A 110,430-nucleotide genomic window follows, 5' to 3' on the forward strand; every position below is an offset into this window, starting at 1 on the left:
ACTACTAATATTTGACCAATTTTCCTCCTGGTTGACCAATTTCCTTCCTGTGATAAATTAAGTTCTACTGCATCGTATCGTATCGTATATCATATTGGAAAATAGAAAATGGAGTTGCGCAAGAGGCCACACGTGCACATTGCAAAAGAGCAATGTCATTGTGGTCATTTGAAGGATGGAGATTTTAGTTCACATGCATGGGAAATCCAACTACATTAAACAAAGTCAGGGCCAAAGGGCAGACTTTATTCTTAGTTACTACTGCTGGCAGGAAAGAGAGGTTAGGAATAAAATATATTTTAGTCTTCTCTGCACCTTGTCTTTGGTATGGAATCAACACTAATTCATGCTCTGCAAATATTGCCCTTCAAGCTGTCTGAATGCCATGGGAGCACAGGATCAAGCCTCAAGAGTGAATGGCTTGCTGTTAATTACTTACAGAAGAACAGGCATTTCAACCATGCTCCGTCATTTACACACAGTCATGAGAGAGAGAGAGAGATAGAGAGAGAGAGAGAGAGGGAAAAAAAGGGATAAACAATAAAGTGGAGCAATTTAGGCAGCTAAGAAAAATCAACATCAAAGGCCAACTTTGCTCCAGCTGTTTCTTTTAATTGCTCCCAACCCCTCCAGGCCTGAATCAAACAGATGCATAGATTCCCAATCTAAAAAGTGAAGGTAAAGAAATGGCAACATCCTATTCATTTCGAAGTGGACCCACCAACACAATTATAGTTGTTAGTTACCAAGAGAAATGCAGACCTGGCTCAGTGGCAGCTCTTACAACTCTCAGTTAAGAAGCTGTTTGTTCAATTCCACTCTGGAAACTTGAGCACAAAATTGAGGCTGGATCTCCGTGGCTAATGTACTGTCAGAGATGCTGTCTTTCAGATGAGAAACTGAGGTTTTATTTGTCCTCTCACCTGGTCATGAGTGATCCCATGGAATTATTCTGATACCAGCAAAAATCTTTTCCCTGTTATCCTAGTCAATATTTATGTCTTAAACAACTTCACTTATCATAGATGCCTGGTTATTATCACATTGCAGTTTCTCGAACCTTAGCTATCTGACAATTATTTACTGGCTATCAAACTTCACCATTGTCACCACATTTCAAAGTCGTTGGTCTTTAGCGGAGATGGGCCGAATCCCTGAAATACACAAAGATTGTGCTTTCTAGTTGAAGGGCTCAGAATGAGTATAGAAATTGGGAGGTCATGTTACAGTTATATAAGTCATCGGTGAGGCCACATTTAGAGCATTATGTTCAGTTTTGGTCACCACGTTATAGCAAAAATGTTGTCAAGCTCGAAAGGGTTCGAAGATTTACCAGGATGTTGCCAGGACTCGAGGGACTGAGCTCTAGGGAGAGGTTGAGTAGGTTGCAACTCAATTCGTTGGAGCACAGGAGGATGAGGGTTGATCTTGTAGATGTGTACAAAATCATGTGAGGAATAGATCAGGTAAATACACAGAATATGGGAACTGAGAACCAGAGGACATAGGTTTAAGGTGAGGGGGGAAAGATTTAATAGGAACCTGAGGGGTAACATTTTTACACAAAGGGTGGTGGGTGTATGGAATAAGCTGTCGGAGGAGATAGTTGAGGCAGGTACTATCACAACATTTAAGAAAAATTTGGACAGGTACATGGATAGGATAGATATAGAGGGATATGGTACAAAAGCAGGCAGGTGTGACTAGTGTAGATGGGGCATGTTGGTCGGCGTGGGCATGTTGGGCCGAAGGGGCTGTTTCCACGTTGTTTAACTCCAACAGCCAACAAGCCGTTCCTATCTCTACCTTTCCTTTCATTCAATCATTGGGAAGAGTAAGAGAATCGGAAAAGATTACATTAGTTAGATCTTTTCATGTCTGCTGCACTCTTCCTTCTTGACCAGGGAATCATGAGTCCAACACTCTCAAGATCTTGGTTGATGCTCAGAACCACCCTTGTGGAGGAATCATATTTAAGTTGCCCTCTCTGGGTAATGTTAAATTTTCCATGATGAAACAGAAAATTAGGAGAAGAATTAAGCCATTCAGCCTTTCAAGCCTGCTCTACTGTTCGACATGATCATGGTGATTCTATCTTTAAATAGGCAGCAAAATGTTGGAGCAGAGAGCAGATCTCTCCTCAAAATGCTTCTTGCCTTTTGTGTTTAGAAGTCTATTTCCTCCTTAAATATATTAATCGACTTAGCCTCCAGCGGTTTCTGTGCTATAGAATTCCACCAATTCACCACCCTCTGAGTGAAACAGATTCTTCACATAAAAATCTTAACCCATATCCTGGACCCGTGATTCCAAACCGCCTACATAGAGGAAATGTTCTGTATGTATCAAACCTATTGGCATTTTGGACATTTCAATGAGTTCTCTTTGTTCTTTTAAATTCGAGTGAATATGGGTCTAGTCGATCCAATATTTCCGCATAAGACACCCATCATTACAGGAATCAGTAGTATGAACCTTTGCTGCATTCCTTCTAAGACAAGTATATATTTTCTTAGGTCAGGATTGCACACAATATTCCAGGTGTGGCCCCACCAGGTACTACATAATGATCAGAAGATATCCTTGCTCATTTACCCAAAACCTCTTGAAATAAAGTCCAACATCCCATTTACCTTTGTAACTGTTAGCTACACCTTCATGTTTGCTTCCACTGACTGTTGCGAGATATACCTAGATCCCTTAGTATATCATCATTTCCCAATCTAATATCTCTGAAAAATGATTTGCCCTTGTGTTTTCCCAATCAAAATGCTAAACTATACCCAAATCCATTATATGCCAAATCTACCATATATTTGACCATTCATTCAATTTCCCTACATAGCCTAGAATCCTCTTTGTATTTTCCATAATGCCACTGAGGTTATGGGAGATTTCAATATGCAGGTAGACTGGGGAAATCAGATTGGTCTGGACCCCAAGAAAGGGAGTTTGTAGAGTGCCTCCGAGATGGATTCTTAGAGCAGCTTGTACTGGAGTCTACCAGAGAGAAGGCAATTCTAGATTTACTGTTGTCTAATGAACCAGATTTAATAAGGGAACTCAAGGTAAAGGAACTACTAGGGGATAGTGACCATAATATGATAACCTTAATCTGCAATTTGAGAGGGAGAAGGTTAAATCAGAAGTGTCAGTGTTGCAGTTGAACAAAGGGGACTATGAAGGCATGAGAGAGGAGCTGGCCAAGGTGACTGGAGCTGACTGCAAAAAGATCCTAGCAGAAATGACGGTGGAACAACAATGGCAGGAATTTCTGAACATAATCCAGAAGATGCAGGATCATTTCATTCCAAAGAGGAAGAAAGTAAGTGGCAACCGTGGCTGGCAAGGGAAGTTAGGGATGGAAGAAAACTAAAACAAAAGGTGTATAACATAACAAAGACTAGTGGGAAGCCAGAGGATTGGGAAACTTTCAAAGGCCAACAGAAGGTAACAAAAAGGGCAATACAGGTTGAAAAAACGAAGTACGTGGGTAAGCTGGCCAAGAATATAATGAAGAATAGTAAAATCTTATTTAAGTATGTTGAGAGAAAAAGATTAGCAAAGACAAATGTGGGTCCCTTGAAGGCAGAAACAGGTGAAATTATTATGGGGAACAAGGAAATGGCAGAAGAGTTGAACAGGTACTTTGGTTCAGTCTTCACTAAGGAAGACACAAACACTCTCCCAGATGTACTAGAGGACAGAGGATCTAGGGAGACAGAGGAACTGAAAGAAATTTGCAATAGGCGAGAAATAGGTAGGCTGATGGGACTGAAGGCTGATAAATCCCCAAGGCCCGATGGTCTGCAACCCAGGGTACTCAAGGAGGTGACTCTGGAAATCGTGGATGCATTGGTTATCATTTTCCAATGTTCTGTAGATTCAGGATCAGTCCTGTGGATTGGAGGGTACCTAATATTATCCCACTTTTCAAGAAAGGAGCAAGAGAGAAAACGGGGGATTATTGACCAGTTAGCCTGACATCAGCGGTGGTGAACAGGGCCAGCCTTAGGAGGTGCGGGGCCCAATTGGGAACATTTTTCGTTGAAATATAAATAAATAATTATAAATGAGTCATGTGTCGTGAGTAACATGACAATTTCGGGTGAGAGTTCCTTTCACAGTGTGTGGGGAGTCTAGCCAGGGGTAAAGTTGCGAGGAGGGAATGAGCGTTGAGAAGGAGGGGGTCGGGTTCATGCCAGTAACTCTCACTCACCGCTGCGGGCGCCACCGCATTGTGGCCGGTTCCCATCAGCTGCTAGCAATGAGGCATAGACTTGGCTATACCTCAGTACAGCACATCGTTCTTGATGTTGCTGTACGGAGGGATAACGAAGTCTATCCTTCTTGGCTAACAACCTAACCTTCGGCCTCCAAGATGCAGGTACATTTTCCAGCAATGTTACAAAATTTTGAGATTTTAAAAATCAACTCTGCAATTTTATCTAACTCGGAAATTGAAGATAGACATAAGCTGGAGTAGCTCAGCAGGATAGGCAGCGCAGCGACTCTGGAGAGAAGACCCTTCTTCAGACTGAACTGAACGCTGAAGAAGGGTCTTGACCATTAATGCAGCCCTCTCCCCAGAGCCCCTGCCCGTCCCTCTGAGCCACCACAGGCAGGGAGTTGAAGGTAGACACAGGGGGGTCCACCTTCAACTTCAGAGCCAAACAAAAAACACAGAGTGTTGGAGGAACTCAGCGGGCAAGGCAGCACCCGCGGAGGGAACACATCACTTATCAGGAGCCGCCACGGGCCAGGACTCTCCCTCCTCCCCCCCCCCAACAGAAAGGAACCGCAGATGCAGCCGTCACCGCAAAACGTCGAAGAAAGAACTGTAGATGCTGGAAAATCGAAAGTAGACAAAAATGCTGGAGAAACTCAGCGGGTGTAAGGCAGCATCTATGGAGCGAAGGAAATAGCCAGGTCTGAAGAAGGGTTTCGACCCGAATCGTTGCATATTTCCTTCGCTACTCGGAAGATGCTGCCTCGCCCGCTAAATTTCTCCAGCACTTTTGTCTACCGCAAAACGTCAATGATTCCGGGAATGCCGAGAGAGCAAGAGAGAGAAGTGGGGAATGGGAGAGAGAGAGAGAGAGCGCACGGGAGAGATAGAGCGCAGGGGAGAGAGAGGGAGGGAGAGAGCGAAAGACAGAGAGACACAACGTGGGTCGGTAGGTAAATTGAATGACTAACCTGCTGCAGACCAAGAAGAAGCTCTCACTCATGATTAAAGAACTTATAGCGGAGCTATAAGATCTTTGCTCATGATGGTGAGTTTTAAGAAATTCAATGTGTCATTAATGCATCAATCTACATTCCTCAGTAAAATGTAATTATGTTTTGAAGAAGTGGTAATGACGCCGCGTGAATTGTATTCAAAGGAACGCAGCGTCATTAATACTTCTTCTAAAACACAATTACACATTTACTGAGGAATGCGGATCCATGCATTGATGACGCATTGGATAACGACTTGTTAACACAAGTGCTACAGTCGTTAACACATCATTTTTTATGTCTGATAGCCGTACAGCGCCTGTATTCCGTGTACAAAACCATGTGAGTTTTGTAAAAAAAATCTGTATGGCAAATGTTTTTTTGTTCATCTTTATTTAACAAAGCAAATTTGTATTTCCATATGAAATACGGAAAATTAACGCGGGGCCCCCCTTGGGCGCGGGGCCCAATTTGGAAAAATCGGTCCAATTGGGGGGCGCTGCAATGGTGGCAGCCCTGTCAGCAGCGCGTTAGTTATTTTCAACTTTTTTTATTTTTTTAGTATGTTTTAAAGTATGTTTTTAATGTTTCTTTGTGTGTTTTGTGTTGGGGGTGGTGTGGGGGAGTGAGGGGGGAAACCGTTTCGGTCGCCTCCTCCAAGGAGAGGCGACTTTTTCCAGGTCGCCTCCCCCGTGGCCTAACAGCGAGGATCAGCGCGGCCTTTCCCGGAGACGCGCCCGGGGCTCGGGGCTCCGGCGGCGGGTGCAGCATGGGCTGTCGACTCCCCTCCCGGAGTCGCTGGGGCTCGCTGGAGGGGAGCGCTCCGTTTCGTTGGCCCGCAGCAGCCGGCAGCCTGAAGCCGCGGTCTGCACAGCTCCAGCCGGCGCGGCGTCTACGGGATCCCTCGTGGGGGACCCGGGGTAAGAAGAAGCCATCACTGCTGGCCCGCGGCCAACTTCTACCGTGGGCGCGGTATGGACTTAACATCACCCCTGGAGGGGAGCTTCGACCGCCAGCCCTGCAGACTGCGGTGCTTATGGCTGCGACGTGGAGGGAACTTTAAATCTTCGGCCGCCGGCCTGCGGCCTACACCAACTTAAAGCCGCGGTCTCCGGTGGGGAAGAGCCGACTCTGGACTTACCTGGACTCGTAACTTGTCCTTACCATCTGGATGCCCGCAGCGGCGGCTGCGGAGGGTTGAGGTCCCGACCACGGGGGAAAATGGAGGAGGACTGGCCAAATTGTGTGCCTTCCACCACAGTGATGAATGCTGTGGTGGATGTTTATGTTAAATTTTTATTGTGTTTTTGTGTGTGCTCTTTATCATGGTATCGCTGCTGACATATCCATTTCACTTGCACTTTTTGTGCAATGTGACAAATAAACCTTATTGTATTGTACTATATTGTAATCAGTCTAGGGCCGGCCCTGGTGGTGAAAATACTGGAGTCAATTATTAAAGAAGTAATAACGGCGCTTTTGGATAGCAGTAAAAAGATTGGTCCAAGTCAGCATGGATTTATGAAGGGGAAATCCTGCTTGACTAATCTTCTGGAATTTTTCGAGGATGTGACAAGTGAACTGGATGAAGGAGAGCCAGTGGACGTAGTGTATCTGAATTTTCAGAAGCCTTTGATAAAGTCCCACACAGCAGATTAGTGGGCAAAATTAGAGCACATGGTAATGGGGGTAGGGTATTGACATGGATAGAGAATTGGTTGGCAGACTTGAAACAAAGAGTAGGAATAAACAGGTCATAGAAACATAGAAACATAGAAATTAGGTGCAGGAGTAGGCCATTCGGCCCTTCGAGCCTGCACCGCCATTCAATATGATCATGGCTAATCATCCAACTCAGTATCCCGTACCTGCCTTCTCTCCATACCCCCTGATCCCCTTAGCCACAAGGGCCACATCTAACTCCCTCTTAAATATAGCCAATGAACTGGCCTCAACTACCCTCTGTGGCAGAGAGTTCCAGAGATTCACCACTCTCTGTGTGAAAAAAGTTCTTCTCATCTCGGTTTTAAAGGATTTCCCCCTTATCCTTAAGCTGTGACCCCTTGTCCTGGACTTCCCCAACATCGGGAACAATCTTCCTGCATCTAGCCTGTCCAACCCCTTAAGAATTTTGTAAGTTTCTATAAGATCCCCTCTCAATCTTCTAAATTCTAGAGAGTATAAACCAAGTCTATCCAGTCTTTCTTCATAAGACAGTCCTGACATCCCAGGAATCAGTCTGGTGAACCGTCTCTGCACTCCCTCTATGGCAATAATGTCCTTCCTCAGATTTGGAGACCAAAACTGTACGCAATACTCCAGGTGTGGTCTCACCAAGATCCTGTACAACTGCAGTAGAACCTCCCTGCTCCTATACTCAAATCCTTTTGCAATGAAAGCTAACATACCATTCGCTTTCTTTACTGCCTGCTGCACCTGCATGCCTACCTTCAATGACTGGTGTACCATGACACCCAGGTCTCGCTGCATCTCCCCCTTTCCCAATCGGCCACCATTTAGATAATAGTCTGCTTTCCTGTTTTTGCCACCAATATGGATAACCTCAAATTTATCCACATTATACTGCATCTGCCAAACATTTGCCCACTCACCCAGTCTATCCAAGTCACCTTGCAGTCTCCTAGCATCCTCCTCACAGCTAACACTGCCCCCCAGCTTAGTGTCATCCGCAAACTTGGAGATATTGCCTTCAATTCCCTCATCCAGATCATTAATATATATTGTAAATAGCTGGGGTCCTAGTTCTGAGCCTTGGGGTACCCCACTAGTCACTGCCTGCCACTGTGAAAAGGACCCGTTTACTCCTACTCTTTGCTTCCTGTTTGCCAGCCAGTTCTCTATCCACATCAATACTGAACCCCCAATGCCTTGTGCTTTAAGTTTGTATACTAATCTCTTATGTGGGACCTTGTCGAAAGCCTTCTGGAAGTCCAGATACACCACATCCACTGATTCTCCCTTATCCACGCTACTAGTTACATCAGGTCCCTGTCAGAATGGCAGGTGGTGGCAATTGAAGTGTCGTGAGGCTCGGTGTTGGGGCCACAACTATTTACAATATATAACAATGATTTAGATGATGTGATTAAAAGTAACACTAGCAAATTTGCAGATGACACAAAGGTGGATGGCAGTGTGAACTGCAAAGAGGATGCAAGGAGGTTGCAGGGTGACTTGGACAGGTTGAGTGAGTGGACAGATGCGTGGCAGATGCAGTATAATGTAGATAAATGTGATGTTATCCACTTTGGTGGCAAGAAAACGGAGGGAAATTATTATCTCAATTGTGTCTGATTAGGAAAAAGGGAAGTGCAACGAGACCTGGGTGTCCTTGTACACCAGTCACTGAAAGTAAACATGCAGGTACAGCAGGCAGTGAAGAAAGCTAATGGCATGTTGGTCTTCATAACGAGAGGATTTGAGTATAGGAGAAAAGAGGTCCTGCAGTTGTACAGGGCCCTTGTGAGACCACATCTGGAGTATCGTGTGCAGTTCTGGTCTCCTAATTTGAGGAAGGACATCCTTGCTCTTGAGGCAGTGCAGCGTAGGTTCACGAGGTTAATCCCTGGGATGGCGGGACTGTCAAATGAGGAAAGATTGGAAAGACTGGGCTTGTGTACACTGGAATTTAGAAGGATGAGAATAAATCTTATAGAAGCATATAAAATTATAAAAGGACAGGACAAGCTAGATGGAGAAAAAATGTTCCCAATGTTGGGGGAGTCCAGGACCAGGGGCCACAGCCTAAGAATAAGGTGGGGGGGGGGCATTTAAAACTGATGTGAGAAAAAACTTTTTCACCCAGAGAATTGTGAATTTGTGGAATTCTCTGCCACAGAAGGCAGTCGAGGCCAATTCACTGGATGGATTTAAGAGAGAGTTAGATAGAGCTCTAGAGGCTAGCAGAATCAAGGGATATAGGGAGAAGGCAGGCACGGATTAGTAATTGTGGATGATCAGCCATGATCACAATGAATGGCGGTGTTGACTTGAAGGGCCAAATGGCCTCCACCTGCAATTATTTTCTATGTTTCTGTAAAACTATGATTCCACCCAGTTTCATGCAATTGGAAAACTTAGAAATATTGCATTTTGTTCCTCACAGAAACGATTGAGACATGCAGTGATTCACTGGGACCCAGGTATGATCCCTCTGTAACTCCACTATTCACTGCCTGCCACCCTTAAAACAACTCATTTATTCCTACTTTATTCTTCATGCTTGTTAACCGGTTTTCAATTAATGTAAGTATCTTGTCCTCAACCCATATACTTTACTTTCGCACATTTACCTCTTAAGTGGAACTTTTAGCAAAGGTCTTTATAATAGACAACAGTGCTTCTTATACTACTGAGATCAGACTGAACAGCCTGCAAAGATAGACACAAAGTGCTGAACTAACTCAGCTGGTCAGGCAGCATCTCTAGAGAAAAAGGATGAGTGATGTTTTTGGTCAGCAGGGTCCCAACCCAAAACGTTACCCATCCTTTTACTCCAAAGATGCAAACTTGTAAATGGAGTTATAGCAGAATTTGACCACAGAATAATGTGTTTATAGGGAGTATGGTAAAGAGACTAAACTCCCTATAATGGGAGAACGCAGTTCCACGGTACTAGTGATGGGAATTATTGTGAAGGATTTTGGTTCAGATACATCTTTGGATGCAGATGTATTGTACTGGTTGGCTTGGGTCTGTCATTGTATAAGAGAGGTTTAATAATGAGACTGTAGGAAGGAACTGCAGATGCTGGTTTATACTGAAGATAGACCCAAAATATTGGAGTAACTCAGGTAGCATCTCTGGTGGAAAGGAATAGGTGACATCTCTGGTTGGGGCCTTTATTCAGACTTCTTCAGGAGGCTCCCAACCTGAAACGTCACCCATCATTTTCTCCAGAGAAGTTGCCTGAGTTGCTGAGTAACTCCAGCACTTTGTTTATTTCTTTGGCATAAACTAACACCTGCAGTTCTTTGTTTCAACATGAACATCCTGCAGTTCTGTTTTCTATCCACTTTTGTTTGAATGAAGGACCTATGTTTGACACCCTGAAAGCTATTGATCAATCTATAGCCTATTGCACTTTGTAGGTCAATGACAATGCTTCTGCCTTTTCATGATTAATGATGATGAGGTGAGATTTTTTTCCAGATATTGTGGCCAATATTTAACCCTAATGCAATTTTACAAAAAAAATAATATCTGATGATCACGGAGTTATTTATGGGACCTTCCTACACACAGATTAGTTGTTATGTTTCCAATCATCCAACAGATGCTTCAAAAGTAATGATCTCGGGCATGTTGTTGAGAGTAAAATAGAGGTGCACATTCCTGTGATTTCTGCTGGAAGGTGGATTTGCTTAGATGACTGGTAAAAAAAACACTGGATGGACCCCACTTTGGTTCCCTTCATTCATGGAATTATTGGCCATTGGACTTAGCACTAGAGAACAAATTGCAACTGCAGAATAATAAATCAAAAGTTTCAACAGTAATAACCACCATTATAGTAAAACACCCCAAGGTGATCCACAAGAGTTTTATTAAATAACATTTGGCACTAAGCCACAGAATATGGTATTCAGGTAGGTAGCTAATATAATATTTGGATAGGTAAAAAGTCTGAAGAAGGGTCCTGACTCAAAAGCCTGAAGAAGGGTCCTGACTCAATCACCTACCCGGGTGGCATAGTGCGCAATGGTAGAGCAACTGCCTTACAGCACCAGCGTCCCAGGTTCGATCCTGATACGAGTGCTGTCTGTACGGGGTTTGTATGTTCCACCTGTGACTGCAGAGAAAGAGGGAAATATTTTGCTTACAATCCAGTGATATGAATATTGATTTTTCTAACCTCAAGTAACCCTTGCATCCCCCCTCTATCCGTCCATCCCCCACCATAGTTCTCGACTAGTTTCACTGTCCTCCTGATTAATTTTACTGATTGTATGCCTCGTTGTCATCTTCGAGTGCAGCAGAGAGATACGTTTTTTTGGCCTTCCATCACAGCGATGTGATGGATGTTTATGTAAATTATGTTGTGTCTTGGCTCTATTTGTTTGTAAATGTATGGCTGCAGAAACGGCATTTCGTTTGGACCTCAAGGGGTCCAAATGACAATTAAATTGAATCTTGAATCTTTCCCCTCAGCCAACAATGAATCATTCTATATTTCCTTGATAATGTCTACTTTGATCTGTCCTTTTCACACCTTACGTTCTCTTTGTACCGTTCCACATCTCCAATTTTTCCTCTCTTGCAGTCTGAAGAAGGGGCTCAACCCGAAATGTCACCCATTCCTTCGCTCCAGAAGCTGTCCTGCTGAGTTACTCCAGTATTTTGCGTCTGTCTGCAGAGATATATTGGCAAATTATATGGCTGGAAAAGGTCACAAAGAAAAGTGAGAGGTGATGTCAGTAAGGCATTTGAAAACAAGGATAGGAAATTTGAAACAAGGTGTTGCTTAACTGGTAGGATTGCAGGCAAAGAAGGGCTTGGTATGGGTTACTCTGATGGAATTGATAGGGTTAACAGTGTTGGTCAGAATAAACTGAAAATTCTGCTGTGTTATTTTTAGCGACAGTGGGTCTCTAATGATTAATGAAAAAAATGAATTACAAGGCCTGCATTGTTTTCTCTGTCTGTCTACACATGTCCTGCCCCTGGGCTTGAAACCTAATTCCCAGCTGCAGCCTGCCCTTTGTATAAGCTGGGGTCAGCAGAATATCGAGATTGTGCCCAGAATCACCAAATTGATGTTAACCCTTCACATACCAAATTCTAATTGGGGCACTCAAGAGCAGTCAAAGAACTGAGGGTAATGAATTTAAATGTGACATTTCATCAGTCTCTCGTGTCCCTACTCTTAAATGGGACAATGGTTGATCAATCAATGGGTTGTAAACATGTTTGCTAAAGTCACATAAGTATCTGGCCCTGTTCGACCATCAGCCTTATATTCTTGTATTTGCATATGCCTTTGTTTCAGGCACTCTCACACAGATTGTGTAGGAAGGAACTGCAGATGCTGGTTTAAACCGAAGATAGACACAAAGTGCTGGAGGAACTCAACAGGACAGGCAGCATCTCTGGAGAGAAGGAATGGATGATGTTTCGAGTCGAGACCTTTCTTCAAGGTATCGACCTGAAACGTCGCCCATTCCTTCTCTCCAGAGATGTTGCCTGTCCTGTTGATTTCCTCCACCATTTTGCGTTGATTCTCACCCTTTAATTTATATTTCAGTTATGATCTTTAATGTGTAACTGAGTCCTATATTTTTAATAACTACTGAGATTTCTCACATCATGGTCTGGGAGTGGACTGCCATTTTGTCTTGTCTCCCACTTTGGCAGTTACTAGGCTTACCTTTTTATACACAAAGAGTTTCAGTGGGCACTAATTTTGTTCCCACATTCTCAAGTCTGCACCTCAGACTTGCTCCAATTAATCATGAGCTTCTCAGATTCACTCTTGCAATACAGTCATGTGGTCAACCTAGACGACTTAATCATTTTTAATGACTGGGATCCTTAAACACATCATCCTCATTGGCAGTAAATGTGTGTTGATTTAGTTCTTAACCTGCAGAGTGTGCAAGTCGATACACGGTGGAAACAACGTGCTCAAATAATACCCAACTTTAGCCAAGGTTTATTCACAGATTGTCTCTAGAAAGTTCTGTAAACATTATTGCAGACCAGGGTGCATTTAGTGATATGACCCAGTTCTTAAAGGGTGACTGACTTAAAGCAATAACCACACTACAAATATCACGTGCCCAGCCATTTCTTCAGCTGCGTGGGCCTTATGTTCTGAAACACTTTGTTAAAGGGCTCTGCTTCTCTACCTCTCATTTTTACGCAAAGAAGACTTGCATTTTTATGTCTAATGCACCAAAATGTTTTGCAGCCAGTGCAGATAGACACAGAATGCTGGAGAAACTCAGTGGGTCAAGCAGCAACTCTAGAGAAAAAAGGTGGGTGATGTTTCAGGTTGGGACCCTTCTTCAGACTGAAAGTAGAAGGGGAGGGGGGGAAACTGAAGGTAGATAAAGGCCAGAACAAATCAGGGTTGGCAATGGATGACCTAGGAAGAGTGAAGCACATATGGTCCATTGTTGGCTGGGAAGAAGTGATAATGAAAGGATGCAGGGATGTGACCAGTGGAACTAGTAGAATGGTTAAGGTGGGGGTGGGGGTAGTGAGGAAATGCAGGGTTTACTTGAAATTAAAGGAATCAACATTCATACCATTTGGTTGTAAGCTGCCCAAGAGAAATATGAGGTGCTGTTCCTTCAATTTGCATGTGGCCTCACTCTGCCAGTGGAGGAGGCCGAGGTCAGAAAAGTCAGTGTGGGAATGGGAAGGGGAGTTAAAATGTTTTGCATATGGGAGATTGTGTAGACCACAGCTGTGTTCTGGGCACCATGTTATAGGAAAGATACTGTCAAGCTGGAAAGAGTACAGAGAGGATTTGCAAGGATGTTGTCAAGACTAGAGGGTCTGAGCTATAAGGAGAGGTTGAGCCTGGGACTATCCCAACATTTAAGAAACAGTTAGACCGATACATGGATAGGACAAGTTTGGAGGGATATAGGCAGGTGGGACTAGTGTAGCTGGGACATGTCGGCCAGTGTGGGCAAGTTGGGCCCAAGGGCCTGTTTCACTCTATGATTCTGGCTCTAAGACGGACTGAGCGTAGGTATTCAGTGAAATGATCGCCCAGTCTGCGCTTGGTCTCACCGAAATGTAGGAGCTCACACTGATAACAGCAGATACAGTAGATGAGGATGGAGGAGGTAAAGTGAACCTCTGCCTCACCTGATGGGGTCCCTGGATGTAGTTGAGGGGGGAGGTGTAAGGACAGGTGTTGCATCTCCTGCGGTTGCAGGGGAAAGTTCCAGGAGAGGGAGTGGTTTGGGTGGGAATGGATGAGTGAACCAGGGAGGGAACAGTCACTATGGGAAGCAGAAAGGGGTGGAGATGGGAAGATGTGCCTAGTGGTTGGATCCCATTGGAGGTGACGAAAATGTCGAAAGATTATGTGCTGTATGTGACGGCTGATGGAGTAAAAGGTGAGGACTAGGGGGACTCCGTCCCTGTTGCGACTGGGGGGGGGGGGAGGGGGAGCAAGAGTAGAACTATGGGGTACAGAGGAGACATGTGGGTAGGGCCTCATCTGTGATAGAAGAGGGGTACCCCCGTTCTCAAAAGAACACCTCACCTTGGGAGCAACAAATGCAGTGCATTTTGATTGTAATCAAAAGGCAAGTGCTTGAAGATACTGAAATTAAAAGCTGAGAATGCTGCAACAGCACACAGGTAGTAAGCACCAATGGAGAGAGAAACAGGCAACGTTTCAGATCAAGAGTGTTTCTTTATAACATACAGATGATCCAGAACATATGAACTAGAACAATGAGATTTTGTTATTGGAAATTCATTGCCCTGAAATGTTTTCTCTTTTTTCTTTATATATGCTGTCTAATCTGCTATTGGGTTTATACCACTTTCACGACCTAATTCAAGACCTCTGCTGAGTTTGCCCTTGACTCATACTCGTAGCATGGTCGTCACGAGGTCGTAGGAGGTTGTAGGTGGGTCGTAGCAGGCCCTGATGCTAGTCGTAGGTACTCGTGGCATCAAGTAGGTCGGGGTCTTTTTTCTAGCCTGATGAAAAATGTCCACGAGTAAAAAAGGTTGTGAATTAGGTCGTGAAAGTGGCACAGGCCCTTTAGTATTTCCAGCATTATCCATTCTTACATCGTCAATCCATTTTTGCCAGAGATGCTGCCAGACCCACTGAGTTACTCCAGCATTTTGTGTCTATCTCTGTTATAAACCAGTTCCTTTGTTATTACATTATAACAGAAATTAATTGGGGATTAGAAAATCCATTTCAGTGATGTTAGTTGAAAAATGAATATTGGCGAATGCCCAGTGGAACGCTACCTGACTTTATTTGAAATAGGACCATGGATTCCTTTACATTTTAGATTAGATTAGATTAGATTAGATTCCTTTATTGTCATTCAGACCTTTCGGTCTGAACAAAATTATGTTGCCTGCAGTCATACACAGAACCAATAAAAACAAAACATACAATAAACACAAATTAAACATCCACCACAGTGAGTTCACCAAGCACATCCTCACTGTGATGGAGGCAAAGTCTTAGTCTGCACCTGATGCACCTGAATGGCCAAGGAGCTCATTCAAATGGTAATGTCTCTAGCATCACAGCACACCCTCATGCACTGAAAAGCTCTGCTGGATTTTGTGCAGTTTATAAAGTACATACTGGGGTCCCCAATCTTTTTATCCATAGCATAGATTGCTACTCTGGTCATGACAGACCTTGTGGGAATGGAGTATAAGATGGCCGGACTGTTCTGGCATCCTAGAGATAGACACAAAATACTGGAGTCACTCAGCGGGAAAGGCAGCATCTCTGGATAGAAGGACTGGGTGAAGTTTCAGGTCGAAACCCTTCATCAGACTAAAAGTCAGGGGAAAGGGAGGCACAGAGATAAGGAAGGGTGAGGTGTGAAAATGAGACATCAAAAGAGATATAGTTCAAGGGAAATATAGAATAGATCATTGTTAGTTAGGAGAAGGTGACACGTAATCAGGGTCAGATAAAATGTAATCAGGGTCAGACTGGTCAAAGAACTGGGAAGGTGGAGGGATGGAGAGTTTGAAGTTAGAGAAGTCAATGTTCATACTGCTGGGGTATAAGCTGCCCAAGCGAAATATGAGGTGTTGTGTATTCCGTTCATCATCATTTTAACAATGCAAATAACATCTCATGTCCTTTAATAAAAAACAGGAATTGTTGGAAATACTAAGCAGGTCCTGTTGGAGAGCAGATGAAAACATTTTACAAGCTGGCATTCCTGGAAGAGAAACACTAAATACTGGACTAGTTTAGCAGGACAGGCAGCATCTCTGGAGAGAAGGAATGGGTGACGTTTCGGGTCGAGACCTTTTTTCAATCCTGGCAATGAATTCCAAAGTAAATGTAAATCAAGATGAAATGAAGAGAAAATGCCACAAACATTTAGCAGGCCAGACAGTAACTGTGATGAGAGAGATAGTCAGGACCCTTTAGTAGAACTGGGAAAGAAAAAAAACAGGTTAGTTTGGGTGGCGGGAAGAGCTTGGAGAAAAGGTGGGGGAAGAGCCATGGGGGAGAGCGGGGTATCACGGGGAGGGGGCAGGAGCCAGCGAGGAGGACCAGAGGGGAAGGGGCTGGAGCTGCGGGCATTACGTTGGCGGTGCGTTTGGGACTCACAGTGGGCGCTGGATGCTCTCCTCCGCCGAGATCAGATTCACTGCTTTCCGTTTGGCGACATTTCCCGCGCCGGGCCTGGTCGCTTCCGGTCCCTCCGAAAACTGTGTCCGGTTGGAGACCTCCACTAGCCCCCCTCAGCTCCAGTAAAGACATGATGGCGCAGGAAGGGGCGGACGTCCCGTGGAGTTACAGGATAAGAGACCAATCCGCACAGGCGCTGACTGGCAGGAGAGATCGATCTGCGCACGTGCGGTTTTTATGATTTTTAAACCTTGCTAACTTTTATATTAGACGACCGATCGGAACGAAACTTGGTGCACTCGCAGCACAGGAGAACGGTGAGTGAGCTGGCGAAAAATCATAGAATTATCGCGTACCGTTTTTGTGCAAATAGAAAAACCGTGCAAACCGGAAGAGCACAAGATCAGAGCTTTAGTTATGTATAGATAGATGTGTGAGGCAAGTTATTTTATTCAGAGGTGGTGGTGCCTGGTACGTGCAGTCAGGGGGTGGTGGTGAAGTCAGATATGATTGTGCCGTTTAAGAGGATAGGCACATGGATGTGCAGGAATTAGAGGGATATGAATAATGTTGCAGGTAAATGAGACTAGTTCATCTTGGCATCATGGTTACCGCCGACATTGTGGGCTGAAGGGCCTGTTCTTGTGTTGTACTTTCCAATATACTACGTAAACAGAAAATGTTATTCAATATGATTCCAATCTGTCTATTTCACTATTCACCTTCCCCCAGCTTCTCTGCTACCCATATTAACTATTTTTTTCTCTTTCCCAGTTTCAATGGCGGATCCAGAACCTAAAATATTAACTGTTTCTCTTTCCATAGATGCTGCCTGACGCGCTGATTGTTTGTGGCAGTTTCTTTTTTTATTTAAGATTTCCAGCATCTGCAGTATTTTGGGGGTTTTTGGTTTAGTGTAGTTTGGAGATACAGTGTGGAAACAGGCCCTTTGGCCCACCATCGATCACATGTACACCTGTTCTATATCCTGCACACTTGGGACAATTTACAGAAGCCAATTGACCTACAAACCTGCATGTGTTTGCAATGTGGGTGGAAATCAGAGCACCAGGAGAAAACCCACGCAGTCCCAAGGAGAATGTCCAAACCACACATAGAGACCAGGAACTCCAAATGAACCCGGGTCTTTTGCACTGCGAGGCAGCAGCTATACCGCTGCGCCATTGTGCCACCCAGAGCAGCTTTTCATGATCTATCCTTGGTTTCTTTCTCTGTTCCAATGTTGCTCAATGTGGATGCTCCTCCATTGGTAACGCACAAAATTATTTAGGAACTTTCAGGTATTGGGAAAGGGCTTGACTATTTGGCACCTAATGAGTGAATTGTCTGCCAGAGCTTGTAATTCTCCCTCTTGTCCTTGAGCAAAGCCACAGATCCATTGTGACTGAAAATCAGTGGAAACACGTAAAGAGACCAAACACAAGCATTTGAGGACAATTCAATCAGCATGGAAGGCTGCAGACCCAAGGTTGGTACAATCTGATTCTCCTCTCCCTCTTTGCGGACATTAGACTTTGTCTCTGGATCTGTTGTAATGCTGAGAACTATATTCTACAGAAACAAAGAACTGCAGATGCTGGTCAATGCACAAAAAAGCACAGTAAGTCAGCATGACTGGAGAACATGGATAGGTGACGTTTTGGATCGAGACACTTCTTCAGTCTGCAGGTCTCGACCTGAAACATCACCAATTCATGTTCTCCAGAGATGCTGCCTGTTCTGCTGAGTTATTCAGCACTTTGTGTCCTTTTGTTCTTTCAACTATAATCTGCACTCCTTCACTCCACCCATTGTACTTGAGTTTGACTTGATTGCATTTATGTATAGTGGTATCTGACCTGATTGGATAGCATGCAAAACAATTTTTTAAACAGTACCTTAGTACACATGACTAAAATGAACCTAAACCTAAATGGCATTAGTATGGATGAGTGCTTGCTGGCCGGTATGGACATGGTGAGCAGAAAGAGCCTGTTCCTGTGCTGCATGGCAGTATTATAGTGAGCAGGAGGGAAGGAGTTAACCATTTTGCTGGACCATAACAATAGCCACCAGTCCAACAACTGATCTAAAACTAATAGTGCAGCAGCTGTGTACAGGGTCTATGAGAGAGTTGGCAGATTTGGCCCGCTGAGCTCTTGAGGTCTAAGTCTGCCGAATGGCAGTAACTTAAACGGGTGGTATCAAGTTGCAGAAATTCTCTGACCAGACACAGAAGTCATTTTCCACCTCTTTTCCATTTTCCACTCGAGGAGTTGCAGGTGGCAATTGTGTTCTGTGAAAATACACGTAGATTAATGCTGCTCCCTACTGGACCACGCAAGCAAGGGATTGATCTGCTTAGTGAAAACAAAAACTGTTTCTCAATTCTAGTTAACACTGCCCCCTGCTGAATAGTTTGGAAAGCTTCTACCCAAAGATCATAGATCTTGCTCTAGTATCTTTGCTTCTACTTGTCAGTAAAGATGAAGGAGGGGTCAAGAGTCAAGAATCAAGTCGAGAATGTTTTACAGTCATATGTATCGAAACCGGAATAACGAAAACCTTACTTGCATTTATGCATGGCATATCTGATCTATTTAGATAAAATGTAAAACAAAGTCATTCACTGTACCTCAGTACTGGTGACAATAAAAGACCCACTTAAATAAAATCCTGCTTAAAACCATGAAACTCCAGCAACTACAATAAAGATTTCAGACATAAATGGGAACTCCAAATTAAAAACGTACTTAAAACCGTGAAACCCCAGTAACTATTATAACAAATTTCAGAAAGGAATGGGAACTTCAAATCCATAAAGCTACTTCATGCACAACAAACACACAGTACAAAATCTCTTTCATCCATTTGGCCATCAGCCTTCTCCACTCAAATCTTATATCCACTATAATATCATCAAAGCGTTTCACAATTCATACCATTCTATTAGATAGAGCGAGATTAGAAAATAAAAAGGAAATCGTATATCACCCTAATGCCTTTTGTAACCTCAGTATGTACCTGGGAGCCAATAAAGATTTTTTAAAGCTCATTCTTTGATGTAATGTAAGAATTTGAAGGACGTATTCCAATGTGGTTCTGAAATGAAACAAGAACTTGCTATATGTCAAATAAGAGCTATCAAATTCTGTACAGCCAATCAACAATAGTAGCAAACACTAGAGTTATGCCTATTAAGTACTGCACATCTAAAAGGGGTTGGTGACATAAAACCAGGGGCCAACTATCAGAATAATGGTTTTGGGGCAAACATAATGGCCTGAGGAGTTGGGGGCCAAGGACTGGGAACATCAATTCGCTAAAAGCCAAGTGTGATGGTTGGAAAGAGGTGGATGTGAGGGCAGGTGGATAGGCAGGGCCTTCATTGGGTACCATGAAGATGCTAACTCAGGCTTGGACCACATCAATTCTTGCATCTGAGCAAGACGGGTAATGGGTTGAGATCATCGCGGGTCAGGAGTAGCTTGGTTATCGGGGAATAGTGTCAAGAATGTCAGACCATTGAGAAATTAGAGGGCCTTGGGGTTCAGGGCCTGCGTCTTGAGAGGTGGTACTTTATGTGGAAGGCCAGAAAGGACTTACCTTACCAAAGTCCCAATACAAAGCAAACAATATGCCCTGGGAATAAGCGAGTTCGGTATTCCGACTGCGCATGCCCAGGTCATAGGTCAATCACCATAAACATTGTTGGAAGCAGAGCAGCTGTAAACATATAGACCTTCATTTCATCCGTATTTTCCAGCTTTGATTCTTCTAGGTAAGAAAATATTGCTTCCAAGCTATGAATTGGGCGTATTTATTGTTCCTTTATACAAAGCTATGATGATTTTATCGTTTTTATTGCTTTATGCTTTGGTATGTGATAGAGATCGTGCTGCTGCATGGTTCATGCCCGGGTCCCCGGCGCTGCTGGGTGCTGTTGCGTTGCTGCTGGGCCGTCCCCTCCTGGGTGTCCTGTCCTTGTCCGGGGCAGCCAGAGGTGTCCAGGGGTGGCCCTGGGCTGTGGGGCGCCGACCCGGGCATGCGAGCGGAGGGGGGGGGGGGGGGGGGGGGGGGGGGGGGGGGGAGGTACTGGCTCCAGCCCGACTCTGCTCCGGCACCATCAGCTGTGCCACTCGCCTTCCCTTGTCCAGTGGCTGTTGATTGGCTCCCTCGGTGCCGGTGGGGGCCGAGCACCGGTCATCAGCGGGGATGCACACGTGGTGCTGCGGTGGCTCAGTGGGTCAGGCAACATCTCTAGAGAAGGGTCACCCATTCCGTTTCTCCGGGGATGTTGCTGTCCCGCTGAGTTGCTGCAGCGCTTTGTGGTGAGAGTCACTGACTTTAAGTTCCTAGGAATATACATCTCCCAGGACCTCAAATGGCAAATGAACACCGTCACTCTTGTGAAGAAGTCACAGCAGCGGCTGTATTTCCTGCGGTCTCTGCGAAGAGCAAACATTTCATAGTCGCTGCTGCTGTCCTTCTACCGGTGCGCCTTGGAAAGTATCCTCTCCTATGGCATCCTGGTGTGGTTTGCTAGCTGCACTGTGGCTGAGAGGAGGGTGTTGCAAAGAGCTATTAAAACTACCCTCCCTGGATGACATATGCGGTGCCCGATGCTTGAGCCGGGCCACAACCATCAAGCAGGACACATCCCACCCTGCCAACAACCTTTTCACTCTGCTACCCTCTGGGAGGCGATACAGGTCTCTGAAGGCTCGCACCAGTAGACTAAAAAATAGTTTCTACCCATGTGCGATAAAAGAACTTAATTCTAACAGAGAACACTGGTGAAGCACAATATAATAGTAAGATTAAACGAGTACTTACCAGTACGAAGTTTGATCTGTATTTTATGAGGAGTTACGATGAGGGATTACGTGAAGAACCCACCCAGCGCGCAGGCGCGGCATACTTCCAAGCAGCGGTGTGGAATCACAGATAGACACTAGTTGAAGTAAAGATAGTAAAGACCAACGAGACATTAGTCCGAATTTGATCTATATAATGAGGGTGGGAGCGGAGGGCACGTAATCCCTCATCGTAACTCCTCATAAAATACAGATCAAACTTCGTACTGGTAAGTACTCGTTTAATCTTACTATTTTACTTCGGAGTCACGTGAGTGACTACGTGAAGACTTCAAAGGTCTGTGATTTCAAACCGTGTAACAGTTATATCACTCACTGCCGAAAGATCATCGAGGGAGGAAGTGGTAGCTAGAGACCAACAAGTTTGTTTAGTTATAAAAGAAATGTTTATTAACTATAACAAAAAATAGCTCCCATGGGCTTTAAATCATAACTTTGCGGTTTTTAAAATGGTATCCGCAAAGACGTCCTGTTCCATCAGCGGTTTCTTGTAAAATCATTGGAATGTCGATTCCCTTGACCATCCCGCTGCTCTGAGGATGTGGTCTAGGGGAACCTGCATCCTATCCGCCGCTGAGGTGGACGCTGCCCTGGTTGAATGGGATTTAAAAACATTTGTGTTAATCCCTGCCATGCTGAGGACCTGTTTCAACCATCTGGATAATGTTTGGCTGGTTACCCGTCCAAAAGGCTTTCTGTGGCTAACCCATAAGGCTTTCTCTCTCCCTCTAAGCGTTTGGGTTGTGTCTAGATAATGATGAAGGTGGGTCACCACACACAGCCTAGGTTCTGGAGGGTAAGCCCGGAAGATCAACGGGGGAGTTTGATGTACCTGGTCTACTTTGTTTTACCAACCCCGGCATGGTGAAAGTAATGGTATCTGGGGTGGTCACCATGTAGTTCAGATTTAGCTGATGGAGCGACTGAACCCTTTGAGCTGAGACAAGCGCCATGAGCATGAGGGTTTTATAAGTGGCCTGTTCCAGGCTCAGGGATCCCACCGGAGGCCAACCTCGAAGGTGTGTCAGAACTACACTCACATCCCACATGTGAGTGTATCTAGGTGTAGGGGGTTTGGTATTAAAGATCCCCTTAAGGAGTCTGATGACCAGAGGGTGGGATGCCACACTATGCTGTTCTATCGGCATGAGGTATGCGGACAGTGCGCTCCGAGCCGTATTGATGGCACTGTAGCTCATCTTGAGATCATGGTGCAGGTGGGCCAGGAACTCCAGCACATCCGAGATCGAAGCCGTCTTGTAGGATGTCCCTGCGTCCAGACAGTACTGTTCCCATTTCCTGATGAAGGTCAGGTACTGTTTCTTGGTGGAAAACTCGCAGGGATGCCGACATGGTGGTGATTGTTCTGTCTGATAACCCCAATCCCGGTAAGGCCTGTTCAAAATCTGGAAACCAGGAGTTTCAATTTTTGGTGGCATGGATGGCTAATGCCAGTTACCGGGTGAGTCAATAATTGGGGGTGGTGTTGAAGGACCATTGGTGTCTCTACCACCATGTCGTGGAACATTGGGAACCATGGTTGGGTAGGCCAGTCGGGCACGACCAGAATGCCAGAGGCTGAGTCTGCCTGAATTTTCTGGAGTACCCGACTGATGAGGCAGAAGGGAGGGAAAGCATAGAAAAAGAAATTTCCCCAATCCAGCGTGAAGGCATCTACCGCTGCTGCCTCTGGGTCTGGTTCCCAAGCCACATACATGGGTAGTTGGTGATTTAACCTAGACGCAAACAATTCTATATCTGGCGTACCATATTGCTTGACAATTTTAGCAAATAATTTTGGGTCCAACATCCATTCGATGTTGTCGTTGAATTTTCGTGACCTGGTGTCCGCCACTAAATTTAGCTTGCCTGGTAAATAGGCAGCTGATAGCCAAATATGTCTCTCGACACACCATTGCCAGATTATAGCAGTTAATTTGTCGCATGATACTGATTTAATGCCACCCATGTGCTGGATATAAGATACTGCCGTAGTGTTGTCGATCATAATTCTAACATGCACGTGCCGCATATCAGATGCATATGCTTTTAGCCCATAAAAGGCGGCGAGCATTTCCAAAAAGTTAATGCCCAGTGATTGTAGTAGCGATGCCTCTGAGTTAGTCCATCTGCCACCTGTGCTGTCTATGGAGTTAGTAGCTCCCCAGCCTAAAGCACTGGCATCCGTTGCAATGGTTATGTTAGGATTGGTTACGGCGATAGGACTGTGACTGTGCCAAATATTGTCAACCCACCACTGAAGTTCTGATTTGGCTTCAGCGGGTAAATCCATTTTGCGATCATAATGCCCCCTATGAAGGCGTAATGCATGAGTCCTTGCTCTTTGTAGATTTTGATAATGCAAGGGCCCATGTTGGGCAGCCGGAAATGCTGCTACTATAGAGCCAATAACGCTGGCTACATGCCGTATTCTAGGTTGCGGGAGTAGCAATTAAATGGCTACAAGCTTCAATGAGTGAAACTGTTTTGTTTCTGGGCAGAGTGACAGTCATGTGAATCATGTCAATAGTGAAGCCTAAGTAATCCATGTTAGTAGTAGGCTCCAATATTGATTTATCTGGGTGAAGGATAAAACCCAAAGTTTCAAGGAGTTGTTTAGTGGCTAACACTCCTGCGACAGCTTGTTCCCGTGTTCTTCCTAATATGAGAACATCGTCCAGATAGGCCACTACTAAATGTTTTAGTTCTCTCAATTTCTTCATGGCCACTTTAAGAATTTTCGTAAATAGTCTGGGAGCTGTCGTTAAACCATTGGGCAAAGCTCGGTACTGCCATAGCTGGCCCCTCCAGATAAATTTCAGATATTTAAAGTAATCTTTATGAATGGGTACCAAATAGTAAGCATCTTTGATATCTATGCTTGCCATGTAGTATCCCTTGGAGATCAGTTGTCTGGCAGTGACAAATGTCTCCATTTTGAAATGTTGATACTCAACAGACTGATTGAGTGACGTCAGATCAATAATAATGCGACATCCACCATCTTTTTTGGTTTTGAGAAAAATATTTGATACAAATTCTTGCGGCTCGTGTGTGGTCATTTCTATGATGCCTTTAGCCACGAGCCGATCAAGTTCAGCTTGTCCTTCTACCTTCTCAACTGCCGAGGGAAGGAACACCCTTTGGGGCATGTGCTGAACTGGCGGTTCTACGCCTGGTTTGAACTCAATTTTGTATCCACTAATACTGTTGAGTATAAACTTATTGTTAATAAGGGAGCACCAAACATGCTTGAAGAACCTCAAACGTCCCCCTGTTAATACTACACCCTTTGTCTGTGTATGTTGACAGGAACCAGACCCACCTACCTCCATGTTCACTTGTGGGGTCGTTTTCGGTGGGTCTGGCCCAAGGTTGTCCGTGTTGGTGCTGCGGTGGGGCGGCGCATCTTCCCACGGCTCCGCCCTGGGCCCCGCTCTAAAAAAGAGCACTGGGGGTAGTGGGAGGCGGTCACCAGGCTTTCACCAGCTCGGTATCTGCTGGTGGCTGCCGAGGCGTGCGGCCAACTGGGTGTCTTCACCCTGCTCGGTCCTGGCCCTGCCCTCATGAGGCCTACTGGTTTTGCCGCCTCTTCCAACTCCTTGAGCCTTTTGGCCAGATCCGCACCAAATAGCAGCGCCTGTCGTTCGGGCGCTGGAGCTTTACAGAGGCCGGCATATGTTGGGTTGAGGGCAGGCCTGATGTTGTCCCGCCGTAGGTTGTTTAGCTCATACGTGGTGCTGCACATCAGTGCGAGGGCATCCTGCTGGGGTATGGTCAGGTCTTCATCCCCAACGGACCGAGCAAAGGCGGTGACGGCTGCTGAGTGGAGCTTCAGGACTCGCTGCATTTTGACCTCCTGAGCCCTTATTTGCTGCCCCAGCTGGTTCCAGATCTGCCCATTGACCGTCTTGACCCTCAGCGCCTCGCAATTTTCTGGCGCGATGTAGTTGTCAAGGGCCTGCTGGACAGCCTTGTCCTGCAGCGGGTTGTTGGACAGCCTGTTTATAGTGGCCGCCATTCTGGGTGGCAACACCATCCCAGTTGTTGGTGGTGCCGCATATCGGCCCACTACACCCAGTAGCTCTTCTTCCGGCACGCCCGGCATGCTGACGATATCCTCCGCCTGCCCTTGGGATAGGCCAGCCCAGTCCTGGCCTCCCTTACTGCCCTCGAACATAGAGGGTACAGAAGGGTGTGGAGAGGAGGAGGCCAAAGCCCGTCCTCCTGGGAGATGCCGCATCTCCTCGTTTATCATGCGCTCGAGGAGCTGCCTCATGCAGCTGATCCGAGCGTCTCCCCTTTTCGGTGGGGGAGAGTGTTCCCGTTCCTCCGATTCATCGGAGGACACCGGCCGGTCGGTTTTATGTGTCGCCTTCCTCCCTGTGCGGGGCGTTGAAATCTGCAGCACTGGGGGCGGCTCGGTGTCGGGTGAGCGGGAGCGTTGAAAAAGCTCCTCCGCTGCGAGAGGCTGCCGTCCCGCTATGGACCCGTCCTCGGGTGGAGTTGGGCAGGCAGTCCTCCTGGCTGGTCGCTTGCGAGAGGCCATTATTCTCTCTAGCGCGACTCTGTAACAAAAAAGGCACTTACCTGAGGTCTCGTCTTTATGCTGCAGCTGGAGAGCCTGGCTCCAGCTGCTGCCGCTGTTGCACTGCTGACGTAATGCCGCGCCTGCGCGCTGGGTGGGTTCTTCACGTAGTCACTCACGTGACTCCGAAGTAAAATTCGGGGTGCAAGATAATGCGCAATATTCTTTTAAAATATTTTTAATACCTATTTATTATTTTCTTTACTGATTTTGTGTATATGTGAGTCAATGGCTGTTGTGTTTTGTTCTTTTTAAACCGAAGGAGATGAAATGGAATTTTGTTGCACTGTATTGTGCAATGACAATATACATATTCTATTCTATTCTATTCTATTCTATTCTATTCTAGACATTGCCCGATCCATCACAGGTATTGACCTCCCCACCAGAAAATTGTTTCTGCAGGTGCTGCCTCAAAAATGCAGCTAATATCATCAAAGACTCACACCACCCGGGCCATGCTCTCATCTGCTGCTACCATTGGGAAGAAGGCACAGGACCCTGAGTACCGTGGCATGCAGGATCAAGAGCAACTTCTTCCTACCAACCATGAACTTCTTCCCAGCAACCACACTGCACAACACTAAAGCATAACCCGACCTCAGCAACGATCTACTATCCATTTTCATTTTGGTTTCACTACATACTTCCATTTTGCATTATTATGTCAATATTAGCAATGATTAATTTATTGCGTTATTTATTATTGTATATTTATTTGTTGTGTTATTGTATTAATGAGCCCATAAAGCTGCAGCAAGTAGAATTTAATTGCTGCATTCCTGGTACTTATGACAATTAAACACTCTTGACTTGCAGGGCAAGTTTTTCCTTCTGCAATCATCATCATCATCGGCGGTCACTCGAAATGGTACGACTGTCTTCTCCATAGGGTCATCTACTTGTGGGTCTGCAGATGTCTGTAGAGGCCAATCCGTGATCCACACACCTTGGTGGAACATGGGCAGTGGAGACTGGCGGTGGTTGGTAGTCGTCGAGCCTCCTTCTCTTTCTCCTTACGGTGCTGTTGCTTTGTCTCTGTGGCACGGCTTGGTTGCATTTCGTTAAGTGCAGCTCCTTCCTGCACCGATTTCCTCCAGGAGCGCCTGTCCAGTGCAATGTGCTCCAAGTTGCTTGATGTGATGTGGAATTTCTTCAGACTGTTCTTGATGTTGTCCTTGAAGCGTTTCTTTTGCCCGTTGGGGGCTCGCCGACCTTCCTTCAATTGAGAGTATGCAATACTGCAAAATGAGCTTTGCACTTGGCAATGATGTCATCCATTATGCAACTGGCTCAAAAATCATGTCAGGTATACAAAGATAAATTGCACCCAGAGCTAAATTTTCCTGCCTGATGCAAATCTACTAGAAATAGCTGTTTTCCTGGATCATTCAAGGTTCAGTTAATTTTCAATTTTACACTGCATAATTTTAACAGCATTAAGCAATTGAGCACCAAGGTTAGATAGGACTGTTCGGTAACTTTGTCGACACCAAAACATGGCGACATTTGTGTACTGTCTAGATTAGGTCTGCTACATGATTTTACCAGGTTGTATGCAAAATAAAGCATTTCTCTGCACTTTGGTAAGGTGACAATAAAGTATCATTGAATATATTGAAGGTATGTTCTCTTTGGGTTCACAGGAATAACCATCTCCTCGCGCATCTTATTCTCAACTAATACAGACTGTGAACATATGAGGCATGATTGAACGTGCAAGGCGAGGAGACGTTGAGCAGGCTAGAATTTTATTCCTTGGAGCGCAGGAGGTTGTAGGATGTTCTCTTTGGGATATACAAGATCATGAGAGGGATAGGGTAAATGCACAGTCTTTGCCCCAGAGTAGGGGAATCAAGAACAAGAGAACATATGTTTAAGATGAGGGAGAAAGATTTAATGGGCACCTGATGGACATCTTTTTTTTACACAAAGGGTTGTTGGTATATGGAAATAGCTGCCAGAGGTGGTAGTTGAGTCATTTACTATCACAACACTTAAGAAACATTCAGACATGTACATGGAAAGGAAAGGCTTAGAGGGATATCAGCTAAACGCAGGCGGGTGGGACAAGAGAAGATTAGGCGGTCGGCATGGGCAAGTTGGACCAAAGGGGCCTGTTTCCATGCTGTACGACTCCATGATTGTGTTTCTGGTCGGAGCTCCACAACTGGCAATCTCGGCGAGAGATCCCAGGCTCCGCGATGTTAAAGTCAGCGCCGCCGCCCACGGCTGGCCGCTCCACAGACCCGCAGCTCCGCGATGTTCACCTGCTGGTCTCAGCATTACAGAGCTCCAGCGCGGCGACCCGGGCAAGGCATCGCCCGCTCCGCGATAGCGCTCCAGCGCTGTGCCACTGCCGAAGCCGAGGTTCTGGGCGGTCTCCTCAGGAAACGCCGCTCCAGGCCCGCTGGTAGGCCACGAAGACGGGTCGACGGTGCAGCCCGGAGAAAAGCAGCCTCTTCGACCAGGTAGGGACCCTAGAAAACAGTTTCCTCGATGGTGAAATCCGCAGGCCGCGGTTGGAGCGTCGATCCCAGGCAAGGGATCTGCTCCGATGGTAAGTCCACGTCCCCGCGGTGCGGCTCAAAGTCAGTCCCGAGCAAGGCCTCCAGCTCCATGATGTTAGGCCGCAAAGCGACCGGAGATACGATCCGGAAAACAATCGCATCTCCGACAAGGCAAGAGATTGAAAAAAAGTTTCCCCTGGCCTCCTCCCCCACCCCCCACATAAATCAAACCAGAGAACATTGACACATACTTTTAAAACACACTACTAAAAATAAAAAAAATAAAAAGACGAAAAGACAGACAGACTGTTGGCGAGGCTGCCATCATGCATAATGCATAATCTAGGTGTTGATTACAGCACTATCTTATAGCAATAACAGAAAATGCAGCTTTAAAAAAAAAGCCAGGTCCACAAAGGTTAGAAGATCGGGACTACACCCTAGTGTATGTGAGGTCTGTTTAGTTGTCTAGTAACAGTGGCGTAAGAGCTGTTGCTGAATCTGGTGATATGATCATTCAAGGTTTTGTATCCTCTTGCCGACAGGAGTGGGGAGGAGAGAACCAGGGAAAAATGGTCTTTGATTATGTTAGCTGCTTTCCCGAGGCAACGTGAAGTGTAGATAGAGTCAATAGGGTAGGGGGATGAGGTGAAGGGGAGAGGCTGGTGCACATTCATCTATTGTCTTCACGATATAGTATCGGACTTTGCAACACTTGGTTAAATGGGCTTCTGGATTAAATGTGACACAAGGTGTCCGGCTCAGCTAAGTGTTGTTTGTTCTTTGCTTCCTGTCGTGGGATTCAGTTGATCCTACAAGAGCATGTCAGGGTGGTGTTTTACAGTAACTGAGTAAATCACTTCATTGTACTGATTACAGATTACAGATTACAGATTTCCTTTATTGTCATTCAGACCGAAGTCTGAACGGAATTTTGTGCCTGCAGTCATACATACAATACAATAAAAAACAACAATAAACACATATTAACATCCACCACAGTGAGTCCACCTAGCACATCCTCACTGTGATGGAGGCAAAAGTCTTAGGTCTGCAGTCTCGTAGGACTGCAATGTTATGTGAAAGATTCTACGTAATTGCAATCTTTTTTATGACATTAGAAAGGCAGTTTATTATTAAGGTATGTCTCTTTAGGTATGTGAAGAGGAAAAAAATAGTTATGACCAAAGTTGACCTTTGAAGACTGAAAAAGGTGAATGTATTATGGAGAACAAGGAAATGGCAGACGAGTTGAACAGGTACTTTGGATCTGTCTTCACTAAGGACACAATCTCCCTGATGTACTAGTGGCCAGAGGATCTAGGGTGACGGAGGAACTGAAGGAAATTCACATTAGGCAGGAAATGGTGTTGGGTCTCCAGGGCCTGACGGTCTGCATCCCAGGGTACTTAAGGAAGTGGCTCTAGAATTTATAGACATATTGGTGATCATTTTCCAAAGTTCTATAGATTCAGGATCAGTTCCTGTGGATTGGAGGGTAGCTAATGTTATCCCACTTTTTAAGAAATGTGGGAGGTAAAACAGGGAATTATAGACCAGTTAGCCTGACATCGGGTGGTGGGTAAGATGCTGGAGTCAATTATAAAAGATGAAATAGCTGCACATTTGGATAGCAGTAGCAGGATCGGTCTGAGTCAGCATGGATTTATGAAGGGGAAATCATGATTGACTAATCTTCTGGAATTTTTAGAGGATGTAACTAGGAAAATAGACAAGGGGCAGGAAACATGTTCCCGATGTTGGGGCAGTCCAGAACCAGGGGTCACAGTTTAAGCCATTTAGAACGGAGATGAAGAAAAACTTTTTCACACAAAGAGTTGCGAGTCTGTGGAATTCTCTGCCTCAGTGGACGGTGGAGGCTGGTTCTCTGGATGCTTTCAAAAGAGAGCTAGTTAGAGCTCTTAAAAATAGCGGAGTCAAGGGATATGAGGAGAAGGCAGGAACAGGGTAATGATTGTGGATGATCAGCTATGATCACATTGAATGGCGGTGCTGGCTCGAAGGGCCGAATGGCCTACTTCTGCACCTATTGTCTATTAGGAGATCCCACCCCTGGACTTGCCCATTCCTTAAAAAAATTATGGGTGGCACAGTGGTGCAGCTGGTAGAGTTGCTGCCTCACAGCGCCAGAGACCCGAGTTCGATCCTGTCTGTGGGTGCTGTCTGTGAGAAGTTTGCATGTTTTCCCTGTGACCGCATTGGTTTTCTCTGGGTGCTCTAGTTTCCTCCCACATCCCGAAGACATGCAGGCTTGTAGGTTAATTGGCCTCTGTAAACTGCTCCCTAGTGTTAGGGAGTGGGGAGAAAGTGGGATAATATAAAACTAGCATGAACTCGGTGGGCAGTGTGGGCATGAAATCGGTGCTGCCTGTCTCCATGTTGTATTTCTAAACTAAATGCTTCTATGAATGAAACATGTCTGTTCACTCACAGGCTTCCAGATCAAATGTGTAGGAAGGAACTGCAGATGCTGGTTTAAACCAAAGATAGAGGAGTAACTCAGCAGGACAGGCAGCATCTCTAGAGAGAAGAAATGGGTGACGTTTCAGGTCGAGACCCTTCTTCAGACTGAAAGTCACGGGAAAGGGAAACTAGAGATATAGCCGATTGATTTAGTGAGATATAGAACAATGAATGAAAGATATGCACCAAAGTAATAATGATAAATGAAACAGTTAGCTGTATAACAAGTTATACAGACATTGAAACTCAAAAGGATGACAGTGAAACTAGTACAATGACTAGGGTGGGGGAGGGACAGATAGAGAGAGAGAGGAGAGGTTATATTAAGTTAGTGAAATCAATATTCATGCCTCTGCCCAAGGAAAATATGAGGTGCTGTTCCTCCAATTTGTGTTGGGCCTCACTCTGACAATGGAGGAGGTCCAGGATAGAAAGGTCAGTGTGGGAAGGTGAATTAAAGATTTTGGCAACCAGGAGTGATGGTGTTGAGACACTCCTTCTATCAGCTCCCAGATCAGCAAGGGGAACCAAAGATCCTATAGGGTGATTTCACGAAAGGTCACTGGATATAAAGATCGAAAATATCGGGAATTATCGTGTTTGCTCACTGCATTTCATCAAAACATCAATAATGCCTTAGTTTTGATGAAATGCAGTGAGCAAACGCGATAATTCCCGATATTTTCGATCTTTATATCTGCATGGCCAACAACTTCCGCTGTTATTTTCCCTTCAGCGCTCTCTTGTCTTTACCTTCGTTTTTCTTTATCTTCTGGACTCTAAAGTAGGATAGCTGTGCCTCGCGGTCACCCCGACTGGCAGTTATTTACAGCTCAAAAACTTCTTCTTCTACTTCTTCTATATAGTGTTTTTTGGCGGTTGGCAAACAACTTTTTTGGTGCATTACCGCCACCAACTGGCATGGAGTGTGGATCAAACAACACCATTACATATACTAATATCCTATATCGTTCCGAACAAATTGGTTACCCTAAGAAAAAGTAACAGGATTTGATAGCACTTATTTGAACTCCCTTGCAACCACATTTAATTGTGCTATGCTGATTTGTATTGCTCTCTGGGTCACTGTCCATCCAAAACTTTTTGTTTCCCTTCTCTCCTTTTCCCAGCATGGTTTGACTAACTTGTGCTGGGTGTTCTTGACTGTGGCCCTGTAGGTTAATCCAGTAATTCAATGAAAGCTGTATCCTTCTCATCTCTAGATGCATCTCCCCCATTTCAACCTGTAATGCTGCTGTTGGAGTTGTTTTTATTGCACTTGTACATATTCTCAATACCTGATATTGAATGTTGTCTATTTTCTTAAGAGAAGTACTTGATGCGGACCCACACAACCATAATCTAACACAGATCTAATTAACCCAGTGTATATAGCCTTCAAAGCTGTTCTATCTGCCCCCCAATCACATCCAACTAAACATCTCATTACATTAAGTACCTTCTTACATTTGTCCACTACTTTCTGAATATGAACAATCCATGTAATCCTCTCGTCAAACCATAAACCTAAAAATTTATAATATTTTACTCTCTCCAATTCCTGGTTATATAATTTTAGTTTTACCTCACTATCAATTTTCTTCCTAGTAAAAAACATTACATTTGTCTTTTCCACAGAAAATTTGAATCCCCATTTATATGACCACTCTTGTACCTTTATTATAGCCCTCTGTAGTTTCTGCACAATAAACTTCACATTTCTCCCCCTTTTCCAGATTGCCCCATCATCCGCAAACAGTGAAACTCCCATTTCATTTACAATTTCTTCATATACATCATTTGTCATTACTAAAAATAGTAAAGGACTTATTATGCTCCCTTGAGGTGTTCCATTTTCAATATCTAATGTTCCTGAGTATTGATTTCCAACTCGTACTTGTGTTGACCTCCCAAATAAAACATCCTTAATCCATTTAAATATACGACCTTTAATCCCAGCTCAAAAACGGGCCGTTTTCGCGGTTTTTAACAGGTTTGAAAGCCCGCGTTTTCAGCATCAATAACATGTACTGGAAGTCAAAGATCGTGACGTTTGTACCCCAGTTGGATTTTTCGGTCACGTGGGTGAGGATCTATGATCCCGTGACCTTTCGTGAAATCACCCTAGAGCGGATCCTATAGAGCGGATCCTATAGGGCGGATCCTATAGAGCGGATCCTATAGGGCGGATCCTATAGGGCGGATCCTATAGAGCGGATCCTATAGGGCGGATCCTATAGGGCGGATCCTATAGAGCGGATCCTATAGGGCGGATCCTATAGGGCGGATCCTATAGAGCGGATCCTATAGAGCGGATCCTATAGAGCATCTTCGATGGGAACTACAAATCCCAGGGTGCATTGCGCGCACTGACCCCTCCAGCGAGGTCACAGCCGCCTGTAGGTGGCCTCCGAAATTTTAAAAAGCGTTTTAAGGGCGTAACATGTTCAGGCAATGTTTATAATCTTGGATCGCATCGTTTCCATAAATAAAATGGATCGCCGTCGTGGTCAAAGCATTTGAAGCTGTTCCAGTTGGCGGAACCGTCGCGCCGGCGGCCAATGGGTGAAGAGGTCGCGGAAGTGGCGGTTGGGATTCAAATCAAGAGTAGGCGGCGGCGGCGGCGGCACAGACGCGTGGGGAGCGGAGCGGAGGGGTAAATACTGGGGCGTGGGAGCGGTGAACACGGGGACGTGGAGGTGAACACGGGGAGTCGGGGATAGACACGGGAAGTAGACAGACACGGAGCGGGTAGACATGGGGGGTGGAGGTGCGGTCGCGGTCTAGAGAAGCGGCGGCTTGGAGACGGGAGTTTAGAATGACTGAGGGTGATGTGTGTGTGTGTGGGGGGAGGGCGAAGTGTGTAGGGAGAAGGCGAAAGGTGTGTGCACGGGGAGAGGGCGAAGGGTGTGTGCAGTGGGGGGGTTTGAGTGGGGATGTGTGTTGTTTAAAGGCTAGAGGGGGTGTGAGGGGTTGGGTTGCGCGAGGAAAGATCATTGGTTCCAGAACGACGTAAGGTTGATTGGTTTTTGATTTGTTTACCCATTGCCTTTAGTCTATTTCCCTAGATATTCACCTTACTTGTATGAGAATTTGGGATGTGAGAAAGTCTTGCCTCTTCTAAAGTAAATAAAGCAAACTATTGTTGGTGAATAAGATCCTCTCCGAGGATCCTCCAGTGCTTCTACGCAGTGGCTGTGGAAAGTATCAGATTCAGATTCAGATTCAATTTTAATTGTCATTGTCAGTGTACAGTACAGAGACAACGAAATGCATTTAGCATCTCCCTGGAAGAGCGACATAGCAAACGATTTGAATAAATAATAATAAGTGTCGGGGGGGGGTGTGGTGATTGGCAGTCACCGAGGTACGTTGTTGAGTAGAGTGACAGCCGCCGGAAAGAAGCTGTTCCTCGACCTGCTGGTTCGGCAACGGAGAGACCTGTAGCGCCTCCCGGATGGTAGGAGGGTAAACAGTCCATGGTTGGGGTGAGAGCAGTCCTTGGCAATGCTGAGCGCCCTTCGCAGACAGCGCTTGCTTTGGACAGACTCAATGGAGGGGAGCGAGGAACCAGTGATGCGTTGGGCAATTTTCACCACCCTCTGCAATGCCTTCCGGTCGGAGACAGAGCAGTTGCCATACCATACTGTGATGCAGTTGGTAAGGATGCTCTCGATGGTGCAGCGGTAGAAGTTCACCAGGATCTGAGGAGACAGATGGACCTTCTTCAGTCTCCTCATGAAGAAGAGACGCTGATGAGCCTTCTTGATCAGAGTAGAGGTATTGTGGGTCCAAGAGAGGTCGTCGGAGATGTTGACTCCCAGGAACCTGAAGCTAGAAACGCGTTCAACCTCCGTCCCGTTAATGTGGATGGGGGTGTGCGTGCCGCCTCTGGACTTCCTGAAGTCTACAATGAGCTCCTTGGTCTTCTTGGAGTTAAGGGCCAGGTTGTTGTCAGCGCACCATGCTGCTAAGTGCTGGACCTCCTCCCTGTAGGCCAGTTCATCGTTGTTGCTGATGAGGCCAATCACCGTTGTATCATCTGCATACTTGATGATGGTGTTAGTACCATGTACAGGTGTGCAGTCATAGGTGAAGAGGGAGTAGAGGAGGGGGCTCAGCACACAGCCCTGTGGAACGCCGGTGTTCAGGGTGAGGGTTGAAGAGGTGTGCTTGTCTAACCTCACAGACTGGGGTCTGTTGGTTAGAAAGTCCAGTATCCAGTTGCAGAGGGAGGGGTCGATGCCCAGGTTACCGAGTTTGGTGATCAGTTTTGATGGTATAATGGTGTTGAATGCTGAGCTGTACTCGATGAACAGCATTCTTACGTAAGTGTCTCTGTTGTCGAGGTGGGAGAGGGCGGAGTGAAGTGCCGTTGAGATGGCATCCTCCGTACTCCTGTTCTTGTGGTAGGCAAACCGATAGGGATCCAGTGTGGGGGGTAGGCAGCTTTTGAGGTGTGCCAGGACCAGCCTCTCGAAGCACTTGGTGATGATGGGGGTAAGTGCAACTGGGCGGAAGTCGTTGAGGCTTGCCGCAATGGAGTGTTTTGGCACTGGCACGATGGAGGTGGTTTTAATGCAAGTGGGGACAACTGCTTGGGCAAGTGACAGGTTGACAGGTATCTTGTCTTGAAATATTACCATCTGGTTTGGGCACTGCTCTGCCCAGGACAAGAAGTCTCTGCAGAGAGTAGTGCGTTCGGTGGAAAGCACTATGGGAACTTCCCCTGCAGGAACTATACATCAGGAGGTGCAACTCCAGAGCCAATAAAATCATGGGAGACCCCTTCCACCCATGCAACGGACTGTTCCAGCTGCTACGGTCAGGCAAACACCTCCGTTGCCATGCTGTGAGAATGGAGAGGTTGAGAAGGAGTTTCTTCCCAGAGGCCATTCGGACTGTAAATCTCACCAGGGACTAACTTTACTGAACGTTTTTCCTTCCAATATTTAATATGTAAAAGAATGTGTGTGTGTTTATGATTCTGTTTATAGTTTGTTTGCTTGTCTTTTTGCACAAAGTCCGCGAGCATTGCCACTTTTCATTTCACTGCACATCTCATATGTGTATGTGACAAATAAACTTGACGACTTATCAGAAGCTGATTTATCTGAGTAATACAGCATTTGCTGTTCATTTCATAGTAATATAACTTCCATAAAGCCAGTAAAAGAGTCAACAACATTTTTATCCATTGCTCCACTTCCCTATCTGGTATACTGTTGTCAACTATTTTATTGACCTTATCTGACAGCCTAACATATCAGCATCTCTGAGCCTGGAAGTACAAAATTTGGCAGATTACCTAATTTGAATTGCTGTCCAGTGCGTTCTGGGCAATATATGTTGGATGAGACTGGTCTGAAATGGTCATCTTTGTTCAATGTCCCACCCATGTGGACATAATGCTCAGTTGGGGTGACAATCTTTTATTTGTACCAACATCTGGACGAGATTAGAACTGTAACCCTTTGCTTTTGCTGCTTGTCTCCCTTTCCCTTTTATGCCAGACCAAATGCTTACCACTGGTCAGAACCAGAAATTATTGTTGATTTAGACTTATACTTTAGAGAGACACAGCCTGTAATCAGGCCCTTGGGTAAGCGGCGACCAACTATCGCCAAACTAACCAAGGACAATTTTATCATACATTCAAATTTTATCGAAGCCGATTAACCTATAAACGTGTACATCCTTGGAGAGTGGGAGAAAACTGGATATAACCTATTCAGGCGCAGGGAGAACATACAAACTCTGTACAGACAACACTGTAGTCAGGATCAACCCCAGATCTCTGGCGCTATAAGGCATCAACTCTACTGCTGCGCCACTGTGCCCCGTCTCTTGCTCTGAACTTGTCTTGCTCACAAGATCCACCATATGCTCACTGAGCTTAATCCAACTAAACTGATAACTCATGTCTGATGCTTCCTAGTGGTTTGATAGTAGTCATAGTGTGCTGTACCTGGATTGCGCGCAAAACAAAGCTTTTCATTGTATCTCTGCACATTACAATAATAAACCAATACTTCCAGTTGTGCAGCTGCTGTTTCACAGCTCGGGTGACCTGGATTAATTCCTTGCTTCTAGTGTACCTGAATGACATTTGCATTTTTTTTGTCTCTGACCATCAAGCACCCATTTTCACGATTCCTACTCTAATCGTATTTTATTCTTCCCACAATGCCATCAACTGCACATTGCCACTGTTGGCTTTCTCTCACATTCAAAGTCCAGTACTATGATACAGTGAAAAGGTTTTGTTTTGATGCTGTCCAGGCAAATTATATCATACATCAGTACAGTATGTAGTGAAAAAGAAACAAATTAACAGTGCAGAATAGAATTACAGATAAAGAGAAAGTGTAAATTAAAAATGGTAGATTAAAAGGTATGTAACTAGATATTTTGGTATGTTGGGAATTCATTCCTAGCATATGAAAGGGCTGTTCAAGAGTCTGATATCAGTGGAAAATAAGTGATTGTGGTACAATTATGTGATTTAAAAGATACTTTAGCATACTGTGGGAAAGAAGGTGTTCATGACTGCTAGTATGTGCTTTCAAGCTTTTGTATCTTTACCGGAGTGGCGAGAGGTTGGGTGGAGAAAATGACTGGTGTGTGGATCTTGAATATGTTGACTGCTTTCCTGAGGCCGCATGAAATATATTTGTGGGGTGGAGGAGTGGGTAAGGCTGGTTTGTGCATTGACCTGTATTCATGAAACTTTACAATTTCAAATGATCTTGTGCATAGCAATTGCCATACCAAGCTCAAGCTGTAAGGAATACGGGTAGCATGTTTTCTATCATGAGTCTGGAAGTTGGTAAAAGTCATTGGAGACATGCTGAATTTCTGAAGAAGCAGAAGCATTGATGCGCTTCCTTGGCCATAGTGTCAAAATGGTTGGAGTAGGACAATGTTTAGGCCGATGTTTACACCAATAAACTTGGACGGTATCAACCATTTCCACCTCGGCATGATCGATGCAGACTGGGTTATGTGCTACAGCCTGCTTCCTGAAGACTGACTAGCTCTTGCTGATATTGAGGGAGAGGTTGTTGTCTTGATACCATGCTACTAATCTCTCTAACTCCATTGTTCTTAGATTCTGGATTAGTTCCTGTAGATTGGAGGGTAGCTAATGTTATCCCACTTTTCAAGAAAGGAGGGAGTGTGAATGCAGAGAATTAGCCTGACATCAGTGTTGGGGAAGATGCTGGTCGATTATTGTAATCATTTGGATAGCAGTAACAGGATCGGTCCAAGTCAGCATGGATTTACGATGGGGAAATCATGCTTGACAAATCTTCTGGAAATTTATGAGGATGTAGCAAGAAACACATAACATTATTAAGGGATTGGACACGCTAGATGCAGGAAACATGTTCCCGGTGTTGAGGGAGTCCAGAAAAAGGGGCCACAGTTTAAGAATAAATGGCAGGCCACTTAGAACTGAGACGAGGAAAAAGTTTTTCACACAGAGTTGCATTTAAAAGAGTTATATAGAGCTCTTGGAGCTAGCGGAATCGAGGGGTATGGGGAGGCGGCAGGAACGGGGTACTGATTGTGGATGATCAGCCATGATCACATTAAATATCTTTACTGGCTCGAATGGCCTACTCCTGCGCCTATTGTCTATTTTTCTCCTCTTCTGTCATAGTTTGAAATCTGGCCCACTATAATAGTGTAGGAAGGAACTGCAGCTGCTGGTTTAAACACAAAAAGCTGGAGTAACTCAGCGGGTCAGACAATATCTCTGGAGAATAAGTGACGTTTTGGGGCGAGACCCTTCAGAGTAAAGAAGGGTCTCAACCTGAAACATCACCTCTTCCTTTTCTCTGGAGATGTCGTCTGACCTGCTCAGTCACTCCAACTTAATGTGTCCCACTATAATAGTGTTGTCTGCAAACATGTAAATGGAGTTATAGCAGAATTTGACCATAGAATGTCTAAAAGCGGGAGAACAGTTGCACGGTGCCCGTGTTGGGAATTATTGTGGAAGATTTTGGTTCAGATCCATCTTTGGATGAAGATGTATTGTGCTGGTTGGCACAGGTCTGTCATTGTATACAAGAGGTTCAATAATGAGGGCACAAGTTTGGGATACAGTGCGTGAACATTTTTGTTGGCTCTAACAGCACTTTTAATCAGCTCCTTGAGAGTTTGTACAGGCACATGATTTGCGGAATTGCCATTCCTGCTACGGTCTTCCTCAGATTTTGTTAGGGCACTTATGTGTGAGTTGGAATTTATTATATTAGTGTTGAGGTTGGACTGAGGAATTGTGTCTATCCTTTTGGATGAGATATGGGGGGGGGTATTGAGAAATGTTTTTTGAAAAGAATGCGTTTAACAGCCAATGTTGCAACTTTGTGAATTGCTTGGTCAAAATAAAACACTTCATGCGAGTAGTTCTTTGACTGTAATTAGGATTGGATATACAGCCCTTTTTGTTCTCTTCTTTAAAAAAAAATTGCCTTGCTGAAGAAATTGTGGGATAAGTTGGAGGAATATGAGAAGCTAAGGAATTAGTTGCAGGCATTAATTCATATTAGAACCCATCTACAGAAATTTATACAGACGGCTTTGTAAACATACTGTCCACAGAGCGCAAGGTTCTGGCCCACAGCAGAAGGCTTGCTGTTCAAGACATGGTTTGCATGGCCATGAGACATTGGGGTACAAGCAGTTCTGCAACAAAATGTTTCCATAACACTAAATAGATTTAATGTGAGAGATAAACTACATAGTTTGGGCTAAATTGGCAATTGTGGGTCAAATTTAATTTAGATCTGGAACAAGTGGAACCTAACAATTTACTTTGGCAAATGACATGCAGAAAAAAACGAGGCTTGCAAAAACAACAGTTGTGCGACCTTTTGTGTTTTTAGCTTGCAATAACAAAAATTATTTTAAACCTGTTGAATTTAAATTGGTGAAGACTCTTTTAGAGTCATAGAGTGTGGAAACGGGCCCTTCGTTCCAACTTGCCCACACCGGCCAACATGTCCCAGTTGCTCTAGTCCCACCTGCCTGTGTTTGGTCCATATCTCTCCAAACTGGTCCTAACCATGTACCTGTCTAGCTGTTGCTTAAACATTGGGATAGTCCCAGGCCCAACTACTATGGCAACTTGTTCCATACACCCAGCACCCTTTTTGTGAATATGTTACCCCTCAGATTCCTATCAAATCTTTTCTCCTTCACCTTGAACAAATATCCTCTGGTTCTCGATTCCCCTACTTTGGGCAAGAGATTCTGTGCATCTATTTGGTTCAGATCCATCTTTGGATGTAGATGTATTGTGCTGGTTGGCATGGGTCTGTCATTGTATAAGAGAGGTTCAATAATGAACGCACAGGTTTGGGGTGCAGAGTGCACTGCACGTATGAACATTTCTTGTTGGCTAATTTTTTTAAACGTTTATTTTATTTTTGAATATTTTAGCCGCTAAACCCCGCTAACCCTATTGACAATAGTTTTTATAATTTTTCTGTAAAGTGAAATTTCTTTGGAATGCAGCTGTTGCTTTATAGCAGAACTACCTTATGCAATTGGCCCACATTAAAACAGGTATCACACATTCAATTGTTGTTTTATATCATTTTGGTACGAGATTGATAAAGAAAGCGAATTGTATGTTAGCTTTCATTGCAAAAGGATTTGAGTGTAGGAGCAGGGAGGTTCTACTGCAGTTGTACAGGGTCTTGGTGAGACCACACCTGGAGTATTGCGTACAGTTTTGGTCTCCAAATCTGAGGAGGGACATTATTGCCATAGAGGGAGTGCAGAGAAGGTTCACCAGACTGATTCCTGGGATGTCAGGACTGTCTTATGAAGAAAGACTGGATAGACTTGGTTTATACTCTCTAGAATTTAGGAGATTGAGAGGGGATCTTATAGAAACTTACAAAATTCTTAAGGGGTTGGACAGGCTAAATGCAGGAAGATTGTTCCTGATGTTGGGGAAGTCCAGGACAAGGGGTCACAGCTTAAGGATAAGGGGGAAATCCTTTTAAAACTGAGATGAGAAGAACATTTTTCACACAGAGTGGTGAATCTCTGGAATTCTCTGCCACAGAAGGTAGTTGAGGCCAGTTCATTGACTATATTTAAGAGGGAGTTAGATGTGGCCCTTGTGGCTAAGGGGATCAGGGGGTATGGAGAGAAGGCAGGTACGGGATACTGAGTTGGATGATCAGCCATGATCATATTGAATGGCGGTGCAGGCTCGAAGGGCCGAATGGCCTACTCCTGCACCTAGTTTCTATGTTTCCAGATGCCACTTATTTTATCACTTGGCACATTGCACGTATGTATATATCCCAGCAAAGGTGTTTGAACATGCAGAGGTGTCTTGTCCAATGTGGTCCGGTATAATTCAATGAAACTATTTGTCAGACTCAAAATATTGAAGTAACCAATGTCTTGTAGCGATTGAAAGTATATTGTGTTACCTGACAGTATCTTAATCCTCAAAAGTATAAAAACTTGATGTAATTTGAGTTTGGGGCGATTTCACTGAGAGGGTTTCCAAGTGAATCTCTGTAGTGATGGATAAAGACCTTCATATTGACAACTTCAGTATCTCTGAGTGACCTGGTTCCCTGGTCAGAACGACGAGCATTCATGGATAATCAAAGAGAATGTTCTACAGTTTTTTTATTTTAAATGGTACATGGAATTTTAATTTCTGAACAACTAATAGGCTAATGTGGTCTCAAAGATTACTTATTCTTCACTGCATCAATGTCAAGTGTATATTGTAATGGTCTGGAGATACGTTTTTGTCTTTGTATTGAACCAAGAAACGTGAATAATTCTTTCATTTAGAGGTTAAATTATTGAATTATTTGAAAGTAGTTCATCAGTAAAACAATAGTTGAATCCTAGGACAATGGAAGATTTGTTCTGCTTAGTGCCCACTCATATTTAGTCACTCAAAAAAAAAAGTGCTACTGTGACATTCAAAAACGCAGTTTACTTTGTCACAAGTGCCAGAGTTCTAACTGAAATTTGCAGTGGGTGGTAAATGCATGCAGCCCCAACTTGGATGTATGAATATAGGCACAAAAAGCTGGACAGGCAGCATCTCTGGAGAGAAGGGAATGGGTGACATTTTGGGTCAAGACCCTTCTTCAGACCGGTCATTATTGTGCAAAGTACTATTGATACAGAGCCATATCATAATAAATACTTTAATTAGAATACATACAAAGACCATTGAAATGAGTACTGTAGGCTCCGAGTCGTAAGTAGAACTAACTAGCATGGCGGTGGTGTGGAAAATCTGACATGGATTATGGATCGGGTCATCAGCAGCAAAACCAGACTGATCAAATCAGCAATACTGTTTGATCTACATCCCCCTTCTTAGGCTTTTGCCCAAAGGGCAAACATAAAGCATGCAGAAGTAATATGTATATAAAGCTATAAATATTAACTATCATCTACAGTAAAGTAATGGAGGATATGTTGCAAGTAATATAAGTAATGTTGGTTATATTAGTCCAAGATCTGCATCCAGACATAATCCCCGTATCTAGCCACAGGCTTGCTGACCCGTCCTGCTAGTGTACGGTATAGGCCTTCAGCTGTACCCCTCGCAGGAGATGTCGCCACAGGCACGGCCTCCATCGGGAGTTTCTTAGCAGGCAACGACTCAACCAGCACATGTTTCGCAGGGGATTTGTCGACATGCTTCACAGGGGTCTTCATCATTGGCACCAGCCCCATTGGCAGTCCTTTTGCAGTTATAGGAACAAAGTCCTGATCCCAGAACTGCACGCCGTTTGCTGTCACGTGCCCATTCAGATAATAGTTTCCATCCTCTGTCCATATCACGTAATCTGCATAATCATACTGAACCTGCCTCAATGGCACCGGATCATTTACTGGCAGAATTTGTCGTCTGTTTCGTCTGCTATATTGAATCAAATAAGTTTCGCCAAAACCTCCTCTCGGTCCGCAAGAACCTACCTGACCTCCCGGTGGCTCAGCACTTCAACTCCCCATCCCACTCCGAATCCGACCTTTCTGTCCTGGGTCTCCTCGATGGCCAGAGCGAGCAACACCGGAAATTGGAGGAACAGCACCTATATTCCGCTTGGGGAGTCTGCAGCCTGCGGGCTTGAACATTGAATTCACCCAATTTTGTTGGCCCTAGCTGTCTCCTACCCTTCCTTAGCCCTTGGGCTGTCTCCTCCCATCCCCCAGCCCTTGGGCTCCTCCTCCTTTTTCCTTCCTTCTCCCCGCCACCCCCTATCGGTCTGAGGAAGGGTTTCAGCCTGAAACGTTGCCTATTTCCTTCGCTCCATAGATGCTGCTGCACCCGCTGAGTTTCTCCAGCTTTTTTGTGTACCTTTGAATCAAATAAGACTTTGGTTCCGGACACACCTTCTTGACCATGCCCATTTGGTCATACCCCTTCTGGGATGGAGAGGACCACCTGGTTCTCTGACAATGGTTTAAGAGGACAACTAGAACGGTTGTAGTACCCCTTCTGTGTCAGTTTTTCACGCTGCAGGCGCGCCCGAACCACCTGGGGTTCGCAGACTTGTGGCTGGGAGCAGCTGGAAGAGTAGCCCTGGTCTGTCTGGACATGTTGCTGAGCTGGCGAACTGAGTATGGGATCACGTGGAATGGTGCAGAGATTGAGAAGATCCAAGAACACGTCAGACCCGGCCCTGCTGGGCTTCTCCATGAGCTCCTTTGCACTGCGAACAGCTCGCTCAGCCAGACCATTCGACTGGGGGTACTTTGGACTGCTGGTGATGTGCTTAAAATCCCATTCCTTTGCAAAGTCCTTGAAACGCTGGCTTGTGAATTGGCCACCATTATCAGACATGAGTGTTTGACGTACCCCATGGACCGAAAAAGTTTCTTGACAACTGCTGCAGCGGAAGCAGATCGATCTCAAACCACCTGGAGTAAGAGTCAACCAGGACCAAGTATTGGTTGCCACGCCAGTCGAAAATGCCAGTAGCTACCATAGACCACTGCAAGTCAGGAGCTGGGTGCTGCAAAAGTGGCACTTTCTGTTGATGTGGAGCCATGCTGTTGCACAGCACAGGACTGCATCCTCTGCCGAATCTAATCTGACATGGCAGGCCAGAAAACCATGCTCTTTGCTCGTTGCACCGTAGCTTCAGAACCAGGATGACATTGCGTCTACCGTGCCAAAGCACTTCTGTTGGAGAGAAGCCGGGACTGCTTCTTTTGGCCGTTTTTTGCTAACCCCACCTTCGATGGCCAGTTCGTCTCGGACAGAAAAGTAAGGCCAAACAGCAAGCGGAAGCGAATGCTGGTTGCCAGGCCATCCGTGATTGATGACTGAGGCGAGCATCTGCAGGGTGGCATCTTCTGTCGTGCGAACCACCAAAGCTGCCAGATGTGAAGGAAGTGAAATCAATTGTCTTAAGGTCAAAAGTGTTCATTTCTGATGTGTTCTGGGTGCTCAACCTCCTGGGAGCACGGGATAAGGTGTTGGCCAGATACATGTGCTTACCCTGCTTGTAAGTGAGAGAGATATTGTACTTCTGGAGCCGCAGCATCATTCTCTGCAGCCGTGCCTGCTTGTTTAAAATGGTAACCAAAGGTTGGTGGTCAGTCTCTATGATAACAGCCTTGCCAAAAATGTGATTGTTGAACTTAACACATGCAAAGACCACTGCCAGTAAGTCTCGATCTGAGCATACCTCGTCTCCGTGTCCGTCATCGTCCTGGAAGCATAAGCAACAGGCTGCTCTTGTTGCACAGTGGACGTACTGGGATGCGTCACACGTCAAAGTAACAGGTCGATTGACATTGCAATAAGCCAGGGTTAGTGGGCACGACACCTGACATTTAAAAGTGTCAAAAGCATGTTGCTGCTGTTCGTGCCATGTCCAGGCAGTGTCTGTGTGAGTAAGCTGCTGCAAGGGAGCCGAGATCTCGCTGAAGTTGGGAACAAATTTTCCAAGGCAATTAACCATGCGCAGAAATTTCTGCAGGCCTGCAACATCAGTGGGTGTGGACATTTCGCTAACAGCCACAGACTTAGAAGGATCAGCTTTGAGACCATCAGCCGTGGAAAATATGCCACACGTAGCTCACCTGGTTAACACAGAACTGACATTTTTGGGGATTCAGTTTTAAGTTCACTTCCCTGGCACTCTCGAGTACCTTCTTCAAGTTGGCATCATGTTGTTCCATGTCTTTGTCACTAACAATTATATCGTCCACAATGATCGCACAAGGGTATCTGTCAAACAGTTGCTCCATGGAGTTCTGAAACACTTCACTGGCTGAACTGATACCAAATGGAATGCGCAAAAATCTGTAGCAGCTGAAAGCAGTGCTGAAGGTGGTACTCATGAAGGAGCTCTTGGTGTCTAATACAGAGAATACCGTTGGATCACCCATGTGGGCAGCTACCTCCTCCACTGTACGCTTGGAGTGATGGGGGCATTTTGAGTGCTGTGTTCAGTTCCCTCGGATTAATACATATACAAATCTCCCGTTTATTTCTCTTTGTAGCAGCCACCATTGAGGACACTTAAGTCTGTGTGTTATGAAACAGACGATGACTCCAAATGCCACCATCGTGTCCAGTTCGGCTTTGACCTGGTCTCTCGGTTGCGGAGGTGGGGGTGGGTGTGGCCTTCGGCATCACACACACACACACACACACACACACACACACACACACACACACACACACACACACACACACACACACACACACACACACACACACACACACACACACACACACTAATCCCCCCCCTCCTTGATATATTAATATTATTCATTCGCTCTTCCTCCATTCCCCACCCTATCCACTCGCACATAGCCCCAACTGCGCAGGAGCGGCCGGGGGAGGGGGAGGGGGTGGGGGGGGGGGGAAGAGGGGTAGAGATTGAGGGGTAGGGAGCTTGCGACGTCACAGGGGAGGGTTGGTCCCCGAATGCAATAATCCACCACTCACCCACAGGTCCCAATACTCACCACTCCCTAGAGAGGGGAGAGGAGAGGAGGGGGGGCGGGTGGTGTAGAGAGGGAGTGGTGGTCGAGAGGGAGGGAGGAAGGGGGGGACAAAGGCGGGGGCAGGTGCGGAAAGGAATGGGGGGGTAGAGAGAGGGAAATGGTAGAGAGGGGGAAGTGGTAGAGAGGGGGTAGGGAGAGAGGGAGGGGGTAGAGACCCCACCCCATCTCCCTCCTAATTTCCCTCATCCTCCTCCTCTCACTCCCTTTCCCCGCCATATCACCTACCAGGCCGTAGAGCAGCGTCAGGGCCTGGAACTCGGCCTGGTTCTCGTACTCATCCCACCCCTGGCTGTAGACTGCAGCCGTCAGCTTGGCTGCCACATGATCTCCAGTCCAGGCCCGACTTCAGCTCCGGGCTCGTCCCTGACCCCGTCACGTCCTTGGTTCAACCGGTGGATTCTTTTTCGGCACTGGTCCCGGCCCCATGCCAAGCCCAGAGCTCGGCCCTTACTCCAGCTTCAGGCTCTGCTCCATCCCAGGCTGAGTCGCAGGGCTTGGCCTGTGGCAGCAGCTTAACCACCAACCCGAGGACGCCGAGCGAGGCCACGGGTCGGCGTCGACCCGAGGACCCGACTAGCGATGGATTGATTTTTTTTGTGTTTGGAGCGCTTGAGTCCCCCTCCCGTGCGGAGTGTCATGTCGTGCCTCGCGAGTTGATTGTGACGGCAGTCGGAATTTTTCTTCTTCAAAATGATAACATTGAAAACTTTAATATTTTGAAGCTGTTAGTAACTTGTTAAATATAGATTAAAATACGATGGTAAGATATTTATCCGGCCGGTGGAAAAAATGTGAGTAGCATGTGTGAAAATGGGAAGGCGGTGACCTAGCGTTTGGGAGAAGATACAAATTAAGGAGATTAAAAGAAAGCCAACACAACCCTGCATACACACAGATACGAGAACAAAGGGCTTTAGTATAATACTAGACCTTGGGACATGGGGGGGGGGGGGGGGGGGGGCGTCACACACACATTAACCACCACACACACTAACCACACACACACAGTGGGAGAAGGGGGGTAGGGAGAACGGGGGAGAGACAGAGGGGAGAGAGGGAGCCATGCGAGCGGGCTGTGGGGCCCACGGCGAGCGGGCGGCGACCAAATGACTGCGAGTCGGGAAGGGGGGGGTGACATAACTCACTGTGCCTTGAAAACAGTGCGCAGCAGGATGTGCGTGGAAAACAGTACGCAGCAGACTGCTTGGAAGACAGTGTGCAAGCAGACCCATTGTGACGTCATCAGCTCATTTATTTTCTAAGTCTTTTGAAATTTTGGAACATTTACATAAATAACTCGAGAAATAATGCATGAAGTTTTTCAGATAAGGCAATTTTTTTACATCACCACGTAAATCTCTATCGGAGTATGTAAAAAATTCACCGTTAGCGTGTCGTGTTTTCGAGCAGATGTGAATCGCACACGAAAATCACACATCCAAGATGCAAGATCAGGGTTTTATGTAAACAGAGGGGGTAGTTGGCGTGTGTGCGGGGGGGCTAGTTAGTGTGTGTGTGGGAATGGTTAATGTTTGTGACGCCGCATGCCGCCCCGCCCCCCCCACCGCACGTTGAGGGAACAGACTACGGGTCTGCACTTGGTCTAGTATATAGATAAATAGATTTTAAATGGTTTTGAATCGGCTTCCATCCTTTCCAGTAGTACATTCCAGATTTCAATCACTGTAAAAAATATTTTCATTCAAACCAAATAGCAAATTCTTATAATACATGTGATCTCTTTTGGCTAACTTGACGTGCATGAATGTCGAAATTAATGTTACTTTTTTGTTAAAGATTTACATTAAACCATTCCTCATCATGTATTAAAAGCGTTTGGCCTTTTTATTTTGTTTTAAATTAAAACTGAAGACTGAGGGCAGAAAATTGTGTATTTCTTTTGCAGGGTTTTGTTTGAGAAGGTGATACATCCCTCAATATGGCGGAGGCAGACTGGGAGCTGAGTAAGGAGAATGTTCAGCCTTTGAAGCAAGGCAGAGATGTGGGCACACTGAAAGATGTACTTGCACAGCATGAAGGCCAAAGTCAGATCAGTATTAAGGATCAGTTTTGGTAAGTAGTACTGTTGACTGTCTGCAGGATTCACAATTGTGTTCACAATTGTGTACTAGAGCACTATACTTAAGTATTTTGGTGCCAGGTCTTGATAAGACTGAGTCCATGATCAGTGTTAATAGTGGAACATGTGAACTACCCTGAAAATTAGAAGGCCCTGAAGTTAGTACGAGTATCCTAACTACTAGGATTTGTGGTGTTTGAATTGTCAGCACCATCTTTGTCTGCCCATTGATTGAATGGCATTTAATATTGTTGTACAATAACGGGAAGTATGGGTGTGTTTGTTTAGGAAGGAACTGCGGATGCTGGTTTTCACCGAAGATAGACACAAAATGCTGAAATCATTCAGCAGGTCAGGCAGCATCTTTGGTGAAAAGGAGTAGGAGACATTTTGGGTCAAGTCCGAAGAAGGGTCCTGAGCCAAAACGTCGCCACCTGCTTCTCCAGAGACACTGCCTGAACCGCTGAGTTAATCCAGCATTTTGTGTCTATCTTAAGTCTAAGTGTGCAGTTTGATTAGGAGGAGCACATTTATACTTAAATCTTTGAGTTGTGCTACCAAACAGGACGCAGTTTTTTAAATCTACCTGTCTCATCTTGAAGTAAGGAATTGTTTTTGAGAGGTATATGATTCAGAGAACGGTAATCATTTTCTAATTATCGTGCAATGGAAATATGCTTTAAACCAAGGTTCTAGGTGGGTGGATTTTGAATTGATGTTGAGAACATACTCCATTGCGTAACACTGAAGGTAACCGTCGACCACTTTGGGAAGCCCAGTTGCTTACTTTTGCTGAAGGATACTTGTGTTCATTTGGCCATTGGTGACAAATTAAAGGTCATCACATTCTTGGTGTCAACCCAAATTATTCTTGTAATTCATTTTCTTTCCATGATGAAATTTAAATTGGAATTTTTCTTCAGTGAAAACATCCTTGTGGTTCTTTTACAAACACTTATGTGATTCAAGTTCTTTGGATCAAGTTTATTCTAAAATTGACAAGAGATATTCTTGGAAGAGAACTAATCTGTGGGTGGAAATGATCGGATGATATTTTGGGTTGGGAGCCGCTTCCTGATTGCTTATTCATACTTGCATATTTGTAGTTAGGAACTTGGTTCTAAGTGGGCAGTTAATAGTAAAGGGACATTTTAGAAGTCAATTAAGCTATAAACCCACACATCTTTGGATTTGTGGGAGGAACTCAACGTGGTCATGGGGAGAACGTGCAAACTCCATAAGGATAGCACCTGATATCAGGATCAAACCTGGGTTTCTGGTGCGTGAGGTAGCAGCTCTACCTGTCCAAGTTCTGCTTGCTAACTGCTAGGCTGGGTTATAGCTGCCTAGCAGGTGGATTTATTGCTGCAATGGCTATCTGATTGTGGCGTGGGGAAGGGATGGGTGTTAGTTATACCTCTGTTGTGACCTTCCAGAATTTCATAATTCTCTTGGCATGACAAACTGAATGGAAGGTGGATGGGTGCCGCTTTCCCCTTTTAAAGTCTGAGTCTGAAAAGTCTGGGCAAGACTTTGAAAGCAATCCTCTAAATACGGTCCAAGCAGGAAACTGAGCTTTTATTCAGCGAATGTTTCTATTATATCGAATCACTGATCAATGAGCTAACCTGTAGGTTCACATGAGAAGGAATGGGTGATGTTTCGGGTCGAGGCCCTTCAATCTGAAGAAGGGTCTCAACCCGTAATGTCACCCATTCCTTCTCTCCAGAGATGCTGCCTGTCCTGCTGAGTTACTCCAGCATGTTGTGTCTATCTTTGGTGTAAACCAGCATCTGCAGTGCTTTCCTACATGCCTGGCCCTGTTAGTTCTGCTGTGGTGAGGACATTCGACTTGTCCTTCATCAGTTTGAACAGCTTCCCTGTTCTGACAGCTGCTTCACTATATCAGTTTGGAAGTTTAAAATTTACTCCTCAAACGGGTGGAATTTATGGAATTGATGGGTTTTCAGGAGCTATATAATTCAATTCCTTCTGTGAAAGCAGGCAATGAATGACTTGGGCTTTGCCATTCTGCAAGAGAGTCTCCAAACATAATTTGGCAGCAGCCCATATTTCTATGCTAATATTAATAAATACTAATATTAGTATTTCAATGTAAATACTAGTATTGTAATATTTATAAATACTAATGTTAGGACCTGTTAGAAACATCAGGCCGTCGTTGCGGCGACTGCGGAGACCTCGATAGGCCCCGACCATGGGTGAACGGGAGGAAGATGAAGATGACTGGGCTTTGTTGCCTTCCCTCACAGTGGGAAATGTTGATTCTGTTGTGGGGGGATGTTTTCATGTTCTATGTTAAATTCTATAGTGTTGTGTTTATCTTATTTGTGTGCTGCATGGTAACTCAAATTTCACTGCGCCATTTGGTGTATGTGACAATAAATGTCCTTTGTAGTAGAAGGCTCACTGTTGGATCATGTTTATTTTTCAGGGCCTTTGAGACAGAAATCCGTTCTAATGCTGGGAACGACCCTCTAGATGTTTGGGATAGGTAAGTAGATTTGATTGTGTTGATCTTGGGTTATTTGTTGAAGGTCAGCAAATTTTGAGCGAAATTTGCAAAGATACTTCTAAGAAGTAGTAATGAAAGATTCAGCTTGTCCATTGTAAAATTGAATAGTGATTGGGGGGAAAAAAGCAGAGTTAGGAAATGTGTACACTGGATTGGCACTGGAAACAAAAAAAAGTTTGGTTAGGAGAAAAGGGGAATATTTTAAGGTGCTGATATGGAAGCATTCAAACAATCAAGTTCAAGTTTATTGTCATGTGTTCCTGATAGGACAATGAAATTATTGCTTTGCTTCAGCACACAGAACAAAATAGGCATTGACTACAAAACGCATGAATAAATAAACTGATAAAGTGCAAATAACAAATAATGGGTTATTAATGTTCAGAGTTGTGGCCGAGCCAGGTTTAATAGCCTGATGGCTGTGGGGAAGTAGCTATTCCTGAACCTGGTCGTTGCAGTCTTCAGGCTCCTGTACCTTTTACCTGAAGGTAGCAGGGAGATGAGTGTGTGGCCAGGATGGTGATGATACTGCCAGCCTTTTTGAGGCAGCGACTAAATCCCCTCGATGGAAGGAAGGTCAGAGCCGATGATGGACTGGGCAGTGTTTACTACTTCTTGTAGTCTCTTCCTCTCCAGGGTGCTCAAGTTGTCGAACCAAGCCACGATGCAACCGGTCAGCATGCTCTCTACTGTGCACTTGTAGAAGTTAGAGAGAGTCCTCCTTGACAAACCGACTCTCCGTAATCTTCCCAGGAAGTAAAGGCGCTGATGTGCTTTCTTGATAATTGCATCAGTATTCTCGAACCAGGAAAGATCTCCAGAGATGTGCACGCCCAGGAATTTGAAGCTCTTGACCCTTTCAACCATTGATCCGTTGATATAAACGGGACTGTGGGTCCCCATCCTACTCCTTCCAAAGTCCACAATCAGTTCCTTGGTTTTGCTGGTGTTGAGGGCAGGTTATTGTGCTGGCACCATATGGACAGTTGCTCAATCTCTCTTCTATACTCGGACTCGTCCCCATCAGTGATACGTCCCATGACAGTGGTGTCGTCAGTGAACTTGATGATGGAGTTCGCACTATGACCGGCTACGCAGTCATGAGTATAGTGAGTACAGCAGGGGGCTGAGCACGCAGCCTTGAGGTGCTCAGCCATCAAGTGTTTATATTTAAAAAAAACAAAACTTAATTGCAAATACGTAGATTAAAATTGGTAAATGTAACAGTGTAACTAAATTATTTTCAAGATACAGTGTTCTTGTGCAAAGGAGAAGAGAGGGTATCAAAAGATGGAGTTCTTTTGATGCATGAAAGTAGAGATTGAAAGGAAAGATGAATACTTGTTTATTGAAACAACCTTGAAAAAAATAGATTTTTTTTTAATGGAATGGGGGAGATTTGGGTAGCTCAACCAAAGGGTATGAGCCTAATGGCACTGAAGTTACTTGTTCTGAATGGGATTTTTTTGTGTAAATTTGTGGGGTGCTAAAACTCTGAAGCTGTCTTTCTATTGTACCAACTAAATACTTTTGACTTCTTTTCATTGAAACAGGTACCTTAAATGGACAGAACAGGTGTATCCACATGGTGGAACAGATAGTAATCTCTCAGCATTGTTGGAGAGAAGCGTAAGAACCTTCCTAAAGAATGACCAATACTACAGTGATCTACGGTACCTTTGTCACTGGCTAAAGTTTGTAAGTGCATTTATTAAATTACTTACTGTCTTTTATGACTTTTACATCTGTCCTATTTGTTACTCAGTTATGAATGTTGTTTGCTCCTGTAATGTGTGCTATATAGTGAAGGTCAGTAATATTTAGTACTTTTGATGGGGTGATGTTAAAGCAGAATACATGTTTGAAGGCATTTACCTGGGGCTGGAAAATCCAATAATAATAATAATAATAATAAATATAAATTTATTTGTAGGTGCCTTTCAAAAGTCTCAAGGACACCTTACAGAATTTAACAAGAGTAAAAAACATATAATCGGAATAAAATAAATAATAAAGACATCACCAATACACAAATTAAAGACAGAATTCGATCCAAAGACAAAAAAATTAAAAACACAATGTGAAGAGAGAGCAGCGGCAGCTAAACCGCGCTAGCGTACACTCTCCCTTCCGACAGCCATCTTGGACACAAACCAAAATAATCACTTGCACACAAAAATCATCCCCCCCACAATGGTTACCACTGTGGGGGAAGGCACAATGTCCAGTCCCCATCCCCAGTTCTCCCAAAGTCAGGCCTATTGAGGCCTCCGCTATTGCCTCTAAGGAGGCCCGATGTTCCTGGCCGTTCTCGCCGGGTGCTGTTGCCCCGGCGTCGGGAGAGTCCTCTCAGCGGCTGGACCACCTGGAACGGCCGCTTCTGAAGCCGACAAGGCTTCGCCGGTTTGGAGCTTCCAGGCTCCCGATGTTGAAGTCAGTGCCGCCCGCTCCGCAGTCCTGCAGCCCGGAGGTGTTGAACTCGGCATTGGATAGGGGAATCGGTTATTTAAGATTAAGATGAGGAAAATTTGTAAATTTCCAATTCTTGCAAATAATCAAAGGAAGTGATTAGGTTGAAAATTGAATGTTGGCATGCTTGATCTTTTATTTCTTAGGTTCTTGTTTTAATGTAAACTTATTCAGAGTTACTTTTTAGTCAACGTTTCCCTAATGCTAACTTTCTCTTGTTTGCTCACGTTAATAGAAACATGGGCTTGCTTGCCATTGAGTGCCATCAATCTTCCAGTATATAAATGAAGATCATGTTGAAGCTGAGTGCGGACTATAAATAAGTCTTGGCTATTTAATTCTAAAAAAACAATTCTTGAATCGAGAACTTCAAAGATCATGGCAACGCTGTCACTTATTTAAACCAGTTGTTTTGCCCCTTCATGGTTTTTTTTTTTACATGGGATATAGGTGTCAATAGCAAGGTCAATACCACAGTCCATCCTTGCTGTCCTCTTTTGATTAGATTGTTGAGATTCAACAATGGTGAAGGACCATGATAAATTCCTAAATCAAGGTGATTATAACGGAGGAGAATTGCGTATGGTGTTGCTGCCATGTGCCTGCAGCCTTTGTCCTTACTGGCACTAGTGCAAGATCTGCAATGCACTATTAGTTCCCTTGGTGTGTGATTCTATTTTGAAGATGATATGCACTGCAATTATAGTATACTGATGGTGAAGGAGTGAAAGCTCATGGTGAATGGGAGTGTCTATAAAGAGGGCTGCTTTGCCTGGATGGTTTTGAGCTTCAAGTGTGGAGCCAATGTATGTCATGAAAGATCCAGAACTTGCCCTTTCTTTGAAAATGTGTAATTGAATGGATTTTGAAAGTGGTAAAATGCCTTATCTTGTAGAATTAAGGAGTGCTAATAAAAGGAGAATTGCATGCAGTCTTCATGGCTTTTGTTGCAGTGTGCACAGGAAGCACTAGCTCAGTGGTTCCCAACGTGGGGCATACGCCCCACAGGGGGGCAATTTGATTTTTAAGGGGGGCAATTGAGTGCGACTGAGGAGGTCTGGGTCCAAATTTTCGATTTTTATTTTTTTGGATTTTCCATCAGGTTAACATATGTAGTTTATGTTTCAGATGTTATTTTGAGTAAATAATTTTTTTTGGGTAAAAAAGGTCTTTATTGTGTAGTTATTACATAATCACCACGATGTTCTTTTGAAGCTTGTTTAAACCAAGGTATTGGCGTTTTAAGCTTCTTCAGCTGAAACGGAGTTCACTTTTTAAATGATAAGAATTATATATCACCATATGGGGGGGGGGCATCAGGATTTTAGAGGTGATTAAGTGGGGCATGGCCAAAAAAAGGTTGGGAACCACTGCACTAGCTGAATCGTTGCCTCATCAATTATTTATATAATGGTTTACCTGCAATTTCCAAAATTGAGTCCCAGCTTTTACAATTAATATCTTCTAGATTGATTACTGTACTGATCCACTGGAAGTCTTTGATTTCTTGAAAAGCAAAGGAATCGGTGTCACACATGCCGTTCTTTATATTTCCTGGGCTGAACAATACGAGCTTCTAGGAAACAATAGAAAGGCAGAGGCTGCCTTGCAAGAAGGGATTCGACTCCAGGCTGAACCCCGTGAAAAATTGCAGCACCATCTTAGGTAACTGCTTGTTGTATATCTAGGACTTGAAATTTTGTTTTTATTTTAACTCATTGGTATGTTTTTATATTTCGGGCAAACCCCTTGTTAATTATTTACATCAGTGAAAAGATGTATCAACTTTAAGTACAACTAAATCAAAGTTACAAAGTTTATCGCTTCTGTCCTGGAACAGTCTTAATTATTAATAATACATTATCAAAATATTAAAACCTGGGGTTAAATTACAGGTCCAAATTGATTCGGAAAACCCATTGTAGTAAATAATGGCGTAATTTTAATAAGTCTTAGAGCGTGGAAACTGGTCCTTCAGCCATACTTGCCCACCGGCCAACATGTTCCATCTACACTAGTCCCACCTGCCTGCATTTGGCCCATATCCCTCTAACCCTGTCCTCTCCATGTATCTATTTAAATGTTTTGGAAATGTCACGATGGTGCCAGGCTCGACTACCTCCTCGTTCCATATACCCAACACCCTTTGTGTGTGTGTAGGTTACTCATCAGGTTCTTATTAAGGATGAGAAACAACCTTCCACCATTACCCTCTGCATCCTTCCATGAGTTGGTGCAGATTGCCTGCTATTTTGTCATTGGTAATCTAATTTCAAGCAAACAAATGAAAACGAGTAAGCACTTGTACCTGCTCTGTTGGCATCTAATCAAAGACCTGAAAGTCTCAGTGCAGCTCATCCACTTATTCTTCTCAATGAATGCTGATTATTTCAAGTTAAAAAATAAAAAATAAATCAAACTTTTTTTCTCCCTTTGATAAATCAATATTGACTGCCAATTTTGGTATTTTTCAAAGTTCCCTGTTAATAGTTAGTTGATTTTATTATTTTTCCTACTGTAGCTAAGCCAGCTGTGTTATTGTTCCATTTGCTTTCTTTCCTCTATAGAGGGCATAAAATTGTGGAAATTCTGTCCTATTTCCAGGAAGCTTGTGAAGATTGACACAACATTTATTTAAATTATCTGCCATTCCTTTAATTCCCTTTTGTTCTTTTTTTCTAAGATCTTTTCAATCGCGAATATGTAGGCAAGTTGTGGCTGCCATAAATGAAGGAGGATCAAATGAAGTATTAGATCCTGAGCCTGTTCAATCGCAAAGAAGAACTCTTGGAGAACTAAAACGCAGTGGACGAAAAAAAGTCTTGGCACCAGTCAACAGGATTGGAAGTTCTATGATATGTAGGTTTGTTTTCTGCTGAATGGATCTGTGTAATATGACATTAACACTTGCAGTGGGCATTGTAGAGAAGAAAGGTGAAGTGGGGTTGGGGATATGATGGAGAGCCAAATTTTGTCTCTGATATTTTGAACTAGTTGCTTGACCTGATGGGCAGCTGGGCAGTAATTTGGCGATTGTAACATAACTGAAAACAGCACGTCGTCATAAAATTGGATTATCTCTATCTCTCGAATGGATTTTTCTTTCTCTCTCTGCCCCTTGCATCCTTCATCCTGTCTGATGGTCGTGACCCACCATCCTTGTTGTAATTTTTTTTCATGTTGGAGGAATGCCCTTTTTAAATTCTGGCGTGGGGGTCATTTGGGATGTACAGCACCAGAGTGGGCTCTTCAGCTTTCCAATTCAATGTTGGCCATCACATGCCCGTTTCCACTAACTTTTTTTTCCCCACAACTTCCTCAATTTTCCTTTGTCTTTTTCTCCCTCACTCTTGTTTAACTTACCAATCCCAACGTCTTTGAGATGTGCAAAGACACTGGAGCACCCAAGGGAAACGCATGTGGCTACAGAAAGAATGTGCAAATTCCACCGGTCTGGAGGTCAGGACTGAACCCAAGTTGCTTCAGCAGTGAGGTAGCAGCTCTGAAGCTGCTGTTTTGAAATCTCAAAATGGTTTCTGAAACTGATCCCTTGGAAGTTTTGCTTTTGCTGATTGGGATCATCTTAGTTACACAGGATTGAAGAAATTGTTTAGTGGATTGGGGGGAGTGGGGATTGTTTGATGTAGCGCTCGTCATTTTTTTTTTTTTTTTTTTTTACTTTTGCAGTTACTATTCACCCATCTTTCATATTTTGGTCAACATATCTGGCAACACTAAATATATTTTCAAAAGGCATTCCTTTCCCTTCAGAATGACTTAAATTGTGCTCTCAATTGCCCATCTACCTTATCGTCATACTAAGCACCTCTGCCACTTCTCTGTAATGTTGCCAAAATCCTTAAACCTCTCAAAGACATTAACCTTTATCTCAATTCCACCCTCCTCTCTGCTCTGTATTACTATACTGATATCTGGCAATATTCTGGTATTGGCCTTGCGGAGGCCTTGACATTCTGTGTCGATGTAATACCCTGATTTGGTCACAGTCCTTAGCGGTGGCCTAAACACTGTTTGCAAAAAAGTTTCTAATCTGCTCTTGTAATATCTGTTTCCTGTTGCACTAAATGTTGTGTTTCGAATTCAGAGAAAATTAGTTGATGAGGGTATGTTCTGCTAGTGTAGACCTTAGTTTGCCACTTTGTAAGCATGAACTTTACTTTTCAGCACAAAGGCAAGGGTTTGGGCAGCATGTGGTTTCCAGTCAAGATCAGAATGGCACATTTGATGTATTCAATGAAAACCAATTGAGCAACCAGCCTTCAGACCATCCAAGGTTAACAGACGGACAATGGTCCACACTTCCTGCAACTTCTGCAAAGGAGAATGAAATCAAACCAGGACAGTGGAATTCTTTGGGGGTATGTATTTCAATGAAGTGAGTGAGGATGCAGTTGTGCAAAATTTTAAACTGGTATTGATATTAATTGCCTTTTGGTTCAATAGCATTCTGGTGTCCAATCCAAAGACTGGATTGAATACCCATTGCATGCTTTTGAGAAACCAAAAGGCAATTAATATCACTACCAGTTTAAAATTATTGGGTAAAGGTGGAATGCTCTTTTGAGAACGTTCTTTCTTTTGGCTGTTTCTGTCCAAACATATCACTGTAATGACCTCTTTCTGCTGAGTTAGCAAAATTAACCATTTGTGAATTGTATTTATTTTTAAAGAAAATCTTGTAATACACAGACATGAGATTTCTTTGAGTACCCACCCGCTGATTTTGAAATTTGTTAAATAAAAATCTAAATCTCTATAAATCGCTGTGGGGGCGGGACTGATGGTCGAGCGCGCTGATCGGACGAGGGATTGAGGATAGAGCAGTGACTGGTGGAGGGAGACATTCGGGAGCAGGACAAGGCGGGCCTGGTGGAGCGAGGCAAAGATCATCGAGCGGAGCAAGAAACTCCACTCGGCAAAAAAGCCGTAGTACTTCATGGGTAATTTTCCGCGCCATCTTGAAGTGCTCGTGATTACCGTCATGTGATCCACATCTACATCTACAGCTCACTGACTGAATGATACAGATGTCCTGACTGAAAATCACACGCTTCAGATCAATTATTTTAGGATAAGCCTTTCTAGAGAACATGCTACATTTTGCTTCGCCCATTTTCAAAATATAAAAGTTTGAATTTGCCGATTACCAATTTGATTGGTATAAGGAGACTACAAAGCTAGTAATATCTATTTTTTTTACACACTAACTTTCTACTTTTGGGTATTTATGTGTCAATTGTGGCTCATGGAATTTTCTCCCACACTACTAGTTATATTCATAACAACATATTTAAGTACCTGAAATTTTCGATCTTTCCCCAACCCTTAAAAATGTCCGAAGAAGGGACCCGACCCTAAACGTCGCCTAGCCATTCCCTCCAAAGATAGACACAAAATGCTGGAGTAACTCAGCGGGTCAGACATCATCTCTGCAGAGAAGGAATAGGTGACGTTTTGGGTCGAGACCCTTCTTCGGACCCTCCATAGATCCAGCCTGACCTGCTGAGTTCTCCAGCACTTTATGTTTTGCTTTTAAAATAAATTTGTGGTGCGCTGACGAAACAACACGATAGACCACTCTGGACGTGCAAGTTTTGCTGTGCACTTCATACAGTAGAGCACATCATAATACACCCTGAGTGAATTAATGGGGTTAGATTAATTTTTTAATCTGTTGTCTAGAATTAGGCGATACCCACCCAATGTACCTTATCAGCTTTATTGTATGAAGCGTTCGTAAATGTGGCGGCGCAGATGTCATTTACAATTATCCATAGTGATTATGGGTGTATGTTTTCAATAGCTGCTGTTTCCAACTCTAACCAGATGTCACATCAGTGATTGAAAACCAGGACCTAAATATGTGCATCATACATATTGTAAAAGAGAAACAAAGCTTTGCCAGCTTTGTTCTCGGCAAAGATCATAGACCGTAGTTCTCAGAGTGCAGCGCCACACCGAAAGAGAACAAAATAATGTTGTTCAAATGTTGCCATTTGACATCAATTTATGTACATACTCATCCAGACAAGACTACACGGGTACAATATTTCTTAGTTTTATGGCAAAATATGAGGCTAATTTCTCCTTATGATTCAGGAAGGAACATGTGCAGTCTACAACAACTACTACAACAATAGGTTGCTAATATTAATTAAAAGCTAGTGGCAAATGTTAATAATAATGTATATGTAGTATATAGGAATGGAAATAGAATTCATGAGCTCTGGTCAGTCCTATTTATTTTTAATCCGACATAAGAACAAATAAAGGTGGAAAAACAACTATCATGTTGTTCTTGTCAGATGTGTCTCAAAATCAATAATTATATTTTTATTCTCCCAGTCACAATCGGTTATTGGATTTCACAATTTACAGCTGAATTGGTTTAGGCATTTTTAGTCATTGTATGGGTAGGATTATTATTTCTGATATGGTAATAAGAGGAAGGGGGATTTTTTTACTGTCTCAAGATGCTTTTTCTAATCTCCTGGTGACTAATTTCATGCTTCATTGCAAGTTAGCATGACCATTTCAAATTCTACAGGGTTATTAAGTTATAGTTTTATTTAGAGATACAGCATAGAAACAGACCCACTGAGTCCATGCCAACCATCAATCAACAGTTCACACTTGTCCCAAGTGTTCCCACTTTCTCAATCACTCCCTACACATCAGGTGCATTTTTTAAAACAGGCCATACATCTTTGGAATATTTTGGATCAAACTTACAAGCATTAATAGTGTATAAATGATTATCGAGCTTTTATATCCCTTTGTAGAAAAAAATGGTTCTGAAGATTTACATATAAATAAAGGTATTGTCCAATAGTTGCTAAAACTGAAGGAAACTGAATAGATTCATAGCAAAGATAGACAAAGTTGGAGTAACTCAGCGGAACAGACAGCGTCTCTGGAGAAAACGATGTGGTGACGTTTCAGGTTGACATCTTCTTTCCAGAGATGCAATCTCCCTCCAGATTTTGTGTTTCTATATTCAGTTTAAACCAGCATCTGCAGTTCCTTCCTACACATAGATCCATAGCAACTTGTTTCAGCAACTTTTTCAGCGCTTTCAAGTTTGGCATATAGTTTTGGCGGCACAGTGGTGCAACGGTAGAGTTACAGCACCAGAGACCTGGGTTTGATTCTGACTAGGTTTGCTGTCTGTACGGCGTTTGTACATTCTCCCTGTGACCTCGTTATATAATTCCATATGGCGCCTCCATGGGGTCTATATTCCACAGAGATAGAGTACTTGTGAATAGACACAAAATGCTGGAGTTTGAAGACAACTGCATCTTCAGTTCCTTTCTTTTGAAGAAGAACCCTGGCCCGAAACGACTCCTAATCCATTCCCTCCACAGATGCTGCCTAGCCCGCTGAGTTCCTCCAGCACAACTGACACACACTCCCTCTACTTGGTTTAAAATGCTTATTGACCGCCAAGGCCCCTGCCCCCGCCTTTCCCAGCCCACTGGTGAGCAGAGGGGGTAGTTTCTGAGTTTGAGTAAAGGTGAGGGGACATCTCTGTGAGTGTGAGCAGTGAGGGGTTCCCTGTGTGTGTGTGAGCAGTGAGGGGGTCCCTATGAGTGTGAGCAAAGGTAAGGGGGTGTGGGGGTCGCTGTGTGTGTGAGCAAAGGTAAGGGAGTGGGGGGTCCGTGGGAGTGTGAGCAGTGAGAGGTTCTGTGAGTGGGGAATTGAGGGTAAACAGGCAAGAAAACCGTGTAATTTCAAGGTACAATTTTGCCCCTTGGAATCCTACCAGGGGACAATGCTGCCTGGACCTCCATCCCTCTTCCTCTATTTATATATTTTTTCCTGTCTCATGCCTGAATACATCTAGCAAAGATTTTCTTCAATTGATTTTTAAAAGCATTCAATTTATGTTTTCTTGGTTTTTGCATTAGATGCCTCGACGTTCCAACACGCCTTCAGTTCCCTTTTCTGCGCTTTTGTCAGCCAGCAAACCTGACTTCAAGCTTTTTGAGGAGGAATCTGCTCATGTGGAACCAATGTATGTGTAAGCTAGTGACTATCATTTTAAGATCGTTTAAATCCTGAAGAGGGGAATACTGATCACTCAAGGTTGGGTTGAATTGCAAAATGTTTGCGAATGCCAAGGAATAATGCCAAGAAATGTCTCCTTGAGGTTGAACATAGTTTAGGAGATAAGCAACATGCTGGAACCCAGAGATAACTAAATACGAGTTATTTTCCACCAAACTGGGCATTCTTGGAGAGAAATGCGTAAATTTAAGTTATTGAAACTTCTTGAGATTATGGGACATGCTATAATGGCTGTGTGATCCCTAATGGAAGTTCAGTTTGAATCGAGATATGAGAACAAAATATAAATCCGTCTTCTAATTCCAGCCTTTTAATGTTATTTTAGTATCTTTTTTAAAACTTGATTGGATTTGTCTCTTAATGAGTTTGGCTGCCACAATTAGAAATTTCTGTGATATCTTTACAATCTTAAATTGCTTTTTGATGCATTGATTATGTAGTGTATCACTAGTAATTCTGTCTTCATCAGCTGGTGTAGCTGTTCCTTCGATGTAGCTTTCGCATAGGAAGAATATTTGTGAACAAAATCTGCTTTACTAGTTTCTATTTTTTTTTTTTTAAAAGGTGGCTTCCCAGGGAAAGCCATTTCAAAATGTCACTATTTACTGTTGGTTGAAATAGATATTATCTCTAAATTTTGATCTATTACAGGACTCCTTGTAAGATTGAGCCCTTGTTCACTCCAGTGTTGAGTGCACGGAAACCCAGCAGAGAGGCAAATCCATTATCCAGAGTTCAGATAGAAAACTGCAAAGAAGAAAAGGTGGTATCTATGTATTCAAAAGACCAGGTCTATGGTGGATTACGCGAGTTTTCTTTTGAAGAGCTGAGGGCAGAAGATATCAAAAAGAAATATAAATCTGTTGATAAAGGTATTGTTGTTTTGACTCATTCTTAATTGTAAATTTACTGACGACTTGAATTACCATAAAGTGTTTTACTACTTTTTCAACTTTTTATGATGTTGAGATGCCGTAGTGACTGTGAATTGAGAATCCAGAGGTCTCGACTAATGATGTAGAAAAGAGTTTAAATCCCAGCGGAACCACGGATTCAGATACGTAAATTTAAAAAAAGATAAGCAACCCCACACTGAGCCAAGAATTTACATTCTTTCCTGCTTTTGTCACTCCATGTTTAAGTAATTGCCAACATAACTGTTGATTTTCTCCAACAAGCTTTTGATCTCGCAGAGTGATTGGCTTGTATATGTAAAAAAAGATCAATACTGCTTGATTTTTTTTTTTCTTTTCTGAATTAAATCCCATGCCTTGTGAATTTTTGCTTGTAGGATGCACTGGATTTGCACCAGTCTTAAATTGCAATCTTGCAATTTGGGATTGAAATTCTATCCCACAGTAGTGTGCGCACTTCAATTGCTGTGCTTTTAAAAGAACAACTAGACCAAGTGCAGACCCGTTGGGTCTGTTTCCCCAACTGAGTTTTTGTGGTGAGGGGGGGGGGGGGTCTGCGGCATCACACTCGCATTAACCACCCCCCAAACACACAGGTGGGGGGAGGGGGGTGAGAAGAGGGGAGGGAGGGGGGAGGAGGAGGAAACGGGACAGATTTGGGAAGGAAAGGTGAGCGGGGGATGGGGAGAGAGATGTGGGGGATGGGGAGGGGAGGGGGGAGAGGGGAAAGAGTGTGGAGGGAGAGTGAAGGGGGGGAGAGGAGTGGGGAGGGGGAGGGTAGGGGGAGTGGTGGAAGGGGGCGGGGGAGAGGGAGGGGGTGGGGGAGAGAGGGATAGGTGGGAGAGGGGTGAACAGAGGGAAACATAGAAACATAAGATTCCATTAGATCCCCCCTCAATCTTCTAAATTTTGGCGAGTACAAACCCACTCTATCCAGTCTTTCTTCATATGAAAGTCCTGACATCCCAGGAATCAGTCTGGTTAACCTTCTCTGTACTCCCTCTATGGCAAAAAAGTCTTTGGGCATTGTGACATCACACGATGGAACGTTCACCAGGGGCTGGGGCTAGTGCAAAGGCATATGTAAATGGATCCATCCCGATTGGACATATGTGAGCATTGGGCATTGTGACATCACACGATGGAAACGAATCAAAAGGCAGACAGGCAGCCGGCCATCGGACGGACGCCGGCAGCCAGACTTGTATATAATAACTAGACCAAGTGCAGACCCGTTGGGTCTGTTTCCCCAACGGCGTTTGCAGGGGGGGAGTGGGCTGCGGCATCACACTCACATTAACCACCCCCCAAACACGGAGGGGGGGGGGTGAGGGAGGAGGAGGAAACGGGACAGATTTGGGAGGGAAAGGAGAGCGGGGTACGGGGTGGGGGAGAGGGGGATGGGGAGAGAGATGTGGGGGAGGGGCAGGGGGGTTTGGGGGAGAGAGGAGAAGGAGGAGAGGGATGGAAGGGGGAGAGAAGTGGAAGAGTAGGGAGGGAGGGGTAGGGGGTGTGGTGGAAGAGGGGAGAGGGGGGAGGGGGGAAGGAGGGGGTAGAGAGGGAAGGGGGTTGGGGAGAGAGGAATGGGTGGGAGAGGGCGCAGGGTGAGGAGAGGGAAACGTAGAAACATAAGATTCTATAAGATCCTCCCTCAATCTTCTAAATTCTAGCGAGTACAACCCGAGTCTATCCAGTCTTTCTTCATATGAGTCTTGACATCAGTCTGGTTAACCTTCTCTGTACTCCCTCTATGGCAAGAATGTCTTTGGGCATTGTGACATCACACGATGGAACGTTCACCAGGGGCTGGGGCTGGTGCAAAGGCATTTGTAAATGGATCTATTCCGACTGGACATCTGCGAGCATTGGGCATTGTGACATCACACGATGGAACTAATCAAAAGGCAGAAAGGCAGCCGGACGGACGGCAGCAGCCACAGACTTTTATATAATAAATTGGACCAAGTGCAGACCCGTTGGGTCTGTATCCCCCAACGGCGTTTGGAGGGGGGGGGGGGGGGGGGGTGGCGGGATCGCACTCACATTAATCACCCCCGAAACACACAGGTGGGGGGAGGGGGATGAGAAGAGGGGAGGGAGGGGGGAGGAGGAGGAGGAAAACAGGACAGATTTGGGAGGGAAAGGAGAGCGGAGTAGGGGGTGAGAGAGGGGGATGGGAGGGAGGGAGGGGGGGGGGGGGGGGGGGGGGGGGGGGAGAGGGGAAAGAGTGGGGAGGGAAAGGGGAAGGGAGGAGGAGAGGGGTAGGCGGAGTGCTGGAAGAGGGGTAGGAGGAAGGGGGTGGTGGAGAGAGGGAAGGGGGTGAGGTAGAGAGGGAAGGGGGGGTGGGGGAGAGAGGGATGGGTGGGAGAGGGGTGAGTAGAGGGAAACATAGAAATTAAGTGCAGGGGTAGGCCATTCGGCCCTTTGAGGCTGCACAACCATTCAATATGATCATGGCTGATCATCCAACTCAGTATCCTGTAACTGCCTTCTCTCCATACCCCCTGATTCCTTTAGCCACAAGGGCCACATCTAACTCCCTCTTAAATATAGCCAATGAACTGGCCACAACTACCTTCTGTGCCAGTGAATTCCAGAGATTCACCACTCTCTGTGTGAAAAATGTTTTTCTCATCTCGGTCATAAAAGATTTACCCCTTATCCTTAAACTGTGACCCCTTGTTCTGGACTTCCCCAACATCTGGAACAATCTTCCTGCATCTAGCCTGTCCAACCCCTTAAGAATTTTGTAAGTTTCTATAAGATACCCCCTCAATCTTCTAAAATCTAGCGAGTACAAGCCGAGTCTTTATTCCAGTCTTTATTCATATGAAAGTCCTGACATCCCAGGAATCAGTCTGGTGAACCTTCTGTACTATGGCAAGAATGTCTTTGAGCATTGGGCATTGTGACATCACACGATGGAACGTTCACCATGGGCTGGGGCTGCTTCTATGGGTGAGAAGCCAGTTTATTTTTGAAATATTGGGGGGGCGGAGAAGGATTTGATTAAAAATGTGTACATAAACACGACGAAATGTAATCATTCTATCCAGTCTTTATTCATATGAAAGTACTGACATCTCAGGAATCAGTCTGGTGAACCTTCTCTGTACTCCCTCTATGGCAAGAATGTCTTTGAGCATTGTGACATCACACGATGGAACGTTCACCAGGGGCTGGGGCTCCTGCAAAGGCATATGTAAATGGATCTATTCCGACTGGACATCTGTGAGCATCGGGCATTGTGACATCACACGATGGAACATTCACCAGGGGCTGGGGCTGCTTCTATGGGTGAGAAGCCAGTTTTTTTTTTTTTTTTTTTTTTTTTTTTTTTTTTTTTTGAAATATTGGGGGGGGGTGGGGGGAGAAGGATTTGATTAAAAATGTGTACATAAACACGACGAAATGTAATCAGGAGCATATACTTAGAAAGGAAAGTGAAATCGCTACCGAAATGCTACGCCAAAATCGTCCAGTTTCGGCGTAGCAAGGAATAAAAGGAAGAAAGGCAGCCGGCATCCGGACGGACGCTGGCAGGCACACAGTCTATTTATCTATCTATCTAATATTAAAAGCCTGTGGCTGCCGCCGTCCGTCCGGCTGCCTTTCTGCCTTTTGATTCGTTCCATCGTGTGATGTCACAATGCCCAATGCTCGCAGATGTCCAATCGGAATGGATCCATTTACATATGCCTTTGCCCCAGCCCCTGGTGAACGTTCCATCGTGTGATGTCACAATGCTCAAAGACATTCTTGCCATAGAGGGAAGTACAGAGAAGGTTAACCAGACAGATTCCTGGGATGTCAGGACTTTCATATGAAGAAAGACTGGATAGACTCGGTTTGTACTTGCTAGAATTTAGAAGATTGAGGGGGGATCTTATAGAATCTTATGTTTCTATGTTTCCCTCTCCTCACCCCTCTCCCTCTCCCATCCATCCCTCTCTCCTCCCCCCCCACCCCCCTTCACTCTCTACTCTCCCCCCCTTCCCTTCCCCCCCGCCCCTTCCCCCCACCTCTCTGTCCCTCTTCCACCACTCTACCCCCCTACCCCTCCCTCCCCACTCTTCCACTTTCTCTCCCCCCTTCCCCCTCCCACTCTCCCTCCCCACTCTTTCCCCTCTCTCCCCCCTCCCTCCTCCCTCCCTCCTCCCCCCCCCATCCCCCCCCCCCCCCCCCACATTTCTCTCCCCATCCCCCCTCTCTCACCCCCTACCCTGCTCTCCTTTCCCTCCCAAATCTGTCCCGTTTCCTCCTCCTCCTCTCCCCTCCATCCCCTCTTCTCACCCCCTTCCCCCCCCGCCTGTGTGTTAGGGGGGGGTGGTTAATGTGAGTGTGATGCCGCAGACCACCCCCCCCCCTGCCGCCGTTGGGGGAAACATCTGCACTTGGTCGCAGATGTCCAATCGGAATGGATCCATTTACATATGCCTTTGCACCAGCCCCAGCCAGATTCCCACCCCGCAACTGTGCTTTGGAGGAATAGACCCAGGTGGTTAGTGTGACGCCGCACCCTCCCCCCCCCCCACCCCCGCAAACACGCGTTGGATAAACAGACCCAACCGGTTTGCACTTGGTCTAGTTACATTCACCAGGGGCTGGGGCTGGTGCAAAGGTGTATGTAAATGGATCCATTCCGATTGGACATCTGCGAGCATTGGGCATTGTGACATCACACGATGGAACGAATCAAAAGGCAGAAAGGCAGCCGGACGGACGGCGGCAGCCACAGGCTTTTAATATTAGATAGATAGATAGATGGTCTGACTGGTCTGAACAGGTGAAATTTGTCTAGGAAAGAAAGTTGTCTGAAGAAGGGTCTCGGCCTGAAACGTCGCCCATTCCTTCTCTTCAGAGATGCTGCCTGTCCCGCTGAGTTACTCCAGCATTTTATGTCTACGTAGGTGAAATTTGTCAGTACTTTCTTTACAATGCTTGCATGTCTCCTTTTATTCTTGAGTAAATGGTGTTTCCTGCCATATTTCTTGTGTCACTGTGGAGGAGTGGCAGTTTGAGGATAAGAACAATCAGCTCTCCAGGCTCTTTTGTGCAGCAGAGTATGGGTGCAGCCAGAGCCAACAAGGATAGTGCCTTTTGGGGTCATTAAATTTTATCGATAACACCACTGAAGGACTATTCTGAAATATCATCAGAAATATTTGCTTTGCCGATGTGATTCATATTGTGTTGTTGAGAGCTTGGCTCTTGCTTGAAGACCTCCATGTTGCGAAGAGCAGCATTTGAGAAGATGGCAGAAAAGTGAAGTCCAATCTGGGCATGAAGCCAGATTGTCTTTAGTCTTGTCTTGTCTAGATTGCCATCAGTCTGAAGAAGGGTTTCGGCCCGAAACGTTGCCTATTTCCTTCGCTCCATAGATGCTGCTGCACCCGCTGAGTTTCTCCAGCAATTTTGTGTACCTTGTCTTTAGTCTTACTAACTCGGAAGACTGGGTTGATGTATACAAGTGACTTAGACATAAATGCAGAATGGTAAATTAGTAAGTTTTCTGATGACACAAAAAATGCTGGAGTTGCTGACCCTGAGGTCAGCAACTTAAATTAGACAGTGGGATATAGATCAACTACAGAAATGGTGGAGAAATGACAGATGAAGTTTAATGTGAACAAATGTGAGATGTTGCACTTTTAGAGATATTATAAGGGAAGGGTATACAGTTGTGTGCAAGATCTTTCACAGCATTGAAATGCAAAGTGTTCTTGGAGCTGAGGTCCATAGCTCCTTGAAAGTAGCACATGTAGATAGAGTGGTAAAGAAGGCATATTGTATGCTCACCTTCACTGGTTGGCCTATTAGGTATAGGAGTCATAATGCAGCTCTATAAGATTTAGTCCACATTTGGAATATTGCACACAGTTCCGATTGCCCAATTACAGGAAAGATTACACATTCCCTCTTGTCAACTCTACCTTGTATTTGTTTCCAGAACAGGAGCAAAAGTTGTTGAAGTTAAAAAAGGAAAAAGAGGAGATTGAACAATTAATCCATATCAATATGAAGAGGATAAAGGAACATCAAGAGCGTCTCCAACTTGAAGCCCAACAGGTTTGTCCATTAGCGTAAAAATCATAATTTAAAAAAAAAGTTTCCAGTTATTTTTTTTTTTTAATATTTTATTTTATTAGAAGTAAGCACAGTCATATGGCACCAAAGTGCCTAATTTATATTTTCATAATACATTTTATGTACAACTTCTTTTTTTTTTGTTACATTGAAAAAGAAGTTAGATAGTAAAGGATAGAAAAATGTGAAATATGTAGTGTGTGAAGAAAGAAAACGAGTAAATGAAGAAAGTTGAGAGAGAAAATAGTGAAAAGAAAAGGAGATCATTATTTATAGTCTTGACCAACCCTCGTCCAGTCCTGAAACAGTTATTTTTTACAATTGTGTTGCACCATATGATTCCAAAAAAACGACGAATGGAGACCAACTCGTTATGAATTGGTCTGATTTATCCATTAGGAGGAATCGCATTTCCTCAAGATGAGCGGTGTCCAACATACTTGCAATCCACATTTTAAGCGTTGGTATTGATGTACCCTTCCAAAATTTAAGTATTAATTTTTTTGCTATTATTAAACCATAATTAAAGGAATAGATTTTGAGACGCGTCAAATTTATTCCCATCTTCCATTACACCAAATATAATCATTTCAGTATTAGGTTCCATTCTTGTCTTGAATAATTTTGTAAGTATTTCAAAAATATCCTTCCAAAATCTATAAAGTTTTATGCAGGAAACTAAGGAGTGTGTTATAGTTGCCTTTTGGGCTAGACATTTATCACAAGTGGCGGATATATTTGGATAAAATTTGTTCAATCTTGTTTTTCAATAATATAATCTATGTACAATTTTAAATTGTATTAGATTATGTCTTACATTAATTGAACATTTGTGAATATATATCAGGTATTTTTCCCATTTAACCTTCGTAATTTTTATCATTAATTCCCGTTCCCACTCTTCTCTAAGTACCTCTGTCGATGGTAGGTCTATATTTAGAATACTATTATATAAATAGGATATTAATTTTTGTGAGTCAGCTTCAATATTCATTGCTTCTTCCAATAAGTCAGGAGTTACTTTTTGATATCCTTGTATATATTTTTTCACAAAGTCGCAAATCTGAAGATATTTAAAATATTGGTTGTTTTTCAATTTAAATTTTAATTGTAGTTGTTGGAATGATAGTAGGTTTCCTATTTCGTACATATCCCTGATCCTTCTAATTCAGAGACTTTCCCATTGGTTATATGTCTTATCAATAAGACATCGTCTCCAACTTGAAGCCCAACAGGTTTGTCCATTAGCGTAAAAATCATAATTTAAAAAAAAAGTTTCCAGTTATGACATGGGAAAATAATAAGCTGCTAAATACATTTAATTTAAATTAGTTTGGCTTAATTCAACACTCCAATTCCCGTATTGCAAAATTTAGACTGCCAGAAGACTTTGCATCATTAGGTCGTGTACAATTTTAACAAATCAGGTTTTGGACTTAACATTTTTCTTGTACAGACTCTTATACAGGAGTCTCTCAATCCCAGCAACACTGTAAATTGACTTTGATGGATACATTTTGACTTAAAAATGAACACAACTGCTTACTTTTTAAAATCACTGCCTTAATCGCAATGCTACATCACAATGTAGATTTGTAAGAATTAAATTATTTTATTCAATTCGGAAGTGAGGTCAAATGAGTGATTCAAATTCACTTCTGTTGCAGACAGATGACCCTTCCATCCAACTTGTCAATGTCTGTTCACCTCTCAGAGTACCCCTTGGGCTCGTGTGTTCCATAGGATAGCATCCTAGCCTGTCCAACCTCCATACAGCACAAGCTGTTGAGTCCTGGAAATATTTCCAGCTTAATGGTATCTTATAGCAGGGTGACCAAAATTGATCACTGTTCTCCAAATCTAGCCTCACCTTCTTGTACTACTGTCACACAATGCCCCAGCTTTCATACTAATTTTCCTGACAAGTTAAAAGCCGTCTTCACAAACTACCTGCAACACCTTGATCAGGCGCCTATGTACTTGTATTGCTAGATTCCACTGGTCTACAACACTCCTCAGGACCCTACCATTTATTGTGAAGGTACTGTCCTGGTTTGACATCCCATTATTTGACATTCACATTTAATGAGTTCCTCGGCCTACTTGCTCAGCTGATTAAGATCACATGGTGATTTTTGATAACCATCATCACTGCTAACGAAGCTGCCTATTTTAGTGTCATCTGCAAGCTTACTTATAATGCCATACATTCTCATCCATATTATTGCTATAGATGTGTAGGAAAGAACTGCAGATGCTGGTTTAAATCGAAGATAGACACAAAATGCTGGAGTAACTCAGCAGGACAGAAGGATGGGTGACGTTTCTTGAAGAAGGGTCTCGACCCGAAACCTCACCCATTCCTTCTCTCCAGAGATGCTGCCTGTCCCGCTGAGTTACTGCAGCATTGGGGTGGGAGATTGCAACCATCACGTGGTCCGCCCTGTTTTGACGAATGCAATCAACCCGGTGTGCACAATCAAATAAGATCAAATAGAACAAGTTGTCCTACAACTTTAGGCTGTGCACGGCGCACGCAAAAAGAAGAAGACTCCACCATCCCTGAGGTGCACCACTGGTCACAGGCCTCCAGTCTGACAAACAACCTTCCACATCAGTATTTCCTCCCATTAAGCTATTTCTGTATATACGTCACTGGACATTGTTGTAGTTGTAGTAATAATGGGTGTGAGTATTCACTTTGTTTAACTGGCAAATACAAAAAGTATCAAAATGGTTTTAATTGCTGAATGAAAGTATACCTCGGATACAAATCGGGATGTTTTTGGGCAATCTTTATATAGGCCAATGTGGGATGATTAAAAGTAGACAAATTTTAAAAGCCTGCATTGTTTGTTTTGGCATTGTTTGATGTGTGAGCCTCTGACCACCAATGGGCGTGGTACAGGGAGATTAGTCAATGTTATGGTTAAGTTCCTAAATGTTCTGGCACTAGACCACTTGAGCGCTAACAATTGAAATTCTTGTCACTAATGGTTTTTCTTTCTGTTTGAATTGGGCTGACTTTCGCAATCCCAACGTATAATTGTGTAAATACCTTCCATTTTTTTCAAAGAACAAGTCTGACGTTCAAACCCAGGTGCCCATGAATGTATCTGTTTTGGCAGCTCAACCTCAATCCGACACAGATACAAATGTTTTCACTGAAGATTCCTGCACTGCAAGCCTCGATCTTCAGAACCAAGTAGCTGGTAATGTAACAAATTCAGTGGATTTTGGCACACTGCACAACATATCAGAAATGAAAGCTGAAGATTCTTGCAAAGATGGGTAAGTACTTTGAGCTTGTTTCCACCCAATTTTAGTACTGCTTGTTGAAGTTAGCAGTTGTAATTTTGTTTTACATAATTTTTTTAATTTCCATAAGATCTAGGAGCAGAATTAGGCCATTAGGCCCATCAGATTTTCTCTGCCATTTAATCATGGCTGATTTATTTACCCCCCCCAACCCCATTCTCTACCCTTCTCCCCGTGACATTTGCTGCCCTTACTAATCAATCTCCACTTTAAAAATGCCCAATGTCTTGGCCTCCAAAGCAGCCTTAGTAAATGTTACCTACATGTTATTTACTACTTGCCATTCGACACATCCAAGGGCAGTATGTTATTATGTGGGAATATGTGAGTTCTGTTATTTGATGCTGACAGTCACATCAAACTGGTAATGGTAACTTGGGTGGTGATCAACAATCCTGTGAACTGCCTCGAGATGTTTTTGTTATGTCATAGTGTTATAGAATCAAGCTGCCAGTTGGAAAGGGAGACCAGGGTAGCTAGACATTGGTAGCCATCTTGTTCTCTCCAAATGGAAGCTTGATTTTGATGACACTTGGACATAACATAAACATCCCAAAGCATATATGAACACAAATTAAGAGCTTTCAGTTTACCCTAGTGTTAGTGTTGAAGGTAGGTGGGGGGAGAGAGATTGCATTTGCAGACACTGGTTTGTATTGTGATTTTTTTTTTTCCATACTGCAAATCCATCTCATCTCTGCATGAATCATGACATGCAAGTCAAAGAAAAATGGACCTTGTTTTACTTTTTACATAAATTCCATGCATACATTTTAATCCGCATCTCAAATTTGTGTGTTCTGTGCAGGAGAATTTATTTTACCCGAATGACCATAACACAGGGTCATGTGTAGAATAATAAATGCAATTGGATTTCTCAACTCAGTGTTGTATTTACATACTGATCTTTGTTGACCCACTGTCTTTGATAGGTTAAATCAAGCTGAGATGAGAAAGAAAAATCTGAATCTTTCAAATTGTACAGGTAAAAAAATATATATTTTGTCCTGTTCTTGTTAGTGTTCACCATTTTGACTTTTACCTGAATTTAGCCTGGCTGCTTCAGGAGGTCATTGGGTGATGAGAAGCTGTTGACGTTAGAATCATTCTAAATCTCCCCCTCTAAATGATGGGCTTTATTTGATGGATGCAAGCATATGATCAGAAATGCTTTCAGCAACTTCATTTTAATTATGGCTAAGTATCTTAAAAAAAACAAAAACAAAATGTTGACCCCTCACGTCCACGAGGAGCGACTGCGCTAGCAAGGTATCTGCGCCCACGATGTTGAATGGCCAGGTGAAATGGCACTCGCCAAAATGACGGGAACTGTGCGGACGCCTTATGTGCGGATTGAACTACTGCAGCAGTTAATGGGGGGGGGGGGGGGGGGGGTGGGAGAGGGAGGTCGGGTCCAGATGGGAGCAATAAGCTGACCTCCAACCTGGTGTCCACCAAGAACATGAGCCCCGAGCACTGGTCCCAGACATACAGTCGATGGATGTCGCCGGCCACTGCGGTGACTATTGGCGGCCAGCGCTGCCGGTTCCCGGAAACTAAAATGGTCAGGTTTTTTGGTCAGGTTCTTTCTCCCCTCATTGGAAAAGATAAGTTCAAATTGGTGTAAAATTGGAGAAACCAATGTTCATACTGTTCACTGTTAAAATGACGGGCAAGGTGGGAGGTCAGTGGCGAAGTTAATGTAATTCAAATTTATAATAGCATATTTGTCAACAAGCTGGATCTGACATAATCTAGCCCATTAATTCCCTGGCATTAATGGCCTTTCACGTTCAATAATTTTCTTTTGGTGTATACATTGATTTAATTTTGAATTAATAATAAAGGATGTGGATGGCCATCACAATATTCATACTGGCGCAGACTGCTTGCAGAAAGCATTGTATAGTTTTAATCTACCTTTAATTTCACCTGAGCTATTCATTAAATTTGCTGTTTGATTAACAGATGGGGGCCACATGGAAAGTGGTGAACCAAATGCTTTGGAGGTACAGAATTTGTCGGCTAATTATAGTTTACTACATGTACAGCCATCCCCGACCGTCTGCACCAAGGAAGCTCTAGGTAAGAGCAATGGCTGCATCACTTAATGTAGTTATTTTATTTGGGCTTGGTTTGGTAGTGTTGAGTATTAAACACTAGCTGAATCTGGTGATCTGGATGCAATGATCTGTTAGTTAATACAAATTTACAGGGAAGAGCACTGTCAAATATTGTCCCATTCACCCCTCAATCTGGCCTCTGAATGCAGGCAGATTGTTTATGTTCTTTCTTTCTAAAATATATTAGCCTGACTATTGTTCCTAAAAGTGGATAGGTGACAGCTTATTTTTTCTAGTATGAGATGCTGTGTGGAAGCAGGCCCTTTGGTTCACTGAGTCCCTGGTGATCGCTGATATTATTAACTTGTATATTAACCCACATTTGCATCCAACACACTAGGGGGAATTTACAGAAGCCAATTAACCAACACATGGGAATGTGGGAGGAAATCAAAGCACCCGGAGAAAACCCACACAGTCACAGGGAAAATGTACAAACTCCGCACAGATAGCAGCCGTAGTCGGGATCAAACACAGATCTCTGGCACTTTGAGGCTGCAGCTTCACCGCTGTGCCACTGCACTGTCGTCTACCCATCTACATGTAGATTTAAGATAAGAGATCTCCCTCTTTATCTTGACGTATTAATGGTACTATATTCTCTCATAAGTCAACCCAATTAACTTGTTTGCAGCCTTATCCCTGTCCCTGGCTCTTCACAATACTCCAATACAAATGACCAGTCTTGTGTAGATTGACACATTTTTAATCCAGATCCTAAATGATCCTTGTGAATCTTGGACTGGGTGTTGAATTTCTTTGATCACATACCTATATGATGATTAAGTTATAATCACAGTTGATCATGATGCAGAATATACATTTAAAATTCTAGTTATTTAGAATTTAAATGCAAGCCATGGAGATGACAGCATCAGACGTCAGGATTGAACCCGGAGACCTAGGCTGAGCCATAGCAACAGCACCGACTGATGGTTGAGATTCAAACTTCAGTATTTCCTAGGACTGGATTTGTCAGAACTGCTGTCATTTTTTTTCTAAATAAGTACTTGCACACTTCTGGATTTGTGCACTAATATAGATGTGCTAAACTTGCCATTTTCAAACAGGCGTGTACTACCAGATTTGTTGTAAGAGTCCGATGACAAAGCGGAGGCTTGCAGGCACTGATGAGGCTGTAAACCGAGTATGTGTAGGAAGGAACTGCAGATGCTGGTTTAAATTTAAAAATTGACTCAATGCTGGAGTAACTCAGCGGGACAGGTAGCATCTCTGGAGAGAAGGAATGGGTGATGCTTCCTTCACCCATTCCTTCCCTCTAGAGATGCTGCCTGTTTCACTGAGTTACTCCAATATTTTGTGTGTATCTTCAGGCTGTAGACTGATCCCTACAGACACTGAGCATCTGTTTATCCATTCATCTGTACTGAATGGGAGGGATGCATGGGAAGATAACATTATTTGTTTAGAGTAGTGCCTCTTTGTGCTTTGGAATGCCTTAAAATTCAAAGACATTAGAAACTGTCGATAGTTTGCTTTACAGATGGCAACGCCTATTGTGGAACTTCTCAAGCCTTACTTGTATGTTATTGGAGATCCCACATTAGGCGGTTTATTTCATCTGGGTCCATAAAATCAGTTTTCTACATTTGGAGAAAGCATATTTTATGTACCACGACCATTGCCAGCAGTCTCTGCTTGGGAAATTCAGTCATAAGCATTGTGTATGTTTGGACATTGCTTTCCAAATGTGGAATAAAAACAAGAGAACGGGTCTATTTCTTAAATTAAAATTGCATTTTCTATTGCAGATGTCATAAACGGTATGTTCTGCACACCAGTTAATTGCTCGCAATGGAATGATATAAATGAGTCCGGGAATTTGGGTGCTGTGTCTGGTGTCTGTAGCGATGACCAGGCATTTGAAGTTCAGTTTATGAAAAATGGTGAGAATTCAGAATTATGGCAGTATTGGTAATATCTTGATTTTAATTGTTAACCAGTACTTTGAGTTGTAATCTTATAATCTCTTTTGGGACAATTTCCCTGATGCCTGTTCTGAGCTGAAGTAACACAAGCATGTAATTGTCTTCTGTTATTTACCACCTGAGTAGAAATATTGAAATTTCAATTCCGTCTACCATCTGCTATGATTAGGTTCAAAGGAAACTATTTTGCTGTGGAATTGGGCAAAACATTTTTTTTTTTTCAGAGGGAGTTGTCATGCTTCTTTAATCTAAACTAAGTTTCACGTAGCTGCATGATACATTTTAAAGTCTTATTGTGCTTGAAAGGCCTCTATTAGCTTAGTTATGATTGCAATAAAACTTCATTAAATCAGTATGCCTTTGACTTTGATGGACGAAGATCTTATGAGCCATTGGATTATTTTTCTGATCAATATCCCAATTACACTTATTAAATGGTAGTCTTTCTTTCTGTGTTTAGTGCCCCCATCCCACCCCTAGTATGTTTAGAGAGAACATAGGAAACTGGACATCTGTGAATTTAAAGTGACCTCAAGAAACATCACTGAGTAAACAGAGGCTGAACCATTATGATTTCTAATTCTGATACGAGTTTAGTGAATGTGTACCACATAGAAAACTTGTAGATTCATATTGATCCCTATCAGTTAAAGTTTGTTATACCTGAAGAGGCTGCAATGAATCTTTCCTAAGAAATGTTCTTGCAGCAACCGCTACCTTTACTTTAGCAAATGTATAGTAATATACTTTCAACAGCATGACAGGGATGTAATGAAGTGGCATTTCTCTTTGCAGCTGACAAACATGATCCAAGCTTGGTTCCAAAGCAGATTCCTTCATTCTTTGGGTTGCCAACATTACCGTTCAATATTTTTAATGACATTTCAGATGTTGAAGACCAGGAGAACAAGTATGTTTCTGTGCAGATTGTAGCAACATAGATGTTCACATTTTTTTTTGTGGTTTTAATCATATGCCTTTATCACTAATTTTGCAAAAAATGCTCGATATGATGAGCACAAAGTTGCTTTCAATCCTTACTGATATTTGCAATATTATTTCTGCTCCACATTTTTAATGCTTTCAAATTTTCTTATACGCATAGAATGACCAAATGCTACCTTTCTTGATTTGCAGAAGAACCATTTGGTCTCACCAAGCACGTACAGTTGCAGCAACCACATATTTGTATTTTTCATTAAGCCATGTGCATATTTCTATCATCTTTGTAACCACCTACTGGTGGAGAGAAGACAGTTATTTACAGTTCTGGACATCAGCTGTATGTTTTTTCTTTTCCCATTCATCCTTCAATGAGTTAATAAGTGGCCAGTGTTTCCACTGGTGTATTGGTTGAGATGAACTGACTTGGCACTGAGATCTAATATGAACTACCTCTGTTCTGTTGGATAAATTCAATCACTGGCAAATAACTTTTTTATTATTTTGCTTGTTCATTTTTTAAGTGTTTTAACAGTTTGCTTCTTCAATAGGAGACTATAGAATGATTTTAGCAATTTAAATCAGTCAAAAATTCAAATGTCCAGAATGGGATTATGATTTCACCTCTTGCTGTTTAAGGCCACCTGCTGATTACTTGAAGTCCAAACCTCGATGGCCACTTTCAGGAATCCTTGTGCCTTCCAAGGACATTCCAACTGAGGAAACCTGTGTTGCTGAAGTCGTAAGTGACATGCACCACCATAATTTGAGTTTAATATCAACATTTTATTTCAAATATCAATTTGGTTCTCTCTAAATTTGAATCTCTGAGGCAAAATAAGAATGCCTTTTTTTTTTTTCCCCAGTTACTACGATTATAAAAAACGCTCAAGATTTAAACTAGTTGAAAATGCTCGCGGCAGATGGTTAAAATGATCAAAATTGTGGATTTTGAATGTAAATATAAACTATCTCCAATGAGAAACGTTTACCACTGGTAACCAGGAAGCATAGAATTTAACTAATTTTAAAAACTAGTGGGGTGATTTTTTTTAAATTAAATTTAATTTTTTTTTTTAATATAAGGCATTGTTTTGGTTTGAATGCAGAAGCAGCCTCTTTAGTAATATTCAAAGCACAATAAGATCTGCAGAATAGAATTTGAGGGATTCATTGAGTAACTTTACACAAGCCTGCATTAACAAAAGTGAATAGATATTATAGATTTATTATCTTCAGCCAGTATTTAGCTAAGTATTGCATTCTATGCTTGTTAACTTTTTACACTTACAGCAGCTCTAGATCTTGAAGATTTTGTTATTCCTTAATGCGCTGCATTATTGATGTAGCAGTGCAAGTGAGGATTTGTTTGCTTTAAATTTCAGGAAATTGAGTTCATTCTGCAATACTGCTTTGTAATTGAGTAGCAGTATTTTCCAAAGATACACTTTGCTGGAGTAACTCAGCAGGTCAGCCAGCATTTCTGTAGACGATGGATTGGTGACGTTTCAGATCGGGACCCTCCTTCAGTCTCCAAAGATGCTGCCTGACCTGCTGAATTACCCCTGCATTTTGTGTCTATCTTCCGTATAAACCAGCATCTGCAGTTCTTTGCTTCAGCAGCATTTTTCTCCTATTTAGAATAGTCAATGCTATACCATAGCAGATTTTAAATGAGATTTAATTGCATTTGGAGTATCTGGGCATTTGTTTGAATGTAATTTAACCTTATGGTTTTTTGTTTTTTTCCTTCATTTAAAAGGATGATTTGGATGTTATGGAACCCTTAACTGATCATTTTGAGAGCAACGATTATCCAAACAAAACACTAGGCCCATTTCCTGAAAATGCCTGTGACTTCTCAAGAGGAGCACATCTGGTCTCTACTCCTTTTCATCAAGATCCTCTGAATGGAGACGCGTCAATCAAATGGATCTCTGAATCTTCTCGGACTAATCTAAATTCACTGTCACTCTTCAAGGAATCTATGTATGACCAGCCCCTGCATAAGAAAAAACTGAGGTAACATTTTGCTTTTTGGCAACTAGCTCTCTGACCATTTTAGTTGATGCTATACATCTGACTAATTATTGCTACCAGTGACAGGTTTATTGAGACTGGGGTTAAACATTTTGTTAAACATATTTGGAAATTTAATGCATTTGAAGGAACATTTCTTGGCATTCCATTAGGTGACTGACTATTTTCTGCAGCAGGTTTGTATATTGAATTGAAAGATATAGCATGGAAATGGATCCTTCAGCACACAGAGTCAATCCCTGGATCGACCATTCACACATGTCCTATGATATTCCACTTTATCATCCACTCTACACTATGGACTGTCATGGTGTCAAGGGCCGGGGTGGAATTTGTCAGATGCGTTCAAGAAAGCTTCCTGAGCCAATATGTAGAGGTCCCTACAAGGAAAAGTGCAACGTTTTACCCATTCATAGGAAATTGGGAAGAGCAACAGTTCTACAGCTTTAAAATAATTATGGATAGTACAGGGCTGGTTCACAAATTAAAGTTCTAAATTGGGGCAAGGCCAATTTTGATGGTATTGGACACAAACTTGCAAAAGTAGATTTAAGTAGGTTTTGGGCAAAGGGATGTCAAGAGGAGGTGGCATGGGCTAGGATTTGGGCAGCTGGGATTGTTTATCTCCGGAGGAATTTAGGGGACTAAGAAGCATTTTTATGAAGGAAAGAGGGTAACAAGTGAGAGAACAGTGCCCCACAGAAATCAAGATGCCTGATCTAAGCTAGACCTATTGGCCTTCATTTGGTCCATATCTGTCTAAACCTTTCCTAGTCATGTATTATCATGAACTTCTAAGTACTCAAAATCCTCATCCATCCTAAAATCTTACCAACCACTGGAGTCAGGCTAACCGGCCTATGGTTTGCATTCATCTGCTTTGCTCACTTCTTGAATGGCGGAGTAATATTTGCAATTTCCCAATCGTCTGGGACCACTCCTGACTGACTTTGGAAAGATCACTACTAATCCCTCCACAATCTCTAAAGCCACCTCTTTCAGAACCCTGGGGTGCAGTGTATCTGCTCCAGGTGACGTGTTCACCTTCAGCCCTTTCAGCTTCCCAAGCACCTTCTCCTTAGTAATAGCCACTTCACTAACTTCCACCCCATGATTCTCATGAATTTCAGGCATTGGTGATATCCTCCACTGTGAAGACTGATGCAAAAAAAAGATTCAATTCCTCTGCCATTTCATTATTCCCCATTATCACTTCTGCTGCATCATTTCCCAGTGGTCCAACATATGCTTTTGCCTCTTTCTCGCTCTTTATATATCTGAAGAAATTATTGCTACCCTCTTATTGGCTAGCTTACCTTCATATTTCATCTTTTCTCCATGTATTGCCTTTCCAGTTACTTTTTGTTCTTTTTAAAAAGCTTCCCAATCTAGCTTCCCATGAATTTCCCATGTTGTATGCCTTCTCTTTTAGTTTCATGTAGTCTTTGACTTTTGTCAGCCACAGTCACCTCATGTACCCCTTAGAATCTTTCTTCTTCTTTTGAATGAGAAGATTCTGTGTCTTCTGAATTATTCAGAACAATTCCTGCCATTGCTGTTTCACCGTCATTCCTGCTAAGGTTCCTTTCCAATTATCTTGCTAGCTCCTCCCTCATGCCTCTGTAGTCACCTTTCCTCAGCTGTAATATTGACATATTTGATTCATCTTCTCCTTCTCCAATTGAAGGTTGAATCTAATATTATGATCACTATCTCCTAGTGGTTCCTTTCCCTTAAGCTCCCTAATCAAATCTGGTTCATTACACAACACTAAATCCAGAATTTATGGAGCGAAGGAAATAGGCAACATTTCGGGCCGAAACCCTTCTTCAGCCGGGTCTGAAGAAGGGTTTTGGCTTGAAACGTTGCCTATTTCCTTCGCTCCATAGATGCTGCTGCACCCACTGAATTTCTCCAGCACTTTTGTCTACCTTCGATTTTACAGCATCTGAAGTTCCTTCTTAAACACTAAATCCAGAATTTATTTTTTCCCTGGTAGGCCCCATTACAAGCTGTTCTCCGAAAGCATTTCGTAGGCACTCTACAAATTCCTTCTCTTGGGGTCCAGTAACAACCTGATTTTCCCAGTCTACCTTCATATTGAAATCCTTCATAACAACCATAACATTGCCTTTCTTACATGCTGATTGTATCTCCTGATATAATCTGTACCCTATATCCTGGCTACTGCTCAGTAGCCTGTAAATAACTCGCATCAGGATTTTTTTACCCTTGCTGTTTCTTAGCTCTACCCACAAGGACTCAACATCCTCTATATCACCTATTGCTAAGGACCAAATTTCAGTTCCTTAACAGCAGAGCTCCCCCACCCCGCCCACCTATCTGTTTTCGATAGGACATGTAACCTTGGATATTCAGCTCCCAGCTCCAATCCTCTTTCAGCCATGTCTCTGTAATGCCCACAACATTGTACCGAGCAATTTTTAAAAGCTACAAGCTCATCCACACTTTTCCTTTATATTTTTATATGTAACAACCAATTTTAATTGCTGCCCATCTAAGTCCAAGCATTTGTTTATCACAAGCAAAGAAGCAGGCTACAAGGTTCCTTGTTGACTCCATATGTGATCCTCTTGCCACCAACATAATTGCTATTTTTATCCAATTTGTTGGAAACTAGAAAATTACACTGCTGTTATTTGGAGTAAAAAGTTACTCCAACATAATTGCTCACATTTGTTCACCAACCTGTTGAAGTCCTTGAACTATCCTCCATAAAGCAGCTGAGGTTTGGGTGGGGTGTGGATTGAATAGCAAAACTAAGACTTTTTTTAAGTACGCTTACAATGTAGATGGTCAGAATTTACATGTTATCTAATTTCCCATGATTGTTTTGTTGCAAATAATTCAAATATAGTAAATTCCTTCCCATGGCAGTGGGGTTCAAATATATAAGAATATGTATAGATGGATATTCTTGATATACTAAGGTGGTTTAGTCAATATTGTTTTAATTGATCTGATATTTGAATGTGTTTGTGCTACAGTCCAATTCAAGAGGCAAGCGAAGATGGTCTATCTTCTGCGACCACCACCTCTTCAGGTTCCACCACTTCAGTGGGTGCACTTTGTGCGATGAGTGATTTGAATATCTTTGAAAAATCTGAGCCAGGCCAATTGAATTCTTCTGAGGTCTTCTACGTGAATTCCATCTCTGGTATGACTTTTCTTACTGTTTTCAGTCTTGGGATATATTGGTTAATACAGTTGGCAGGATACCTGCTCAGTTGTTGTGCTTAACGTCACTGAGCAGGATTAACTTTGACATAGACTTTAATATGGGTTTTCAAATGCTGAAACTGGTGAATTATTCCAGGATGCTGATCTTCAACAGAAACTGCATAAAACATCTGCTAGTTAATGTTGGATATTGACTGGGAATGAAAACAAAAAAAGTACACAGTGCTGGAGTAACTCAGCGGGTCAGGCAGCATCTCGGAAGAAGGGGCCCAACCCGAAACGTCACCTGTCCATGCCCTCTAGCGATGCTGCCTGACCTGCTGAGTTACTCCAACACGTTTTTTTTTGGAAACCAGCATCTGCAGTTCCTTGTATCTACAAGAAACAACCCTTATAGACACAGGGAGAAACATGCAAGGTATACTTCAGAATATTATGGTAAGTCACCATCTTAAACCATTGCAGTTGCTCTGATGAAAGTACTCCCACGGCACTGAGTAAGGAGTTCCAGGGTTAGACCCAGCAATGATCCAATTTGTTGGAAACTAGAAAATTGTACTGCTGTTATTTGGAGTAAAAGGTTAGTCCAACATAATTGCTCACATTTGTTCACCAACCTGTTGAAGTCCTTGAACTATCCTCCACAAAGTAGCTGAGGTTTGGGTGGGGTGTGGATTGAATAGCAAAACTAAGATTTTTTTTTGTAAGTACGCTGGGAGTAGATGGTCGGAATTTACTTGTTATCTGGTTAGTAGGATAGTATAGCAATATGAAGAGCCTCCAGGTTGCGACATTTCCATGATCCTGCTGCCTTTGCCCTTTGTGTTAGAACTTGTGGGTTTGGAAAGTGCTCTGCCAGCACTTGCAAATGGAGAATATTCCACCATTAACTCTGTTTCCTTATTTCTTTACGACAGACCATTTGGCTCATTGAGTATATACTAACTCCCAGGCAGTTGTGTAAAATGTTTTGCCAGACGCATCAATGGTAAAGAGCTACTTTTATCTGGAATTGTTTGGAATTACAGATGAGACCATAAGAATAGAGGAAACATGAATAAGCTACTTGCCCCCTCAGCTTGTCCTCCCAATTAATATGATTATATGGTTGATCTGCTCCAGACCGTATCTCTTCTGTTGCAGTTTCCCCATAGCCCATTATTCTCATCTTTCAAAAACACTGTCTATTTCCTGTGTATACGTCTCCAATAATCTAATCTCCGCAACCATCTGGGGTGTAAAATTTCAAAGATCCATCGTCCTTTGCAAGAAGTTCATACGCATCTCAGTTTTAAATGACCACTGCATAATCTTGTATCTGTCACCCCATCTCATTTGAGGTTCCCCGATATCTGGAAACATCTGTAACTGCTCAGTCCTGCCCCAAGGATCTTTTAAGTTTTGCTTAGATCTTCCATTACTGTGCCTCATTATCCTAAACAACAGAATGTAAATTTAATTTCTTTGGCCGCTCATGATAAGACAAACATTCTCATCTCCGAAATTGGCTTAGTGAAACTCTGTTGATCACCTTCAATCCCAGTATATCCTTGCTTAAATAAAGGGAGCAAAATTGTGCCCAATACTCCAGGTGTGGCTTAGTACTCAGCACAATTGTAACTTTGCTCCCCTATTTCTAAATTATTCTTGTAATAAAAGCCCTCAATGCCGTTCACCTTTGTAACCACTTGCTGCACTTGCGAATTATTTTTTTGTTATTTTGTGCATGATTGTAGTTTGCTCCTCTGTAATCTTTTCCATTTAATTAGGTCTGCCTTTGAAATTCCACTTACCAAAGTGCATGATCTCGTGCTTGCTCACACTGAGCTCCACTTGCCAAGTTTGTGTCCACCCACTCACTATCCAGTTGCAAAGTCCAAATATCACCTCTTCCAAATATCTCCCACCTTTTTTGGTGTCATCGGCATTGGATACCTTGTACTCTGCCCCATCCTACACGTCTTTAATAGAAGTTGTAAATAATTGAGAGTCAAGAACTGATGCTTAAGGCATTCCACTCGTTAGATCTTTACAACCTGATAAAAACCCTTTTATTCGAAATATCTTTGGTTCCCAAACCAATTATCAATCTATTCTAATCCATGTCCCCCAATAACACGATCTGTTATTTAGTGAACCTGTCCTTTATGTGAAGATCCAATTCCATTACATTGCACTCTCAGCCCTGACTACTCAAACAACTCCCAACACATTTTTCAAACAAGACTAAATTTTCATGAAACTGAGTAAATCAAGCTTCTACAGCTATTTCTTTGATTGTAGATTGCTGCATCGGGACATGGCCTTTGGTCCTTCGACTGTTTCTGTTCCCTCATCCTTTGTGATAGTAACTGAACTTGTAACCGTTATACGTTCTTCCATAGTTTTTGATGGACGGTTCCAGAAATAAACTTAATATCATACAAGAAATGTAGTTAAGAGTTTGTGATTGCTGCACATATAGAGTAATTAAGAGCTCTTCAGTTTAATAGTGAAACCATTCATTTTTTGATGGGAATAAGAGTACAGTAAATGTGTACAGAAAGTTATGCGTGGAAATTTGGTGCTGATGTTCCAGAATTTTGGAGGTAATTTTGTTAATAACTTGTAATTTTAGATTGGCTTTTTAGAATCACACAATATGATAAATGATCCAGTAAGCCGGTAAGTTAGAAGGAGGTAGGGGTGCCTTGGGTTAATGTGGCTCTGGAGAAGATGCTGGCGAGCTGCCTTTTTGACATTTTTGCCACAACATTGCCAAGCATTGGGCAACCATTGATCAAACTCGACTGGACCAGACCTCACACTGACTGCAAAAATATGTTGGAGACTGGCTTTTTTTTGTGGGGAGTTTCCTTGTGATTCCTATATGACTAGTTCCAGCAACTCAATGCTTGACATAATCCACGATAATGCAGACTGCTTGATTGTACCAAATCCACCAGTCTAAGCATCGACTTCCTGGCCTAAGGTGTCTATAATGCAAGCAATCTATAAAATGCGCAGAAATTATTCGGCTGAGCTATGCTGCATACACCTCATCCAAGGTGGACAAGGGCAGCAGGTACGTAGAAATACTTCCCCAGCTGATTTTCTCTCCAAGTTGCACATGATTGCAATTCAGAAATGTTGCTGGTCCTTCATCATTACAGAGTGTAAATGTTGAAGCTTGCTGCCCAATAGCACAGTAGGAATACCGTTATCAGAAGATCTGCAGCAGTTGAAGAAACTAGTTCACATGCACTTTCTCCAGAGTTCTTATGTATTGGCAATAAATGGCAGCAATGGCAAAACCGTGAAAAATCATTGAATTAGAAAAAGCTAAAATGGTGCTAGTGGCATATGTTGGGGTGAGTAAATATTTTTTCCTGAATTGCACAATCCCAACATTTGTGCAGTTTGCCTCAAAATATAATTACTGTATGCAGCACAGTTCATGCACTGACATAGGATAGGGTGTCTTTTCATCTATCTGGTGTCTGATTAATTTCTAGATTATCCTTGGGATATAGAAGTGCGGAATCAGCTTTTATTGTCCCTTCCTACACCATTAAGTTCATTCCAAGACTTCTATGTTCAGAATGGCTCTCTACCTGTTCTTGAAGATGATAGTGAGCTGATTCTGGGTAAGTTTATGCTTTTCACATCCATTGTTTTGTTTTGAAGTACTTTTTGAAGGAACATAAGTTGAGAGAATGATAGAATTATGAAGCATTTGATGTCAGTAGGTCCAAACTGAGTGGAAGGATTTTGCAACTGATGCTGGGCAAACGTTGAATTTTTCTCCCAAATTTTAGGCAATAGTTGCAGGAGTAGGCCATTCGGCCCATTCGAGCTAGCACTGCCATTCCCTATGATCATGGATGATCATCCACAATCAGTACCCCGTTCCTGCTTTCTCCCCATATCCCTTGACTCCGCTATCTTTAAGAGCTCGCTTGAAAGCATCCAAAGAATTGGCCTCCACTGCCTTCTGAGGCAGAGAATTCCATAGATTCACAACTCTCTGGGTGTAAAGGTTTTTCCTCATCTACGTCCTAAATGGCCTACCTGTTATTCTTAAACTGTGGCCCCAGGTTCTGGTCTCCCCCAACATCGGGAACATGTTTCCTGCCTCTAGCTTGTCTAATCCCTTAATAATCTAACGTTTCAATAAGATATCCTCTCATCCTTCTAAATTCCAGTGTATACAAGCCCAGTCGTTCCATTCTTTCAACATATGACAGTCCCTCCATCCCGGGAATTAATCCCGTGAACCAACGCTGCACTCCCTCAATAGCAAGAATGTCCTTCCTCAAATTTGGAAACCAAAACTGCACACAATACTCTGGGTGTGGTCTCACTAGGGTCCTGTACAACTGCAGAAGGATCTCTTTGCTCCTAAATGCAACTCCTCTTGTTATGAAGGCCAATGCTTTCTTCACTGCCTGCTGCACCTGAATGCTTACTTTCAGTGACTGATGAACCAGTCTGATGAACCAGAACACCCAGATCCCATTGTACTTTCCCTTTTCCTAATTTGACACCATTCAGATAATAATCTGCCTTCCTGTTCTTGCCACCAAAGTGGATAACCTCGCATTTATCCACATTCATCTGCCCACTCACCCAACCTGTCCAAGTCACCCTGCATCCTCACAGCATCCTCCTCACAATTCACACTGCCACCCTGCTTTGTGTCATCTGTAAATTTGCTAATGTTACTCTTAATCCCTTCATCTAATTCATTAATGTATATTGTAAATAGTTGCGGTCCCAGCACCAAGCCTTGTGGCACCCCACTAGTCACTGCCTGCCATTCTAAAAAGGGATCCGTTAATCCCTACTCTTTGTTTCCTGTCTGCCAACCAATTTTCTATCCATATCAGTACCTTGCCCCCAATACCATGTGCTCTAATTTTGCCCACTATTCTCCTACGTGAGACCTTATCAAAGGCTTTCTGAAAGTCCAGGTACACTACATCCACTGGCTCTCCCTTGTCCATTTCCCTAGTTACATCCTCAAAAAAATTCCAGAAGGTTAGGCAAGCATGATTTCCCCTTCGTAAATCCATGTTGACTCGGACCGATTCTGTTACTGCTATCCAAATGCGCCGCTATTTCATCTTTTATAATTGACTCCAGTATCCTCCCCATCAGTGATGTGAGGCTAGTTGGTCTGTAATTCCCATTTTTCTCTCTCCCTCCTTTCTTAAAAAGTGGGTTAACATTAGCTACCTTCCAATCCACAGGAACTGATCCTGAATCTATAGAACATTGGAAAATGATCACCAATTCATCACGGTTTCTAAAGCCACTTCCTTAAGTACCCTGGGATGGGTACCATCAGGCCCTGGGGATTTGTCAGTCTTCAGTCCCATCAGTCTACCCAACACCATTTTCTGCCTAATGCGGATTTCCGTCACTTCCTCCGTCACCCGAAGTCCTCTGGTTTCGAATACATCTGGGAGATTATTTGTGTCTTCCTCAGTGAAGACAGATCCAAAGTACCTGTTCAACTTGTTTGTTGCAAATGCAACTGTTTGTTGCATTTTTACAGAGTAAGCTGCAAAACTTTGTCCAAGTGTTCAGTATTGCACTGTTTGGGTCTGGGAATTGTGCACTAGGAGTATGGATAAGCGGGATGAGAAGCAAAGTGGTGTAGGCAGTGGGGAAAGGCTGCTTTGTTTTATCTCGTGCTTATAAGATGTGTATCTGCTTGATGGGTCTTACTGTGAGCTTGATCATTAAATGCCATGCAGCAAAGCCTGTGATACCTGGTGCCAACATCTTTACCTAAGAAATCCTACATTGGCAACCTGTATTTCACAAAATTAAGTTTGACACTAGAAATGCCAGGACCCACAATAAAAAAATTCCAACACTGTCAGATTTGAACAGTACTCTGCTTTCATAGCCTTGATCAGGACACGACCATTTGGAATGAGACGGTGAAGGTATGTGATGGGCCTGTTTAAAGGACAAGGCTGTGGATACACCTGGAGGTGCATTGTCTTCATTGAGGGCTTCTCTATTGAGAACAAGCTAGCCCAGCATCACAGCAACTTCTCCCTCTAGAAGTAATGAATGTCATATAATCGTTTGGCTCGTGGTAAGATGGTGCCAGCGTGAAGTGATTGTCAGCGCATATGCTGTAAACCCTCTTAACGATGCATGAGTCTGAGGAAGACCTCTAGTGACCTGTGGGAGAAAGGAGGGAGGGGGTGGGGTGATGTTGGAGAACAGGAAATCTTGATCTGTATCTGTAGGTTCTCCTGGGTCAGTTCAACTCCAGGGTAGGAATTGATGCGGTCTTTTGTTGAGATGTGATTGCCATGGAAATAGTAGGAAAGACTCGAGCTTACTCCTCCCCCGACAAAATGTTTGGAGGATGTTCTTGTAACCAACAATCTGTTTATCAGATGGACAAACCTTGCGGCAATATCAAGAGTCCAGAGTATTTGTCATATGCACTGGTACGAGAACAATGAAATCCATGCTTGTTACAGCTTTACATTCAATTTAAATGAAACAACACAAATATATAATGGTTATTCTAAGAATATTAGATCATAATAGTACAAGCTAAAGTGCAGTGCAGCCTTAAGTATGCAATTCGTAGTAGTTCAGTTCTGATGTAGGGTTGTGCAGGATGGTTCAAGAACTGGATGGTTGATGGGAAGATGCTGTTCATGAACCAGTTCTGGTGCAACCTTCCCAATGCTAGCAGTGAAACGCGAGCATGAATGGGGTAGTTTCAGTCTTAGATATTAGCTGCCTTTTTAAGGCACGCTTCTTGTAGATCCCTTCAGTGGTGGGGAGATCCATACCTACGATGGATCGGATGATGTCCATTACCAAGCCATGCCATGATGCAACCAATCACTGCTCTCTACCTACACCTGTAGAAGTTCAATAGAGCAGCCAGTGACATACCAAATCTCGTCACGGTTCTGAAGAAGTAGAGAATTTGATTGCAGCTGTTGAATCTCTCAGGCCGATGAAGACAGGTGCGTGGTTTCTTGGCTTTCCCTTCTTGAAGTATTCAATCTACACCATGGTCTTGGTAATGTTGAGAGCAAGATTGTTGTTTCCGGTGCTTGAAACAGTTTGTGGCACGATCTTCCATGAGGTATCATAGCAGATATTTATTCCCTATCAGACAGATTTGTCAATTACTCAATTTTTGGAGAATTTGCTGTCACTGTTTTGATGTAGACTGGACAATAAATTGACAACAGCATCTACAGTGAATTCAGAAAATATTCAGACCCTTTCACTTTTTCCACATTTTGTTATGTTTTTCCACATTTTGTTATGTTACAGCCTTATTTTAAAATTGATTAAATTCTTTTTTTTTTAATCATCAATCTACACATAATACCCTAGAATGAAGATGTGTAAACAGGTGTTTAGAAATTTCTGCAAATTAATTTAAAAAAAAACTGAATATCACATTTACATAAGTATTCAGACCCTTTGTTATGACGCTCAAAATTGAGATTGGGTTCATCCTGTTTCCATTGATCATCCTTGAGATGTTTCTACAACTTGATTGGAGTCCACCAGTGGTAAATTAAATTGATTGAACATGATTTGGAAAGGCACACACCTGTCCATATAAGGTCCCACGCTTGACTGTGCATGTCAGAGCTCAAACCAAGCCATGAAGACAAAAGAATTGTCCACAGTCCTCCGAGACAGGATTGTGTCGAGACACACATCTGGGGAAGGGTATAAAACAATTTCTGCAGCAATGCAGGTCCCGAAGAGCACAGTGGCCTCCGTCATTCTTAAATGGACGAACTTTGGAACCACCAGGACTCTTCATAGAGCTGGCCGCCCGGCCAACTGAGCAATCGCGGGAGAAGGGTCTTGGTCAGGGACCAAGAACCCGATGGTCACTCTGACAGAGTTCCCGTGTTCTTCTGTGGAGATGGAAGAACCTTCCAGAAGGAGAACTATATCTGCAGCACTCCACCAATCAGGCCTTTATGGTAGAGTGGCCAGACGGAAGCCACTCCTCAGTAAAAGGCATATGCCAGCTTGCTTGGAGTTTGCCAAAAGGCATGAGATACAAGATTCTCTTGCTGATGAAACCAAGATTGAATTCTTTGGCCAGAAACCAAGATTGAATTATTTGACCTGAATGCCAAGTGTCACATCTGGAGGAAAACGGGCATCGCTCATCACCTGGCCAATACCATACTTAAGATGGAGCATGTTGGTGGCAGCATCATGCTGTGGGGATGATTTTCAGGGGCAGGAACTGGGAGTCCAGTCAGGATCGAGGGAAAGATGAACGGAGTAAAGTACAGAGAGATCCTTGATGAAAACCTGCTCCAGAGTGTTCTGGACCTCAGACTGGGGCGGAGGTTCACCTTTCAACAGGACAATGACCCTAAGCACATAGCCAAGACTACGCAGGAGTGGCTTCGTGACAAGTCTGTGAATGTCCTTGAGTGGCCCAGCCATATTCCAGACTTGAACCCGATTAAACATCTCTGGAGGGACCTGAAAATAGCTGTGCATCGACACTCCCCATCCAACCTGACAGAGCTTGAGAGGATCTGCAGAGAAGAATGGGAGAAATTACCCAAATACAGGTGTACCAAGCTTGTAGCATCATACCCAAGACTTGAGGCTGTAATCGCTGCCAAAGGTGCCTCAACAAAGTACTGTAAAGGGTCTGAATACTGATGTAAATATGATATTTCAGTAATTTTTTAATTAGTTTGCAAAAATTTATAAATATCTGTCTTTGCTTTTTTTAATTATGGGCTATTGGGTGAAGATTGATTAAAAATAAAAAGAATTTAATCAATTTTAGAATAAGGCTGTAACGTAACAATTTGGAAAAAGTGAAGGGGTCGGAATACTTTCTGACTGCACTGTACATTGCAATATTGACAATATTTGAAGTACTTCATTCATTTCGAGAGACTGAAGATACAAATTCATGTTTTTTTCTCCTAATAGGTTCACAAACTTTTAATATTAAGCAAGCAGCTGAGCATGAACAGTGCCGGATATTCTATGGAATGGATGCAAGCCTGACCTTCTCTAAAGCTATTATAAAGGTAGGGAGCCCATCAAACAGAGATGAATTACTGCATATATATTTAAGGTCGTTTCAGGTACTTTGCAAGATGCACGCACGCACTTTGCAAGACGCACGCTCGGGAAGTCACTGCAAGGAGCATTATCTTAAATTTTCTATTAAAGACGACTGCTACCATGTTGCATTAGCTGCTAACCTGCTTTTTGGGATGTGGGTAGTGTGGGGTTGGTGCTGCAATTCTAAAAATAACTTGTGTATTGCAGGTTGAAGAAATAAATTGATAGATAAATTAAATAATTTCTGTCGCCTGAACCAGTAATGTTCCTACTTCAAATTTTAAAATGTAAATGCTATTTCAGATTCTACTGACAATTGGTCGACAGCTGAAAATGAAATCCTTTGAGGCTTTAATCCCCCTGGTGTTTGCATCATGTACCAAGAGAATAAGCACTGTGCTAACATGGCACTTGGCCTTGAACCAGCATTCTGTTTTTAGAAATTGGACTTTAATACCAATCAAATATAACAGTTTTAAATTATTTTCCCTATATATATTAACACCTTGAGTTCACAACAAATAGGCTGAGGAGGAGCTTTCCAGATCCTGTTATGGAGAATCTGATCCAGACTTTCTTCATTTGTGTCTCTGTAGCTAAAATTTGGTTATGAATTATTTTGTGCTGCACCATTTATTTTAATCATCTGGAACTAAACTTGTGGTGCCAAAGCAGTACTTCATCTTTCTGCGTCCATTTCATAAAAAAAGCCTCTTGAGCACAGAGGCATTAGGTGGGCACATGGAGGAAACACAAATGGGGTGAAGAACTACTTTGTAAAGTTTTTTTTGAGAGCGGAGGGGAGCATACTAGATGGAATATCTTAAAATTCCTAGGATTATTGGATTTTTCACTGAGGCAAATATTGACTGGAATTATAAAGTTGCTTCTGGGAAAGCAAGGTCCTGCATTGGGGGGGAAATGGAACATGGCTTTTTTAGTTTGGGCAGGTTGATATTGAAGGGCAGGAAATCTGAAGATTTTAATTAAGTGAAGATAATCCAGTATGATTGTGGGTTCCGCCTAATAAGTTGCATTTATATAGTACTTTTCCATATGGTACTGTGTCTTGAGGTGATTCGAGAAAGACTTCAGGAAACAGCAAGATATGCAACGTCCTAATGAAAAGTTAATTTTGTTTCTTTCCTTTGCAAGTTATTTCCAGCGTCAACAGTATTTTGCTTTATTATGTTGGTAGTATTTATTGTAAAATGGCCAAAAGTTAGATTAAAGGATTAGGTTTTAAGGTGTGTAGTTGAATATAAATACAGCACAGATACTTGCCCTTTGGCCCACCGTCCACTCTGACCAACAACTGCCCATTGCACACTAATCCTGCATGAATCCTATATTATTATTATTATTATTATCCCCATGTTCTCTAACTCCTCGCAAATTCTACCATTCACAGACTCGTAAGGGCAATTTACAGTGAACAATTAATGTATCGATTTGCATGTTTTGAGAATGTGGGTGAAATAAAGCATCCAGAGCAAACTCGCACGGTCAAAGGGGAGAATATACAAATTCTGGCGTCAGGATTGAACTCTTGCTGTGTACAACTTGCTCTGTTCCTGAATTTGGCACCGAGATGTAGAATGATTTAGTGAGCATGATTGCTGAAAATTAGAATGCAGATAGAGTTTTGGATACTTTTTGTAATTCTTGCTATCGTTGCATGTTTTATATCGGATAAGAAACTAGTGTCTGGAATATTTTCTTTCAAACAGGTAAACCCTTACAGACTGCCCTGGGACTTCTACATCAATCAACAGCTCAAAATGCGTCTCGGCTCCCAGTTTAATAAATATTTTGGTCATAATCAGTGTTGCTACTTGTTTTGACAATTGTTGTGTGACTGTGGATCAGGACAAGGGCAGCAGAACAATAAAGGTAAGCGTGAAGTTCGCAAAGCAGAACACCTGAGAAATTGGACTCCATTTCACACATTCTGATTCTGTTCTTGAAAGCAATGTTTTGCTATTGGTTTATTGTTATTTGTATTGAAATACAGTGAACAACTTTTATGTGCTCTCCAGGCAAGTCATACTGGAGATGAGTACACCAGGTAGAGCAAATGAGAAAATAAGCAGTGTAGAACAGTGTTATTGCTGCGGAGGAAGTGTAGATTAAAACAAGTGCAATGGCTGTAACATGGTAGACTGGAAGAACGGGACTTCATTCCGAGCATAGAAAGCTCTCTGATTTCTTGAACTGGGAACAAACAGTTCTTGTATCTGGTGGTTTATGCTTCCAAGCTTTTGTATCTTCTACCCAACGAGAGGCAGTTGAAGATATAATGGACAGAGTGTGTGGTCCATTATTATGTCATCTGCTTTTCTAAAGCCGCTTTGACAGCTCTGTGCAATTTTCTGTTGGACAGAGCAGTTGCCATACCAACCCTTGATGCATCTGGATAGGATGCCTTCTGTGGTGCATCGGTGGAAATTGGAAGGAGTCATGAGAGAAGTGATGAGTTTCCACAGCCTTCTCAGGCAGCTGAGGTGTTGGCTCCCCTGGAGTAACGCAATGTGGTTGAACTAGGGCAAACTGTTGGTCATATTTACATGTTGGAATTTATAAATCACAACCATCTCCACTTTAACATTAATAGAAACCGGGACCTGCACACAACAACCCTGCTTCATGAAGTCCTGACCAGCTCCTTTGTTTTAATGACATTGAGGGAAAAATTGTTGCCTTGATGATGAGTTCCCTAGCTTTCCATCTTTTTCCTGTACACTGGCTCTTTGGTGTTTTGAGATCTGATCATCTATGGCAGTGTCACCTGCAAAGTTTGTAAATGGAGTTGGAGCAGAATTTGGTCCTAGATTTGTGAGTAGTTTGAGAGTACAGTAAGGACCTGAGAATACTGCTTTGTGACAATTATTGTGGAGGATATGTTCTCGCCTATCCTTGCTGATTGTGGTCTATGCGTCTGGAGGTCAATAATACCACGAAGGGTTTGGCATAAGATGGCTGTCAAAGGGTTCGCAAAGTGATGTCAATGTCCATCAAACTGCATCTTCCACACTTCCAACATTATTTTGGATGATTCAGTGTAGCTCCCTTCATTGATTTAACCTTTTAAATTTCTTATAACCTACTTGTGGCAAACACCAGATGCTTAATTGCCACACTACGTGCAGAATGATTTTGGATCGCTTGTGACATGTTGATTGAGCTAGTTCCACTTGTTGGGGCTTGGAGCCTAGATACATTGGACTGTTTGTTGTTACCTCTTCCAAGTGTTTTCTCTCTATAGGGGATTTTTCTATCACTGCATGTGGCTATCATGGAGGATGATTGCCAGATCTATCGAGCCATGACTGAACTTCGCCTATCATGTTTCCCAAGCAAAAAAAACTGCTGTAGGAATTCAGTGGGGTAGGGAGTATCTGGAAATAAAGAGATGGTCAGTGTTTTAGATTGAGACCCTGCATCTGAGCTCCTCCAGCAAGTTACCCTTTTTATTCCAGTTTCCAGCATCTACAGTTAACTTATTTTGTCATGCTTTCCAATGGTTCAGAGGAGGCAAGGAAAATCATCATAATATGTGTAGGAAGGAACTGCAGATGCTGGTTTAAACCAAACCAAAAAGCTGGAGTAACTTAGCAGGACGGGACAGGAATGGGTGACGTTTCTGGTCGCGTCCAAAGAAGGGTCTCGACCCGAAACATCACCCGTTCCTTCTCTTCAGAGATGTTGCCTGTCCCACTGAGTTAATCCAGCTTCTTGTGTCTGTCTTCATCATAATACCCTAATCTATATCCTACGTAATAGTGGTTCCATGTGAAAGGTCTTGATTTCAAAATAACATTATATACTGAATGTAGACAAAAATGCTGGAGAAACTCAGCGGGTGAGGCAGCATCTATGGAGTGAAGGAAATAGGCAATGTTTCGTTCCGAAACGCTTCTTCAGGTGTATATATACTGAATTGCTGGTGCTTAATTTGTGGAAATTATTTAATGGAAATTTTACTTGAACTTTCTGGACTGACTTTATATGCTTGAAGTTTTCTTAACACAAGTAATTGTGATTGGAACATAATTTGAACATGATCAGTATAGCATTGGAACAGGTCCTTTGTTCCACAATGTCTGCCAAACAGGGTCAAAGATAATTTCCTCAGCCTGCTTTTGATCCACATTCCTCGGTTCCCTGCATACCCATGTGCCTTCTAAAAAGCCTCTAACCACCACTATTGTATCTGCTTTCACCACCACATCTGGCATAGTGTGTGTGTGTAAAACTAAAATTTTTCCTGCACATCTCCTTTAAATTTTCCCGCTCTGACCTTTTAAAGATATTCTCTCCAGTGTTTGATATTTCTACAAGAAGAATGGTTCTGTCTGTCTACCTTATCTATGCTCCTCGTAATTTTATGCACCACTGTGCTCCAGAGGACAATCCAAGTTTGTCCAACCTCCTCAGCTAATACCTCGTTTCCATACAACATTCTGATAAATCTCTTTTGCACCCTCTGCAAATCCTCAACATCTTCCTTGTAATGGGGCAAAAATTCTCCAAATGTGGCCCAACCAAGGTTTTAAAAAGCAAGAACCCAACTTACTCAACGCCTCAAAACTTGTAGTTAGTAAGTTATGATGAATTGTAGACAAAGGAAAGCTGATCATCATTAATTATTGTATTCTCTTCCTATCTGGAAGAATCCTCTCTGATAGCTTGCTTGCCAATGACAAATGATCACCCGCCTATAATTTCCTAGGTTTTTTCTAGTTCCCTTCTTGAACAAAGGAACAACGTTGGTTACATCCAAATTTTCTGGGACCATGGCTGCAGCTAGAGAGGATACAAAGATCATTGTCGAGACCCCTACAATCTCCTCTCTTGCCTCTTAACAACCTGGGATCAATCCCAACCACACCCTGGAGATGTATTCACCTCTGTGTTTTGCAAGAGATTAAACACACCCAATATCTAATATTCTTTTCCTCCCTTTTACAGGATATATCTCAGATTTGGGAATCTGTACCAGAACCACTTGTTATGCTTTTAACACTTGATCTACTGGCGCTAGTGGAACAGATGCACTCGGCTGAAATAGTTCATGGATGCATAGCACCAGAAACACTCTTTCTGTACACCTGGTTAGTTAAATGTTCTTTGATACAAAATTTATGGCAGAATAATTAATATCTGTATCATTTAAGGCATAGTTGGATTCTGAAATAAGTAGTTTCATTTTTGAGAGTTTATTATGGAACAGCCAATTCTGGAATCTGGGTATTAGGTCAACAGCAGATTGAGGCTATAAACAACCCAGAGCTATGCACTTAAAGCAGACAGCTGCAGTCATCCTTATCTGTTGTATACACGCTATAGATGAATGCTTTTGGATTCAGCTGGTGGTCATCCTGGTCATCTATCCTCTGTGCTGATTTCTGTTTAACACCTGAAGCTGAAATTAGCTTGATTTTGATGGCCATCACTGAGATGCCCTTATGCTTTTAATGTTAACAGCTAATTAGTTGGAGCACATTGCTTGCCTGTTGGATGTTGCTGTGCTGTGCATGTTTTGAACATAACATTACTTTGCAAACAATTGCCGTGATAAATTAATTTGTATGTGATTATGGTAAATAGTAATGTTGGTTCTAAAGTAGAATTACTAACCATGTAACAAATTTGAATTTAATGCTGCATTCATACTTTTTGATTCTCTTGAGTATATCTTTTTGTTTTGGAGACTGATCTATTTAATCTCTCTCCCTCCCTAGCCATAATAATACCTCCATATGGCCCAACGACAACAGTTTAGTAAAGCTCATGGACTTCACACACAGTGTGGACTTGAGGCTGCAGTCAGACGTTGCCACCTTTACAGGATTTCCGACAGTTCATTCATTGCCCAATAGGGAGCTTGCTTTGGAGTGCACCAGTGCCTATCAGGTAAGCTGCCTATGGAACTGACCAACACTCTTGATGGAAAACACTTCTCAATATGTGGAAGAAATTAATTTAGAGGGAAATTAAAGGAAAATGAAAAGCGAAGACTTTGCAGGTTTGCTTCAAGAGACTATTGCATGATAACATGGAGAGATGGCGGCAGTTAATTGCTCACCAGCTCTTTGACTTCACAGCCGATTTAGCCGACTATTATTAGCAATGTTACAAAATTTTGAGATTTTAAAAATCAAGTCTGCAATTTATCCCATCAGATAAAGCATAACAACAAGTTTAATTTGACACCAAATTCACTTTCATATCTCAAGTATTAAAAAAGTTATGGCCATTTTCATACTCGGAAATTAGCATCTTGTTCCCTATTGATTTTCAATGGACATTACAAAAAAGCTGTGATCTTGGATAGTCAAAAGCCCGTAACTTTCTTAAGAATTAAGAGAACTGAATGAAATTTTCACCTATCATAGATTGAAGCATTCTGAAAAAATATAAAACAATCTTACTTGGATGACATGAAATTAAAGCATATAATTAGCTAATTACCTAATTGTAGCTAATTACAAAATTGACCGATGTGACAGAAATGGTAATAAACAACCAGACTGCCTTGAAAATTCAAAAATGTGATATTCTCAAGATCAGAACTTTAACATTATTGTATAATATGCTGTAAGTCAGTTATGGATAGGTAAATAAATTACAATTTCTAGCAAAAGACCAAGTCTTTATGGAGAAGATCAGCTGCTAGCTGGTACATTGGCATATCATAATCAGTAGCATCATCATACTCCTCAGACTGCAACCAATAAGCAACTCTGTACACGTTGTTTTTCCTCAATTTTTCAATTTTAGAAAAAAAGGTAGAGATTATAAAGTTAAACGCTAAAACAAATAGTAAATACTAAAAAAGAAAATCATGTTTAATCAAAATTCAATTACTAGATATAAACATCTATCCATTTCTTAAATAGCCTAAGTGTCCAAAGATTATTCACAAATAATTCACAATATAACATGATTTTTATATCTAATTTACATTAATTTATAGGCCAAATGGAAGGAATTTAGTGTTCAATTGCTGTAAATAAATGCCCATTTAAATCGGTTTTCTAGTGGGTTCCTGTGAACGCGCTGGTTTAGAACGTTCACATCGCGCTGGATTAGTGCCCTCAAATGCCGAGAAAAATACTGCGGGATATAAAAAACCCAAAATGAACTACTCGCTATCGAAAATTTTATATACAGGGTTATATACATGCCCCATTTAATGTAAAAATAAGGTACATACCTTTAATTGTTTGCTTTATAAAACCCTGGGGCTGCGAGAGGTTGCGGAGTGAAAGAGAGCTTTTAAAACTATTATAATTATTATTCGAGGCCTATAAAACTAATAATAGCTTTTGCAACCGGGTCTTGCAGCGATTTTTCGTTAATGATTTACTAGGCTGAACATCTGCGATTAGAACAGCCTAGTAAAAAATCGCGTTTTAAATCCGCCCCCTCCAAACAGCGCCAAAATCGCGGACATGGCTTTGGGCAGATTCCCAATGACGATTCAGGTAGGTTTTGTAACATACCTACTATTATGCAGTAAACAACTTTTTTTTTAGTAGGTACAACTATACGAAAATATACTATCTACTACATAGATACCAATTATTTAATTAGTCATAACATACTTTTTGTTTCTGTCAATCTTATTCAACAACAGATGGTTAATACAAGCCAAACATAATACATGGGCATCTTGACATTATACTATTTAACCTTTCAGGCGGGCCGTGCCATCATCCCCTCTCCGAGCCAATCATAAGTTGCCCATTCAAGAACCTCTTCTACACCTGGTTAATGAGAGATGCCAATTGTCACATCCAAACACCCTTTTGTTACCTTGTTCAATTCCAATCAAAATTAAGTAAGAAAGGATATTAATATTTTTCTTCCACAGCTCCCTCCTTGTTGATCTTTGTGATCAACACTTATATTACAGTAAGAAAGTTTTAATATTTTCTCATTAATCAGTTGCAAAAATGGAGACATACGTGTCCGATTATAATTTGGCTGGACCCCGTCCTTGAGCTTGCAAAGGGATACCTCCTTTAGCATGCGTAGGGATATGGGCATAAACCCAACATCCTAATCATCCCACTCAGATAAGGAAGCTTGTTTTCCTTTCCGCTACAAGTTCACTGTGTTCTGTGTGAAAGTTGTTAGTTGAATTTCATACTCCAACTTCTACCTTCATCCTGTTTCTAGTATCTATCTGGATGCCTCTCTTCACTCTCATGTCCTCTATGATCCCATATAATGTTAATATATTCTTAAGTATTTCATACTACAAAGATAGTTAATAAAGAATATGTTTACATTTTGACACTATCATTATTTTATCACTAAAATTATACGGTTCTTGCGTTTCCTCCTCCTCGAGGGTTCCGTCTGAGTACTGCAGTTTACATCTGGTGGCATGTATCCAATTGGGTTTTTCTTTTATTTTTACTTTTGTGTTGTTCATGTGGTTAGCAGCACCAAATATGGTCCTTTCCACCTAGAAGAGAAAAATCTTTATTCATTGCTCACACATAAACGTGATCTTCTGGTTTAAACGAGTACATATTTCCTTTTGCCAGAGGGACCTGCGCCTGCTTAACTTTCTCATAGATTTTATGAACTGTTCCACACGTGGCTTGAGCATATCTTAAGGATTTTTTATCTTTCCATAACGGGGCTACCTTCTCGGGAGTCATCGGGGGTCGGGTTCCTGGTGTCATAGGTCGCCCCATCAATATCTCGTGTTTCTATTTTTCTTATCTCTCAGGACATACATCACTACGGGCAGGGTGCCTGGCCACAACTACCTATTTTGCTGGCATACTTTGGCCAAAGTAGCTTTTATTTTCCCATTTACCCTTTTTACCATCCCCGAGGACTGTGGTTGATATGGCATGTGTATTTCCACTTGAACCCAAGAACCTTTGACAAGTTCTGAACTCATTTACTGGTGAAATTAGTTCCTCGGTCACTGTTTATTCCCATGGGTATCCCGAATCTAGGTATTATTTATTTAATTAAAATATTGACTACCGTCCTTGCACATCCATCCTAGTGGGGTGTGCATCCACCCAGCTGGAGAACATATCAACTATGACCAGAATGTACTTAAAACCCTTTGCTGCGGACATATGTACAAAATAAATTTGCAAATTCTCAAAAGGTATTTCGGGTTGTGGTAGGTCATCAAATTGTGTAGGCGTCTTCCCTCGATTGATTTGTTGACACACCAGACATGTTCTTGCAACTTTATCAATTATGACTGTTATACCTGGTGCATACCATTGTTGGGACAATGTGTGTGTCATCTCCTCTTTTCCCATGTCAGCCTATCCATGGGACAAAAATAGGTTCCTGGGACAAACTACCCAACCATCATGATGGACCCAGACAGTGGGGTCTTGATAACACCCTGCTTTACTGCAGGAATTGTTTTGCTGGAGTGATGCGAGGCTCTGGGCATCCTGTAACTGGGTTACATCAATGCTAACTGGGAGCTTTCTTTGTGCTGCAGACTTAGTTTTAAACGCTTGTAATTGCGGGGTTTGCCTGAGGGCAATCTGTTTGGCTACATAATCAGCTGATCTGTTTCCCTTTGATACATCATCATCCGATGATGTATGAGCCTTGTATTTAATAACTGAGATTTGCTGTGGCAATTTCGATAGCATCCAGTAAATTTAAGACCAGTTTATCATGTTTAATAGTCTTTCCTGTTAATGTGATGAATCCGCTATTTTTCCATAACTGCCCAAAGTCATGAACAACCTCATTAGCACTATTGTCTTTTGCCAATATGCAGGCACCAGTCAGGGCATATAGCTCAGCTGCCTGAGCAGACGTTCCGGATGGTAAAGCATATGCCTCCAACACTTGGTGTGGCGTGATCACCACATATCCTGCCAATAATCTGTCATTGCTAGGTCAGTGTGAAGAGCCATCAGTACATAGGACCAGGTCAGGATTATCAATTGGATGACTCTTAAGTCCAGCCGGGGAGTGGCAGTGGCTTCTACAAGCAATACACAATCATGGTCACATCCTTCTTCTGGCAGTGGTATAAAGCTACCTGGGTTTACAGCAGGCGATTGCTGATAAGCACAATTTGGATGTGATAAAAGGATAACTTCATATCCTGTTCTAGTGGGTGTGAAATGCTGCGTGGCTGCAGAGTTCAATAATAACATTGTGGCATGAGGAACAGTCACTACACATGGGTGATCAAGAATGATGGGGATTGTTTTTTTATCATTGTAGCCGTCGCCACTCCAGCTCGCAAGCAGGCTGGCGTGCCATTTATTACAGCTGGTGAAGCCATGGAATAATAGGCTTCTGGTCTTTTTTCCCCCTCCATGTTCTTGAGCCAGAACCCCAGTTGCAAACCCCTTTGATTCATTTACATAGAGTTGAAAGGGCTTTTTACAATTTGGCAATCCCAGCGCCGGAGCAATAACCGTAGCGTCCTTTATATCTCTAAACGCTTGGTCACTTTCTGCAGTCCATTCTACTCTGGTGGGCTCAGTCGATACTGTTTTAAACATGGCAAGGCAGCGTCCTTTTTTAAGGTAACTTTATGTTCAGGGGCTGATCGCACTCGCCCCACATGATTCTTATGCTTTGCCCTTAGAGGATACTTAGATCAGAGCCATTGGTAATCTTGGCAGATCCTTAGTAGATGGCTGTTGCTTTTCCAAAATAGTGTCCCGTTCCTTTCTGACCCATGTGATCTTTCCTTTAGTGCCATTAAAAAAAAGTCCATCTAGACCTCTCCGTTTGCTATTGGCAACTTTAAAACATGAATTGACTTTGTCCTCCAGCCTTTTTTATCATCTCTCCTTCCTTCGCTGCTGTTGAAGTAGGTCTACTAGCTATGGTCAAGTATGACTCCGAAGTGTCTCACATTTCAAATCGATCCCTTTGGTTTTGAGAGAGGTGGACCATTATTCCTAATCCCGGGACACCAAAAAAACAAATAAGGGAGACTTTTTCCTGCTACCCGGGATTAGGGAGGCGCGTATACTATGCCATGCAATGCGTTCGCTTATGTTCTAGGCTGGATTCGACAACATACCATAAATACTGGCCTTTTGAACCCTGCACCCTTTGCTGAGCACAATGGATTTGATTAATTAATTGACGGTACGGATTGCTACTCAATTGCCAACAATATAGGAGGGACATCTTTTGCCCTTGTTCTTCCCCCTTAATTAAATTGATCAATTGATGTGTCTGCATTTGAGAGAGGTGCATAAACATACCCTCTGCTGTGCAGTGTAAAACTGCTCCCAGTTTGCACAGAGCCTGTCTTCCCAGTAACGGGAGTGGGGCCGTCCTAGAGATTATAAAAGTATCAGTAAGGGGCTTGCCATTTACTTGAATATGAGTGGGTTCTGATAAAGGTTCTATCATGGGGACACGGGCAACCCCAATAGTATTAATATTTGACTGACACAGGGATGTCCACGGATGGGGAGCACTGATGACATAGTGGCCAATTTATAAGCTTGAGCCTGTCGCGGCATCAAACAATTTACTAAAGTTTGAACAGCCAGAGGCCCATTTTCAGCTAGGGGCACTCGGCATATTCCTCCCACTTACTCTTAAATCGGGCTATAAAAGCCGGTCTCGTCTTTGTGTCACAAACATCGCACCACCTCTCCTATGTCACTGTTTTCTCGCTCCCCTCATTATAGCCTCCTTTCCTCTGTGGGCCAAGCAGTGAGTGAGGGACTAATTTCCCTGAGCCTACGGATCATTTCCTCTCCAATCTCCATTTTCTCTGGGAGGAACTGCAAACCCATCTTTTAGGGTAGCCAATGAGGTTCCACATGCACTTTTCAGCAGCACCTGCACATCCCCAGGGAGGGGGGGTGTAAATGCTGCGCATCTGATTTAACTAATTAAGAAATGCATTGGGCTTTCTTAAGGGAACTGGTGCTTCTGCAGCCATCGCGCATAGCTCAAGCTTCAGCTGGGGTCCAGTGTTTCAACACGGGGACTTCTCCTATCATAATACATGGGGACTGTATCAGTGACTTCGGCTTAGACTCTTCCTCAACATTCATCAACTTCTTGATATCTTCTTAATCGTGTCCCCTCTGAGGGTCCCCTCTCAGTGGTACTTCTGCTTCTGCTGGACTTGTCGAAGGAGCTGTGGCCCCTCTATCGGTAAACAGATCCATCCGTGACGCCAGAGGTAGAAACAGCCTCGGCACCTGACGGGGCAGCGGCCTGTTCTCCTATAGACGGCGGTTTATACGGAGGTTGTCGCTGGCGTAATGCAGCTGCCATCATCAACAGATCATCAAATTCATCCTCTAATGGGGGTTCCTTTTCCACAGGGAGTCAGGAATATATTGCTGCCACTTGCTTTGGTACTACAGGCACAGGTCCGTCATTTCCCTCTTTCTGATTAACACCTTTCTTTAGGGGCTGGTGTCTTTTCTCCATCCCCGCCCATTCTCTTATTGTTTCTATCAATTTTAGTTATACACAGCACTCCAACTATAACTAATAACACCACCACTGCAAATATAAATTGTGTTGCCATCTCACCAATTCATTTCTTTTTTAGAGATAGGTAGCTGAGATAGCTCATAACTTTCCCCCATCTGGCCAATCTCCGTTTGATCGATCAGCTAGATTACCATAACAATTTACCACGCATTGATCATCTCCATTTATTATTACCTGCTTGCGATCCCAGTCGAACAATGGGATCTCCTACCTTTTCCTGGTGTCTAATGGTCTATTTGACAATGTTCTCTCTTATCTGCACCTTGACAATGTTCTCTCTTATCTGCATCTTTCCCTCCTGGACCACCTGTTTCATTTCCTCAGACCTCCCTCTCAGTAGGATCAGATTTTTCCGATCAATTACTGTTGCCTTCTCTCATATTCTTCTCTCAAGTCTGTAAAAAAAAAGTTAGGTTTCCGCGGACAATTTCTTATTGTATTCTATTCACTGTTTGCGCGCACCTGTTTTACTCCGTCCGCAAACCTCGAAGTCACTTCAATTTCTATAGCGCGCTTTGCGGCACCTGCTTCAATTTCTCTTCTATGCCCAGCGTGAGAAAATTGATCTTCTCCGCCTCGCCCCATAGGCCTCGGCTCAGCGTGAGTCGGTTGCCCGGGGGCTCTCCCTTCTCTCTGGGAAGCCCCCCTGTCTCCCTTTCGGTTAGGACTATTTTATCATTCCCTTTTATTTTGTATTTTATTCGTTCGAATCCCGTTACAATTGGGATCCTGCCAACCAGGCCAAATTCTGTGGAAGAAATTAACTTAGAGGGAAATTAAAAGAAAATGAGAAGTGGAAACCTGCGAAGTCTCTTCCACACAATATAAACAAAAACACTGGAACTTCTCAGCATCTGTAATAGCTCTGTCCCACGGTACGAGTTCATTCCAAGAGCTTGCCGGAGTTAAAAAAAAATTAAGCTCTTGGTAAGCACGGAGAATGAACGTAGCGGGTACGTCGAGCACGGGGATGTCTCTTAGCAGCTCGTACCTCTAACGGCAGGTACTCAGGAAGACTCGCTAATGGCAGGTAAGCACGGGAAGACTCGTGAAGATTTTTCAACATGTTGAAAAATGTCCACGAGAGCCCCGAGTACCGACGAGTGGCCATTACCGTAAATCTCCGAGTTCGAATCAAGGCAAACTCGGGAGAACTTGGAATAAACTCATACCGTGGGACAGGTTTGTTTCAGATTGAAAATCCTTTGCCATCAGATAATTATGATGAAGGGGCTTTTAACTCTCTCACCACAAGTGAGATCAGGTCTGATTGGAGTGGACATAACAAGAGCTATAGCTGTTGTCATTGTGGATTTCGTGTTTATCCATCTGTGGACTTGGCTGCCTCCTTTAAACCTTTCCCTTTATACTTCTTCACTATTCCCAGTCCAACCTTTTCAATGATAAGCACTCATTGACGATGTATTTTCAGTGATAACATATAATTACAGATCACAAACGGCCTCTTATCTCAGCAACCCTATAAAAGGACAGTTACAATTCACAATTGGATATTTAAACTCGGGGAAGATAGTGATGGATGAAAATGGAAAATTAACGGGTTGATAGTCTGGTGTTGTACTTGATTAAGATTCCATTTTTTAGCAAAGTTGATTTTTCTGCTTCAAATCGGGAGCAAGTGGCCTTTGGCCTGATCTGCTAGACTGCCCCCAAAATAGTATTTGTCATTGATAAATATGCACTTATTTGGAATGTGACATTTAACATTGGTGTAGCTAACTAAATGTTACAAAGAACAGTATAGCACAAGAACAGGCCTTTTGAACCACAATGTTTGTGCTGAACATGATGCCAAGATAAACTAATCTCATCCTCCTGCACATGATCCACTCCCTACATATACATGTGCCTATCCAAAAGCCTCTTAAATGCTACTATAATATCTGCCTCACTCACCGCCCTGGCAGTGCGTTCCAGGCAACCACCACCCTCAGTATAAAAAAACTTGCCCTGAACATCTCGGGTTTTTACGTTTTTGCCTTCTCACCTTAAAACTCTGCCCTTTAGTCTTTGACATTTCTATCCTGGAAAGAAGGTTCTGACTGTCTGCCTTATCTATACCTCTCATAATTTTATATACTTCCTTCAGGTCTTCCTTCAACGTAGACATGCTTGTGACCATTCAGCAATTTCTTCTGTCAACACTTAGTAACTCTTGGAAAGTACATGTAAATGATGCCTTTATGTTACTTTTTGTGATTAGCAAGGTGATATTAAATATTCAGATTTGAAAGTAATTTGGAATTATAATGATTATTAAATGATGCAAAGCTGAATAAAATGCAGTTACTGACCTTGTTTTTTGCTGAAAGTTGAAAGTAGAAACTTGCAGCATGTGAGAAACATCATGCAATCAAATGTGCTCTAATTTCTACTTTGACTACTCCAGGTTGATCTCCTTGGGATTGCAGACACGATGCATTTTCTGCTTTTTGGAGAGCATCTAGATGTTTACAAGGAGGATTCATTGTGGATTCTCAGCCCCACATCTTACAGGTATTTTCAGTGATGTTGCTTTTTACATCGTCAAATGTTAGTGCAAAGTTGTCTTAATTGAGCATATCTTTCAATTTTTTCACCACACCTTTTATGCCACCTCTCACTGCTGCATCTAATAACTTCTATCACATCATTGCCATGAATTTGAGACCTCAGATCGGAGGCCTGTGATCAGTGGTGTGCTGCAGGGATTGTTGTCAATAACCTTACAGGTGACACCTAAGATGAGGGTTTAGTGGATAACACGAAGGTGAAACGAGATTGCAATAGGATGCAGATGAAATGGGGATGTGGGCCAAGAAACACCAGATAGAATTTAACTGGCATTTGCGTTTTGATAAGTAAAACTGGGCAGGATCACAATAAATGCTAGGCCCTTTGTTAGTGCTGTAGACCAGAGACCTATATACATAGTTCCATGAAAGTGGTGCCACAACCAGACGGTGGTGAAGGTGATGTTTGGCATGCTTTCCCTCGTGGTCAGGATTTTGAGGACTGACGTTGGGGCATAATGATGTTGGCGAGACCACACCTGTAGTATTGTGAGCAGTTCCGATCGCACTGACATAGAAGAATATCATTAAGCTGGAAATGGTGTTAAAGATATTTCCAATGATACTAGAACAGGAGGGGTGGACACGAAGCTGGAGTAACTTAGCAGGTCAGACAGTATCTCTGGAGAAAAGGAATAGGTGATATTTTGGGTCAAGACCCTTCAGACTGAGTCAGGAGAAAGGGAAACAAGAGATAAAGACGGTGATGTAGAGAGATAGAAAAAAGAATGAAAGAAATGCAAAAATGTAACGATGATAAAGGAATCATTGTTAGCTGTTAGGTGAGAACAGGATGGTTTGAATTGTTAGGTTAGGACTTTTCCCTGTCCTAAGAATTTGAAGGGTGACCTTAAAGGTATGTAATGTCATGAGGAGAATAGATAAGGTGGCTGGCCAGGCTTTGAAACTAGATGGCATGGGCTTTGATGTGAAACATTTTTCACAGAGGATGGTAGGTGTATGTAATGTGTTGCTAGAGGAAGCTGTAGGGATGGGCACAATTACCTTTACAATGCTTAAATTGCATTTGGGCAAATACATGAGATGAGAAAGTTTTTGAGGAATATGAGCCAAACGTAAGCAAATGAGGCAAGCTTGCATAGACATCTTGACTGGCCTGGATGTGAAAGACCTATTCTTCCATGCTATATCCTTCTGCCTTTGCTACCATGTAGTACAATGGCGATCAGAAATGCTACCCATGTACAAGTGATTTGCTGGATTGAGCTTGTATCCATTGTCTCACATCTGTGTTTCTGGTCAGTGCCTTGGTGCTTTTTGCCTGAAGATGTTTATGCTCGGTTCTTGACTTTGCTTCAATGTACCAGTCAGGTGTTATAGATAATTCTCATTTTGAGTGGTAGGTTGAATGTTGGAGCCCCAGTCCAGATCTTCAAACATGTGATCCAGGCATATTTCGGTAAAAAGGCAGCAAGACCACACTGTCAGAATGTTCCACCTTGCAGATGAGATGCTGAATTATGATAGAAACAAGGAACTGCAGATGCTGGTTTGCAAAAGGCACAAACAAAGTATGAGAATAACAGCGGCTCAGGCAGCATCTGTGGAGAACTTGGATAGGAGATGTTTTGGGACAGAACCCTTCAGACTTGGTGTATCTTCCCAGCTGAATGAAAGCTATTTGGCAGCACCTGTACAACCTGCAGGTTCCCATGTTCCCTGCATTACAATTATTATTACTAGGTGGTTTGTTGGCTAAATGTTTCCACATCTGTAAAATATTTGAGTATAAACTGTTTTTTTACATTTCTCCAGAATGGAACTGCTGTACATGGAGGTATGGAGTTGTTTCTTTGAAAAGATTCTAAATGCAGGAAATGCATCTTCAATGTCGATCCTGAAGGAATTGCAACAGATTATGAGGGAAGCCATTGAGGACTGATACATTCATACAGAACCTGATGTCAAGTGAATGAGGCATATTTTAAAATAAATTCAGGATCCTGTTATTTTCCATTTTAATACTGAATAAATGTCTTGTGTAAATTTGTTTAATAAATAAGCTTACTTTTTTTCCAGTAAACCGTGATCATTTCCTAACTTAAGATCCCTTCCCGCAGTGCTGTTAGTTGATAAAGAACAAACTTGATACCATTGTCCAACCTTGGCTCCTTTTCGTAACAAATTTGTAACTGTAGTGTTTCCATAATATTATTGCTTCCCTCAACTGCTACGTAAGTTAATGACCCAAGGTATACATTAACCATGTTTTTTTTAAAGCAAATATCCCAAAAAACACCTGCTATTTTTCAATGTTAGAAATACTTATGTGATGCAGCATATTGGGGAGAACATTCTTGACCCTTGAAAGGTATCTAAATGTGAACAAAATAACATGAAAATGGAAAAGGCCTTTAAACCCTCCATGCTCTTTGGCAGGATTTTGATGTCCTCACAAGCCATATTAGTCATCTTTTTTATCCCTTTTAGTTTTCGAGAGAGACTGCAGCACTGTAGTCCACTCGGTCACCAATTACAGTAGTTTGACATAGCAATAACCCATGCAAAAACAGTAATGTTGTATTCTACCAAAGGCTGAACCTAATTTCTACTATTATCAACAATTAAAGTGGCATGCCAGTTTTATGTGTATATATGTAATGAGATGCCTCTCTGATGAGGCCAAATATTTTTAAGCTGCAGACCATGCTGTTTACACATGCATCAGATCAAAGCTGTCTAGTTCTCTTGCACCTATTTATGAATGGTGGTGAGAAATGTAATTGGCTGATAAGGGGATGTGACTAAGAACATCCCCATCTCCAATGATTGAGAAGCCTAGCTAAATATGAAAGTGAATTAGAAGAAACTGAATCTGCTATACTGTTCTATGAAGTATTTTGCCATTTTCAGTAAACTATGCACAGTAAATAAGAAATATGCAACAAAAAATGACTGCTGTTTAAGGAGATATTTGGACAGGTAAATTGAGGGCCTAATGTCAGTCAATTAATCCAACCCCTACCAGTGAGAGGGCAATTAATATCAGGGCAGTGTTAGATTTGGAGACATTCTAGATATTAGAGGATTATAGAGCTGAAGGAAATTAAATATGAAATTGTAAGGCTCTTGTGAATATGGATTCAAATCAAGAGTTTGGATTCATTAATGTTTATGAAGGATGAAAGCAAGACAGCACTGTGGCGCAGCGCTAGAGTTGCTGACTCACAGCGTCAGAGACCTGGGTTCTAGCCCGACTATAGCTGCTGTTTGGGTGGAGTTTGTAGGTCCTCCCTGTGACTGGGCTTCCTCCAGGAGCTCCAGTTTCCTCCCATATTATAAAGACGTACGGGTTTGTGGGTTAATTGGCCTCTGTAAATTGTCCTTGCAGGATGACTGCTGATCAATAGACAATAGGTGCAGGAGTAGGCCATTCGGCCCTTTGAGCCAGCACTGGGATGGGATCATGGCTGATCATCCCCAATCAGTACCCCGTTCCTGCTTTCTCGCCATATCCCCTGACCGCTATCTTTAAGAGCCCTATCCAGCTCTCTCTTGAAAGCCTCCACCGCCCTCTGAGACAGCAAGGATTTGGTGGGCAGAGGGGCCTGTTTTCCATACTGTATCCCTAAAAACTGGCAGGAGTACGAAATTGCTTATCCTTTTATATTCAAGCACTCACCTGTTCTAAATGAGTATTAAGTAGTTGGGTGCACAGGCAATGAAGGCTTGAATTGGATTTTCAGTAATTGTACTGAAATTATTAGATTGAATAGAATGGGAGGTGGTTTAATCGCATTTTTGAAGCCAGATCATGGTTGTATTCAGGCAACATTATCTTGTGTTCATTAACGTGATAACCTATCCATGGTTCCTGTTTGGGGATTTCTCTGACAAAACACTGCCCATTACCAGAATCATTAATTGAAAATGGGAATACTTTGTAAGAAAATAATTTCACTCTGCATTTGTACTTTGCACATGTGCCAATAAAAAGCACCATAAAAATAACCATTGAAGCATTTGACATCCAGGGTTGTCGGGTCAAAAGCCGAGTGCCATTATAGTGATGAATGTCGACTCTCAAGCCATGGTTTTAACCTGCGTTAAAAACAAAAATCCTCTTAAATTTTACTCTTGCTGAAAGTAACTAAATTGTGTCAAGAGAGCGTGATAACTGACAGACAGACCACTTATGGCACAGATAATTCCCAGAGACATAGACAATAGGTGCAGCAGTAGGCCATTCGAGCCAGCACTGCCATTCAATGTGATCATGGCTGATCATCCACAATCAGTGCCCCGTTCCTGCCTTCTCCACACACCCCTTGATTCCTCTAGCCCTAAGAACTATTATAGATTCTACCCACCAGCAAAAAAAATAAAAACAGTATTCGATTTATAATGGGCCCTTGTCAGCCATCTAATTGGAAATGTTGTAGAGAGTTGTCAGACGGTCCTCAGGCTTGGTTTACTGGGATATAGTAAACTAAGTATTTTGT

General features: G+C 42.9%; 1 protein-coding gene across 1 annotated transcript; it reads left to right on the forward strand.

The window, feature by feature from the left end:
- Window positions 1-33,673: 33,673 nt before the first annotated feature.
- On the forward strand, window positions 33,674-108,001 carry bub1bb (BUB1 mitotic checkpoint serine/threonine kinase Bb). Its single transcript, XM_055640851.1, is given in 26 exon segments — window positions 33,674-33,716; window positions 47,957-48,123; window positions 50,586-50,645; window positions 52,220-52,364; window positions 54,604-54,800; window positions 55,819-55,994; window positions 57,321-57,514; window positions 61,067-61,173; window positions 61,878-62,098; window positions 68,091-68,209; window positions 71,304-71,518; window positions 72,478-72,530; window positions 73,514-73,630; window positions 75,441-75,575; window positions 76,413-76,527; window positions 77,199-77,301; window positions 78,322-78,581; window positions 81,608-81,777; window positions 85,295-85,426; window positions 90,759-90,859; window positions 92,627-92,734; window positions 92,736-92,789; window positions 95,868-96,010; window positions 96,641-96,812; window positions 105,805-105,911; window positions 107,744-108,001. Coding segments are annotated over 25 exon segments (3,465 nt in total). The 5' UTR covers window positions 33,674-33,716; window positions 47,957-47,989; the 3' UTR covers window positions 107,871-108,001.
- Window positions 108,002-110,430: the final 2,429 nt, after the last annotated feature.

The sequence above is a fragment of the Leucoraja erinacea genome, chromosome 9, assembly GCF_028641065.1.
Source record: "Leucoraja erinacea ecotype New England chromosome 9, Leri_hhj_1, whole genome shotgun sequence".
Lineage (NCBI taxonomy): Eukaryota > Metazoa > Chordata > Chondrichthyes > Rajiformes > Rajidae > Leucoraja > Leucoraja erinaceus.